We start from the raw sequence: 144,179 nt of genomic DNA, 5'->3' as shown, positions 1-144,179 counted from the left end.
CACAGGAGGAGGCGGGATGAAGCAGGACACGCGAGACTTCGTCACATTACTCAGAATGGCACGCAATTTAAAACTTACGAATTGTTTATTTCTGGAATTTTCCATTTAATATTTTCAGACACAGCTAACTGCAGGGTAACTGAAACTGCAGAAAGCAAAAGGATAAGGTGGGGACTACTGTACTGTGTGCCAGGAGAGGTGCCAGGGGCAATACGTACTAACAACTAAGATACAGAGGCAAATTTACCATGAAGTTAAAGAAGCTTAAGCTTTAGGGCCTCCCATTAGCACAGGTCCAGAAAGGGATGCTAGCAGTGTTGTACATGTTTTGGTAAACTTTGCAAAAGTGAGCTATTTTAACCACACTTAGTTAAGAATGGTGTCTCTTTCCACTCAGACTCTGTCACATTTCCCTTAGTTTAGGATGACACTGAAGTGGCATTCATGGGATCTGGCTGAGGGCAAGTTAAGTTGGAGATACAACTGGGTTTCCATTTTGTTGGGTGGTTTGCAGTCACTTTTTACATAAGTTTTTGCTAGCCATCTCAGTGTGGAAATGGCTTCCAGGGATCCTCCTATTGCCCATGGTACCTTCTCATCTGGCACGTGGCACTAAGGAGCAGGGCCAAAGTTCACATCAGATTTGAATGTATCCTATGGAAACTGACACTGGAAGTATGTGGGTGGGGAAAGAAACAAGATTTGAATTGCATAGAGCCAAAAGTTAGTCTATGGGAAAATCTTTCAGATGTATAAAATTCTAAATGCAGGATTCCGTTCTCACAGATACCTAGTCATATATAGTAGGAATATTCAGTAATAGTTATGCAATTCTATGCTATACTTTTCTTTTCTTTTTTGATGACAATTATGCCAAATAGGACTTATCAAAATATGTTGGTAGGGTATAAACTGTAGCAGTCCTACAAACAGCAAGTATGTCTGGTTTCATGCATGTTTTATGCATCCCAATCATCAATAATAAATCTAATTTTTATTATGCTGGAGGAAAGACTTCTCTTTCCTTTCTCTATATAGCAAATATTACAAAACTGTTATATAAAGAAGTGATAAAAGAGTATTCGACAAAAAATGCAGCGGAAGAAAATATTACAGCAGTGTGCTAGGTAGTTAATTAATAAAAACATTGTATTATTTTTCTGTATCTTGTGATATTTGTGAAAATTTTCAGCTTTAAAAGTCTTACAACGTATTATTTCTTTTCTCAATCTAAATAAAGATCCACTTTCACACCTAATTTTGCTTTTGTAATTTTGTATTTTTCTTAAAGAGGGCCCTTCAAATTGTCTAAGTTTCAGGCCCCTCCTACACCCCTGGAGCATACGGTCATGGTTTACTCCTTGTCATGGTCTCATGGGAAAACTCAATTGCCTCCCCCTGCTCATCATATATGTGATCACTGAATACCAGGTTCTGAGCTAGGGATGGGCACACAGTAGTAGATGAAGCAGATCTTGCACCTTCCTAGGTGTGGAGAGGGAGACACCGATATCAAATAAACTAAATCATACGGCATGCTGCAGGAGAGAATAAGGGGACAAAACTTCTCATAGGAAATATTTTAGCTGAGACCGAAAGGGTAAGAGTTGGTCAGATGAAGAATAAAAAAAGAACATGGCAAGCGAAAAGAACAGCGTGAGTAAAGGCCCTGGGGTGGTAAGGGCCTGGTGCATGACAGGTGTTCAGTAAGTATCAAATTAATTTTTAAAATAAATATTACAATTTGTGCAGGGCCAGGGTGCTATGGGAACATGAAGGAGAGGCACTGAACCCTTGCCAAGGGCAGCAGCAATGGAGGAATGAGGAATAAGCAAAAGTTAGGTTAGAATAGACTTTCTGACTTTCAGGAGAAGAAACAGCATGTGCAAAGGCCCTAGGATTAGAGAGATATCAGAAAGCAGTTCTGTATGGTTAGACCACAGTGAGCTGGATTTAAGAAGGAAAGTTTGGCTGAGGGAAGGTGGAGAGGTAGAACTGGCAAGAAATGAGGCCAGACATGTAAACCAGAGCCAGACCATGAAAAAGCCTCATAAGCCACGGTAAGATGTTTGGATTTTATGTTGGTAAGGTGGTTTTAGCAAAGGAAATGACATGCTCAGATCAGCACGTGAGAAAGATTTGGTTGCCAGGTGGAGAGAAGACTGGATAGGGGCAGAGGCAGGAAGTCCAGGCACGAGGCTGTTAGAGAAATGCAAGAGAAGGTGGTGGCCAGAGGTAGTGGCAGTGGGGATGCGGAGAGGTAGACAGATCCCTAGAGGAAGGTTGTGGTACCTGACGCAGTTAGCTAGACAAGGTAAAAGAATCGTATCGGGGGCCGGTGCAAGGCTGGTTCCTAGTTCCTCTTCCTTTGGGAAGCTAGCCAATCTCATGGGAGACAGGCTTCTTGTTTACAGTGGAGGGTTTCTTTCCAGTAGCAGGACTGCCTGTGTTCTGCTGGTCATCCTGTGCTGTATGTCTTCTGTTCACCCCTCGGACCTTGCTCTCTGTTCTCTCACTTCTCACTGGGCTCGGCCAGTGGGAGCTGACAGAAGACTGGAGGGCAGGGCAGAAAGGTCACAGTATTTATTCCTGGTGGCCTCCCTGAGAGGAGCACCCAGTCTAGTTATGCCCTTCAGTCTCTCTCGAGACAGCCTTCTCATCTCTACTCTTCCCTTTCCTGGTTTCCGTATTCACTTCCCTTCCCTTCACTTAGGACTTAAGGAGGTTAGAGCTCCACTGACCAGCTGCGGAATCACCCCAACATCCCTGTGGTTCCCCCACGCCTCATCCACACCTTGGTAAGTTCTTTTAAGTCAGACCATGCCCCCACAAGCCCAACAGCCAGTAAGACCAAGACCGCACCCTCAGCCCTTTTCCTGATGACCAACCAGCATCTTCCTGCGCCCCTTGCCCCAGGCCAAGTTCTGCTCCTGCCAGAAGCCTGGAGTCTGGCTCTGATTCCTGGCTCTGACTTCCCGAGCACTGGGCCCTGCCCCGTTCAGCCCCTGTGGTCTTCCTCCAGTGCTGGGGAGACCTGAGGAGCCAGTTATCAAGTGACCAGTGACCAAGAACCCCCTCTGCCTCCCATGAGAAGGCTGACTACACCTGCCCAATTGTTGTTCTCAGACTCACCATCCTCTAGGCTCCCTGCTGACCTGTAATCTTCTTTATGTCTGTCTGGATGTATGTGTCTATGTCTCCAGTAATTTTGCCTGTTCCCCCCTCCCCCACCCGGGCGCAGGGACAGTGCACTGTTTGCGCTTTATTCCAGTGCCCAGCCCAGTGCCCAGGACATAGTAGTTACTGGGTAGCTTTTCGTTGACCAACAGACCAACCGACTGGACTCCCGTCATCTGTTGACAGTCTTCCCCCAGATAAGACAGAGCACTACTGATTGGGCTGCAGGCTTCCCAGCTACAAATCTTTTCAGTCTTGCCTCCCGCAGAGGCGTCTCTTCAGCATCGTGACTATTTCCAGCAACTCCTCAGTCATACATTTATAGTATTCTTGTGAGACACTCCCTGGGCCCAAGAAATGTCTTCATTGGCCCTAAGCACTGATAAGTCCACAGACACTGACTTCACATGTGGTGTGACTCATTATATCATCACCTTTCATATTAATTAAATCTCAGGGTTTGTTACAGAACATTTCAAAGTCTGCCTGTGTGTCTCCAACTAAATTATAAGCTCCCAGAGGGCAGAAGCCATGTTTTATACCTCTTTAAGGTGGAGTTTACATGTAAGGTGACTCAGGAAGAGGCATCTAGCAATCAATGTGGAATGTGGGGCTGAGGATGAGAGAGGAGGTTGGAGCCAGACACAGATTTGGGATGCAGCTGCCCAAGGGACAGCTGACACTGGTGGGAGAAGGTATAACATCGCTTTGAAGAATGACCACCTTCAGGATGTGGGAGGAAATATACAGCGCAACCAAGGAAAAGACAGAATAATAGGCTTGTGGGAGGTCATGGGAATGTTGCTGACTCAAGTCGATGGGGAAGGGACGGGTCATCGGGACCAGAGGAGGTGGGAGTGAGGAGGGGCTGATCCATATGTCAGCTGAGAAGCTGAAGGTGCCTTCTGGGCCCTCATGGTACAGTAGTGAGGGTGGACCACACTACAAGGAGCCAACGAGTGAGGAAACTAAGGCAGCAAGTGCAGTTTCAAGAATTTGATAAGGGAAGGGAAGAGAGGGCAGTCACAGGAAAGGGCAGCTTGGCACAAAGGAGGCATTCCATAAATATATCTGTTCATAAAAATGTGTAATCAAAGACTTCCCTGGTGGCCCAGTGGTTAAGAATCTGCCTGCCAATGCAGGCGACGTGGGTTCCATCCCTCGTCCAGGAGGATCCCACATGCCACGGAGCCACTAAGCCCGTGTGCCACGACTACTGAGCCTGTGCTCTAGAGCCCATGAGCCACAACTACTGAAGCCCACATGCCTGGAGCCCCTGCTCCGCAATGAGAAGACACCATAATGAGAAGCCAGCACACTGTGTCGAAGAGTAGCCCCCACTCGCTGCAACTAGAGAAAGCTGTGCACAGCAACAAAAATCCAATGGAGCCATAACTAAATAAATAAATAAATGGGAAAAAAGTGAAACTGTAAGTCTCTAAAATAATGAGACTAAGGCTTAACATGACCCAGAACATGTTTTTTAAAATTAAATTAAATTTAAAAGTTTAAAAATGTGTAATCATATGTACATTTGTTTTTATAAACTATATTTGAATATATAGGAGAGATAGAAACAGATTGTGGGCAGAGGTGGAAGAACCATTTGCAATGGAGTGTTTGAAGATGGAGGCAAGCTAGGTCTGAGTAGGAGAGCATGGGATGCAGGTGAGGCCTTAGACTTGGTCAGGAAATGGACATTCCTGGAAGACAGGAATGATGGCATGCAGGGAGGGTAAAAGAAAAAAAAATGGATATTTTGCAGTGAAAGGACTGCTTCCCTAGCAAGTTTCCCAAAACATGAAACAACTCTAACTCTTTCTTATTTGTGCAGAGGCATTTAGATGGATTTCAGAAGCTCTTGAGCTTCTTACAGAATGCAGGATTTCTGTCATTGGATTTAAAATGTCTACCCTAGAACATTATAGCTCTAGCCTGGACAGGGCATTTGAGGGCACGCTCAGAAAAAGGAGGTAACGCTACCAAAGAGTCCAGAAAACCAAAATGCCTCCTTCATTCCAAGCACAGAGGTCAGTAATAAAAAAGCGTTTAATCCACAGCTTGAATGCAAAGGTTAGAAGAAAGAAAAAAAGCAACCCTGAAACTATATGATGCGCACTCCTTTTTACAAGCCTGACAAAGCAAGTAGGAGACAAATCCCATTTACAAGGACAGTAAAAGCTCGGACTCCTCTCTGACCCAAGCCTTCTCCATGCATCATAAATATTTCCATAGTCATAAATATCACTGGTGAGGAGGCAGAAGGCTCTTAATAGGCCCCAACGTATTTCACGGTGGAGGCAGCTAGGAAAAATGCACTGAATAAAAGACAGGGTGAGAGATCTCCTGGGAGGAAATTAAAACAGAATCTTCCACTAGAATGATGCTCCATCTATGTGCTGACTTAAGCCAGGAAAGAACTAGCTGAAGACTCATTGTGAGAAGCATTTTCTCCCACTGGCCCAGGGCCTTTTCTATCTCAGAAATGCCAACTCCCTTCAAGCTGAGTTTTGTGGTGGTTGATTTTGTTGATGATGAGCCACCACAAGGAAAGAAGGGAGCTAACTAGCATTTTTTAAAACTTCACAGAGCAGAAGCAAGAAGAACTACAATCCTGCAGCCTGTGGAACAAAACACACATTCACAGAAAGATAGATAAGATGAAAAGGCAGAGGGCTATGGACCAGATCAAGGAACAGATAAAACCCCAGAAAAACACCTAAATGAAATGGAAATAGGCAATCTACCAGAAAAAGAATTCAGAATAATGATAGTGAAGCTGATCCAGGACCTCGGAAAAAGAATGGAGGCAAAGATCGAGAAGATGCAAGAAATGTTTAACAAAGATCTGGAAGAATTAAAGAACAAACAAACAGAAATGAACAATACAATAACTGAAATGAAAAACACACTAGAAGGAATCAATAGCAGAATAACTGAGGCAGAAGAACAGATAAGTGACCTGGAAGACAGAATGGTGGGATTCACTGCTGTAGAACAGAATAAAGAAAAAAGAATGAAAAGAAATGAAGACAGCCTAAGAGACCCCTGGGACAACGTTAAACACAGCCACATTCGCATTATAGGGGTCCCAGAAGGAGAAGAGAGAGAGAAAGGACCCGAGAAAATATTTGAAGAGATGATATTCAAAAACTTCCCTAACACTGGAAAGGAAATAGCCACCCAAGGCCAGGAAGTGTAGAGAGTCCCATACAGGATAAACCCAAGGAGAAACACGCCAAGACACATAGTAATCATATTGGCAAAAATTAAAGACAAAGAAAAATTATTGAAAGCAGCAAGGGAAAAATGACAAATTACATACAAGGGAACTCCGATAAGGTTAACAGCTGATTTCTCAGCAGAAACTCTACAAGCCAGAAGGCAGTGGCATGATATACTTAAAGTGATGAAAGGGAAGAACCTACAACCAAGATTACTCTACCCGGCAAGGATCTCATTTAGATTCAACAGAGAAATCAAAAGCTTTACAGACAAGCAAAAGCTAAGAGAATTCAGCATCACCAAACCAGCTCTACAGCAAATGCTAAAGGAACTTATCTAAGTGGGAAACATGAGAGAAGAAAAGACCATACAAAAAGAAACCCATAACAATTAAGAAAATGGTCATAGGAACATACATATCAATAATTACCAGGCTTCCCTGGTGGTGCAGTGGTTGAGAGTTCGCCTGCCAATGCAGGGGACGCGGGTTCGTGCCCTGGTCCAGGAATATCCCGCATGCCTTGGAGCAGCTCAGCCTGTGAGCCATGGCCCCTGAGCCTGCACGTCCGGAGCCTGTGCTCTGCAACAGGAGAGGCCACAACAGTGAGAGGACCGCATAACGCCAAAAAAAAAAAAAAAAAAAAAATTACCTTAAACGTGAATGGATTAAATGCTCCAACTAAAAAACACAGGCTCGCTGCACACACACAAAAACGAGGCCCATATATATGCTGTCTACAAGAGACCCACTTCGGACCTAGGGACACATACAGACTGAAAGTGAGGTGATGGAAAAAGATATTCCATGCAAATGGAAATCAAAAGAAAGCTGGAGTAGCTATACTCATATCAGATAAAATAGACTTTAAAATAAAGAATGTTACAAGAGACAAGGAAGGACACTACATAATTTTCAAGGGATCAATCCAAGAAGAAGATATAACAATTATAAATATATATGCACCCAACATAGGAGCACCTCAATACATAAGGCAACTGCTAACAGCTCTAAAAGAGGAAATCGACAGTAACACAATAATAGTGGGGGACTTTAATACCTCACTTACACCAATGGGCAGATCATCCAAACAGAAAATTAATAAGGAAACAGAAGCTTTAAATGACACAATAGACCAGATACATTTAATTGATATTTATAGGACATTCCATCTAAAAACAGCAGATTACACTTTCTTCTCAAGTGTGCATGGAACATTCTCCAGGATAGATTACATCTTGGGTCACAAATTAAGCCTCAGTAAATTTAAGAAAATTGAAATCATATCAAGCATCTTTTCTGACCACAATGCTATGAGATTAGAAATCAATTACAGGGAAAAAAACGTAAAAAACACAAACACATGGAGGCTAAACAATACGTTGCTAAATTACCAAGAGATCACTGAAGAAATGAAAGAGGAAATCAAAAAATACCTAGAGACAAATGACAATGAAAACAGGACAATCCAAAACCTATGGGATGTAGCAAAAGCAGTTCTAAGAGGGAAGTTTATAGCTATACAAGCCTACCTCAAGAAACAAGAAAAATCTCAAATAAACAATCTAACCTTACACCTAAAGGAACTAGAAAAAGAAAAACAAACAGAACCCAAAGTTAACAGAAGGAAAGAAATCATAAAGATCAGAGCAGAAATAAATGAAATAGAAACCAAGAAAACAATAGCAAAGATCAATAAAACTCAAAGCTGGTTCTTTGAGAAGATAAACAAAATTGATAAACCATTAGTCAGACTCATCAAGAAAAACAGGGAGAGGACTCAAATCTATAAAATTAGAAATGAAAAAGGAGAAGTTACAACAGACACAGCAGAAATACAAAGCATCCTAAGAGACTACTACAAGCAACTCTATGCCAATAAAATGGACAACCTGGAAGAAATGGACAAATTCTTAGAAACCTTCCAAACTGACCCAGGTAGAAATAGAAAATATGAACAGACCAATCACAAGTAATGAAATTGAAACTGTGATTAAAAATCTTCCAACAAACAAAAGTCCAGGACCAAATGCCTTCACAGGTGAATTCTACAAAACATTTAGAGAAGAGCTAACACCAATCCTTCTCAAACTCTTCCAAAAAATTCCAGAGGAAGGGAAACTCCCAAACTCATTCTACAAGGCCACCATCACCTTGGTACCAAAACCAGACAAAGATACTACAAAAAAAGAAAATTACAGACCAACATCACTGATGAATATAGATGCAAAAATCCTCAACAAAATACTATACAACAAAATTCTATACTATACTGTAGAATCCAACAACACATTAAAAGGATCATACACCATGATCAAGTGGGATTTATCCCAGGGATGCAAGGATTCTTCAGTATATGCAAATCAATCAATGTGATACACCATATTAACAAATTGAAGAATGAAAACCATATGATCATCTCAATAGATGCAGCAAAACTTTTGACAAAATTCAACACTCATTTATGATAAAAACTCTCCAGAAGTGGGCATAGAGGGAACCTACCTCAACATAATAAAGGCCATATACGACAAACCCACAGCAAACATCATTCTCAACGGTGAAAAACTGAAAGCATTTCCTCTAAGATCAGGAATAAGACAAGGATGTCCACTCTCACCACTATTATTCAACATAGTTTTGGAAGTCCTAGCCATGGCCATCAGAGAAGAAAAAGCAAAAACAGGAATACAAATTGGAAAAGAAGTAAAACTGTCACTGTTTGCATATGACATGACACTATACATAGAGAATCCTAAAGATGCCACCAGAAAACTAGTAGTGCTAATCAATGAATTTGGTAAAGTTGCAGGACACAAAATTAATGCACAGAAATCTCTTGCATTCCTATACACTAATGATGAAAAATCTGAAAGAGAAATTAAGGAAACACTCCCATTTACCACTGCAACAAAAAGAATAAAATACCCAGGAATAAATCTACCTAGGGAGACAAAAGACCTGTATGCAGAAAACTATAAGACACTGATGAAAGAAATTAAAGATGATACCAACAGATGGAGAGATATACCATGTTCTTGGATTGGAAGAATCAATACTGTGAAAATGACTATACTACCCAAAGCAATCTACAGATTCAATTCAGTCCCTATCAAATTACCAATGGCATTTTTTACAGAACTAGAACAAAAAATCTTAAAATTTGTATGGAGACACAAAAGACCCTGAATAGGGCTTCCCTAGTGGCGCAGTTGTTGAGAGTCTGCCTGCCGATGCAGGGGACATGGGTTTGTGCCCCGATCCGGGAAGATCCCATGCCACGGAGTGGCTAGGCCTGTGAGCCATGGTCGCGGAGCCTTGTGTGTCCGGAGCCTGTGCTCCGCAACAGGAGAGGCCACAACAGTGAGAGGCCTGCGTACTGCAAAAAAAAAAAAAAAAAAGACCCCGAATAGCCAAAGCAGTCTTGAGGGAAAAAAATGGAGCTGGAGGAATCAGACTCCCTGACTTCAGACTATACTACAAAGCTACAGTAATCAAGACAATATGGTACTGGCACAAAAACAGAAATATAGATCAATGGAACAAGATAGAAAGCCCAGAGATAAACCCACGCACCGATGGTCAACTAATCTACGACAAAGGAGGCAAGGATATAAAATGCAGAAAAGACAATCTCTTCAATAAGTAGTGCTGGGAAAACTGGACAGCTACATGTAAAGAATGAAAGTAGAACACTCCTTAACACCATACACAAAAATAAACTCAAAATGGATTAACACCTAAATGCAAGACCAGACACTTTAAAACTCTTAGAGGAAAACACAGGAAGGACACTCTTTGACATAAATCACAACAAGATCTTTTTTGATCCACCTCCTAAAGTAATGGAAATAAAAATAAACAAATGGGACCTAATGAAACTTCAAAGCTTTTGCACAGCAAAGGAAACCATAAACAAGACGAAAAGACAGCCCTCAGAATCGGAGAAAATATTTGCAAACAAATCATTGGACAAAGGAATAATTGCCAAAATATACAAACAGCTCATGCAGCTCAATATTAAAGAAACAAACAACCCAATCCAAAAATGGGCAGAAGACCTAAAAGACATTTCTCCAGAGAAGACATACAGATGGCCAAGAAGCACATGAAAAGCTGCTCAACATCACTAATTATTAGAGAAATGCAAATCAAAACTACAATGAGGTATCACCTCACACCAGTTAGAATGGGCATCATCAGAAAGTCTACAAACAACAAATCCGGGAGAGGGTGCGGAGAGAAGGGAACCCTCTTGCACTGTTGGTGGGACTGTAAATTGATACAGCCACTATGGAGAACAGTATGGAGGTTCCTTAAAGAATTAAAAATAGAATTACCATATGACCCAGCAATCCCACTACTGGGCATATACCCAGAGAAAACCATAATTCAAAAAGACCCATGCACCCCAATGTTCATTGCAGCACTATTTACAATAGCCAGGTCATGGAAGCAACCTAAACACCCATCGACAGACAAATGGATAAAGAAGATGTGGTACATAGACACAATGGAATATTACTCAGCCATAAAAGGTAATGAAATTGGGTCATTTGTAGAGATGTGGATGCATCCAGAAACTATCATACAGAGTGAAGTAAGTAAGAAAGAGAAAAACAAATATCGTATATTAACGCATATATGTGGAACCTAGAAAATGGTACAGATGAACCGGTTTGCAGAACAGAAATTGAGACACAGATGTAGAGAACAAGTATATGGACAAAAAGGGGAGAAAATGGCAGGGAGTTGGAGTGGTGGTGGGATGAATTGGGAGATTGGGATTGACATGTATACACTGATGTGTATAAAATGGATGACTAAAAAGAAAAAACAAAAGTAAATAAATAAACATTAAAAAAATTCATAGCAGGAATTTTTAAAAATTCGTAGCAGGATAGTGGACAAACAAGTGGTAGTATATTCATACAATGGAATACTATTCAGCAACAAAAAAGATGGACCACTAATCACACACCATCATGGATGGGTTTCAAAAACATTATGCTGAGTGAAAGAAGCCTTACGTAAAAGAGTACATACTATATAATTCCATTTATATGATGCTCTCTAATAGGTCATTAAGGGTGGGAAAAAAATCCAAACAATGGTTTCCTTTATGCGTCGGGGGAGAGATGAAATGGGAAGGGATGTGAGGGAACTTTCTGTGGTGATGGAAGTGTTCTCTACATCTTGATGGGAGTTTGGATTACACAGGCACTTGCATTTGTCAAAACTCGGTGAAAGTACCCTTTAAGATTTGTCTATTCCATTGTATCTAAATTTTACCTCAAATGAAAAAACTAAACAAAGATTGACACCTAGTTAATGATATGCATGCTGAAGTAATTAGGGGAAAGTGTTCTGATGTCTGCAAATTACACTGAAATGCACCACTAAAATAAAATAGATTCATGGATGGATAGATGGATAAATGTGTGAGAAAGCAATTTTAGTAAGATGTTAATGGTAGAATTTAGGTGGCTGGTAGACAGCTGTTCCCTGTAAAATTCTTTGCACTTTGCTATGTGTTTGAAAAATTTTGCAATAAAATGTTAGAAACAAGAGTAATGTGATTTTTTTTAAATAGCAAACATTTACTGAGTCCCTAGGTGTGCCAGGTACTTTACATACATTTTCCCAATCCTCATACTATCCTGACTTTACAGACCAGAAGGTTAACATTCAGAGACACACAGTTTCAGGGTCAGGGACGCTTCTTTGCCCCTCTTTTACGCTTGCCCTCCAGATGCGGGATCTGGCACTTGTGGTTTGGGTAACAAACACTGTCTTCTGCAGCTGCTGCCTCTGAGACTTCATCCTCAGCCTTGGCTTCTGATTAACCGCTAAGGTGAAGAGAAGTCCTCAACCACCAAACAATCAACACTGTCACAAATATTAATTGAACACCTACTACATGAAGGAATTCAAGGAAATATGAAACACAGTGTCTGCCTTCAAAGGCTCCCAAAGTATTGAACCTAGCCTGAAGAACTGGACTCTCTGTGTGACTTTGGCACTAACTAGCTGTGTGACCTTGAACAAGTTACTTCAGCCCTTGGGCTTTATTCTCGATCTTGAAATAGACCATCCCTCAGGTTCCTGGCAACCCTCATGTTTCTGTGACTTTTGATCCATAGTAATTTTAAGGGTCATCAGCTGGTCCAGATAGTGTTTGCCAAAGGGATACAGATGAGGGAAATCCTTTGTGGGGGGAAGTGCAGAGAAGTCCCCAGGAAGTGGTATCTAAGCAGTGCCCATGTGGATGGGGGAGGAGATGGTGTTCCAGTGGAGGAGATGCAAACACTGGGCCTGAAGGGAGGACACACAGGGACTGTGAAGAGGGAGTGTGACTGGAGAGGGGGTTAGTTACCAGGAGCAGAGACAACACCGAGAAAACAGTTTGCACTTTAACTTCTGAGAAGCAGGACCGCACAAGAGGTGTTAGGCATGGGAAGTATGTGATAAGGTGGTATGTGAGGAAAATTAATCTATTTATTTTCAGTCATGGAAGAAAAGAGCAGCATAAGTAATCACAAATGTCAGATCATTATAAAACCTTGCGGCAGACTCTAGAATACCCTTGATCTGTGACTTTCAAGCTATGATCTTGAGAACATTAGGGCTCCTGGGAAGCGAGGGGAAGCTGAGGGGAGGCAGGGTCCAGCACCTTCTCCCATTCCTGCCTTAACTGCAACAGCACTGCTTTTTTTTTTTTTTTTTTTTACATCTTTATTAGAGTATAATTGCTTTACAATGGTGTGTTGGTTTCTGCTTTATAACAATGTGAGTCAGTTATACATATACATATGTTCCCATATCTCTTCCCTCTTGCGCCTCCCAACAGCACTGCTTTTACTGGTTTCATATATGGGAGTTCCAGATAAAACTTATTTTGAAATAATTCAACAGACTTCAACTGAACAATGTAAATTAATTACACAAATAAGCAGCCAGACAAAGTTGTCAGGAGGGGGTTGTTTGAGGATAAATAATTTGCTGGGCATATGCCTCACACAGCTAACTGAGATGACTCCACATTTCCACCTGCGAGGTGCCAGCTCTGATAAAAGCAAAGAGTCTTAGGAAGAGGGCAGATTTGGAAACGGCTGTGCCTATGCCCCAGGATGTTACTGAAATGTTTTCACTCTGTGCAACATGCATGTGCAGTGGACTTTCAACTATGAAGCCCTGGGGGCGTGACTCAGGCCCAGTCGGCCTTCTGTCCTGACTTGATTCCCTCAGCAGGTCCCAGGGCCTCACTCGCTTGCCTCCCCTCCTGGTAGCTGCCTCCTCCCACACCTCTCCCTGACTCTTTGTGATGTGTTACCCTAAACAAACACTCAAGAGCTTTTCACTCTGCAAAACTAGACCAGGGTAACAAAAACAACAAACCTGGGGAAGTTACACAGGTTCTAGATTCTTGCAGATATGATTTGGTTGGATCTCCTGGCTTTGGTCTTCTCTGCAGGAGATAATAGCTGAAACATTCTGCCCTCCACATTTATTCTTGGATGGTCTCATCAGTGGTCCCTTCTTTCAGACCTGACTCTTAGATGCCCTCAGGCATAGCATTAGCCCTCCCCTTGTTTCAGGTGCTCCCTGACCCTCTGTCCCACAGAAAAAGGGCCTTCCTCATAGCTGTGTTTTCACCCCGCCACCTTGTGCATGACCTTATGCTATGCCCCCTGGTTGTCTAATACTGCCTAAGAAGTCACCCAAAGTTTAATGGCTTAAAAAAAAAAAAACAATCATTTATTATCTCTCACAGTTTCTGTTGGTCAGGAATTTGGGAAGGACGCAGGGGGCAGTTCTGGCCCAGGGTCTCTCATGTGGTTGCAGTCATACGTCAGCTGGGGCTACAATCATCTGAAGGCTTGGCTGGGGCAGGAGGATCCATTTCCAAGGTGCTCACTCACCTGACTGCCAAACTGCTGCTGGCTCAGGTCAGGGGACTCAGTTCTTCTCCATGTGGGTCTCTCCATGTCACTGCTTGAGTGCCCTCATGGCATGGCAGCTGGCCTCCCCCCAGGCAAGAAACCAAGAGACCAAGTCAGATGCTGCAGTGACTTTTACAGCCTAGCCTTGAATGTCATACACTATCCCTCCTACTTATTTACTAGTGACAGACCTGATTCAGTGTGAAAGAGGACCATGCAAGAAAGCAAGGATTACTGGAGGTCATCTTGGAGGCTGGCCCACCACACTATAGAAAGGTCAGAAGAAGAGGACCAGACTCAAGCCATCAAATAGTTCACAACTTAGTTGGGGGTGGGGGAGAAATCTTATATACCCGTAATAGTAGGAGGAAGAAGGAGGAGGAGGAGGAAGGAAGGAAGGAGGGGAGGGAGGAGAAAGAAAAAAAAGGCAGGCAGTACATGCCCTGGAATGCAAATTAGGTATGGAGTAAGCAAGACAGATATAGCCTCTGCTCTCTTGAAGTTTGTAATCTAGAGGGAATGGCAGTTTTCGTGTAAATAAGTATAAATACTTGCACTTGAAATAAAATCCAATCTCCTTACCTTGTCCCTGCCTATTCTTTTCCTCTACTACTCATCTCCTTTCTCACTGGGCTTCAACCACACTGGCCTTTCCTCCATTCCTCCAAGAGACCAAGCTCCCACCTCCCATGGGGCCTTGCATTTGCTGTCCCCTGGAATGCTCTCCAGGTCTTTGCACAGCCAGCTCTTTCTGGCCATTCAGGTCTCTGCACTTAGCTGCCACCTGATCTTTTCTGGTTTTGTCATTCCCTTCCTCCAGCTCAAATGTAAGCTTTGTGAGAATAGAGACTTCGTTAAATCTTCCTCACTGCTGTGCCTCCAGATCTGGATAGCACTTGTTATGCGGTAAGTGATGCATAAATACCGTAATGAGTAAATGAAGTGCCTGCTTTCCGACGAGGTTCTAAAACTGTATAAAATCTTCCTCTAGAATGTTGTAAACTTAAGCTCCAGCCCTGTCTCTTGTCCATCTTGCAATCCAAACCAAGGTTGGTGAATTGCAGAACCACCTAGGATCTAACCTTGCTGACTCCTTGACTCTGAGCAAACAGCATACCTCTGCCACACCTGATCTTCCACCACGTCTAGATTCAGTTGATCCAGCCCAGGCTGACTGCGTTATTTGTGTTTTCCCTTGGAGATGGGTCCTCAATTTCTGATTGCCTTTGCTTGGCTTCCTGAACAACTTCCCTCTCTCTCTCCTCCGCGGGAAGGGCCATTCCAGCCTTGCTTTGCTGCACTTGTGTTTTCAGCTTTCCTGGGCTGAAATATCAAAAATAGTTGCTCATTAATATCCCAGCTTTCCCGCTTTTCAGGAGAAACAACATGACAAACAGAAACCCCATGCATATTTATTTTGAAAATATGGTTTTCAATTTGAGAGCAAATGGACACTGCTGGTCTGCAGGTCTTTTCACCTGCTGTGGCGTGTGATTAGTGAGGTCTTTTCTCTCCGGGTGGTGGTGCCAGCTAATGGACTCATGCTCCCTCTGTATGTTTATTTATCTTCAGTTAATTAAAATTTTGCCAAGTCTTCCTCACTGCCCTTGTTCACAGCAAGGCCAAGAGTTGGCTTGTGGCACTGATCCGGGTTGGCAGCCTGGGTGGGGGAGGCCATCCTATTAAATCTTAATCTAAGAGGGAGATCACGCCTATGGGCTTCCATCTCTGGGGTTCTCCCGCTGGGAAGTCACAAATCAGTGCCAGAGCTCAGTGCCAGTGGCAACTCTCCCTGCCAGGCCTGAGTCAGCATCAGATGCAATTTTTTGGAACTGCTATTTGACAATAAATTTGAGAATTCTGGGAGATGTCTCTTAAAAACTGGAATGAATTACACACACATCTACCTTGGAAGGGGATGTTAACCATCATATGAAACTGTATCTTGTAAATGATGAATGAGCCAATTTGCCAACATTAATTTTGAAGTTATGGGTTAGGTTAAGACTAGCAAAGTATCCTGTACTTCAGATGTTATGAAACTGTGCCTCCACCAGGACTGGAGGAGGAGATTAAGAACTGAGTTGGCACTCAAGGCCTCCACTGCCCCATTTTTGGAAATGCCCACAAGTTCGCCTTCCCACCAGCTTCTGCCCTTCAGTCACTGTTAGTTGTGTGCTAGCTTTTGAATCATTTCAGCAGGTACCTTGGCTGACAAACTTGGAAGATAGGAAGAGCACTCTGTTGTGAGTTGAAGTGTGTCCCCCAAAAAGATGAGTTGAAGTCCTAACCCCCAGGACCTGTGAATGTGACCTTATTTGAAAATAGGGTCTTTGCAGATGTGATTAGTTAAGATGAGGTCATACTGGATTGGGCAGGCCTGATCCAGTGACTGGTGTCCTTATAAGAAGAGATCACAGCAAGGTCCTACTGTATAGCACAGGGAACTATGTTCAATATCTTGTAATAACTTATAATGGAAAAGAATATGAAAAAGGTAAGCCTAAAACTAACCCAACATGGTAAATCAACTATACTTCAATTTAAAAAAAAAGAAGAAGAAGAAATAAAAAAGGAAGAGATCACAGAGACACACAGGGAAACCACCATGTGATATCTGAGGCACAGACTGTAGTGATGCATCTACCAGCCAAAATGTGCCAAGGATTGCCGGCAGCACCAGAGCTAGGAAGAAGCAAGGGAGGATCCTCCCCTAGAGCCTTCAGAGAGAACACAGCCCTGCCAACGCCTTGGCTTTAGACTTACAGCCTCCAGAACTGAGAGGATAAATTTCTGTTGTTTTAAGTCACAGAGTTTGCAATACTTTGTTACAGCAGCCCTAGGAAACTTATACATAATCTACTCCTGGCCCCACTGCTGCATGCCTCAGCCAGCTTGCCTCTCTGCTGAACTTCTTTTTTTTTTTCTTTGCAGTATGTGGGTTTCTCACTGTTGTGGCCTCTCCTGTTGTGGAGCACAGGCTCCAGACGCACAGGCTCAGCGGCCATGGCTTACGGGCCCAGTCGCTCCGCAGCATGTGGGATCTTCCCTGACACGGGCACAAACCCGTGTCCCCTGCATCGGCAGGCGGACTCTCTACCACCGCCACCAGGGAAGCCCTCTGCTGAGCTTCTTGATAGGCTTGGTCACCCTTGCTCCTTTCACTTTCTGAGAGGTCTTATACAGTGAAATCCCAACTTGCTAGAAGGTTTTTAGAAAGTGGGAAGTCAGACTAAGAAGAAAACCTCATCACATTTCAAGTCTTGCGGATGATTTTTGAAACATCTCAGTCCAACTTCTTGTCCAACTAAGTGGAGGTGAGTAAGCACAGTAAGATGGCTCATTGACAATGGAGGATGTCACTCTGCTTCGGGGGTCATCACTCTAAATTCAGGTCTCCCTGGTTGGCATCACAGATACAGAGAGAATAAGACGCTGGCATAAAATTGTACTGACCCCAGCACTTATTCTGGAAACTGAATTTTTACTTTCACATTCCTGACTAGCTCTTTGTCTCTTCTAAAAGCTGAACGTATAACGACAACAAAATTAGAAAAAGTTAGATTGAGAGTTCAAGCTAGGTGAATTTCTAGTAACCAAGATTCTATAATATTCTGTTGTAGCTGTGGGAAGGGATATTGAACTTGAGGTCAGAAGACTTGGACTTGAATTCCAGCTCTGCTCATCCTCACAACAACCTGGCAAGGCAAGTATAATTATCCCCCAATTACACATGGCAGGATGGACTGAGGCTGCCCCCATCCCCTCTCCAAAGAGACACACTCAAGAACCAAAAATGTGTCTTCTGCTTAGTCTTTATTTTGCTGAGTGGGGCTCACCTGCTGAGGGTAGAGACGAACTACTCCCGACAACAGAGAGAGTTTTTTAAAGTTATAGAGGTGAAAAGGAGAGAGCAAGAAAATGATTGGCAGGGAAGAGGAATTTGGGAGGATGGTTGGAAAAGAAAGGTATCTGATGGAGAACTTGATTGTGTCTATTATGTAGTGTGTGATCTGTCTTTTTCCCTATGTCCCCAGTAGATTTCTAACTAATGTGTTATGGAGTTGAATCTGGTTTGGGATGTGGGCATTTGATGAGGAATGAAGACCACCCATGAGAATCCAATCATCCCAGGGCTACAAGGGAGCTAAAGCTCAGAGAGCTTGAGCGCTTTGTCAGGGTTACACAGCCTTAGGTTCTAAAGTCAGATCTGTCTGACCTCACACCTATGTTCTCTTGTAACATATGGCTTGTTCTCATGGTGAACTTGCCAAACTATTTCAGACCCAAGAGGTAGTAGAGGTTGAAAATTTAAATATTCCACAATTATCTGTGTAAATGCCCTGGACAACAAACAATAATGGCCTACTCATTGTAGCTTTCATATGGCTAGAGCTTTGCTGTTTCGAGAAATGGCCTCTGTTTATTGAGCGTTTACTCAGTGCTAAACCCTTTCCTTTGCATTTTATGATCTAACCTTCCGAGCAGGTCGGAGAGGTAGACATTTTTATCCCTATTTTACAAATCAGGAAACAGTAAAGAGTGACTAGACCAGGTCACTGTTGGAAAGCAGGAGACTAATACCTAAACACCAAATATCATGTAATTTACTTTCTCAGTAGATAATACATGCACATAGTACAACGTTTACCAAGGAGAAGGCCAACAGTGAAAAGTTAGAGCCTCTCTCTCCACCATCCCCCAGAGGCCCTGTTCCCTTCCCTGCCACCCTCACATGTCCTTCAAAGACATCCTCGGTATTTACACATATGACCACCAGTGCCTCCCTCAGGGGAAAAGAACGTTTGAAGTTAACCCAAGGAAACAGTGCCTTCCCTCAGCCCTGTCTAAGCTTCAGTTTAAACCTCTGGAGCTCAATACCCAAGTGGAGTGTGTTTTCATATTTTCCTGGGGGCTGGTGAGGGATACTGAACAGAGCACGCCGTCTGGAAGCTGATAGTATTAAGTTCAAGTTCATGCCGAGGGCAGGTGACTTGACCTCTCTAAACCGTTTCCACACCTGAAAATGGAAGCAAGCATCCCCACCTCCAAGGGCTGCTGTGAGGATAATATAAGAGAATAAAGGTAAAACATCAGGCATATCTGGCATCCTCCCTCCCTCCCTCCCCTCCTGAACAAGGGCCTACAGTTTTCCTGATGCATCTCTAAGAATACAGAGAAAGGGAAAAGCAAACTCCCCAAATATACATGCAGTTTAGTGATCAGCTTTGACCTAATTCTACTTCAAAGCATTTCCTTCTCTTTCCTAACCTCCCATTACCTCCCACCCAGCTGCCAAGTATAGAGAATACAAGAAAACTTAGGCCCAATGGGGACCTGGAATGTTAAAGCCTTTGAGAAAACAGCTATTTGTCAGCTCTGTGAAAGGGGCAAAACTGCAGCTCAGAGATTAAATGCTTTGGCTAAGAGGAGCAAGGCAGAAATAGGGCTAGAACCCAGGTATTCACTGGTTTCCTTGCCTTTTGCTGTCTCTAGTAGTTTTTTGTGTGTAATTGCTACTGCATCCGTTAGGATGCATGTGGCTGTAAGCAACAGAAAATCCAAGCCACATTTGCTCTTGTAGCTGGAAATGCAGAGGTCGGATGGCTTCAGAAGCAGATGAGGACAGTGGCTCTGTGCTCTTTCTGCTCCTCTCTGATTTCTTCCCTCCTCCGTGTATTGGCTTCATTTTCAGGCTGGCTTCCCTCATGCCAAAATGATTTATTGCGCTCCAAACACCACGCCAACACATCACAATGTCCAGAGGAAAAGGGAGTCTCTTCTTGTGTCTGTCTAATGCATGAGGAAGATTCTTCCTAAGAAGTCCCAACAAACAATGCTGCTGTGCCTCATTTTCTGAAACTGGAGCCAAACTTGTGGCAGAATCTGTCGTACTTGTTACCACCCTGGCTCTTTTGAACACTCATCCTTCATTAGGACAAGTTTAAAATCTTTAGCCCCACCTCCCCAAGGTGGAAGCCAGATTTGGCTCTCCTGACACAGACACAGGACTTTTACTGCAGCTAGCGATGCAAGAAGCAAAGTACGGAGCCTGCTTCTCCTCCCTCCTCTCTCCCTCCTACAGTGCAGGCATCAGAGGTTGCAGTAAAGTTGAGCTCCTGGCACAGAAGCCGCGGGGGTACAGTCTGCAGCACCCGCATCCAGAGCTTGGTGGTGGCAGCAGTTTTCTTGTAGCTCTGCACTGTGGAGTGGTTTGGGCCAGCTTGGTCTGGAGCCTGGCTCTCCAGCTCTCCTTATGACCGTGTGAGCCACCCATTGTCCTTTTAATAAATTTGTAAAGTGCTGAATCACCCAGAGTCAGCTTCTGTTATTGCAGCTAAGAACCTGACTGATCCACACACCCGTTCCTGAGCACATGGCTGGGGCTGGACCCGTGCTCTCTGCTGACCAGCACATACCTGAGTTCCTGAACCAATAATGGTGGTGAGAGGGTTGGGATAGCCCTACACCAATCAAAACCAGCTCCGAAGTTCAGGGTGAGATCAGTTCCGCAGGAAGCACAGGAGGATGTGTGCGAAACCTATGTAAAAATTGGGATTTGTGAGAGAGGGAATGGATGCTTCATGGGCAGCCAACAATCTACCAAGCCCTGCCGTGAGAGGCTCTGCAGCTAAATATGTTCACCCTCACAACACTCCATAAGGTAGGCGTCATCCCCATTTTCGGGACGTGGAAACAGACATGGAGACATTAAGTACAGGATGATAGAATTTTGTTTGTTGGCTGGTTTTGTTTTTTTTGAAATTAATTAATAGACTTTTTTTTTTGAGGAGTTTTAGGCTTACAGAAAAATTGAGAAGTACAGAGAATTCCCCTATACCCCCTCATCACCACCACCACCATCCCTGACTCAGTTTCCTCTATTATTATTAATGCCTTGCATTAGTATGGTACAATTGTTAAAACTGGCGAGCCAATATTGATACATTACTATCAACTAAAGTCCATACTTTACATTAAGGTTCACTCGTATCGCATAGTCTGTGGGTTTTGATAAATGTGTAATGATGTATATTACCATTACAATATCATACAGAATTTCACTGCCCTAAAAATCCCCGTACGCTACATACTCATCCCTCTCTCACTTCTCTGAACCCTTTACAACCACTGATCTTTTTACTCTCTCCACAGTTTGGCCTTTTCCAGAATGTCACGTAGTTGGAATCATACAGCATGTTGCTTTCTCAGAATTAATAAGCTCAAGTTCAACCTAGGTCTATTGGACTCTAAAGTCATTTATACACTCATTTTTCTCACTCGCAGGTCTGTGGATCAGCTGTGGCTCTCCGGAGACCCACTGGTTTGGCTCCAGCTGCAGGTTGTGTTCAGAATGGCTCCACAAACCTCTTCATTTTTCTTGGGCTGGTGGCTGCTCGGGGGCCACCCAGGTTCTCAAGGTGGATGGAGGAGTGCATGGGACCAAGTAAATTGCACAAGCACATTTAAGCAAACTGCACAAGCACATTTAAGCTTTTGCTGGTCTCATGTCCACTAACAGTTCATTGGCCAAAGCAAATCACATGGCTGTGCCCAACATCAATGGAGCAGGGACATATTCTTCACCTACTCCGTAACAGGTACTGCAAAGTTCAATGGCAAAGGACATGTATGTATAGTAACTGAAACAGGAAAGAGTAAAGAGTTGGGAGTAATAATTCAATCTATATGATATGGGATTCTTTTTTTCTCAACTACTTTTTGCCCATATTCATTCATGATTTCAATAGGTATTTATTGAGCATCTACTCTGTGCCAGGCACTGTTCTAGGCAGTGAGGCTACTGTGGGGAGAAAGGCAGATTTGGTCCCTTGTTCTCGTGGAGCTTACAGCCTAGTGAATTCTTCCAGTGTGTATATATATTCCTTTCAGTGTCTTCAAAATCTTGCCAGAGGAAGCCAGCAAGGGAGGACAGAAGAATGGAGGAAAAGTCGAGATGGGGGGAAATGGAGAGGCAGATCAGTCTGGGGCCCAACCAGAGGCCATCCTACAGCTGAGTCACTCTCACCTGCTCTCCTTACCTACTCCTACCTCTGTATTTAATTCTGCCTGCCTTTCCTGTCCCAGGTTTGCTAGGTTCTGCTACTCCAGGAGGCCTGGCCTTTCCCTCTTATAATCTGTCCATGTTGTAGTAGATGTTTGTCTTTTGGGGGATGTCCAACATTCCCTCCAACTTCAACTTCATACCGTCTCCTTAATTTCCCTTTGGCAGGCTACAGTCGTGTGCAGGCCTGAGCACTTCCATGGGGTGACCCTGCCTAAGGCTCAATTGCCTGGCCACTGACCTACCTGTGGCTCTTGTCCCATTTTCCTGGCCAGGCCCTTCAGCCTTTCCCCTTGTGGATTCTGGAAGCCTCCACTATCTCGCTGATAATTTCTTCTTTGTTCAAGAGGGCCAGGGGCAATTTCTGTTGTTTGCAGTCAAGAACCCCAATCATAGCATATGACCAGACAATTCCACTTCTAGGTATATATCCAAGAAAAATCATATATCCATGCAAAAACTTGTACACCCATGTTCTTAGCAGCATTCATCATGATAGCCAAAAGTGGAAACAACTCAAATGTCCATGAACCGATAAATGAGTAACTGAAATATAGTATATCCATACAATGGAATATTACTCAGCCTTACAAAGGAGTGAAAGTGCTGATACAGGCTACAACATGGATGAACTTTGAAAATATACACTAAGTGAAAGAAGCCAGCACAAAAGACCACATAGTATATGATTTCATTTATGTAAAATGTCCAGAACAGGTAAACCTATAGAGATAGAAAGTAGATTAGTTATTGTCAGGGGCTTGAGGGGGAGGGTGATTACTAATGGATATGGTGCTGATAAATGTTCTAATACTGAGTGTGCTGTTGGCTGTGTGACACTGTGAATATACTAAAACCCACTGAGTTGCACAGTTTAAAAGGGTGAATTTTATGGTATGGGAGTTATAGCTCAATAAAGCTGTTATTTAAAAGCAAAAGAGCCCTAATCAAAACACCTTCTGGTGCAGGGAGCTCAAGGGGGGAAGGTGGCCTGGGCTACTAAGGAGAACACCACACTGGGCTCTGGAGGATTCAGTTCTAACCCCAGGTCTGCTTCTTGCCAACCTTAAACTTCACCCTTTTGGACCTCAGTTTTTTTCAGCACTAACATGAAGAGGCTTATGAGACCAGTGTTCTCCATACTCCAGTCACTTGTGAGCCGCCTTCATGATTTTTGTTGTATCATTGTGCCAACTGAACAATTATCTACCTAGTTCTTTAAATTAATGCATTTATTTAAACCTAGCATCATTCTAAACAAAAATATTCATAAAATCATGCATTTGTTTATGCTGGTTGTATTTCCCAAAACACATTAAAATCAACACTAGATAGTAAAGTTAGAAATGTTCACTCCCCCTGTCACTGTCTGACTTCTACCATTTGGGAATCCTGGACTAGGGTCTTCAAGGGTGGTCTACAAACTAGCCCATTGGGTAGAGGATCAGGCCTTGCCTTTGTTCCTCCCTCAACTAAAGTGGACTTTTAATTATTGCCTCTTAGGACGTGACCTTGTCCTGCAGCCGCACCTCACTCTGGTTGCAGGGATTTTCAGTCATAGAAAATGAGGGCTGTCCCAAGGCTGACTCCTTGTAGTAACTCAAGGGGCATTTCCTGGAATTCTGGGGATGGTTATTGTTATTCTAATTTTACAGAGGGGGAGATTGTCTCAGAAACATTAACTAACAGACCAGAAGAGGAAGAGACAGGATTCAAAACCAGATCTTTTCAAAATTCTTTTAACTATATCATAATAGACCATGTACTCTTTTAACTACAGCATAATAGACCATAGGGCCAGATATTTTGGGGTGGACATAACTTGAAATGAATCAGGCCATACACATAGCCGCCACCTTTGCCTATGGGTGGGAACCACATAGAGGAATGGGGCACTAATGTGGCTTCTGAGATGAAAATTGTATCCATTGAATTTCTAGCATTTCTATATATCAGTAATAAACAGTAACAAACTCCCCTAATACTTCCTCATTACACACATCCCACTAATATTTACTAGTTCAAAATTCTATTCCCCATTAGTCAGGGACCATGTCTTTCTTATTCACTGCTGTGTCCGCAACACTTGGCCCAGTATTTGGCACAAAGTAGTCCCCTAATTAGTTTCCGTTTAATTCATCAGCCCCTCACCGCAAAGGTCCTCTAGCCCAGGTGTGCGTGGTTGGGAGGTAGAATGAGGTGGGCTGAGACAAGCCCGCAGGCAAGAGCAGGACTCACCATGACCACGCTGTCCAGGCACCTGCACAGCAGGCAGGAGGAGGCTGGTAAGCCCTTCAGTCGTGTTCCATACGTGGATCGCGTGTATCCTGCATCCTCTGCCATGGAGCAGACTGCCGCCGCCACCCAGATCTGTCTGTGGAGGTGGTTTCAATCTGTCCAGATCAGAGAGCAGAGCAGAGCAGTGATGCATTTATTCCACCCAAAAAAATAACTGTTGACAGCCAGCCCCACGCAAAGCCCCGTGCCAGGCACCGTGGAGGAGACAAATGTAACTCAGGCTCGCACTGACTCCCATGCCAGGCCCCTGAGTACACAGATCCACCAGCCTAGGTCTGCCAATTCCTTGTGCAGTGTTCTTTCCACAACAGGACCGCCTTCCAAAAGTGATGCCCGAGCTGCCAGGATTAGGAGCATTCTTCCTGCTGTGTCCTCTGGAAGGATGCAACTGAGACTTCCCCACGAGGGACCTGCAGTGAGCTAGTGTGAGGGTTCAAGGGAAACAGGACTCATCCCACCCCAGGAAGCTTCCAGTGGCGGCTGGGTCAGTATCTAGATGAGATGGAGGGGGTAAGAAGGATCTGCTCTCAGAGGGCTGGATGGGGTAAGATGTGGGGTTAGTGCCTGGGGGCCAGGAGCAGAGGGAGAAGCAGGTATGTGGGGCATGTGAAGCACTCTCTTTGGGGCTTCAGTGACCTGGGGCTTTCCGGCTGGTTCCTGTCAGGGGAGGGGGCACTCCTCCCTAAGGTAATAAACCCACAAGCTCCTTCCGCAGCCTCTGCCCCTCTTGGGACCAGCAATGACAATGGACCTAAAGCCTTGTGCTTTGTGCTTTTGGCATTCAGCACTCTTTTCTCATGAGGTTTCTACCCTTTAGGCTCCCCAAGAGCCAGGGTGTGCTCTCAGGACGCCTGTGCTCCCCTCCGTGGGATGGGCCACTGTGGATACAGCGGCCCACCCCATTGTGAGGCATTTCGGTTGCTCGGGCAGATCAAAGATGGAGAACCAGGTAAAAGAGCTTTCGGGAATCCTAAAGAGATGATATAATGGGTGGTCTACATGGGTTTCTCAAACTTGGCACTATTGACATCTGAGCCAGATCATTCTTTGCCCTGTGCAGTGCAGAATGTTTAGCAGCTTCCCTGGCCTCTATTTACTATGTAGTAGTGAGCAGTTCCCCAGTTGTGACGACCAAAAATGTGTCCAAGCATTTCCTATGTCCCCCGGGGAGTAAAATAACCCCTTGATTAAGAACCACTGCTGCATAGTCTTCAAGGCTTTAGGTTTGAATCCTGGCTCTATCATTTGCTAGCTGTGTGAGCACTGCAGGTTGTTTAATCCGGGCCTCAGTTTTCTTATCTGTAAAATGGGGATAATAATAATACCTACCTCATAATATTGTTATGAAATAAGTTAACATGTACAGAACAGTGTCCAGCACATAATAACCACTCAATCAGTGCTATCGCTCTTATCACCAGAAACCAAATGCAGATAAAGTGGAATGTCAAAAAGACTGCTCCATAAACACTCACTGTGGTACAAAAACAAGAAATTTAAATCATTCATTCATTTTCTGCCCTGTTTATTTCTGGTAAACTATTTGAGGCAGCTTAAAATAAAAGCACACACACTACTGGGCAATTTAAAGAAAAATTTTTTTACAACACAAGGGTAATTTTAATATTTAAAGAAATTATACAGATCACAAGTAAGCACTAATATCACTTAGATTAATGAGGACAGGACATAAAGCACAAAAGTTTACAGAAGAAAATAACATGAAAAAAAGTTCAACAAAGATATAAAAATTAAATAGCAACCAAAAATAAGCTATTAAAAAAGTCAGATTAACGGATAAGAGGCAATGAAACTGATACTTTCATATATTGTAGTTAGAAACATGGCAAATTAAAATTGATTGAGATTAATAACCATGAAAACTAGAGAGGGGAAGTTAATTTCATCAAGAACTCAAAATCAGATGCAGTGTTCACTTAAGCAACAGACAGAAACCTGAGCTTCCTAGCAGCCACTGCAAAAATAAAAACACAGCCAAGAGAACTCACCACCAGGACCTGCAAGGTCCATCTAGATTTAGAAAACCATCTTTGTTTTCCCAACTTCCAAATGAGATAAACTTTGTTCACTAAGCCCAAGAGGAACTTTTATCAAGTGAGTCCTAACACAAGGGCCTTGAGTAACAGAGTTAGACAATGCTTCAACAGCAGTTCTGAGGCCATGTATCAGCGGCAATTAAAGCTCATTTAAGGCACCACACACAACTCTACACCTCTGCTCTGGCCCCTCCTCCTGCATGGATGAATGAATTCCCTGGATATATGCCTGTCCATCTAAGCACAAGTTGGGGCTGTCAGGAGAAGCAGCCTCTCCCCACTGCCTGCCCAGCTGACGTGCAGGCCCCTTCCAGGCTTACTGGCAGGGCTGGTGGCCAGGGCATGCTGCCAGCTGTTTAAACACTCCTGATGGCTTGGCTCTCTGACTGCAGCCCCTCAGTAAAGGGAGGCCCATAGCAGAGCCTGGCACTGAGGGCAACACTGTAGCCAAATTCCCCCAGCACTGTGCTGAATGGCTCCCTGGGGGTAAGGAGGCAGGCGAAGGGGCCAGCTCTGAGTGTGGAATAAAAGAAGTAGGGGCTAGGAGCACCCCCAAGGCAAAGGAAAACAGTCACCTCAACAGGACATAGTGAAACCAGCTCCTTGGGACCACCCTGGTGGCACAGTGGTTAAGAATTTGCCTGCCAATGCAGGGGACACAGGTTCAATCCCTGCTCCAGGAATATCCCACATTCCACAGAGCAACTAAGCCCGTGCTCCACAACTACTAGAGCCCACAAGCCACAACTACTGAAGCCCACATGCCCTAGAGCCCACGTGCTGCAACTACTGAGCCCACGCACCACAACTACTGAAGGCCGTGCGCTCTAGGGCCCGCGTGCCACAACTACTGAGCCCACATGCTGCAACTACTGAAGCTCGCACGCCTAGAGCCCGTGCTCCACAACAAGAGAAGCCACTGCAATGAGAAGTCCGCGCACTGCAACGAAGAGCAGCCCCACCGCTCACCACAAAGCCCATGCACAGCAATGAAGACCCAATGCAGCCAAAAAAAAAAGAGAAAAGAAAGCAGCTTCTTGCCCTCTTAACCTCACTATGCCTCAGTTTCCTCTTTTGTAAAATGGGGATAATATTGACCCATGTGGTTATTGTGAGGATTAAAAGAGTTCTACAGGGCTTCCCTGGTGGCGCAGTGGTTGAGAGTCTGCCTGCCGATGCAGGGGACACGGGTTCGTGCCCCGGTCTGGGAAGATCCCACATGCCGCGGAGCGGCTAGGCCCATGAGCCATGGCTGCTGAGCCTGCGCGTCCGGAGCCTGTGCTCCGCAACGGGAGAGGCCACAACAGTGAGAGGCCCGCGTACCGCAAAATAAAAATTAAAAAAAACAAAGAGTTCTACATACAAAGTGCTTAGAACAATGCCTGGCACACAGTAAATGTTAGCTACTATTATTGTTATTATTTTTGCCCTCAGCACTCTTCTGTGTATATCCTAGACTCAAGCAACACATCTCCTGGAGGGTCTCACAGTGCAGGGAGGTGACAGGAGAAGGTTTCTGAACTTTGAATCACTGTGTAACCCTCAGCCTAGAGACTAGCAATGGGACCAAGTACTAGTTCACAATACACAGGAGGAGCCTTGAGCATGGAGTACTAGTCCAGCCCTGCCACTAACTGGTGCCTTGGTGCAAGGGCCTGGGGCCTTGGGCATATATATCCTTGCTCCAATCTGGGCCTCAGCTTACTCACCTACAAAATGAAGAGAAGGGACTAAATAATTCCTAACTTTGACTATGCATCCAAATCACTTCAGGACATCATAAAATGCAGATTCCCAGATTCTGGCATGAATCCAAGTCTGGAAAGGGAGACCGAGAATCTGCATTTTAATGAGCTCCTTAGAGAATCTTGATGTTCAGTCAGGTTGGAAAGCCACTGACTAGCTATGCTCTAAGGCCCTGTCCAATATTCATGTGCTAAATTAAAATCACAGACTCACGGAGCAAAAGGAGTTTGCAGTGATCATGCACCTTAGGGGCCCAGGGCAGATGGCCGCTCGCCTGTGAGAGAGCTCCAGAAGAATAATGCTAACGCCCTTGATGCTCTCCCAGGGTTTAATCAGCCCTAGAGGTGAGAAGTTATACTTTCTGTCTAATCAAACACTCTATCTCAGCAATCTACCTCCAACCCTGAGGGCTTTGTTCTCAGAGTTGTAGGGCAGGGCTATTTGGTGCCCTTCAGCACAACCTTCATGACCTTGAGTGCTGCTTGAAGTCAGCCTGGTCCCAACAATACTACTGGTGAGATGGCTTTTGATTTTGGCCCTTTCTTTCCATTCCCACTGCTGCTGCCCTAGTTTAGGCTGTTAATACCTCTTGCTTGGACCATATAACAGCTTCCCAGCTAATCTTCTGCCCTTCGATCTCTCCTCTCTTCAATCTCTCCTTCACGGCATCAACATTTTCCTAACCCCAACTCTGACTGCATTACATCTCCAGCCTACAATCCTCCATGTCTACCAATCAAACCCTAACTCCTCAGCCTGTCATTCAAGGCCTTTCAGCACATTTTTGCTTTTACTATGTCTGTGAACAGCAAATGAGATCACACAGGCCACATTTTTGCTTTTATAGCTTATTGCATTTCTCTTCCATAACCCCCTCTGGCCAAGAGCCACCCTGGGCTACAATTGACTTTCTTGAATATTTTTGACAGAGGGTTTCCCAAACTTGAACACTGTGGAACATCCTCTCCCCACCATCGTCTGTTTCTCACGGCAAAATACTGAAAACATCTCATGGATACTAAGTGATTCACGGAAGTCAGCTTGGGAAACACTCTCTATGATATTCCACCTGCTTGTCAATGACTTGACTCTCCATTCTGGGGTCTGCCCAGGTCTTGAACTCCAACTCAGAACAACCACCTAAGGTTGTCATGCCTGCCCTCTCTCCATCTGGCTGTTTTTGAATACTGTAAAGGTCCTACAGCGACGTGGAACTAGAACACTAGTCTATCACCACCGCTATTCCTTCTTTGCCTTCCTTCTTGAGCTGGTACCTCATTTTCCCCCGACGTTGAATTTCTCAAGGCCCGTCTTGATTTACTTACATGAGCATGGGTGGCCATTCAAACATTTTTGTTTTCCCAACTTCCAAATAAACAGCCTCCTCTTCTCATTAGCAACTTTAGCAGGTAAATATCTACCCCTCTTGGGGCTACTCCCCTTTCCCACATCTATGACAGACACTGTTGACTGATCACAGCACTTGCTCTTAAGCCCCAGATGTGATGATGTAGATTCAGAATCCTTCTCAACACTGTTCCCCAGGCAGGTATTATCCATCAATCAAAGTTGGCATGCCAGTTGAGACAGTTCTATTTACCATCAATGACCTAGTTGATTAAATAGCTAATGTGTTTACTAGAAAAGCTCTGTTGAGTTTCAATTTCAACTCTCTATGGAACCTTAAACTAGTCTCTAGTTACAGCCTATCTATTCCAAGTCTTTTAGGCTGAAGGATCCGGGCTGTGGGAGAGGCTCTATTAGAAGTCTAATTTGGCATAAGAATTAGAATAAGATTGCCAAGGTCAGAAGGGCTTCAACTAAGAACTGTCCTGGAGCACAGGAAAGAGGCCACCTCCCATCTCTTTCTCCTGCCAAAACCCAAAGAAGTGTCGGGTGAGCTGGCTAGGCTCTAGCCATAAAGAAGAGCACCTGAGCGGCTACAAGACAAATGACAAACTACCCCTAGAAAGATGAATCTCTGGGGCAAAGAGCAATTGGAGATGCCTTTGATGTCCCTCAGCAGCGGCAAGGTTTTCAATTTGGCCTGAACAAATGGAACCATCATCATTGGAAACACTGATATCTTCAGTCAGGTAGCAGGCTGCTCCGGTTTCTTCTCTCTCCTCCGCCCCCTCCTTCTCCTCCAAGCTGATCACATTTCCTTGGTGATTTTCATGCTTAGTCAGTAGGTCTTAGGGCACAAGTTTCAATTCCATAGGGACCTTGTCCATATAAACTACTCTGTACTAATGTTATCCTCTGTACGGTATACTCCTTCCTTTCCTCCTTCCATAAGTGCTGATTAAACACCTACTATGTGCTATGTGGCGAGCACCACTGTGGAGAAGAAAGTCCTTGAACTGCAACGGGAGCCACCAGGGGAGGCTCTGTGGAGACAAAGATAATGTCACTGCTCCGATCAGCAGAAAAATGCATTTCAAGTACTTTCTCTCTTCTTGAGATCTCAAAAGAGCTTTAACTGAGTGGGAGCAAATTGAGAGCCTGGCAGCTAGAACGCAGGAATTCCAGGGAATTCTACAAAATCACGGAGAGTCCCCATACGGTGAACACAAACCAGTCTCAAATCCGGAATACAATTAAGAGAGATCAACAGAATACTCTCTAGCCTTTAATTATTACCAGGGACTGTTTAAAGTGTTTTATATATATTAACTCTCTGAATCCCCACCATAATGCTATGAATTAAATATTTTATTCTCATCATTCCAAAGATGAGAAATAGAGTCACAGAGAGCTTAAATGGCTTGCTCAAGGCCAGCAGCTAGGAAGTGATGGAGCCAGGACTTGAACTCATGTAGTCTCATTGCAGAGTCCTAAAGTACCTGAAATATGTACATTTAACAACAAAGAAAGTGTTAATTCATAGATTGGAGTGGCGGGGGGATGGGGGTGGATAATAACTGGATGGAGCTTTTGATCCCAAGATAGTCTATCAAAGACAGAAGGGCTTTTTTGTTTTGTTTTGTTTTTTGGGGCACACTGTGTGCCTTGTGGGCTCTTGGTTCCCCAACCAGGGATTGAATCCTGGCCCTTGGCAGTGAGAGCGTGGAGGCCTAACCACTGGACCACCAGGGAATTCCCGACAGAAGGGTTTTGGTAGATGAGAAGCTCAGAGTGCCTAACATGCCCTCCTACTTTTAAGGAAGTCCTCACAAAGGCCAGCCACTCCCCCAGACCCACCCACATCTCCTGGTGTCCCCTTGACAGATAGCAGACTGGGGCCCCAGTGCCTGACCCAGCTTACAATGTTCATGTTCTTGAATGCCAGACGTGGAGACAGATCTGCATGGGTCCCTGTAATAGCAATCCATATTTTTGACTGGAAAAAAAATATGATGTAATTAGTACCCACTGCAGCAATGTCACTGGTCCTAGAAGCCTGAAGCCCTAACCTCTAGACTGGACTCTACCACGTACTGTCCCTTGATTTGGTTTCTTCATCTGTAGATGTTTTTTCATTCATTAAACAATTCTGAGCGCCTCTCTGTGCCAAGCACCACTGCTAAACCCTGAAACCACTAAGTTGAATTCAGTAGTTGCCCCCAAGGAACTCACTATTTGCTGGTAGAGACAGACAGGGAAAAGGGTCCTTACAATGATGCCTTGTGTCCTCTCAAGGCTCTGGAAACCAAGGGACGGCCCCACCCTGTCCCTCCTCCCTGGGAGTCTGGGAACAGCAAATGAGATCACACAGGGGAAAGTGCTTTGTAAACAGCAGAGGGTGAGAATGAGGTATGCGGGGAGGAGGGGAAGGCCATAACCCAGGAACTGTCTGCCATGTCTGGAGAACTTGCGCAGGCAGCTGACCAAGCTAAGTGCTCCGTCTGGGTCTGGGAGACTGGGCAAGGCCCCCTGGATGTGAGGGGACAAAGCCTGAAGCCCTGGGCTCACTCTCCCAGCCGGCCAAGCCCAAACCTTGCTGCCCAGGCCAAGCTACTCTGTGCTCTGCGTGGCAGGAACCTAAACCTGTGTGATTCTGCTGGGAGCTAAGCGCTTTTGCGGACCCCTGCCACCCGTGATCTCTTCAAGGTTGTAGCCTGAACGTGACAAAGGCCAGGTCTCCCCTCTCTTGTGCAACCCGAGGAGCCCGATTCCCATGAATCGCCTTATATAATGAATATCCCTGAGAAATGTTGGCCCGTGGTGACGCCAGCCACTGCCATTCTCTGTGCTGAAGCGCCACCTAGAGGCCAGCTCTAGCTCAAACGACTGGGTAGGTACGTTTCAAAATTTGCCTCTGCAGGGCGAAACGCGGAAAAGAGATGTTAAAAGGACTAAAAGGCAAGAAAACGGCAGAGGACCAGTAAGAGAAGCCCATCAGTCCCTTCACCAGGCCCCCTGTCGTCTGCTGAGTCAGGAACTGAAATGTCTCAGCTTCTCACCGGACAGGGTTTCCTCCATGGCTAGGGACCAGTGTGAGAATGTCACTGCTTCTCACATACTGTAAATTCTAGACCCGAAGAGCAAACACGCCAAGAAAACCCTCCAGTTCGCCCTGCAGCCCAGACCCCAACCACCTGCTCCTCCTCTCCTACCCTGAAGTTCAGACTCTCTGGCTAGCTTGGGAAAATTGTTTTTCAGTGGATAAGTCCTCCTCTTGGGGAGACTTTGCTGATTCTGCTTACATTTCTGGAATCAGCTAACCTACACTGAGCATGAACACACATTTATCGTGGGCCATTTATTCAGAAGTAGCTGGGTGAGTCTACAAAGGCATCAAAGATAAGCCAATACTTCAAAATCAGCACAGAGTTATTTTTGCCTGAAGAAAATCCAAGCCAGATGGTAGCAGAAAAATATCAAGAAAAGTAAACCGAAGCTCTCAAACTGAGCAAGGATTTTTTTTTAAACCCTCTTACTTTAGGTTTTTCTCTTCAATCTTTTGCCAGACCTGCAATTTAGTTTCCTACTACTGAGCTTACTGAACTCAAGTATAATTGGAAAACAAGATACATAAAATATTCAAGGTCTCATTGTCCATCAAAGCGTCCTAGTTTATGCTGCTTAAAGATGGCACTATGTGCAGTATCCCTGGAATACCCACAGGGGTGACAACACATCTTTGCCTGCAAGCAGCTGCTGGTCCCTCTTCCCACCAAGGACAATTCAAACTCAGGGTAAACCGTGAGGAACCTGGGGAAAACTAGAATCCATTAAAAAGCTACAGCTGTTTCTCATGGATAAACTGCAGTCCACTGACTGGCCAAAGAGCCCAGAGGAAGTGAAGTTGTCATTTCCTTCACCTATACTCTCAAGTAAGTTAAATTTACTAAAACTGAAATTTGCTTCTCCCCGGTAGAAACAATTCCGCTTGGTGTTCACAGCAATCTCGATGTGAGATCCTGAGATGAGTATTATTATCATTGCTGCTTTGCAGAGAAAGAAATGGAGGCTAAAAGAAGGTAATTTTCCTGTAAGTGAAGTAGCCAAGGTTTGAACTCAAGGGCTCTGCTTCCAGTTTTCCCAAGGTCACCATCTCTCTTGGCATGAAGTCAATGTATTAAGTACTGAAGAGAATATTCTGAAAAACAATTCAGTTTGCCACAGATTGTTGCAAGAATTCTTACACAGGCATTAGGACTACACTTTAAGGTGGAATTTGTAGACCAGGGATGACCCTCATTCAGAAATAATGCTCACTGGAGGTCAGTTCACACAATACGCTTTCTGGGAGGCTCAATGTTTCTCAATTAAACAAAAAGACTTCTTTTGATTTTGTTTCCCACTTCATTCCTTTCATTGAAGCTAGACAGGCTCTTTGTCCCCTAAAAAATTCCATGCAAGTGTTGTAATTATTATTCTCTGATAAAGTGAGTTTCCTCCTGGGAGAGAGAAGAACAACAACTAAACAAAAATTGGAAGAAACAAAGGCACAATAGGGACAGTGGTGAGGATGGTCTCTTCACCCAGAAAAATTACAGTATTTCAGAGCTGGAAGGGACCTCTGAGAGCATCTGATGACAGTCCAAATGCCCTTTTGGCAGATGATATCAAGACCCAGCAGTTAAGCGACTTCCCAAGATCACAGCTCTGAGTGGCAGAGCTGATCAGAATCCCAGTCTAACTGGTTCCTAGCTGAAGGCACTTTTCATTTAATCAGTTTCAGGAGATTGTATCTTGTTTCTAAATAAAATCCAGCTAGGAAACCAAATCTCCAGGGATACCCCTGAAATGACTCTTTGGGGACACTCCCCATCTTGAGCTGTTCCAGATGGGATGGGATGGGATGGGATGGGATGGGATGGGATGGGATGGGATGGGAAGGGGAGGGGAATAGAATGGAGAAGAGGGGAAGGGAGCGGAGAGGAGGGCTCCTTTCTGAGTGCCCATAACAATAGTCAATAGTGAGAGTTTGTTGAGCTGTGCTGGGCATCGTGCTTAGAACTTTAAATGCATTAGCTCCTCCCAACAACCGTATAAGATAGGCATGATTCTTTCCACTTTACAGAAAAGGAGAATGAGGTACAAGGAACTGGCTTAAGCTTTTACAACTTGTAAGAGGTGAAGGTAGGATTGGAACAGCTCTGTTCTACATCAAAGTCCAAATCAGTGACTTAAAAACCACATAGTAAGTGCAGGGCCCAGGGAAACTCAAATTTTGGCTGTTCATAGGGAATCCTCATATACTAGTCAGCTGTCTCTACAGAAAACCACAGACACGGCCTAGCTTGAAAGAGGGCATTTCCACCATGGATGGCAGATGCGGGACTTAGGAGCTTAGTTTCTTGCTTCTTCTGCCCAAACTTTCTTACTGGATGGGTGGGGGAAGAGTAGGATGATCGATACGGAAGAAAACATTCAGGACCGGAGGTTTAGTGGGGACAGAAAGAAAACAGGCTTGCTTTTTAAACCAAAGGTATTCTAAAAGCCCACTCTGCCTTCAAGAGCTACAGAAGAAATTCTATGCCATTCTTAAATTCTTTCACTACCCCCAGTAACCATTTCACTAACAGATCTTACATATGCTAGAACTTGAATTAGACACAATGAAGGACTTCTGGGGAAAATGAACCAGCTATCTCTGTAAATTGGAATTTCTCTGTATAGAATCCCTTTCCTGGAGAGAAGAAATATACCCAGCCAGTTCTTAGGGCCTTCTCTAAATTAAGACTGCCCAAAGGAAGAAACACCAAGACATTCAACAGGGGAAGACGAGGAGGTAGTTTTCAAACTACTTGCCTCACTGGGTATTAAAGTCTTTCCAGCTCAAAGGGCCTTCAGGAAATGGTACATACTCAGAGGTAAGACAGGTGACTAAGGTGTCAGAGAAAACTGGTGCTCTGGAGGAGTGGGGCCCAGGATGCCAAACTCCTGCCAACATGATGCATTGCTTTTTCCCCAAATCTGGAACTTATTGTGATTTTGTGCTTCTCCAAAAGTCAAAAGTTCTCAACATTACACACTTGCATGTTTTTTAACATCTTTATTGGAGTATAATTGCTTTACAATGTTGTGTCAGTTTCTGGTGTATAACAAAGTGAATCAGCTATACATATAAATATATATCCCCATATCCCCTCCCTCTTGCGTCTCCCTCCCACCCCTCTAGGTGGTCACAAAGCACCGAGCTGATCTCCCTGTGCCATGCGGCTGCTTCCCACTAGCTATTTTACATTTGGTAGTGTATATATGTCCATGCCACTCTCTCACTTTGTCCCAGCTTACCCTTCCCCCTCCCCGTGTCCTCAAGTCCATTCTCTACGTCTGTGTCTTTATTCCTGTCTTGCCACTAGGTTCTTCAGAACCTTTTTTTTTTTTTTTAGATTCCATATATATGTGTGTTAGCATACAGATTTTTGTTTTTCTCTTTCTGACTTACTTCACTCTGTATGACAGACTCTAGGTCCATCCACCTCACTACAGATAACTCAATTTCGTTTCTTTTTACAGCTGAGTAATATTCCATTGTATATATGTGCCACATCTTCTTTATCCATTCATCTGTCGATGTACACTTAGGTTGCTTCCATGTCCTGGTTATTGTAAATAGAGCTGCAATGAACATTTACACACTTGAATCTTAAGTTCTTTTTTCAGTAAGAGCTCATTGGTGTGGTCCCTGAACCAGCCCCAGGTTACTTGTATAAAGAACAGGGCCGTGGAAGCAGCAATAATTCACTGTTTGATGACAACTGTATTTCTTCTCTGCACTAGCTATTTGTGGCATGGAACATATACTCGTGCATCTGTCTCTGGAAGTTGCCCAGAAGAATAATAATTCAAGCTACCCTCTATCACTGCTGACTTTAACCACATGCCTATTGTTTTTGTTTTTTGTATTTTTTATAATATTTATTTTTTTATAGAGCAGGTTCTTATTAGTTATCCATTTTATATACATCAGTGTAGACATGACAATCCCAATCTCCAAATGCATCACAATACCACCCCCACCCCCCGCCACTTTCCCCCCTTGGTGTCCATAAGTTTGTTCTCTACATATGTGTCTCAATTTCTGCCCTACAAACCGGTTCATCTGTATCATTTTCTAGGTTCCACATACATGTGTTAATATACGATATTTGTTTTTCTCTTTCAGCTTTACTTAACTCAGTATGACAGTCTCTAGGTCCATCCACATTTCTACAAAAGACCCAATTTCATTCCTATATATGGCTGAGTAATATTCCATTGTATATATGTACCATATCTTCTTTATCCATTCGTCTGTTGATAGGCATTTAGGTTGCTTCCGTGACCTGGCTATTGTAAATAGTGCTGCAATAAACATTGGGGTGCATGGGTCTTTTTGAATTATGGTTTTCTCTGGGTATATGCCCAGTAGTGGGATTGCTGGATCATATGGTAATTCTATTTTTAGTTTTTTAAGGAACCTCCATACTGTTCTCCATAGTGGCTGTATCAATTTACATTCCCACCAACAGTGCAAGAGGGTTCCCTTTTCTCCACACTCTCTCCAGCATTTGTGGTTTGTAGATTTTCTGATGATGCCCATTCTAACTGGTGTGAGGTGATACCTCATTGCAGTTTTGATTTGCATTTCTCTAATAATTAGTGATGTTGAGCAGCTTTTCATGTGCTTCTTGGCCATCTGTATGTCCTCTTTGGAGAAATGTCTATTTAGGTCTTCTGCCCATTTTTGGATTGGGTTGTTTGTTTCTTTAATACTGAGCTGCATGACTATATATTTTGGAGATTAATCCTTTGTCCCTTGATTCGTTTGCAAATACTTTCTCTCATTCTGAGGGCTGTCTTTTCGTCTTGTTTGTAGTTTCCTTTGCTTTGTAACAGCTTTGAAGTTTCATTAGGTCTCATTTGTTTATTTTTGTTTTTATTTCCATTACTCTAGGAGGTGGATCAAAAAAGATCTTGCTGTGATTTATGTCAGAGTGTTCTTCCTATATTTTCCTCTAAGAGTTTTATAGTGTCCGGTCTTACATTTAGGTCTCGAATCCATTTTGAGTTTATTTTTGTGTATGGTGTTAGGGAGTGTTCTAATTTCATTCTTTAACATGTAGCTGTCCAGTTTTCCCAGCACCACCTACTGAAGACACTGTCTTTTCTCCATTGTATATCCTTGCCTCCTTTGTCATAGATTAGTTGACCATAGGTGTGTGGGTTTATCTCTGGGCTTTCTATCCTGTTCCATTGATCCATATTTTTGTTTTTGTGCCAGTACCATATTGTCTTGATTACTGTAGCTTTGTAGTATAGTCTGAAGTCAGGGAGTCTGATTCCTCCCACTCCGCTTTTTTCCCTCAAGACTGCTTTGGCTACTCAGGATCTTTTGTGTCTCCATACAAATTTTAAGATTTTTTGTTCTAGTTCTGTAAAAAATGCCATTGGTAATTTGATAGGGATTGCATTGAATCCATAGATTGCTTTGGGTAGTATAGTCATTTTCACAATTTTGATTCTTCCAATCCAAGAACATGGTATATCTCTCCATCTGTTGGTATCATCTTTAATTTCTTTCATCAGTGTCTTATAGTTTTCTGCATACAGGTCTTTTGTCTCCCTAGGTAGGTTTATTCCTAGGTATTCTATTCTTTTTGTTGTAGTGGTAAATGGGAGTGTTTCCTTAATTTCTCTTTCAGATTTCTCATCATTACTGTATAGGAATGTAAGAGATTTCTGTGCATTAATTTTGTATCCTGCAACTTTACCAAATTCATTGATTAGCTCTTGTAGTTTTCTGGTGGCATCTTTAGGATTCTCTATGTATAGTGTCATGTCATCTGCAAACAGTGACAGTTTTACTTCTTCTTTTCCAATTTGTATTCCTTTTATTTCTTTTTCTTCTCTGATTGCCATGGCTAGGACTTCAAAACTATGTTGAAAAAGAGTGGTGAGAGTGGACATCCTTGTCTTGTTCCTGATCTTAGAGGAAATGCTTTCAGTTTTTCACCATTGAGAATGATGTTTGCTGTGGGTTTGTCGTATATGGCCTTTATTATGTTGAGGTAGGTTCCTTCTTTGCCCACTTTCTGGAGAGTTTTTATCATTAATGGGGTTGAATTTTGTCAAAAGCTTTTTCTGCATCTATTGAGATGATCATATGGTTTTCAGTCTTCAATTTGTTAATATGGTGTATCACATTGATTTGCATATACTGAAGAATGTTTGCATCCCTGAGATAAATCCCACTTTGATCCTTTTAATGTGTTGTTGGATTCTGTTTGCTAGTATTTTGTTGAGGATTTTTGCATCTAAATTCATCAGTGATATTGGTCTGTAATTTTATTTTTTTGTAGTATCTTTGTCTGATTTGGTATCAGGGTGACGGTGGCCTCAGAGAATAAGTCTGGGAGTTTTCCTTCCTCTGCAATTTTTTGGAAGAGTTTGAGAAGGATGGGTGTTAGTTCTTCTCTAAATGTTTGATAGAATTCACCTGTGAAGCCACCTGGTCCTGGACTTTTGTTTGTTGGAAGGTTTTTAATCACAGTTTCACTTTCATTACTTGCGATTGGTCTGTTCATATTTTCTATTTCTTCCTGGTTCAGTCTTGGAAGGGTACACTTTTCTAAGAATTTGTCCATATCTTCTAGGTTGTCCATTTTATAGGCATAGAGTTGCTTGTAGTAGTCTCTTAAGATGCTTTGTATTTCTGCAGTGTCTTTATGACTTCTTTCCTTCTAACTTTGGGTTTTGTTTGTTCTTCTTTCTCTAGTTCCCTTAGGTGTAACATTAGATTGAGATTTTGCTTGTTTCTTGAGGTAAGCTTGTATTGCTATAAACTTCCCTCTTAGAACTGCCTTTGCTGCATCCCATAGGTTTTCAATCATCGTGTTTTCATTGTCATTTGTTTCTAAGTATTTTTTGATTTCCTCTTTGATTTCTTCAGTGATCTCTTGGTTATTTAGTAACGTATTGTTTAGCCTCCATGTGTTTGTGTTCTTTACGTTTTTTCCCCTGTAATTGATTTCTAATCTCATAGCGTTGTGGTCAGAAAAGATGCTTGATATGATTTCAATTGTCTTAAATTTACTGAGGCTCGATTTGTGACCCAAGATGTGATCTATCCTGGAGAATTTTCTGTGCACACTTGAGAAGAAAGTGTAATCTGTTCTTTTTGGATAGAATGTCCTATAAATATCAATTAAATCTATCTGGTCTATTGTGTCATTTAAAGCTTCTGTTTCCTTATTAATTTTTCTGTTTGGATGATCTGTCCATTGGTGTAAGTGAGGTGTTAAAGTCCCCCACTATTATCGTGTTACTGTTGATTTCCTCCTTTAGAGCTGTTAGCAATGGCCTTATGTATTGAGGTGCTCCTACGTTGGGTGCATATATGTTTATAATTGTTATATCTTCTTCTTGGATTGATCCCTTGACCATTATGTAGTGTCCTTCCTTGTCCCTTGTAATATTCTTTATTTTAAAGTCTATTTTATCTGATAGGAGTATTGCTACTCCAGCTTTCTTTTGATTTCAATTTGCATGGAATATCTATTTCCATCACCTCACTTTGAGTCTGTATGTGTCCCTAGGTCTGAAGTGGGTCTCTTTCAGACAGCATATATATGGGTCTTGTCTTTGTATCCATTCAGCAAGCCTGTGTGTTTTGGTTGGAGCATTTAATCCATTCATGTTTAAGGTAATTATTGATATGTATGTTACTATGAGCATTTTCTTAATTGTTTTGGGTTTGTTTTTGTAGGTCCTTTTCTTCTCTTGTGTTTCGTACTTAGAGAAGTTCCTTTAGCATTTGTTGTAGAGCTGGTTTGGTGGTGCTGAATTCTCTTAGCTTTTGCTTGTCTGTAAAGCTTTTGATTTCTCCATCAAATCTGAATGAGATCCTTGCTGGACAGAGTAATCTTGGTTGTAGCTTCTTCCCTTTCATCACTTTAAATGTGCCATGCCACTCACTTCTGGCTTGTAGAGTTTCTGCTGAGAAATCAGCTGTTTACCTTATGGGAGTTCCCTTGTAAGTTATTTGTCGTTTTTCCCTTGTTGCTTTCAGTAATTTTTGTCTTTATTTTTTTTCCAATTTGATTACTATGTGTCTTGGCGTGTTTCTCCTTGGGTTTATGCTGTATGGGACTCTCTGCACTTCCTGGACTTGGGTGGCCATTTCCTTTCCCATGTTAGGGAAGTTTTCGACTATAATCTCTTCAAATATTTTCTCGAGTCCTTTCTCTCTCTCTTCTCCTTCTGGGACCCCTATAATGCGAATGTTGTTGCATTTAATGTTTTCCCAGAGTTCTCTTAGGCTGTCTTCATTTCTTTTCATTCTTTTTTCTTTATTCTGTTCCACAGCAGTGAATTCCAGCATTCTGTCTTCCAGGTCACTTATCTGTTCTTCTGCCTCAGTTATTCTGCTATTGATTCCTTCTAGTGTATCCTTCATTTCAGTTATTGTATTGTTCATCTCTGTTTGTTTGTTCTTTAATTCTTCTGGGTCTTTGTTAAACATTTCTTGCACCTTCTCGATCTTTGCCTCCATTCTTTTTCCAAGGTCCTGGATCATGTTTACTATCATTATTCTGAATTCTTTTTCTTGAAGGTTGCCTATCTCCACTTCATTTAGCTGTTTTTCTGGGGTTTTATCTTGTTCCTTGATCTGGTCCATAGCCCTCTGCCTTTTCATCTTGTCTATCTTTCTGTGAATGTAGTTTTTGTTCCACAGGCTGCAGGATTGTAGTTCTTCTTGCTTCTGCTGTCAGCCCTCTGGTGGATGCCTAATGTTTTTGAGAGAGAGGAATTCACAAAGGCTTTGGTGGAACATTTAAAAGGAACACACAATTAAACTATTTGATCTGGCATATGGCTCAAGAGCAGCCACTCATTCCACATATGGGGTTGTACTTGTTGATTTAAAAAGTCGGCTTCTCCTTGGGAGAGAATAAAATATAAGCTTAAAAGCACTTACTCTTGAATGCTCCAAATACTTTGCTTCTTTGTTCCCAGATGCACTCAACTTACAATCATTTATGCTGTAAACACGTGTCAGTTTTTTGTGTTCTGGCAAAGCATCGTGCAGTGCTACAGTCCCTTTTGTTTGAACCGCTGTGTGGCTGGGGATGTGTGGCGCTTCAGAATTGCAAGCATGCCAGCCAGTGTGTTCATCAGTTTCATTTCCAGTTTCTCTACAGTGCATTTCAGTATACAAAGCATTGACTGGGGTCAGAGAAGCAGCAGCAGCTCAGTGAAAGACTATGGGCTTCAGATCATGTGACTGTAAGCAACTCATTTAGCCTGAGTTATGAGAAAATTCAGCCAACCTGTCTGGGTTATTGGAAGGCTGTATTTAGTTTGCTCAGGCTACTGCAACAAAATACCACAGACTGCATGGCTTAAATGACAGAAACTTATTTTTTCACAGTTCTGAAGTCTGGAAGTCCAAAGTCAATGTGTCAGCATCTCTGATTTCTTCTGAGTCCTCTCATTGGCCTGCAGATGGCTGCTTTCTCACTGTGTCCTTCTCGCACATGGTCTTTCTTCTGTGCATATGCAGGTCTGATGCCCAAATTTCCTTCTTCTTATGATGACACTGGTCATATTAGATTAGGGCCAACCCTAAAGACCTCATTTTAATTTAATTCCCTTTAATGATCTTATACAGTCACATTCTGAGGTACCGGAGATCAGGGCTTCGATTTGAGGGGCCTGGAATTTGAGGGACATGGAGTTCAGCCCATAACAAAGACTAAATGACAAAGTAGGGCCTTGATGAAAGCTCACATTTTTTCCTTTCTTTGACATGGGGAAAGAACCTGTGCTTTGGAATCATAAAGCATAATTTCAACTCCTGGTTCTATTGCCTGCTAATTATGTGATTTTGGCCAAGTTGCTTGTTTCAACATCTGTAAAATGGGAATAAGACTACCTCCCTCAAACCACTGTTGTGAAGATAAAGTGCCGAGTATGTAAAGTGCTTAACAATACCTGGAAGGGGTAGGCAGAATGTATTTGCTAATTTTTCATTATTTGTTCCTGGCAATAATTGCGATTAATGCTTCCTACTTGTCTCTTTTTGTCAAAGAGCTCTGGCAACTGGCCTTGATGATGGCCTGTGAACTAAATAAACAAAGTGACCAAACTTGAGATTCCTAGAGATTTCAAGATTTCTTGATTGGCTGAACAAAGCAGCAGAGGTGGCAGATGGAACATCCCCAACAGAGCCTTGATTACACAAGTCCACATCAGACCCCCAGAGCATCAAACCATCTCCTTCTCAGTATGACCACCCTTGTACTTCTGCTTTCCTTAGCCTATCTCGTGACAGAATTGCCCCTATAAGAAAAGTCACAGGCAGTCCGTCCTGAAAGCACTGTCAAGACAGACAACAGGACTGGAACACAAGCAGCATCTACAAAGGACTCTACCACACAAGTGAGGAGCTTTAGACCAGGGGAAGGTAGCTGAGCTGAAAGGTGTTGTAATTGTTACTTCTAGTCAGGGAAGACTCTAGACAGAAGCCTAGTTCTCCGTTTCAACCACTGCAAACCAGCAAGTTTAAAGGGAACCTCCAGAAATGAGCAAGACCAACCCCCATCATGACACATAACCGTGTTACTACATGGTTGCAGTAGTGCTACTCCAAAAGTGGTCTGCAGATCTTGCCTATCTGCCAATTCTTTGCTACTAGTCCATGACAAAGCACAGAATAAGCACTTAGAAACTTTAACAGCAGTTTGACAGAATACTTTTACATGTTAAATCTATAACAAAAACTTTACACTTTTATTTTGTGTCCTTTATTTTTCTAGAAATTCATTCTTATTATATTTTACAAAAGTAATGGTCCATGGCAACTGGTCCTGCAGCACAGACAACTTCAGCACTAGGTTACAAGCTTCTAAATAGCTGAGTGCAAATAAATATCTTTCATAACTCAGCAGGACCCTACTACTGGGGCCCTAGTACATCTCATTTCAAAACAAAAAAATATGATAAAACCATGGCATTTTCCTTCATTCCACCTAATAAGAAAACGATAGTCGGGAATAAAGTAAAATTCAACTTCCAGTATACATTCCAGTCCAGACTTTCACCATATTGAAAGTGATCAATGTCCAGAGGCTTTTATTCCAATGTTTATAAAGACTGGAGACATAATACTCTGTTCAGAACTGGAAGGTATCACAGTGGGAAAAATCCTGAATATGAGTCAGAAATTCTGCATTCAAATTCGGGCTTTAAAAGCTTTTTGACATTGTGTAGGTGATAATCTAACTGAGCCACTTTTGTTAACTACAAAAAGTGGAGATTAAAATCCTCTGCCCAATCTACATCTTAAGAGTGCTGCGAGAGTCAAATAAAATAATGTCTGTGGGATGTGCCTCATAAAGAATAAAGTGCAGCACACGTGACGATGGGGTCAGTATTGTCAGCTCAGCCTTCAAAGAGTTGACAGACTCAAAGGAAATAGCCCCTAACATGGTACAGTGAGGAAGCTGACCAGAATACTGACATTCTTCAAATATCTTGTTAAAGATTTACCAGATTAGAAACACTGCCTTCAAATTCTTCTCGGTGCAGAAAGTGCTCTTGTTTTCTAACAAACCGTTAGGTGTGTTTGTTTTCATCCTGCCAAGTGTACAGCACCCTGGTGGGTAGCATGAAGGAGAAAGAAGAGAGTGCACAGTGCCTGCCTGGAGCAGCTCACAGTGCAGGGTGCACCAGTGGCAGGCTCGAGGCTGTGTGTGTGACTCTTAAACACGGCAGGAACTAGAGAAGGGCAACTCTTTCCCATTTTAACTTGCACAGCTATTTGGAGACCCTCTCAAAAGGATCACAAACTTAAAAATGAACCATTTCATTCCTGTCCTTTAGGCAAGAGAAGACCAGAAAATCATAATGTATTTTAGCTTTATTGAAGACATATTACAGTAGACAAACAAGTAGACAAACACATGCTTTATAAAATATACATTCTCATGTGTGAGAAAATATAAATAGACACTAGGAAATGGCCACACTGAACACAACAACTTGGCTTATAACTCTCTTTAGGTACATCTAGTACCAGGGCTGCTCAGACTGACATCCTCTGATAGGGGTAAAAGGGAGAACAGGGGGAAAGTAGAGGGTAGAAGTAGTCTCTCAATGGATCAGGTGGCCACTTTAAGTAGCCAAATGATATTCCAAGAGCACTTGACCCCCCGATGATCAATTTCTCTTTAAAGGCAGAGTTGACAAAAGATCAGTCTACTCCTTACATTTGAAAACAGGCTCAAATCAAGCTTCACCCCACCTATTGGTGGAGATTATTAGGATTGTTAAGAAACACTCAAACACACAACCTTGAAGGAGCAGGTCCAAACATTACTCCTCACCCACGCATGCACGCACACACACACACACACCCCTACCCCTTACTACCCACAAAACCTCCAGATGATTTGTGGGCTCTCAGGTGTTGCTTTGTTAAGAGAAGCTTATAACATATCTCAATTCAGAACATGTTATTTTTGTCAACAAACAAGGAGGAAGGGAGGAAGGAAGGAAGAAAATTAAGGCTAACTGATGTTGGCTTAGACTGTACTCCAAACAAAAATGTTTTAAATTAGAAGAGGGAAAAACATCTGCCACAGTGAACTGGGAAATAGACCACGTAAGAGAAAAATGAATCATTACTTACAGGTTGCCTAAAAATCTTAGCTCAACTTTCTAAGGTCCAACTGTTTCACAATTACTTCAGTAATCTACATCAAGAAGAAAAGTAAGAAATGGAGGCTGTAGCATAAAATGACAGCCAATTTACCTCATATACTCCATTACCCATTTGGCATTTCTGTGGATATTAAAATGATAAGAAGATGCCATAACACACTCGGGTAAAATACTGGGTATAAACTTGAACACCACAATTCCAACCCCATTCCAAATGGAGTCCCACTGATACAAAGAAACAGGAATAAAAATTAAAGAGTAAAAGGGAAGGTTATAATACATTATAGGCTTTAAAAGTTTTTATTATGGTCATATCATTTGGGTTAGGAACCTTATAGATTTTCTCAGAAGAATAAGCCCAGAGTTTCATGTTTTCAGCCATTAACACAAAACTGGCTCCTTTTGTCAATCAAAGAACATAATCTTTTAGTTTAAAAAAAAAAATCTTTTTAAGTGTTCCACACTTACTGTATATAAAGAATTCTGAAAGACAAAGTTTTAAGCCTGTCTTGCTTCTGAAGATTTCCAATGATAAAATTGAAAGAGAGCTAAAAGTCATCTTCCCCATATTTGATTTCAATGCAGAAATTTCTTCAATGCTATTAACAGATGATTATTTAGCTTCTGTATATACTTTTTCCATGAAAGGCTGATTATTCCAATTGTCAGACAAATCTAATTGTTAGAGTGTTAGCTTATATAGAATTATTGGCAAGCGTGTACTACATCTCCCTGTAACTTCTTCCCCACTGATATGACCCCTGTCTGCTGGAATAAAAAGAGTGAATCTAATCTTTGTTTCATATGACAACCCTTTAAGTAACTGAAGACTTTTATCATCTCTCCCTTTTCTTAGGAAAATGGATAATAGAGTCTAAGTTGCTTAACATCTTAATGTTTCTTTTACAACCTGCCAATGGGCAATGTGAAGGCAACTGTTTTTAAATATGAAAGTTACCTTACAGAGAAAATACACATTTAAAGCATTCTAAGATGGCACATTAGAGGGAATGGCACACTGGGCTGGGTTTCTGGTATTTCCTATCCTACAGATTAACTAACATCTAGGGAAAGCACTTTAGAGGCTACTGAGTGACAGGCAGCCAACGGGTCAGGCATAGACTGTGGCAGGAAGACTTGGAGTACAAGCACAATATTATTTCTTCTTCCAGGTATACTTACAGACTCAGTCTAAGGGGGGCACAAACAAATTAAGAGAATTTATGTATCCCTACTGATATGAAGTGGTAACCGGGACAATATTTCTCTCAGCATTTTAGTTTGCCTTGCTTTTGCAACATTTTTGATTAAACTGGTGGTAGGCAGACATTACACTGATGGGAAGAAACACAGATGAGCCACTAATCCAGTTTATAGTAGAGCATTTGCTATATGCTCTACATATGCAATACTGAAAAATTTCAGGAATTCCAACTCCTATAATTAGAATTTATGAAATTTACTATTTTTTAAGACCAGGGATAGGCTATTCACATTTAAACCAATTCCTGACTAGTTTTTCAGGCAGGTTTTTTAGTTATTTAGGAAAGCTAGCAATACCTGGGAGGACATCTCAACCATTCGAGTTGACAGAGAACCTGGCTATTCGGGAGACCAGCCTGACACCACTGGCAGTAGAAAGACCACTGCTAAAGCAGAGGCAGCAATCATGTATTTTAAGTTTTCTAGAGCACTGGTTTGCAGCCTGTTTTTTGTCCGCTCACATGTAACAGCTGATGCTCACTTGCAGCCTTGTTCTAACTCCACTTTTTTCACTAAATAAAGTCCATCAGAATGTCAGAGTACTATAATTAGAGAGATGACCTTGAATACATTAGAAAGGTGAGTCACAAACTAGTTACAAATTAGTTGTGGCACACCTCTCAACTGATTCTGATACTCCGGTGTATTGTAATACTAGCATTCAGACCTGGTGTTCTGGAGGGCAATGGGTGGTTCTCAATCTACTCAAGATTCTTTATGTTTACTGACACTGTTTTAGAAGCTGAATATTTCTTCTCCTTATGAGGATTTCTTATAGCATTACTCCTGCTAGAGAGGAAATAAATCTGGCTCAAGTCAGAGTAAGCAGCATCACTCCTGTTCTACTCTAAAAAATATTTCATGAAAGCAGCTTTTTATTAGAGTAGATAATCCTCCTTGATTCCAGGAGGGATCACAGACTCACAGAATGTTACAGCTGGAAAGGGCTTTAAAGCATCTAGTAAAATGCCCTCATTTCATAAATGAGAAAGTCAGGCTGAGATGTAAAGGGACTTGCCCTTGATTACACAACTAGTAAGCAGCAGAGCTAGGAACTAAATCAGGTTTCGTGATACTAAGTCAGTCCAGTACAAATTATACTACAACCTAGTAAAGTAAGAAGATGGATCAGAAATTGAAGGGAGAAGAAAATAGTGATACTTAAGGAGTTCAAAGTGAAAATGAAGAGAGGCTGACAATTTAAAAAGGAAAAAGACAAATGCATGATGGCATAAAACAGCTAGAAAAGTGCTGCTGCCTATGGGAGAAAAATTTAGGATTGAAAAACAGTATGAAATTCAGCTAAACTTCCTGGCAAAGAGCTGAGAAATTATGTGAGTTTAAAACCCTTGAAATACACAATGACTTAGAAATAGATTATTTTCATTTAAGTGGTTGAAGTCATCTAGTATGTAACTAGTCCTCACTAAGTTTAGAGGATAGAATCCAACAGCCTTTCTTTTTTTTCTGAAAGCAGAAAGAAAGAAGAGCTTTAGTCCATTACACTTTATTTAGAGCACTAAGTCTTTTGTTTACATAAAACTTTTTGCTATCAGAAATTCAAGAAAACTTTTTGGCTTAAATAATCACTTGTACAGGGCTTCCCTGATGGCACAGTGGTTGCGAGTCCCCCTGCTAATGCAGGGGACACGGGTTCGTGCCCCGGTCTGGGAAGGTCCCACATGCCGCGGAGCGGCTGGGCCCGTGGGCCATGGCTGCTGAGCCTGCGCATCCGGAGCCTGTGCTCCGCAGCAGGAGAGGACACAACAGTTGAGGGGCCCGTGTACCGCAAAAAAAAAAAAAAAAAAAATCACTTGTACAAAACAAGGACCACTCTAAAGCTTTACAGTATAAGAATTTCTGCACGTTCTTCTACTCCCAAAAGCAGTCTTCCCTTCTTAAGACATACTGTGCATTGGTAGAAGAGATATTATTTTAAAAAACAAAGACACACACACACAGAAAAAAAAGCAATCTTTGGTTTCCTCATCAACTAAGTACTTTGCTGAAGGAAGATATTCCCCAAACAAGTTTTCCTTTATCTATGTGCATATAACAATGACAAGACTGCTAGTCGTTTGAAAAAGCCTTTTTATGCTTGAAAGATTATATTACCTGGCACTTGTAAACAGATGACAAATGATTAGCTGTACAAATCTTTAGGCATAAAGAAAGTGGTTAATTACACCAAGATTGTGTTTGTGTGTACGCAATTACTAGGTACCCTGCTTCTATACTTATACTTCTTAACAAATATGTATTTAAAACTTTAAACAAAGTCTTTGGATTCACTAAACCAAGTTGTACAAAATCTGTGGTCTGAGAAGCAGCTGTCAATATTATAACTGAATATTATATATAATTTTGGCGTATCAAAAATATTTACATTGCAACACATATGACCAATGAATACGAAAATTATTTATAAATGCACATATATATACAGTGAGATCCCTGGGCGACAGGGACCAAAAAAAAAAAAAAGAGAGAGAGAGAGAGAGAGAGAGAGAGATTCACAAGAATACAAAGCGCTCGACCTAGTAGTAGTTGGTCAAGTCTGGGATTCTTGTCGAAGACCTTGAATATCAAAGCCCCACTCTCAACTATAGGATTAAAACCACTGCAGAATCCCAGGCACACTTCCCGGGGGGCTCCAAAGTTATTTTTGTTCCTTGGAAGGCAAAACAGAACAGCGTTGTTTACTCAGGATCATTCGGTAGGTTGAGACAATCCAGGGTGTTAAGCAGCAATGAGACTCTCCCTAACAGGCAATGAGCACCTGGGCACATCCCAGTAGAACCATAAGACAGCACTCTGTCCTCTATCTTCCTCCTCCTGTGTTGCACATTTTCTATTAGATGTACCCATTTCTGTCAGCCATTACCCTTTCTTCGTCAAGTATAAGCCCCAACAAATGTCTGGGCCCCCTTGATGTGGTCAGATGTAATTGTAGACAAAGAGCAAAGCAAATGCTGACTTTGGGGTTTCTTCCAAACTCTGAGGTAGTAAATACAAAATCAACTAACTTGAGTCTGCCCAGATTTCATTCTGGAGTGAGTTTCATGTGCCCTCACTGCCATCTTGAATGTTCCGAGTCCTACTAAAATCAAAAGTGTGGTCGTGTAACCTGTGACAGGGCATGGGGGAAGTGGAACAGTCTGGATCACTCTCTGCCAGGCCCTCGTTTTGATGGAGTTGTGGTGACTCAAAGACTGACTGCTGAGATAAAGGAGGATGAGGCATACCTGGTTCTTTGCTTATGTTCCACAGAGGCCGCTGCAAGGGTTCTGAGAATGAGAGACAGTAATAATTATCAGTGGTGAATGGAAGTATAAAATTAATTTTCTAAAACTTAATTTTCTTCTACCCAAGTCTTCAAAGAAATAATAAGAAATAACCCAGTATTCCTGAATAAGGACGTTAAGATAAAATGTATACTTGCCATTTTCTTAGCAAAAACAAAAAAAACAAAACAAAAACTGAAACCGTGGTCTTTCAAACACTTCTACTCAACAACTTTACCAATTAATTACTGAAACCATGCTGTGTCATCTGCTTTCACCTATTACTGGTGTTTCTACTGCTATAAAACTTAAAACTCTTTAGACACGTGGAAACAGACTAAAAGAGAATTAGTATCCATATAGTAATGAAAGTTGCACAATACATAAGTAAAAATTATTGATTCAGTGCAGTCATTGTATCTTTAAATAACAATTAAATGCTTATCTTAAAAAAAATCATTTTGGGCTTCCCTGGTGGCGCAGTGGTTAAGAATCCGCCTGCCAATGCAGGGGACATGGGTTTGAGCCCTGGTCCAGGAAGATCCCACATGCCGCGGAGCAACTAAGCCCATGCGCCACAACTACGGAGCCTGCACTCTAGAGCCCACGTGCCACAACTACCGAAGCCCGCATGCCTAGAGCCCGTGCTCTGCAACGAGAGAAGCCACCGCAATGAGAAGCCGGCACAATACAACGAAGAGTGGCCCCTGCTCGCCGCAACTAGAGAAAGCCTGAGAGCAGCAACAAAGACCCAACGCAGCCAAATATAAAATACATACAATAAATAAATTTATTTTAAAAAATCATTTAAAAATTAAACAACCATTCCCTTCCAGCTTCTAGCAAGCCAATAACTCTAACAACAAAATAATAACCAAAAGCTGGTATTTTAAATCAGGTTATCTGTACTTTGGCTTCAAAAATATGCATTTCTCATTATTATTTACTGCAGTGGTAGGCTCTTTCCCCAGAGAACGTTTACTGAAAGTTATATTAACTTCATGGGGATGTATTTTGGGAAAAGCTAGCCAAACATTCTAGAAACAAACACTCAGAAATAAAAATAAAACCCATGTGCAAAGTAAGCTAGAGCAGGGTTTCTCAAGCTTTAATATTTATACAAATAACCTGGAGACTGTGTTAAAATATAGACTCTGGTTCACTAGGTCTGGGGTGGGACCCATGCTCTGCATTTCTAACAAGCTCCTAGGTAATACTGATGCTGACAGACCACACTTTGAGTAGCAAGGAGCTAGAGCACCCTAGCTAAGGAACAAGCAATGCACCAAAGCACTCTCATTTGCTGATTTCCTCACTTACAGACCAGATTAACGATTAAGACATCCCTAAAGTTGGGGAAAGATACTGCATTTTTAGTTCTACTTAAAGTTATTTTGTGTGTGTATATCTCTTCTAGGACACGGGGAAATGGATTTAGTGTTGGTGCCTTTCTTTCATGGACACAGAATTTCAAAGACAAGAGACTAACTTCAATAACAGGATATTTTTCTCTGACCTGTACCCTCTTTAGAAAACTTTAGAGGTGGTCTCTTAACTAAGAACAACAGAGCACATCTTAAAAGTCCATGTCATTTCATTCACTCCAGCCAGAACCATCCCTGGAAGCACCACTATACAATGTCTTCCACTGTAAACCTGCGGTGCAAAGCCCCACCCTATTTCCAGTGCTCTTTCATCTCAGGCTGACAGGAGGGTGACAGTGGATAAAAAGCCTGGATGGACAGGAAGACATGCTCAGTAGTGCCCTTCATGGTCTAGAAAGAGTTTTGTTTTGTTTTGCTTTGCTTTATTGACTGGGTTGTTTCAAATGCCTCGTCGGCACAATATAACATCTGTTTCTTTTCCTGGGCTACTATCCCCAAACTGCTTTCCCAGTTATGGTCCTGACTGTAATACTTCACAGATGAAAGCAAATACCTGCCAAGTGATACTGACATTCAACATTTACCTGATAGAACAGCAACCAAATAAAACATTTTTAAATCTTCTCAGTGAAAATCTTCATCAAATTATGCCCAAATCATTATATCCTTAGCATTTCAAGTCTCCATTATTTAAATAAACATGGAAGAAAAAAGTAGTGCCTGTATGAAACTTCTTTATAGAAACTTTTTCTACATGGCTTCTGAATCTTTAGAAGTAAGATCTTGTTACTCCCACAAAAGCTGTTTTCATCCTACAGATCCAGACTTCTTTCTAAATCTAATCTCTAAAAATCTTTGGTTCTAGTTTATATCAATTAATAGTAGCTAATTACTCCATTATACCAACTTGTTTGCTTCTGTCAAATGAGAGTGCTACCTTTATGACAGAAGGAAAACTCAAGTAGGTGAAAGTGAAAACAAACCAAAATAACAAAAAACACTGTGCCCTTTACCACTGCTCTTCTGTGTGGAGGAAAGTTTCTTCTCATTTATCCTCTCATGGTTGGTGGGAAAGGCAGACATCTCTCTATCTGCTGCTGATACCAGGCTCTCCAGGGTGGTGGCATCTTGGGGAAGATGTGCCAAATAAGTCTCTTTGGGCATTTGGACCATAAGGCTGGACAGTGTCTGATCTAGAACATCCTCTTCAGCAATATAGGTGTATGGACAGTATTCTCGGGTCCGGGAGTAGATGTTAGCATTGTCATAACAATCTGAGCAGATAACCCGGGTGCCAGTGCCACCTAATGACAACATGGGAAAGAACCCAAACATCCTTCAGTTAAGGAATCAGTTTTGCCAACTATTAGTTTTCTCTAAAGTTGTCATCATATCTGGCATTTGTTCAAAACTTGCATTATAAACCAGATGAAGTTTCAAGGTCTTGCTGTGAACTAACTAATTTAATCCTTATAACATCCCTAAGAGGTAAGTATTATTATTATCCTTATTTTACAGACTGAGTAACTACAACACAGAGAGGTCAGGTAAGGCCCAAAGACATACTCTGAGTGAAGAGCTGCAATTTAAACTCAGGCCCTCTGGCTCCAGCACCCACGCTCTTGAGTAGTACATTAAGCCATCTTTGACAAGCCTGGATAAGGTCATGCGCAAATCAAGGGAGCCAAGATAAGGCTGGCACTGTGCTACAAGACACATGTTTGGCTTAAGCAAACTAAAGCAGAGAACAAGGGGTTTTGATGACTTTATTTCACAAAAGCCCACATAACTTTTGTTAAGTCAAGAGGTTAAGCAACACTAATTGCTAAAAGGACCCCTAGAAAAAGCCTCTGACAGTGAAAAGTCCTGCCTGACAAGTGTGTGTTTGGCAGAAGTAAAAGTTTAATAATGAGCTCCCTGAACAATTAAGTGCTTTGAAAACTGAATGATAAAAAAAGAGGAAACTGAGAAATAGAGACTTACTTACTCATGTTCAAGCAACAGAATGTTAGAACTGGAAAAGAACAGGAAGTAATTAAGTTTAACCCAGAAAGCAGTGTTATTTCCTACAAATTTCAAAAAGTAGAGGTGTTTAAGTATTCTTTAAAGAGCTAGAGGGGGACTTCCCTGGTGGCACAGTGGTTAAGAATTTGCCTGCCAATGCAGGGGACATGGGTTCGAGCCCTGGTCCGGGAAGATCCCACATGCCGCGGAGCAACTAAGCCCGTGTGCCACAACTACTGAGCCTGCGCTCTAGAGCTCATGTGCCACAACTACTGAGCCTGCGTACCACAACTAATGAAGCCTGCGCGCCTAGAGGCCATCCTGGCCAGGGAAGGTCTCACAAGCCACACGGTATAGCCAAAAAGAAAAAAAAAAAAAAAAGCTAGAAATACCCCCCTTTCAATGGAAAGCCAAAATAATGGAATAGAGCTTCCATGTGTATACTACTTGAAGTACTACACAGATTTGTGGAAAGAATATTTAAGAATCATGAGAGAAATGCTTTATAAAATATTGTTTCTTTATTTTTAAAATGAGGAGATTAAAGCTCAGCTTTTAAGTAACTTGTTGGTGACCACATGGCTGGAGAGAGGAAATGGGAGTCAAACCGAATTCTACCCCTTAATTCACTTCCCTGTGTTCTGTAACTCCCTATGGGAAGAGTGGAGTCGGGAAAAGTAGTGTTGAGAAGTCAGGTTCACTTAACTATTTTATATCTCTCTGATGTTCTCCAATATAAGATGAGAATCATCAATGCCCTTTAAACCTTAGTGAATGTCTACCTGTCAGCAGGAGATACAACCTCCTCGGGATATGGTCTGAAGGGTGCTCATGGCTGAAAAGATAAAAGACACCTGAAGAAAGTTTCTAGAGCATCTCCTTACTACAATACTTTGGTTTGGGAGCCTCTGCTGTGTTCTCCAATCCCTTGTTTAAGGATGTGTTTTACTCCTTTCTGTCAGAAGATTTTCTCCTCTGTTAAGACTTTAGAGCCTGAACCAAGATGGCGGAGTACAAGGACGTGCTCTCGCTCCCTCTTGCGAGAACACCAGAATCACAACTAACTGTTGAACAATCATCGACAGGAAGACACTGGAACTCACCAAAAAAGATAGCCGACATCCAAAGACAAAGGAGAAGCCACAATGAGACAGTAGGAGGGGTGCAATCACAATAAAGTCAAATCCTATAAGGCTGGGTAGGTGACTCACAAATTGGAGAACACTTATACCACTGAAGTCCACCCACTGGAGTGAAGGTTCTGAGCCCCAAGTCAGGCTTCTGAACCTGGGAGTCCAGCAACGGGAGGAGGAATTCCTAGAGAATCAGACTTTGAGGGCTAGTGGGATTTGACTGCAGGACTCTGACAGGACTGGGGGAAATAGAGACTCCACTCTTGGAGGGCACACATAAGTACTGTGCGCATCAGGACGCAGGGGAAGGAGCAGTGACCCCAGAGAGACTGAACCAGAGCTACCTGCTAGTGTTGGAGGTTCTCCTGCAGAGGCGGGGGGCAGCTGTGGCTCACCAAGGGACAAGGACAATGGCAGCAGAAGTTCTGGGAAGCACTCCTTGGCGTGAGCCCTCCCAGAGTCCGGCATCAGGCCCACCAAAGAGCCTGCAGGTTCCAGTGTTGGGTCGCCTCAGGCCAAACAACCAACAGGGAGGGAACCCAGCCCCACCCATCAGCACTCTAGCCGATTAAAGTTTTACTGAGCTCTGCCCACCAGAGCAACAGCCAGCTCTACCCACCACCAGTCCCTCCCATCAGTAAAACTTGCACAAGCCTCTTAGATAGCCTCATCTAAGAGGACAGACAGCAGAAGCAAGAACAACTACAATCCTGCAGCCTGTGGAAGAAAAATCACATTCACAGAAAGACAGACAAGATGAAAAGGCAGAGGGCTATGGACCAGATCAAAGAACAAGATAAAACCCCAGAAAAACAACTAAATGAAGTGGAGATAGGCAACCTTCAAGAAAAAGAATTCAGAATAATGATAGTAAACATGATCCAGGACCTTGGAAAAAGAATGGAGGCAAAGATCGAGAAGATGCAAGAAATGAAAATGAAATGAAAAGTAAACTAGAAGGAATCAATAGCAGAATAAATGAGGCAGAAGAACAGATAAGAGACCTGGAAGACAGAATGGAGGAATTCACTGCTGTGGAACAGAATAAAGTAAAAAAAATGAAAAGAAATGAAGACAACCTAAGAGACCTCTGGGACAACATTAAACGCAGCCACAATCACATTATACGGGTCCCAGAAGGAGAAGAGAGAAAGAAAGGACCCAAGAAAATATTTGAAGAGATGATAGTCAAAAAATTCCCTAACATGGGAAAGGAAATAGCCACCCAAGTCCAGGAAGCGCAGAGAGTCCCATACAGGATAAACCCAAGGAGAAACAGGCCAAGACACATAATATTCAAACTGACAAAAATTAAAGACAAAGAAAAAAACAAAGCAGCAAAGGAAAAATGAAAAATTACATACAACGGGACTCCCATAAGGTTAACAGCTGATTTCTCAGCAGAAACTCTACAAGCCGAAGGCAGTGGCATGATATACTTAAAGTGATGAAAGGGAAGAACTTACACAACCAACATTACTCTACCCAGCAAGGATCTCATTCAGATTTGATGGAGAAATCAAAAGCTTTACAGACAAGCAAAAGCTAAGAAAACTCAGCACCACCAAACCAGCTCTACAACAAATGCTAAAGGAACTTCTCTAAGTACGAAACACAAGAGAAGAAAAGGACCTACAAAAACAAACCCAAAATAATTAAGAAAATGGTCATAGTAACATACATATCGATAATTACCTTAAACATGAATGGATTAAATGCTCCAACCAAAACACACAGGCTTGCTGAATGGATGCAAAAACAAGACCCATATATATGCTGTCCACAAGAGACCCACTTCAGACCTAGGGACACATACAGACTGAAAGTGAGAGGATGGAAAAAGATATTCCATGCAAATGAAAACCAAAAGAAAGCTGGAGTAGCAATACTCCTATCAGATAAAATAGACTTTAAAATAAAGAATATTACAAGACACAAGGAAGGACACTACATAATGGTCAAGGGATCAATCCAAGAAGAAGATATAACAATTATATATGCACCCAACATAGGAGCACCTCAATACATAAGGCAACTTGCTAACAGCTCTAAAAGAGGAAATCAACAGTAACACAACAATAGTGGGGGACATTAACACCTCACTTACACCAATGGACAGATCATCCAAACAGAAAATTAATAAGGAAACAGAAGCTTTAAATGACACAATAGACCAGATACATTTAATTGATATTTATAGGACATTCCATCCAAGAACAGATTACACTTTCTTCTCAAGTCAGCACGGAACATTCTCCAGGACAGATCACATCTTGGGTCACAAATCAAGCCTCAGTAAATTTAAGACAACTGAAATCATATCAAGCATCTTTTCTGATCACAACACTATGAGATTAGAAATCAATTACAGGGGAAAAAAATGTAAAAAACACAAACACATGGAGGCTAAACAATACGTTACTAAATTACCAAGATATCACTGAAGAAATCAAAGAGGAAATCAAAAAATACCTAGAGACAAATGACAATGAAAACACGACGATCCAAAACCAATGGGATGCAGCAAAAGCAGTTCTAAGAGGGAAGTTTACAGCAATACAAGCCTACCTCAAGAAACAAGCAAAATCTCAAACGATCTAATGTTACACCTAAGGGAACTAGAGAAAGAAGAACAAACAAAACCCAAAGTTAGCAGAAGGAAAGAAATCATAAATATCAGAGCAGAAATAAATGAAATAGAAACAAAAAAACAACAGCAAAGATCAATAACACTAAAAGCTTTTGAGGTTCTTTGAGAAGATAAACAAAATTGATAAACCATTAGGCAGACACATCAAGAAAAACAGGGAGAGGACTCAAATCAATAAAACAAAAAATGAAAAAGGAGAAGTTATAACACTGCAGAAACACAAAGCATCCTAAGAGACTACTATAAGCAACTCTATGCCAATGAAATGGACAACCTGGAAGAAATGGACAAATTCTTAGAAAGGTATAACCTTCCAAGACTGACCCAGGCAGAAATAGAAAATATGAACAGACCAATCACAAGTAATGAAATCGAAACTGTGATTAAAAACCTTCCAACAAACAAAAGTCCAGGACCAGATGGCTTCACAGGTGAATTCTATCAAACGTTTAGAGAAGAGCTAATACCCATCCTTCTCAAACTCTTGCAAAATATTACAAAGGAAGGAAAACTCCCAAACTCATTCTATGAGGCTACCATCACCATGATACCAAAACCAGACAAAGATACTACAAAAAAAGAAAATTACAGACCAATATCACTGATGAATATAGATGCAAAAATCCTCAACAAAATACTAGCAAACAGAATCCAACAACACATTAAAAGGATCATACACCATGATTGAGCGGGATTTATCCCAAGGATGCAAGGATTCTTCAATATATGCAAATCAATCAATGTGATACACCATATTAACAAGTTGAAGAATAAAAACCATATGATCATCTCAATAGATGCAAAAAAAAGCTTTTGACAAAATTCAACACCCATTTATGATAAAAACCCTCCAGAAAGTGGGCATAGAGGGAACCCACCTCAATATAATAAAGGCCATATACGACAAACCCACAGCAAACATCATTCTCAATGGTGAAAAACTGAAAGCATTTCCTCTAAGATCAGGAACAAGACAAGGATGTCCGCTCTCACCACTCTTATTCAACATAGTTTTGGAAGTCCTAGCCACAGCAATCAGAGAAGAAAAAGAAATAAAAGGAATACAAATTGGAAAAGAAGAAGTAAAACTGTCACTGTTTGCAGATGACATGACACCGTACATAGAAAAACCTAAAGATGCCGCCAGAAAACTACTAGAGCTAATCAATGAATTTGGTAAAGTTGCAGGATACAAAATTAACGCACAGAAATCTCTTGCATTCCTATACACTAATGATGAAAACTCTGAAAGAGAAATTAAGGAAACACTCCCGATTTACCACTGCAACAAAAAGAATAAAATACCTAGGAATAAACCTACCTAGGGAGACAGAAGACCTGTATGCAGAAAACTATAAGACACTGATGAAAGAAATTAAAGATGATACCAACAGATGGAGAGATATACCATGTTCTTGGATTGGAAGAATCAAAATTGTGAAAATGACTATACTACCCAAAGCAATCTATGGATTCAATGCAATCCCTATCAAATTACCAATGGCATTTTTTACAGAACTAGAACAAAAAATCTTAAAATTTGTATGGAGACACAAAAGACCCCGAATAGCCAAAGCAGTCTTGAAGGAAAAAAGCAGAGCTGGAGGAATCAGACTCCCTAACTTCAGACTATACTACAAAGCTACAGTAATCAAGACAATATGGTACTGGCACAAAAACAGAAATATAGATCAATGGAACAAGATAGAAAGCCCAGAGATAAACCCACGCACCGATGGTCAGCTAATCTATGACAATGGAGGCAAGGATATATAATGGAGAAAAGACAGTCTCTTCAATAAGTGGTGCTGGGAAAACTGGACAGCTACATGTAAAAGAATGAAATTAGAACACTCCCCAACACCATACACAAAAATAAACTCAAAATGGATTAGAGACCTAAATGTAAGACCAGACACTTTAAAACTCTTAGAAGAAAACATAGGAAGGACACTCTTTGACATAAATCACAGCAAGATCTTTTTTGATCCACCTCCTAGAGTAATGGAAATAAAAACAAAAATAAACAAATGGGACCTAATGAAACTTCAAAGCTGTTGCACAGCAAAGGAAACCATAAACAAGACGAAAAGACAACCTTCAGAATGGGAGAAAATATTTGCAAACGAATCAATGGACAAAGGACTAATCTCCAAACTACATAAACAGCTCATGCAGCTCAATATTAAAAAAACAACCCTATCCAAAAGTAGGCAGAAGATCTAAATTGACATTTCTTCAAAGACATACAGATGGCCAAGAAGCACATGAAAAGCTGCTCAACATCACTAATTATTAGAGAAATGCAAATCAAAACTACAATGAGGTATCACCTCACACCAGTTAGAATGGGCATTATCAGAAAATCTACAAACAACAAATGGTAGAGAGGGTGTGGAGAGAAGGGAACCCTCTTGCACTGTTGGTGGGAATGTAAATTGATACAGCCACTATGGAGAACAGTATGGAGGTCCTTAAAAAACTAAAAATAGAATTACCATATGATCCAGCAATCCCACTACTGGGCATATACCCAGAGAAAACCATAATTCAAAAAGGTACATGCACCCCTATGTTCACTGCAGCACTATTTACAATAGTCAGGTCATGGAAGCAACCTAAATGCCCATCGACAGATGAATGGATAAAGAAGATATGGTACATATATACAATGGAATATTACTCGGCCATAAAAAGGAATGAAATGGGGTCATTTGTTGAGATGTGGATGGATCTAGAGACTGTCATATAGAGTGAAGTCAGTCAAAAATAGAAAAACAAATATCGTATATTAACGCATATATGTGGAACCTAGAAAAATGATACAGATGAACTGGTTTTCAGGGCAGAAATTGAGACAGATGTAGAGAACAAACATATGGACACCAAGGGGGGAAAGCGGTGGGGGATGGTGGTGGTGGTGTGATGAATTGGGAGATTGGGATTGACATGTATACACTGATGTGTATAAAACTGATGACTAATAAGAACCTGCTGTATAAAAATATAAATAAAATAAAATTCAAAAACTCAAAAAAAAGACTTTAGTCAATTTTCATCCTATTTTGCATGGGGCAAATGTTTTCATTGAGTAGCTTACTTTAAAATATTGCTTCAGATTACTGTGGAAAACTATACACTTAAAAAAAAAACTAAACAGGGTAGGCTGAAATTGTAAGCACAGATGATAAAAAGTCATTACCATCAGCACCTTTGTGTAAATATCCATTGGCAGGAGGCATAAGTTGCTGATGACTACCTGCCTCAGAGTTGCTGTAGCCTTCCTGTGGCTCAGACAGTGTTCCTTGGGAAGACAAGTAGCTGGGAATGTCTGCAGGCAGATTGAGCTCGTCTGTAAAAGAGACATCTGTAACTCTCAAATAAAGTTAGGCAATTTAAGCCAAAACTCAGAAGACTATCTTGCAAATGTATTCTACTTTGGTACTAATGGCCAGGAAAATGTTATGTACCTAGGAATTCAACAACTCCTAGAATTTTCTCTGAAAATTATTTCTCACTAGAATTCTCCCCCAAGCTTCATTTTAAAAGTATTACCAAAAGAAAAAAAACCTGAAGTCTGAAATCTTATCCACAGACACACTTTAGCAATCTATCTGGCTGTACCTCTTCTCTTACAGGATTTCAGGGTGGGGGACAGGTGTGAAAGACTGATCTCTGTCATAACGACTCCACTCTTCCCCAAAGGAAAATTACAATGGAAATGAGCCTTAGGTATTAAAGAAAGAAGGTGCACATGCAACTGTTTAAAAGAACAAAGTTTTGGGGGACTGTCTACAAATTCTTAAGCTTATTCACTAGAGCGGTTCCATTATATCAAGAAAGTAGGACATTTTAACAGAAAAACTCTTCCTTCTATCACAAATAAATTATCAAAGCTCCTTAGTTTTTTATATTTAACAACAAATCCTACACTACATTCCTGACTCAGGTATAAGCCACAAGGGTCAACCGGGTACCACTCACCTGTGTTCGTGATACTATAGTCTTCATTTTTCCTTCTCATGTGGTAAATAACAATGACCCAGATCAAAGAGGTACCCACAACACAGCAGACCACAACAATGATGACAATGCCAACTGTGGTCCACCCATCGTCTTCATGCCCAATGCTACTCTGGGAAGAGTCACAATTGGGGGTGGAAATCACATTTAGGTAAATGTGACCACGTTCTGTCCCAAGGGTGTTGGACATAATGCAGGTATATTTCCCAGCATCTTCTAGCCCAGCATCTACAATGATGAGAAGCTGGTTGGCTGCAGCAAAGAAGTGCCGTTCTGTCACCAGCAGTGGTCCATCATCTTTGGTCCAGTTGAGGCGAGGGGCAGGACTCCCTCCAGCTATGCACTGTAGTACTGCAGTTTCACCTCGGGCTACTGTCTTGTCCTCCAGAGGTCTAATAAATGAGGGTGTCTCTAACAGAAAGATGCATTAAAAAATATTAGGCAGTTTTATTCCTAATTGAATTAGACTAATTAGGTTACGATGAAATAAGCACTTTCATATGCTCATGGGAGGATTAGAAGTTAATGTTTCAGAAAAGCAAAAGCCTCAAAAAATCTAAATCTCATCTCAGGAATTACACCTTGAGCAAGCTATCCTAAGCAAAGAATTCAAAGATTTATATACAAAAATGCTTATTACAAAATTAGTTGTAATTTTTAAAGGTAAAGGGAAAAAATCTAAAAATCTAGCAGAAAAATAAGTAAATTATACCACAGCCACATGATATTCATGAAGACTTAATGACACAGTAACCCTGTGATACAATATTAAGTGGAAAAAAGCAGGCATACATAACCACATAAGGATGAGTGTTTTATTTTTCTTTTTTAGATTTTTTTTTTTTTTAATGTGGACCATTTTTGAAGTCTTTATTGAGTTTGTTACAATATTGCTTCTGTTTTATGTTTTGGTTTTTTGGCCATGAGGCATGTGGGATCTTAGCTCCCCAACCAGGGATCGAACCTGCACCCCCTGCATTGGAAGGCAAAGCTTTTGTTTTGTTTATAAGTATTTCTTTCATTGATCTTTTTCATTCTTTAAATTTATTTATTTATTTTTGGTTGCACTGGGTCTTCATTGCTGCGTGCGGGCTTTCTCTAGTTGCAGTGAGCAGGGGCTACTCTTTGTTGTGGTACGTGGGCTTCTCATTGCGGTGGCTTCTTGCTGCAGAGCACGGGCTCTAGGTGCACGGGCTTCAGTAGCTGTGGCTCACGGGCTCTAGAGCGCAAGCTCAGTAGTTGTGGCACGTGGGCTTAGTTGCTCTGCAGCATGTGGGATCTTCCCAGACCAGGGCTCGAACCCATGTTCTCTGCATTGGCAGGTGGATTCTTAACCACTGTGCCACCAGGGAAGTCCCAGAAGGCCAAGTCTTAACCACTGGTCTGCCAGGGAAGTCCCAAGATGAGTTTTGTGGGATTTTTTAAAGATTTATTATTTATTTATTTATTTTTGGCTGTGTCGGGTCTTAGTTGTGGCATGCAGGATCTTCACTGAGGCATGCGGGATCTTTCCTTGCAGCACACGCGTGGGCTTCTCTCTAGTTGTGGCATGTGGGTTTTCTCTTCTCTACTTGTGGTGCACAGGCTCCGGGGCGTGCAGGCTCTATAGTTGTGGCACATGGGTTCCAGAGCATGGGCTCTGTAGTTTGCAGCAGGCAGGCTCTCTAGTTGAGGCGTGAGCTCAGTAGTTGTGGTGCGCGGGCTTAGTTCCCCTGAGGGACGTGGGCTCTTAGTTCTCTGACCAGGGATTGAACCCACATCCCCTGCATTGTAAGGCGGACCCTTCAGCACTGGACTACCAGGGAAGTCCCAAGATGAGTGTTTAAAAACTCCAGAATATGTCAAAATCTTTAACGGTGTCTGAGTGACCTTCCCTCTTTTTTTTCTAATTTTCTACATATCTTAAATTTTATAAACAATAAACTTATTTTTCTGATTACACAATTACACAAACCAACACATTTTTAAAAACCCTAACATCTAGAGGAAAAGAGAATTTACCTTGAATTTGAGTCCCATGAAGAAAAGTGTTTTCCAAATGTATGGATGCCAAAGGGGGAAGAGGGTGGGGGGTGGGATGAATTGGGAGACTGGGATTGACATATATACACTAATATGTATAAAACAGATAACTAATGAGAACCTGCTGTATAGCACAGGGAACTCTACTTCACTGCGCTGTACAGCAGAAACTAACACAACACTGTAAAACAACTATACCCCTATTTAAAAAGAAAAGTGTTCTCATAAGAAAACAAACTGGCTTATCAGGGGAAATCTATGAGGAAAAGACATTTTACCAGAGGATAGGATTAACAGGAGCACACTGGAAGGAAAACAGGAAATCTAACCAGAAGACAGATCATTTTTTTCATCTTATAATTTAAAAAAAAAAAATGAACTGGGGGGAAAGTTACATTGTCTCAAGTTCTCTGTGAAGCAGGTATGTGAGGCAGTATAAAAGTGCAAACTCACTACTGAATAGTAGAAAAAACATATACATGAAGTAGAAAACTTACAGAGGAAAACATAACAGGACAAAGGGATTTGAATATTCAATTCATGGGATAAAAATCTCTAATTCTGCCCTCAGAATTTCCCCAGATTTCAGTTTACTGATCCACTAATATCCTAGGCTGACATAACCCTGCATAAATTGGCAGAGCAAGGAAACAAAGATATAAGAATCCCAACTAAAATCTCAAACATAGATTCTTCTTGCCATTAAGACCAAGAGTCAATCCATAATAAAAAGACTCCTACAAAAGCAGGGACCCACGGAGCAATAAACATACCTAACACGATTAATGAAGCATTTGCTGAGAGGCCGCCTGCTATGTTCTGTGCCATGCAGCTATAGATCCCCATGTCTTCTATTTTCACATTTGCAATGAAGAAGACATCATCCTCAGGCATGACATGCATGCGTCTCTCTCGAGCTGCAGGAAAGTCAGTACCACCATCTTTCTGCCAGGAAATCTGAGGTGCAGGGTGCCCCTCTGCAGCACATTCTAATCTGGCCATGGCACCAGTGCGAATAGTTAGATCCATTGGAGTTTTCAGAAAAGATGGCATCTCTGTTCCAAAAAAGATCACCAAGAGAAAGTGGGTGGGTGGGGGGAATATATATATATATATATACACACACACACACACACACACACACACACACATATATATACATACACTCATACATACATACAAGGGAGACTCTATTAGGCAAAATACCAACTGTTGTAATGCTCCATTTCTTTGAGAAGACATGCTCCCTGCATTGACAATAAATACTACTTCAGAGGCCATCTTTTCTCCCAGAACCTCAGGGCATGGAGTACAGTGATGACTGACTCTTCTAGAATGCATGGCAAATCTACCTGATCTCCTTGATAGGGACAGAAAAAGCAGAAGCCACAAACCTTTTTGAACATATATTTTAGAACTTAATATGTACTATGACTCCCTTACTTAAGAGACTAAATGGTGCTTCCCAAACAAACATCTACAAAGCTGTCAAGGAAACTGCATGATAAAAAAAATTTATGCCTTCAAACATCTCATAAAACAACCCAGGATCAAGACATATGTACATCTTTTGGTTGCACAAAGCCTGAAGTGTTGTAGTTATTCAGCCTAACAGGTGATAGATCAATCAAGCTGTTTTGTGTTTTCCTTTCACAGCCACAATGAAAAAGAGCATTATTTTCAAAAATGGTTTTGTGTGACTACATTTAGACAATGATAATGATCACTGGACCCAGAAATGTTCTCAATACTCCCAGTTATTGGACGGCCTGTGAACAATGTCAGGAATAAATTTCATAGTTTTTAGAACAGAATTATGGTTCTGGAAAGAAAATGGAGAATTAAAAAAAATTTTTTTTCAAAAGCATAAATAAAAGTGAAAGTAGCCCATCTCCTAGAGCCACAGAATTCACCTTTACCCCTCAGTCAAAGACTGATTAGGGACAGTAAGTGGGTATATTAGCAATCCAGTCTATATACTGTCATAACCCTAAAGACAAAAACAGTAAGGAATCCCCCCGCAATGTCAGGTTTATCCTAATTTTCTTGGTCAAAGATTCAAAAATCAAACATGAAAAATCCTTCTAACCACAAAACTATCAGGGAGCATAATTTCTTACCATTCACAGTCAGTTTGGCTTTATGAGAATAGTTAGAACCAAAGTGATTAGTAATAATACACTGATATTTTCCTTCATCTGTGAAATTTACATTGAAAAGATGTAAGACACTAGTATATTCCAGAACTTCTCCAGCTTGTTGCTGATAACGAACAAAATTCTCAATATCAGCATCATACAAGATTTCACTGTCTTTGCGCCACAAAGTAGACATGGGTGAATCACTGCTGCTCACTGCAGTGCATGTCAGAGTCACGTTCATGCTTCTTAGAGCAACTGTGGTTTCAGGATGGGTTCTTATCTGCGGCTTGAGAAAATCATCTAAGGAGAAAAAAATGGGGCAGGAGCCAAGTCAGTTATTTATTTTTGCTTCTATAGATTCAATTTTAAAACAAATAATGTAAAATTGCATGTTATGTTTACAAAATGTCACGTAAAGGTTGAAAGGGACTATAGAGCTAGAATCCAATTCCCGTGTTTTAAGATGAGGAAAATGATGCCCAGAAGGGTCAAATGACTTGCTCTAAGATATGTAAGTCCACAGCTAAGCCTGGACTGGAACCCAGGTTTTCAGACTTCAGGGCTTAGCACTCTTTCTACCATCCCTTACTGTCACTTATGCTTTGAATGTACTTCTTAAGTATTACCAGTTACTGAGAAAAGGAGAAACCTAAATTAGAATTTTAAAACAAGCTCTAATTCTATTACCCCTTGTGTGTATGTGTATGTGTGTGTTTGTGTGTATATATAACATATATAAAAATAGGTATTCCAGGCTTCCCTGGTGGCACAGTGGTTGAGAGTCCGCCTGCCGATGCAGGGGAAACGGTTCGTGCCCCGGTCTGGGAAGATCCCACATGCCGCGGAGCGGCTAGGCCTGTGAGCCATGGCTGCTGAGCTTGCGTGTCTGGAGCCTGTGCTCCGCAACGGGAGAGGCCACAACAGTGAGAGGCCCGCGTACCGCAAAAAAAAAAAAAAAAAAAAAAAAAAAAATAGGTATTCCTATTAATAAAACATACTATTTGAAAGTACTTTGTGCATAACTTTCACCTAAAATAGTGAAAAATTCCAAATATGTCAAATGTCCAAATGAAGACTGGCTTAGGACTGGCTAATAAACTATAGATTCATAAATAATAATATATTATTGGACTGATTCAGAGAAGCAGGTATATGAATTCTTAACCAATGTCTTCACTGGGTAACATTTCACTGTGCCATAAAAGTGATAACTAAAAAAAGAAGATAAATTGTATGGTGTAAGCTTATGTTTAAAACTAAAGTCAGAAGGGCATTCATGGCAATGTAAGCAGAATTTAATCATTACTAGATTCTTTGTTTTCTTCCTTAAAGTTTGTAAAAACAACTTAAGTATTTTATGTGCCTGAACTTCCAAATGTCCTAAGCATCTTTAAGTAGACTGTGGAAATACATCTGGCAATATACAGGTATCTAAATGATCAGTTACTAGTGATATGCAACACAGATACACTAATCTAAAAGTTCCACTGTGTAAAGCTAGGAATTAGTTACTTTAAAGGAAATGTAAATGTAAAAGAAAAATTTACAAATTGAGAAAAAACAATATAGATGTATACTTGAAATTATAATTAAGTGCTAGAATCAAGACAACTTGCCTATGACAACTTGTCTCTGTCCCCCTTCCCCTCCAAAAAACTCCCAAACCCTGCTGCTTCTGTCTTAGGAAAATGCATCAAAAATAGAAACCGGGCTTCCCTGGTGGCGCAGTGGTTGAGAGTCCACCTGCCGATGCAGGGGACACGAGTTCGTGCCCCGGTCCGGGAAGATCCCACATGCTGCAGAGCGGCTAGGCCTGTGAGCCATGGCTGCTGAGCCTGCACGTCCGGAGCCTGTGCTCCGCAACAGGAGAGGCCACAACAGTGAAAGGCCCGCGTACCACAAAAAAAAGAAACCAAATGAAACTGGTACATTCATACATTGCTGGTGACAACATAAACTAGTGCTACCTGTTTGAAAACACCTGGTAGCACTTTTCAAGATCTACTAAATATAAAATCATGCTTTTGAATGAATTCATGAAAAAAAACTCACACTTTTTGATTCAGGAATCTTACTACTAGATATTTATTCTAAGGTTAATAATCTCCCTAAAAGGTAAAGGCCTACATTCATAAAGATGCTATAATACAGACAGTATTTTAAATGATCATTTAAGAACACACTGAGGAAAAAAACTGCTTATGATATATTAAGTCGAAGAACACAAAATTTAAGCTACAATTACAATATAAAAGTGTTAGAGCACACCATTGTAAAGCAATTATACCCCAATAAAGATGTTAAAAAAAAAAAAAAGTGTTAGAGAAGAATCTAAAGAAATGGAAATAGATATGCTAATAGGAAAGCATTCTATTTAAAATTTTTTTTAATTCCGTTGTTAAGATAGTAAGTGCATAATATACAAAATATTAAAACAAAAATACAAACCACAGACAAAATCTTTCAGATCCACATTCAGGATGCTTTGCCCTGCTAGCCATTCAGGGTGTGCACAGCTTACATTCACAGAATGTTGAAAGTTATTATCAACCAGCCACTGAAGCAACCACTTCAAATGGCAGTCACAGAGCAAACTGCTTGTGTTCAGAATTCTGCAGAAACAAAAGGAAAAGAAGCGCCCTTTACTTTTCATTCCAAGTTTCTCCAGCATTAAAAGCTTACTACACAGGACGTCCCTGGTGGTGCAGTGGTTAAGAATCTGCCAGCCAATGCAGGGGACACGGTTCGAGCCCTGGTCTGGGAAGATCCCACATGCCACAGAGAAACTAAGCCCATGTGCTACTGAAGCCCACGCACCTAGAGCCTGTGCTCCACAACAAGAGAAGCCACTGCAATGAGAAGCCAGCGCACCGCAACGAAGAGTAGGCCCCGCTCCCTGCAACTAGAGAAAGCCCACGCGCAGCAACAAAGACCCAACACAGCCAAAAATAAATAAATTAAGAGGAAAAAAAAAGCTTACTACACACCTAAGCATTTTTCTTGCCAAAAAAATGTTTAACCTGGATCTAACCATGAAAAAACAAATTTAGACTGTCAGCCTTGTTTCCTCAAATATGACAGTGTCATGAAAGACACTAATAAAAGGGGTAGGGGGAATAAGGGTAAGGGATTTATTTTAGATTAAAGGAGACTAAAGAGTCATTACAACCAAATGTAAAGCGTGATCCTTCATTAAGAAAATATATAATACACAAAGAACATTTTTGGACATTAGGGAAATCTCAGTATGGACTGCATATTAGATAATATTATTTTATCAATGTTAACTTCATTGGGTGTGATAATACTGCTGTCGTTATATAAGAAAATAACCCTGCATAGGAAATACATGCTGAGATATTTTAAGAGTGAAGTGTCATGATGTCTGTAGCTTACTTTCGACTGGTTAAGCAAAATAATAAGTGTATGTATATACATATATGAGTGTGTGTAGAAAGAGGGAGAGAGACAGAAGGAGAGAGAAAGGGAAAGAATGAAGGAGGGAGGGAGAGCAACAGGTAACAAATTTAGCAAAGAGTTAACGATTGATGAATCCAGGTAAATGGCATATGGATGTTCACTGTACTGTCCTTTAAACTTTTGATGTTTAAAATTTTTCCCAGAGAAATTTGGGGAAGAGCTTACTATATATATTGGGACATAGAGACATCTTTGTTGTGGAGAGGATATAATTATTTTCAAATTATTTCATCAAGACTAAAAACATTTCAGCCCTGTGGCAATGTGTACAGCAACCTAAACTAAGAACCACTGAAAAATGGTTTGTGGTTATAATAGGCCTATAAAATTTACGTGAAAAGTCAGTGTTTTATTTTAATGACCCTTAAATGTCTCATCCACTTGGAAGTAGGGAAAGCAAGTGATTTTGACAACATTATAACCTGCTTTGCGTGCATCACCAAAATCCTCAAGTAATTTTAAAGTTTGATATAAAAATACCTAAGATCTGATTCCAAAGAAGTTTCAAACAGTCTTTAAGGGTACCCCAAAAGCCATACTTTATCAAGGGCAATTTTAATTAAGCAGGCCAAAAGTTACCTTTTGCATTTCAGAATTCTTATGTTATATGCATTCATTCACCGAGAAATGTTTGAGTCTACTGTATGCCAGGCACTGTTCTAGGCTGTCACACTACAGTTCTCACAAAGCTTATGTATTTAGAGCCAAGCAATAAACAAACAAATGCAAAGTATAGTGTCAGAAAGTTAAGTCCTGTCAAGAAAAACAAAGCTGGGCAGAGACATAGAGACAGCAGCTACCAGTTTAGATAAAGCAGTCAAGGAAAGATTCTTTGAAGAGATGGCATTTGGGCAAAGACCTGAAAGAATCAAGAGAGCAAATCACATGAAGATCTGAGGTAAGAGTGTCACAGACGGAGGAAACTATGCACAAAGACCTTGAGGCAGATACTTAGTGTGCTTAGTGTGAAAAGCAAGGAGGCCACTGAAGCCAGAGCACAGAAAGTGAGGGGACAGTGACGGGAATGAGGTCAGAGAGATGGGCAAGAAGGACCAGGCCATGCAAGTGCTTTATAAACTAAGGAAAGAACCTGAGTTGTTTATTTCCTACGTGTGCTGGGAAGACACCGGAAGGTTAAGAACAGAGGAATGATATGGTCTAACTTATGCTTTCTTAGATATAAGTTACCTCATGGACTTACATCCTAATTCCACTACTTACCTTCGGCAAGATAATGAATGCCTCCAAAATCTCAGTTTCTATTCCTGGAAAGTGGGATTAAGAACACCTACCTCAAAATTTTTTTTAAATAAAGCATTTAGCATAGTGTCTGGCCACAGATACTGCAAGATTCACATTAGTTCCCTTCACTTCTGTTTCTTTTGCATCTTTCCACCCTTCACGTGCTAATGAACTCTGCTGTACCTAATGGAGTATATCCTGCATTCTCTCCGCAAGTATATGGATAGATATATGCCAAATATCAACAGTGGTTGTCTTTTGATTACTGGGGATTTGGGGTCTTTCTCTCCCTCTCGGTTTAACTATCTAATTTTCTAGCATGATTACATAATTTTAATGCAGAACAATTTTTAATTCATATTTGACTCTCCCACCTCCCCCCAATATTTATGCAAAGCACTGTGAAGGACACCAAAAAGTATTAAGAGATACTTTAATAAATGTTGATGTGAAATTCTGTATTATAAATATGACTTAAATTTAAAGTAACCAAGAGCAACTAAAACTTCTCAGTAAATAGGCTGCATTAGGGTTCCTGCATTAGCAGCTTCTTCAAACCAACTCAAAAAATCACCAAGTGACTCTCTGAAGAATGAAACTATGAGATTTGCTTTCACCTATAAAAATTATATTTTAAACTGATTTCTCTTAACAAGAGTTAAAACTTTCTTGCTGGTCCTCAGATTATCACAACCAAAAAAAGGTAATACTGATATGCAGTAAGTTATGCCTTTTCAAGTTAAAGTAAGCCTTAGGAGAAATAACTCAAAATATCTCAAGATACCAAAAAAATAAATAAGCAAGCCACTTTAAAAATCTGGCAGACGACTTCCCTGGTGGGGCAGTGGTTAAGAATCCACCTGCCAATGCAGGGGACACAGGTTCGAGCCCTGGTCCGGGAAGATTCCACATGCCAAGGAGCAACTAAGCCTATGCGCCATGACTACCGAGCCTGCACTCTAGAGCCCGCGAGCCACAACTACTGAAGCCCACGTGCCTAGATCCCGTGCTCCACAACAAGAGGAGCCACCGCGATGAGAAGCCCACGCGCCGCAACAAAGAGTAGCCCCCACTCAACGCAACTAGAGAAAACCTGTGTGCAGCAGTGAAGACCCAATGCAGCCAAAAATAAGTAAATAAATTTATTTTAAAAAAGAATCTGGCAGAAAATAACAAAAGATGATCTCCATGACATTTTAACTTTTGTTATTATCTTAGTTATTCACCTTTTACTATATGCCAGGCTCTGTGTGGAGTATCTTCTCAAAACCCTCAAAAGCTTTCTAATGCACTTAGAGGGAAAAAAGTCCTAACTCCTCATCGCCTATTAGGCCCTACATGATCAGGCCTGTTTATGTCTCTGACCTCATCTCCTACCATTCTTTCCCTTGCTCTTGTCTTCCAGCCACATCAGTGTCTCTGCTGTTCTTCAAGCACAAAAAGCAAGCTCCCTCCTCAGGGCCTTTTCACTTGCTCTTCCCTGTGCCTGGAATGCCCTTCGCCCAGTATAAGATGGTTTGCCATTTCATCTCACTAAAGGCCTGGCTCAAAGGCTGTTATCTTCAGAAAAGCCTTCCCTCCCTACTTCAAAATAGCAATCCCTGTCATGCTGTACACCTTTGACCCAGCTTTTTCTTCAGAACATTTATTATCTGATGAGATATTATATACCTACTGGTTTACTATTTATCTTCCTAACAGAATTTTGTAATATGCTATGAAGGCAGAGACTTTGTCTTGTTCACTACTGCGTTTTTAGCATTTAGAACAGTACCTTACATAGCAGATGACAATAAACATTTCTTCCATAAACAAATTATCTCATTTTATCTTCACATAAGCCTGAGGGTGGTGCTCTTCCTATACTGAGAAAGGAAACTGAGTCCTAGGCTAAACACACAGTTGTAAAGAATGGGGCAAGAATCTAAACCGAGGCAATTTGAACTCACATACTTCCAGTGCATCTCAAACTATATGTGGAGAAGGACCAGTTTTTTAAATTCCCAATCTGTTATAGATCAATACTTATAAAATTCAACAGAAGTGTCACAGTAAGGTCAAATTGTTCTATAATTTTCTAAAAAGCTTGCTCTGAATTTCTATCCTTCTCTCGTCATGAATCAGCTCTGGTCCACAGACCTCCCTTTGAATAGCCTTCAGGCAAGGCAAGATAAGTTGATATAGCCCATTGATTCTTACCAGTGGCTCAATATCCGAATCACCAGAGTTTAAAATTAAGAGCAACGCCCAACTAACCATCCCACCCCTGGGAAATCCCCCCTGGGAAATAAGAACAATTTTTTTAAATCATGAATGAAAAAACGTTAAAATGATATGTATTTTTCTATCATAACTATTCAACAGTTTTGGAACATTTTAGTAGTTTGAACAGATTAGAGACATCCTCTGTGACCATTATACTGAAAGTGCTAGATCACCTCCAAAAATTACATAATACCTTAATTGTAACTCATCCCAAGAGAACACATGTCTCCAACAGTCCAAAAAGGAAGAGGGGAATAAAAAAGGAACAGTAGGGTAAACATAAAGCATAAGCAGCGTTGCTAAGGTCTCTTTAACTATATGCATCAGCAACACAGGAAAAAAACAGAAGGTCTTGGAGCCATACACTCTGGACTTTTCAATGTTATTCTTAAATTACATCCAGTCACTAAAATAACTGAATGCTAACACTTTCTTTTTTCCTGCCTGGATTGTGTGCTTTGGGAAACATCTGGGTCACATTCATCACACTTTAAGCACAAGCGTGGATAATGATCTAATTAGTGACAAAAAAGACTTAAGTTACGTACAGTTCTTTCAAGCGAGTCTGGGAAAAAGCATTTTCTTGGATAGACATTATAGCATTGTTGTTCAAATCTCTGAAATGAAGAGAAATGAAACATTACCAGTCACCATTTCTACAATTAAGTTATATAAACACTTTAAATGGTCATGAAAACCTCTGCTAAGAGCAAAGATTATTTATATACTGAGCAAAATGGCTGAAAAATACTTACAGATGCTCAAGGGATTCAAGACCAATGAATGCTTTCTTTGTAATTGACTTAATCTGATTTCCTTGTAAGATTCTGAAATACAAACAGACCTTTCTAATAAAGCTCCACTTATCAAAATTAAATTCATTAAAATAAACATTTACCTATAACAAGTGAAAATAAGCCTAATATGCATTCTTAAGAAAGTTGTGAACCTTCATTATTAACCAGTGTGAAGCATAGAATAAATGTGTCTATTAAGATGTCAGTGCTCAGTGAGGTATCTATAAACAACCATCCTGACCACAGATACACCTGTAGTTTTCATATAATAAACTGGATTACATTCCCAGTTTCTCCCTTCTCAGCAAAAGATCATCCGGTCAAAGAAACTCAGACAAGTGTGAAGTCTGGGAGACATTCTTACGGGAGAAGACCTAAAATCTTGCTTGAGAGAATCCTCTCTTGCTAAATTACCCATAAATCTCACATGATTAAACAGATCATGGTTCAATTCTGGTTTCAGTGCATTTCTTTTACTTAAATCAAAATTTTAGTTCCATAAATAACTTCTCTTTAAGTGACACTAGGAATGTTCTTTCAGAAAGTGCCCCACCACAAAAAAACAAAATGAAAAACAAACCAAAAAACAAAAACCTTAATAAACAATGAAGCTTCTTCCTTTAGTGGGTGAACCAGAAGGCTCAGACTTTCTAGCCACAGCAAATAGACACAATCCAATCACATTTACAATTGGTTCTTTAAAATACACCTTCATAGACATACATAAATATCATAAGTACATACAATTTAGTGAGACTTGTGAGTCCAGCAAAGGCTTCACTAGCATCTTCTATGGCCCATGAAATTTCATTGTTTCTTAAGTTTCTACGAAAATGTCAGGGATAGACAGGTTATGTTAGTCAACATGACCATTACACCATCAGGCATCATCCTGACATAGCAATGCTAATTTTAATTTTGGTCCTTACAGTAAAGGTTAGGTTATTTATGATAAACACTCAACTCTTCTTTTTAAAGAATACCTGAGATAAGCATGTAAGAACTAATTCTCGTAAGCTAAGAATTAAGCCGATCTTGATAAATAAATTAAGCAACCTGCTAAGAGTATTAATCTTCCTAGCTAATAGCCCGTAATTGTGTTAGCATATTAAAAATTATAGTCAGGGCCCTACAAAGAGGAGGATTTCAAGATGCAGGGGGTATGGCTTACAAATCTTATTTCAGACTAATGGGATTTTGGGGTGATCCAAGCCTTCCCCTGAGGCCTTAAATCTAAAATGGCTGACGAAAAGTAATGTCAATACAGAGCTTCACAGCTCAACAGCAATTAAACATGCCCCCTGGAAAGTAAGAATGATATACCCATGTGCTAGAGTGATCACTCTGTTTTCTTTAAAAGGAAAAGTATGGATCTTTTAAAATCCACTGTTCCATTCTCAGACGAAATGCAATTGCACCACACCATGTCATCATGGAAGAAATACCAGTTAAAGATATTTAATCACTTTTGCTTCCTTAAGTCATCTCATAATAAAGCACAAAGTTTTTTTCTTTATAAGACATATGTAGGGCTTCCCTGGTGGCGCAGTGGTTGAGAGTCCGCCTGCCGATGTAGGGGACATGGGTTCGTGCCCCGGTCTGGGAAGATCCCACATGCTGCGGAGCGGCTAGGCCCATGAGCCATGGCCGCTGAGTCTGCGCATCCGGAGCCTGTGCTCCGCAACGGGAGAGGCCACAACAGTGAGAGGCCCACGTACCGCAAAAAAAAAAAAAGACATGTGTAAAGTTATGTGAATAACAGTAAGGAGATAGGAGATCACTCTTCCCATTTAGCTATGTCTTTACCTGAAGTGAAAGCTAAGAAAGATCATTTTATTTTACTAAAGAATAAACACTGAAACAACTGATGGCTCAACTCTGCAGGACTTTTCCCTCTCCTCCACAGAACAGCATAAATAGAACTCACTCACCAAAGGGAGTAAGAAGTATATCTACTCTGGCAAGAGCGTTGATCTAAAGCCGGAATATCTCAGATCTGTTCCTAATTCTGCCTTAACTATTTTTGTAGCATTAGATAATCATTTACGTCGGCAATTACTTTCCTAAACTTTAATGCTAAAAGTAATAATCAGTGGTGTACTAAAAGAACCTGTCTGCCATCCCATGCACTGCCAAAAGACTACAGCTGCATCTGATATAAATTCCTGAGTTTGCACTGATCTAATTTAACCTCTGATAAGGTAGAAAAGAGAAAAATTTTTTTAAAAAAGGAAATCACTTTTACTTTTTCAAGGCCAAATCTAAAGGAGGACTACTTCATTAAGTTAAAAAAAAAAAGAAAAAACATCAAACACACACAGGTGCACGCATAGACACCTTCACAAAATTATCATGCTTTCTTTGTCACTTATGGTTAGGTCCCAAAGTTGGGAACCTGCCTCTTTTCTGAGACCATTTATCAACTAAACCTGATGACCAAAAAGTTCCCTATTCAGGAACCTTAAGAATCTATAAATTCTACTAATTACTCTTTTTCTCTTATTCTGCTCTATGTTTGAGATTACTATATTTCATTAAAATACCTCTTCATTCAATTATATTCCATGATCAGGGTAAAACATTCAACTTACAGAACAACAGAAGTTTAGAGTTGAAACTGCCTTTTGCAACCATCTAATCCTATGTCCATCCTTCACTGGACATAAAAAAAAAAAAAAAAAAAAACAGGAAAGGCTAAGTAATTTTATTCATCTGACAGTAAAATGAAAAGCACATGAGGGACTTCCCTGCTGGCGCAGTGATTAAGCATCTGCCTGCCAATGCAGGGGACACGGGTTCGAGCCCTGGTCCGGGAAGATCCCACATGCTGTGGAGCAACTAAGCCCATGCGCCACGACTACTGAGCCTGCGCTCTAGAGCAAGCGCACGGCAACTACTGAGCCCACGTGCCACAACTACTGAAGCCCACACGCCTAGAGCCCATGCTCCGCAACAAGAGAAGTCACCACAATGAGGAGCCCATGCACCACAACAAAGAGTAGCTCCCGCTCACAGCAGCTAGAGAAAGCCTGCATGCAGCAACAAAGACCCAACACAGCCAAAAATATATAAATAAGAAATAAATAAATACATAAATTTATTTTTTTTTAAAAAAGCACATGAGCTTTAGCATAAAAAAGACCTGGGAAAAGACCTGGGTTCTAATCCTGGCCCAAACATTTACAAGGTATATGACTTTAAACAAATCATTTAATCTCTCTGAACCTCAGTCCCCCAATATGGAAAAGAGCAATAATATCCCAGTACTCTGAATGCACCTGGCACATATCAGATCATTAATAAATGTTAGTTTTTTCTGTCCAAAGTCATGCAGCAAACTGGTAACAGTGAAGAGGTCTCCTGCCAGAGCTGTTCCCACTATATGTCCTGCATCCTTTTGAATGAGAAGTGGTAGATCTGGTACACTACTGGTAGGTCAAGGTCAGAGGAGTAAGAAAATGTGCATTCCTGACACTAGCAACTGTGTTTTATTCCACAGTAACTGGCACAATAAGAGATGCTTTGTTGTTTAGTTAACTCAGAATTAAAGTACAAACTGAAATGGCTAGAGATACATAAAATTTACATATAGGGATAGAGATAAGCAAGACTGTCTTGCCCCAAGGCATAGGAGAGAAGAACTGCAAAATATTAACATACATAATATGTACACTGAGTAGCTGTTTTTGCTTTAGTGCTTTAAAAAAATTAGTAAAAAAATCCCCAAAAAGGAGAGATACACTTACAGTGTCTGAAGATTGGAAAGAAACCTAAATACACCATCAGCAATGTGAGTGACTCTGTTGTCCCCTAAGTTCAATCTCTCCAGTAAGCTCAGACCCACAAAGGCAGATTCATCCAGGCGGGTCAACTGGTTATAGGACAAATCACTAAAAACAGGAAACATGGAAGGTAAATTCACTCTCTTCTAGTTCAACTTTCATATTCTTATTCTACTTACATGATAAATCTAGGGCTTTCAAACTTCTAATAAAGAGGGATATTAGATCTCATTACTGGCCATGAGAATGACTTACTCAATCTGCTCTAGTCTCACAGCTTCCACTGAAATGCCATCTCACACTTACAGTTCAGACAGTCTTTGGCAGAACTCCCATGCATCAGGGCTGATTCTTTCAACAGCATTCTGGCTCACATAGAGCTGTTGTAACATTCGCAAGCCATACAACCACCCCTTGTTCACTTCTGTAAGGTTATTATGCTCCAGTTCTCTGCAGAATTAAAGAAAGGAGGAAATATGTTTCAAAACAAGGCATGCAGGACTTCCCTGGTGGCACAGTGGTTAAGAATCCGCCTGCCAATGCAGGGGACACGGGTTCGAACCCTGGTCCAGGAAGATCCCACATGCCGCAGAGCAACTACGCCCGTGCACAACTACTGAGCCTGTGCTCTAGAGCCTGTGACCCACAGCTACTGAAGACCACATGCCTAGAGCCCGTGCTCCGCAACAAGAGAAGCCACCGCAATGAGAAGCCTGCACACCACAATGAAGAGTAGCCCCCATTCACCACAACTAGAGAAAGCCCGCGTGCAGCAACAAAGACCTAACGCAGCCAAAAATAAACAAAATTAAATCTTTAAGAAAAAAAAAAACAACAAGGCATGCAATGAGAAGATTCCAAAAATCTTCACTAAGTCTTGCACAGAGAGGCATATACCTTTGCTCAACCCAAGTGAGCAGACAAATTCTATTCATAAATATGTACATGTTTCTTAAAATTTAGTGCAAGTAGCCTGTAAGACTCTCTAAAATATCATATCTATAAAATCAACTCACCAAGAGATACAGTATACCTGTTCTGGATAAATCCTAATAATTTTCATCAGTCAAACATTAAGGGAATATAAACTTTTCAGATGAAATGTTTGGAAGAATGATGACAAAAATACCAGTTAGATAACAAAGCTTAAATCTTAAATTATTTCACATAAGAGAAGGGAGGAAGAGCTAAAGTACTTTGTTATAATTAAAGCTACTATCCTAGCTGTTCGGCACTGAAAAGCCCCAGACTCCCTTCCTAACAATCTCCTATTCTAGTTCATAGTACTTACAATTCTTCCATGTTATCCAAGCCAAAAAAAGCTCCATCCTTGAGTTTGCTAATTCCATTCCGCTGCATTTTCAAAGATCTTAAGGAGTCTAGACCTTGGAATGTGAGACCTTCCACAACTTTAATCCTGTTTCTTTTAAGTTCCCTTTAACAGAAATAGTTTTACAGTCAAAAAATTGGTTTGCTGATTTGCCCTAATAATAATAAAAAGAAACAGACATATAAGAAAAAGCAAACTTCTTATAATCCATCTATTTAGTTACTCACAAGAATTGGAGGTGAGGTAGCTTGAAGATCTTGGGTGGAATCATGCTAATTCTATTCCTGTTTAACTTTACCACTAATAAGGAACTTGACAAATTATCGAAGCAACCAGCCTCCAAGATGGTTATCCTATTATTGCTCAAATTCCTAAAATGAACAAGATAACAACAAAAAAATTCAGTGACACTAAACATTCTACCACTGTAAAGCTGCCTCAAGTCTATGACTGAGCCCCAGCTCTACCACTTAGCAACCGTATGCAACTTTACAAATCATTTAACTGCTTTGTTTCTTCAAGTACAAAATAAGGATAATACCTACTTCATTTGGGTTGAAACAGTATGTGTGAATGTGCTTTGTAAACTGTAAAACACTAGCACTCACGCTAATTATCACCACCATTACACAGGTTAAGCACTGTTTAACAAACTACTCCCATTTACCTTTTACATGACTGTTAGTAAAACATAATCCAGAATTAAATCTCAAAAATTACCCTGGATACTTAATATTTTCTGAAAATAGTGTACTCTTTAAGGGCAGAAAAAAAACAAAAAAATCTAACCTAGGTTTGTTTCACATAAACGTATCAAAATCACAATAAATAAGACATATCTGAGAAGATAAATATCAATGAATAATAAACATGCACTTCAAATTAAATCTAGTTTAAACTCTATTTTACTTACAGGTATTTAAGCTGCATTCGAGGAAATGAAGATGTCTTGACTTCTGATATTATATTTGAGCTGAGATCTAAACTCTCGAGAGCAGGGTAAAACTGGAACGCTTCTGCATTTATTTCTGGGATTATATTATGGACTCTATAAAACAAAGATTATATTGAAGCTATTGCCAGTGATCCACCCTAAACCACAAAAATGTTAAATAATTAGGATCAACAACAAGGGTACCTAAAACAAAAACCAAAAAAAACTGTGTACTATGCATAATTTAAGTAAAAGACCTGAAATTTTATTTACTTACAATGAGAGAAGAGTAATATTAGTGGTTGGTTCTCCAAAATATGGGATTTCAGTTAGCTCATTATAATTCATTTTCCTGAGTAGGGGGAAAAATAGGTATAAAAATTTAGTGAGGGAAATGCTACCTCGAGTTCTAGTTTCTGGCTGGTACATATTCTTTAGGATAAATGCCAAATTTGAAAAAAGCCTATGACCCAGAATGAGTTAGACTAAGTATTTTCTACTGAGAAATTAGAGATTTTAATAAAAAAATGTTTTCATGGTATAGATCTATGATTTGATACCAATATTAGAAAGGTTAGGAAATATTTTGCACATTAAATATTTTTAATCCCAGCAAGGTTATTTGAATAGTTACTATTATGACTGCTAATTTAAGTCCTTCTTAAACAAAGAAAGAATAATTCATATCTCTATATATATATTTATTTATAATAAAATAAATTTATATATAAGTTAATTAAATAAATTTTTTAAATATACACGCACACACACATATTTTTTTGTTACTCAAAGTTAGGGAAAGTTGCTTGAGACCACAGACCTAAAAGATTATCTCAATTGTTTTAGTAGCAAATCTAATGCAATCACATTTCACCAACCTGTTTTTCAATCACTGAACAACCTCAACAATCTAGAATACAGAAAAGAAGCCAGAAGTAAAAGGCCTCCAAGTAATCAACTGAAGTTACAAAGTCCATGTAATAAATAATAAGGCCATGCACTTCCCACTAAGCATTTTCCTTTCCTCAGGACCTACGCTTTCAGCTAATAAGCTTGTCAATTGTTCATTCAGTCCACAGCAGATTAGGGGCAGCCAATTTGAGGCAGGGAAGGAGAGAATGCAGAACAAATGAGAGCACAAAGTACCCCTTGTCAGAAAGAAATTCAAAAGAAAATTTCATCTGAGGATTCTGAGGGTGTTTAGTATAGAGGTAAACAGGCCTCAACAGTTGTGCCTCTGGGAATACCACAATGCAATAACTGATATTAATAATATTTTAGAAACTTCTCTCCAGAAACTACATAATAATACATCTCAGTACTAAAGGAAAAACTTCAATGAAGAGGAAAACTGAATTATATTAACTACCATATTCCAGGTGATACCAAAAATACTGTATTTCATATAAACCTACTTCAGACATGATGCTTCCACCTTAGACAAGTCAAAACATTTTAAAAAAAAAATTTACACAATACAGAGTTTCACTGGCTGAAACTCTGGCAAAAAACAAAATAATATATATTCACTCTGAAGCGGGGAAATCTTACTTTAGGCCCCAAGGAAGTAGAACAGTATTTCTACGCAGTTTACAAGTTGAAATCACCAATGCAATGGCATAATACCCAGAGAGTTTGTGATACTAACAAAGCCAAAGACAAGTTTAGGCTTTTAAACATGTTTTAATCTAAAGTTTTCTTTCCTTCAATTTTTTGACATTTTTGCATTAAACATCCTGAAATTCATAATTCATCAAATCACCTCAAAGAATTTAATGTAAGTTTAAATAAATAAAAATAACTTACACTTCTTGTAATGTGTGAGATTCCAAGCTTATGTTCCAGTTAGACAACCGATTATGACTCAAATCCCTAAATGGAGGATAAGAGATCATTCTTAGTTTAGCCCTGGAAAGCACACTTAAAGAAAAAAACAAAACAAAACAAAAATAGGAATCTAAACGCCCTATCAAATGTGAATTTAAGTAGTACAGATAAAAAGAAATGTTTATAATGGATGAATAAAATTTTATGTAGATTTCAAAATAGCTCTTTTACTTTCTCCTTTTTATAAGGGTTTTTTGTTTTTGTTTTTACTAACTAGGAAATACATTCACATGGTTCAATAATCAAAAAGTATAAAAGGATATAGAGTAAAAAGTCTCCCACCCTTGTCTCCAGCCATCCAATTTCCCTCCCCAACAGCAACAAGTGAAAATATACCATTTCTTTTACAGCCTGTCAGATACTTTATGCATGTACCAGAAAAGTTTTACACAAATGGTAGAATAATTTACACATTATTTTGCCCCTTGGTTTTTTCACTTAACAACACATCTTGTAGATCATTCCACAGAGATACTATGGTTTCTTTATCCCTTCCAGTGATTATGTTACAGTTTATTATAATGCAGTATGCTTTACATACTTTTGAAAGAAATATATACTTTTAAAGTAACATAATACAAAGTAATATATACCTTTAAAGTAATATATACTTTACATAATATATAATATATATTACACTTTAGCTGTAGATAAACTTGAAGATGGATTAGATTTCACAAGTCAAGACAGTGAGCTTATGTATTAGAATTGGGGTTGATCACATCCTTGATAGAGATGTAGTCTTCCTTAAAAGCAAAAAAAGCAATCTAGCTTCAGGGAAGGGAAATTCATCTCACTCCAAGTTACGTTAATGATGATGGTGGTGGTGGCGGCAGCAGTTAACATTTATTAAGTGCCAGGCTCTCTTCTATGCACTTTATACATATAAATCTGCCTAAGTCCACACAACAACTTTATGAGGCAAATACCAGAAACAGACAGAGATTAATAATTTGTCAATCCAAGGTCACACAGCTAATAAGTGAGGAAGTAAAAATTTTGAAATTCCATCTCACTTCTAGTGAGTAGTTTATTAGATACAGCAGAGATTTCACTCAAATTAGTCATGAGTGTAAATGTTTAAATAGGCTTAAAAATTCACCTTGCTGCTTTCTGGCATCTTTTCAAGACTGAGGTGGAATCTAGCCCACACAAGCTGTCTGCCCAAGAGATGTATTACACATTACAATATGGCTAGCAATAGGGATACACTAGAGAAACATTACAGATCACTTTATCTCACTGTACCACCACGGGCAGTTGACAGATGCATGCAGTTTTGAACGATGTCTCTATCACAGCACAATTTGTTCTCAGCTAGTTTCATGTCTGTCCATCTGTAAAACCTAGCCACTTTCATTTAAGAGCTTAATTTACACCATAATATAACTAAGGCTAGATCAAACTGTCACTTTTTCACACAGTTCTAAAACCTTTATTCTAAGATATATGGCACCAGGTATCAGCTCAAGGACACTCATGAATGGAGGGGTGTGTTGGGAAATGTTAAGAGAGAAAAACATGAATTCACTCCACATAAAAATCTTATATGCAGACACTGTCATCCAATTCACACTTGCTACCGAACAACAAACACAGAATTTCACACGAGTGAAAAGATGTTTATTTACTGTGGTGTTTCAACTTAAGGAGAAATGCGACTGCTCTAATTTAAGTTAGATACTCCATATTCTACTGCAAGGTGGCTGGTCTGGCAAACAGAGAGCTAATATCATCTGTATAGTAGGCTACCACAGCATCATTTACTTCTACATCTCATGCTTTCTGGAATTTTCCTTTTACAGATTAAGGGCTTTCATTTTAATCAGTGCCTCTAATGCCTTTCCAAACCCTAACCTCCTTGGCAGTATAACTTTTGATTGTACTATCCCCTATATTTCTCTCATGGATGTCAATGATGACCAGACAATCAGTTTTAAAGAAAACCATTATTAAAGAATTCGAAAGCAATCAGATTAAACTTAACTTATACATAGTATAAACCACTATATATTCAGGATCAGTGAAAACTGTCCACTGTCTCTACTGGGTGAAAGAATAATTTTCTCTGTGTGCTTGAAAAACCTCTAACACTTTTTGATGGAATCCAAAAGATACCTGAAATAATTTGGAGCCTCTCTACAGACTAATACTGTCTTAAGAATATATGCCTCAGGGCTTCCCTGGTGGCGCAGTGGTTAAGAATCCGCCTGCCAATGCAGGGGACACGGGTTCCAGCCCTGCTCCGGGAAGATCCCACATGCCACGGAGCAACTACGTCCGTGCACCACAACTACTGAGCCTGCGCTCTAGAGCCTGCTAACCGCAACTACTGAGCCCACGTGACACAACTACTGAAGCCCGCGCACCTAGAGCCCATGCTCCACAACAAGAGAAGCCACTGCAATGAGAAGCCTGCGCACTGCCACAGAGTAGCCCCTGTTTGCCACAACTAGAGAAAGTCTGCGCGCAGCAACAAAGACTCAATGCAGCCAAAAATAAATTAAATAAATAAATTTATTTTTTAAAAAAAAGAATATATGCCTCGGGCTTCCCTGGTGGTTCTGTGGTTAAGAATACACCTGCCAATGCAGGGGACACGGGTTTGAGCCCTGGTCTAGGAGGATCCCACATGCCGCGGAGCAGCTAAGCCCGCGTGCCACAACTGCTGAGCCTGTGCTCTAGAGCCCGTGAGCCACAACTACTGAGCCCACGTCCACAACTTCTGAAGCCCACACGCCTGGATCCCATGCTCCACAACAAGAGAAGCCACCGCAATAAGAAGCCTGCACACGGTAATGAAGAGTAGCCCCCGGTTGCCGCAACTAGAGAAAGCCCACGTGCAGCAACACAGACCCAACGCAGCCAAAAATAAATAAATTAATTAATTTTTTAAAAAAAAGAATATATGCCTCACAGGTCAGAACGACATATAATGAGGCTCTCTGGACTTTTCTGCAACAAATCCACGATGAACAGATTAAAAAACACTAACAATGAGCTGAAATACACTCCCAAAGTGGTACTATCATAGAAAGCAACTAGTATAAATCATATAGCTGTTTTCTCAAAATACCAGATGTGTAACTAGAATTATATGGATTGATCTGATCACCAGGTATTCACGCAATAAGCATTTACTAAACCATGTGCCAGACACTGTGCTAAGTGCTAAGGTTACAACCACTGTCAACTTTAAAGTAACCTTTTTGTCTTTTTTTTTTTCCCGGTACGCGAGCCTCTCACTGCTGTGGCCTCTCCCGTTGCGGAGCACAGGCTCCGGACGTGCAGGCTCAGCGGCCATGGCTCACGGGCCCAGCCACTCCGCGGCACGTGGGATCTTCCTGGACCGGGGGACGAACCCGCGTCCCTGCATTGGCAGGCGGACTCTCAACCACTGTGCCACCAGGGAAGCCCCTTTTTGTCTTCTTTGAAAACATTTGTAGTACTCTGTGGAGTCACTTCAAAATGGTAAACATAAATTCAACATCAACTCAACTACTATCCTTCACTGAAAAATGTGTAAATTAACTTTTATATCTAAATTTCACTCTGGCATTTAATTTGACATGGGTATACGAAGGTACACAGACACACTCTTGCTCTCCATAAGAAATTTCCAATTTATTTTTTTAAAGTAGTCCAAAAAGGCTGAAGAAGATAAATTTGAAGACTTCAAATATCAGATGTAAAACTCTTAGATTAAGAATTTGAATAATTTTCAAAATGAAAGTCTCTATTCTTGCCAGTGGCCAGTCATTAATTTCATTCAGTTCACATAAACTAATGCTAGTTTATCTGTTTGTTTTTGTTTTTTAAGTGCAAGTCCTGAAATGGAGAATGTCTTTCAAAGATTTTCCCCTTGAAATATCCTTAAAATGCACTTAAATATTTGAAGTAATCTAATGCTTGACAAACACAACCTAAAGAGTCTAGCTTTTTAACAGTCCATAATCTTTATTTTTTAACAAGACTATAATATCTGAATATTTATGGATACGATGTTTGGAGAGTAAAGGTCTCTCAGCGAAGGCCTTACTTATTAGCTCAGTGTTATACTCAGTTCCCACTCATGCTAATCTACAGGGATGTAGCTGTAATAAAAGATGAATTATTAAAGTTCTTGATACCATGTGGAGCCAGAGGTGCCATTAATGTAGCCATTTTGTACCATCAGGGTGTAAATAATTTATAGGATATGCAGAGCAATCACAACATTTTGAGGAGAATCAAGTTCTGCAAGCTAATTGCAAAGAAGTTCTGTAGCAATGGAGATGTTGAAGTTTTCTTCTGCCCAGTCATATATGTACACTTTTGAGTCATCATCAATCTTTTTTGTTTTTGAGAATCTGCTGTTTTGAGATAGCTTTTGGTATAAAGCTGTTAGTGATAAAGGAAAAGTAAACCTAAAAGCAGACAGAATTTTGAGTTGTTTTGGGATCCCTGTCTTTAGTATACTCCAAGAGTACTTAAGATAATCAGCCTGTTAAATCACAGTACTGGGACATCCCTGGTGGCACAGTGGTTAAGAATCCGCCTGCTGGAGACACTTTTTTTTCCTCCCTCCTTCCCTTCCCCTCTCCTCCCCTCTCTCCTCCTTCCCCACTAAAAAAAAAAAAAAAAGAATTCGCCTGCCAATGCAGGGGACACGGGTTCGAGCCCTGGTCTGGGAAGATCCTACCTGATGCAGATCAACTAAGCCCATGCGCCACAACTACTGAGCCCGCGCGCCTAGAGCCCGTGCTCCACAACAAGAGAAGCCACCGCAATGAGAAGCCCGCTCACTGCAACGAAGAGTAGCCCCTGCTCACCGCAACTAGAGAAAGCCCGTGCACGGCAATGAAGAACCAGCGTAGCCAAAAACAAATATATAATAAATAAATAAATCACAGTATTATAAATGAGCGAAATGATGATCCTGAGTATATTTTTTAAAGTAAATTATGCTGGATACACTCTAATTAGCAAACCAAGGATTTCCATTCACAAAAGAAAGGGCAAATTATGCTGGATAAATACATAAAACATTGTCATACCCAAACTATTGGATATATGTTAGTATCTTTTAACTTTTTGCAAAGGGCCCCTTTATCAGAAATTTTGTTATCGTTGAAGTTCACAGTTCAGCCTATTCTCAAAAGCTTGTATTACAGCATGAAGCATAATGCTATTCCAAATTAAAGTTTCATCCTTCAATTGCATTACTTATTTACACTGTACAACATTTTTTATATGAATCCAAAAAGTTGGATGTGGTAGGAAAATGGGAGCACTAATTTTCAAGAATAAGAGGCATATCTTATTTTCTTCCATCATCTTGCCCTGGGTTCTGAATGATTGAAAACATTATTTTATTGTGGGGACTACAACAACAAAACAAGAAATATGAATTCTACAGCTACCTTTAAGAATACAGTTTTTGCACACCCAGTTCTGGTACCTGGGGCAAGTCATTTAACCTCTCTCAACTTCAGTCTCATCTACCATTAAATGAGGATACTAGTACCTACCTCAATGGATTGCTCAGATGATTAAAAGGATATAAATAAAACACTTAGACTACAGGTCAGTGTGTAAACAGTAGATTATATAATACTAGATTTGAAATAGAATGATGGTCCAGCACTCTCACCTTTTCTAAGTATTTATCTTTTGTACACACAGGCATAATGCACTTCCCAAGGTAAAATCTTAATTAATTGGAACTACTCCCCTAAATTAGCTTATTAAAGTAATAAATTAAATATTGCTTCTAAATTCCAATTTCATGAGAAAGATGCCAATAACAAGGCAGCCCACCAAAGATTTGGTCAAATTATTGAGGTATAAACCTATATCACAAGATATGATGTTTTAGAATAACCTAAGAATTCTATTCTACATAGAGTCACATAATTATTAAGAGATATCTACCAGGAAGTTACTGTAATAGCAAAATCATAAAATAAAAAGAAATCTAAATGTTCAATAAAATGGGATCAGTTAAATAACTTATGAAAGTTCCATATAATGGAAATCTCTGCAGCCAGTAAAAAGAATAGCATAAGGAATATGGTCAATAATATTGTAATAACTTTGTACGGAGACAGATGGTTATCATGACATCAGACTAATCATGGTGATCATTTCATAATGCATGCAAATTTTAAAAAATGCATGCAAATGTCAAATCATTATGTAGCACACCTGAAACTAACATAATATTGTAAATCAATTATATTTCAATTAAAAAATAAAAGAATAACAGATATTTATACATAGTGCATAGTACAGCTTTGTGGTGGGGAGGTGTTTCTAAAGAAAAGGGAAAAGATGTATGTGTAAAACTCTGTGGAAGTACACCCAAGAAACAGTTAACAGTGAATTTTCCTTAGGATGAACAAGGAACTTGCTACTTTTCCATTTTATATGCTTTTGTACTGTTTTAATAGTTTATCATGGGAAAGTATTATTTAAAAATAAACTCGCACATAAAATCTATCTTTAGCCCAGAATGTGACTAGGAAACAAGATTTTAATTGTTACTTTTCTAAGAGACTAGAATTGTTCTTACAGAATGTTTTCAGAATAATGCTCTAAACTGACCCAATCAGATTAATTATGACACTAGACAAAGGAAAAAATAATAATTAGATGTATTTTGCATTCCTAATCAGTAGTATATCTCAGAAAGATAGTGGAACACACATACTAGATTTTGTTTTTGGACTGATCTATGAAACAAGATCAAAATGTAAACTGCATTTTCGAACCCAGTGTCTGGCCTTCAAATATCAAGCCAATGAACAGCTGAATTTTTAGCAAGCAGTACAAAACCACAGTATATTAATCCCATCCTTTTAATGTTTTTTCCATTTAGAATAAAAAATAATTCAGCAATAGCAGAACAAAGGCTGTTGCTTATACATGAAAATATACAGAAAGCTAAGATACTTTCCATCATCATTAGTGAGCATTTTCTGACTATGAACTGGGTTCACATCTTCTTATCAGACTATTTTATATTTGGATAGACTATATTTTATTATAATTATTAAGTTATTATATTTTGGGGAGTGAATAGATATTAAATTTAATATAAACTGTCTTATCACTTACGTTATTGGCAGAGAAGGAAGGTCTAATCAAAGCCAAGCATTAGTTGGGTTTCTCATTATTATCTCTTAACACTCGTATAGTTTAACCTGGCACCAAGTCTAATATTTCCTCAAATAAGCATAATTATGCTCAGGGTTGCTTATGCTTTTCCTGCTGCAACCTGCCAAGATTTTGATTATATAACTAAGATGTCATAGTGATTTTGAAATGGATATACAAAAAAGAAAAATGTATAAGAGAAAGCCAAAGTTAAGAAGTGTTTAGCTACAAATTTATTTACACCACACTTCATTAATGTTGCACTGTTTATAGTTTAACCTTAAAACTACTCATCACTACTAGTTATTCTGACAGTTATTCCGGCATTTAAGTTTATTACAAACAACACAGTTACAGTCTCCTTTTTGGGGAAAAGTTGGGGAAGGGCAAGAGAAGGAAAGGTAAAGAATACACACTTTAAAAAAAACAGGTTTATAGCATAGTAAAGAAAGCTTACATTAAATATTCTGTTCCTCTGGTTTTTGTCCCAAACATGAAATTAATAATTTGGATGGAATCTACTTACTTAAATTGCTTTTATTTTTTTTAATATTTTTTTATTTATTTAGACTGCACCAGGTCTCAGTTGCAGCACACAGGATCTTTGTTGCAGCATGCGGGATCTAGCTCCCCAACCAGGGTTCGAACGTGGGCCCCCTGCATTGGGAGTGCCAAGTCTTATCCACTGGGCCACCAGGGAAATCCCTAAATTGCTTTTATTTTTTATTTGCATCAGCTGAACATCTTTTTTTTTTTTTTTTACATCTTAACATTTTTGATGACTGGAGTAACACAGAATAAATAAGTTGAGTCATTTAGTTTGGCATAGAAAACATCATACAAATGCATTCAGATTTTTTTAAAACATTTTTGCTAAGCTCCTTAATATGATTTGTTTTCTCTACTGCTTAAATGCTAGTTTTCCATTAGGATTAAAGGGCCTTTAAAAAAGAAAGTATACCATATAAAATGTCATGGTCCTAAGATGAGGGAAATATATTTTCTAGCATCAGGAAGCCTAATGATTATCTTAATGTACAAGTAATTAAGTAATTCTTTGATTATCCATGTGCTTACTATATATGTTGTATACAAGGAAATGCAAAATATTTTTAATGTAACAAAACATAATTAGGACAATAATCTCTATAAAAATAAAAGTATCCTCCAAAGCATAAAGGACTTTTAAAGAATTAAGTAAAGCACAGATCTCCTCAGTTAACATTCAGTAAGCAACAACTGTTTACGGTTCAGTAGTTCTTCACCACTGCTGCACATCAGCATTACCAGGGAAGATTCTAACACACTGATGCTGGGGTCTCATCCAGACCAATCAAAGCAGAATCACTGGGGTGTGAGACCTAAGCACTGGTATTTTGCTAAGGCTCTCCAAGTGATAGTCTAACATGCAGCCAGTGCTGAGAACCCTTGCGCTTCTCCAGAAATCTAATACCCCAAAGCCTGATGGCCAGAGGATGCTCTGTTAAGATTCTTTCAATTCTTTTCCTTTTCTCGCCTTACAATGAAACTGTCCTCAAATATTTGACATCTACCATTTGCCAGGCACTGCACTAAGTAGTATGGAACAAAACAGACATTTGGGGAGTTTATATAATCCCTCTTGGAGTTTGCAGGATCACCTTAAACTAAAGTCTCACTGACACCAAAATGCCACTAAATTATATTTACTATCAGGATGAAATTCCTGTAAATCCCTATTTGTACCACAGGAGGGTGGGATAGAAGGGGTAGAAGAAGGAATGGGTGCTTTTATTTCTATTTAATTCTCTTCTGTATTGCTTGATTTCTTTTAATGAGAATATATGCTCTTTTATAATTTATGTGTATTCCCTAAAATAAGATTTTAAAAATGAAGTCTTAGGTAAACGCAGCAAGACATACTAGTACATTGTTAGATAGCTCCTTGGCTACATAGCTCACTGGGAAGGAGAGTCAGGATTTGGGTTTAGGTATGGGAGTCTATAGCAAGGTGAAATGACCCTAGGTTTCTTTACCACTTTCCAGTAGTAGCCTTGTTTGGCTCTCTTCATCTCTTAATTATTGTTCCCTTGCCCAGAAAGATCTTGTCAAAAAGGGCAAAGGTCAACGTTGTAAAACTCCTTAGAGATATACTGAGCACACTACTCTCCTCTTTCCAAGTGGTTCTAACATCTAAAATCGAGTGCCATTCAGGGCAAGGGAACCAGTGAAGACAAAGTTAACATTAAGAGAATCAAACAAATTGTACAAAGAAAAGCAATTAAAACAATATGATTTTTCCCCTAGCAAATTAGCAAAGAATAATTTAGATGATGATAATCAATGCTAGGGAAAGTATGATAAGACAGGCACTCTCAGTGTCAAAAGGAGTTTAAGTTGGTAAATTATGCTGGGCTCAATGTAAAATATCAAGATAATTCAGTGCAGACTTGTGTTAACAATGAGATCTAAGTGATCTTTACCAAATATGTATTAGATAAGATTTCTTAAGCCTCTGTCAGTATAGGCTTTCTTCTTCAGCTATTTTCTGAACTAACAAAAATGCCTTGAAGATTACAATAAATTTCATGGGCTCACATCTTCTGTTTATCACTTTCCCAGGCAGACCAGGATAAAGAAGATGAAATATGTTAAAATCCTTAATGCAATGCAAGAAAGGCATATAGTATATGCTTTGAAATAATTGTTGGAAGTGAAACAGTTCGATACAACAGTAGTATGCAAGCCAAGGACAACAGATATTGAATTTTGGAAACACCATAGCAGTGTATTCCCCGTTCTCCTAAATGTGCTTTAGGGATTTACCAGTGGGTCTGTTTCTTTTAAAGAATAAAACTGGTGTTTCTGCTAGCGCCTAGAAAGATAGGGTACGTGAAAGACATCCAAATGCCTTTGAAGGATCCCAACTTTAGAAATAGGTGGCTGGTGTACAGGTTGGAATGAAGTTGTAGACTATTAAAAACCCCTAAAACTATGGCTGCAAGCTATAATGACACTTTGTGCAACTGATTATTCACTAATATTTAGTAAATATCTAATAGACGCTGCAAAGTCCTATAAAAACAAAGACAATCAGAATAAATGAAAGACTGTTCACACAGAAGTTTTTCTGAATTTTGGTACAATTAAACAAAACATCCTAGAGTGAGATGGGAGTTAGAATTAGTAGTAACTTAGTATGCCTATATTCAGAAATTTTTCTCTATTTTTTTTAAAAAGATGATCTTAAAATACAAATAATTAGCTAAGATAATATACTGATTCACTCAAAATGTTTACTATGGGGAATGAGGTACGCTGAAAAGAAATCATCTAATAAGATATTTTAAAAACTAGAGGGACTTCCCTGGTGGTACAGTGGTTAAGAATCCGCCTGTCAATGCAACAGACACGGGTTTGCTCCCTGGTCCAGGAAGTTCCTACATGCTGCAGAGCAACTAAGCCTGCGAGCCACAACTACTGAAGCCCGTGCACCTGTGCTCTGCAACAAGAGAAGCCACCGCAATAAGAAGCCCACGCACCACAACAAAGAGTAGCCCCCGCTCGCCGTAACTAGAGAAAGCCCGCGCGCAGCAATGAAGACCCAATGCAGCCAAAAATAAAATTTGAAAAAACACTAGAGAAGTAAAGGGGAAACATTGCGGGGGCCAGGGGGGATAAATTAGGAGCTTGGGATTAACACACACACACTACCATATATAAAACAGATAACCAGCCAAGACCTACTGCACAGTACAGAGAACTCTACTCAGTATTCTGTAATAACCCATATGGGTAAAGAAACTGAAAAAGAATGAATATATATATATGTATAACTGAATCAATTTGCTGTATACCTAAAACTAACACAACATTGTAAATCAACTATACTCCAATAAAATTTAAAAAAAACAAAAAAAACTAGAGAAGCAATTGAGAAAGGACTGCTTTAATTTCTTTGAGAGCTTCTCCTAATCTCCCTCAAAAGGTTTTCTTTAATTCAATTATTTGCTGCATTCATTCAACAAATACCTTTGAGTACCTACTGCTGGTCACTGTTCATCTATAGCAATGAATGAACAGATAAAAATCCATGCCCCCGTGACATTTACATTCTACTGAAAAGACAAAGTAAAATATGTAGCATGTCAGAAGATGATGCCTACTAAAGACAAAAATAAAGCCAAGAAGAGGGTTGGGGCTTTCTATGGAGAAGAGAGTTAACCTGTAAGTCCTGAGTTTCTTGTGGAGACTGGTGTGAACAAGAATAAAGGGCATAATGAGCCTGGGGCTGATGGTCTCACAGCAGATACTGGTTGGCGGTGAGGATGTGAGGGTCAGGGCAAGGAAGGCATGGGGAATCTTCCCAGGAATAAGCTCTTCTTTACTCTGGAGTGTAGAACTGGGATAGGATGATATTATGCAGAGCAAGAAGCGTTTCCTCTTGATTCCTACCTAAGGAGGCCTAGAAGCCAAGAGAGGGAAGTCCTACTTTGGTTTGATGACAGAGTAAACCACGTTTCTAAACCCAAAGCCAATCTCACTGTGCTCCGCCCTGCAGTCAATCTCACTTCCCCATAAAACGCAGTGAAAATATCATGGAACACAAAATGGAAGAAGGAGGTATAAAACAAGGGTAGATAGTAACAAATGGGGTAAATATGAGGGACCTTAATAGAGGGGAAATCTAATCTGTACCTTTTTTAAAGGGACTCATTTTCAGTTCACCACCTTGTGGTTTGAAGCAATTAAAGTGAATTCTTCTCTTCACATCCCAGCTGGATTATCCAATTGAAAAGCATCAAGTTATGTCAAAGTTATGTTTCTGCCTCTCAGTTTTCTTCACAACCTGTATCCTCTACATGCAATAGAAGGTTGAAGAGTTCATTTTCAGAAAAACAAACATCCTCAAATCAACTCCCCTACCATATTACCTTTCTAAAACCTAAGAATATTTTCCAAAGAGTATCTCAATCCTTACCAGTATCACTGAAAATGTAGAATGGAAGGATACTACAAATTATTTGCCCTTTTAGGAAAGAAATATGAAGTATAGGCAAAGCTCTGCGGTTTTTGCTTGACATCATGCAAGTCATTGGTAGTGAGCTCAGGACCTTTGAAGGAATCGAGGCTAACTCCACCTGTAACTTACAGTGAAAACATTTTACCAATGTCACTCACAGAAAGCAACAGCTAAAGAGGTTAAAGCTCAAGTTATGTGCAAATCTGAAAGACTTCCTGGAGTTATTCAACATAAAACTGCCCTCTTCCTATGCTGAAGAACTAATCTGTTCACAACTACTCCAAAGAACAATGTGGACAAATCTTAAACAGTAACTATTACGAGAACAGAGGAGACTAAGAAACCAGAAGTAACAACTAAATGCATATGACATCCAGACGTATTTCTCTTGTACCCTCTGAGGCACAAAATGACAGTAAGTATTGAGAGAATAATGTTCTGTCGCAAGCAAAAGAGACAAAGATGGCAGGTGGCTAAGTGTCATCTGCCATCTCTTTCCAATTAATCTAGTATAGCAGTGGTTCCCAAATCCATGATGAAGTTTTCAGCAGTCAACAGTAAAACGAAAATAATAAGGTCAAGTTTTCCATAAAGCTAAATATAGTTAATCTACAGAATTTTCCTTAACTCTAAAATCATGTATTCCTGGGACTTCCCTGGCGGTCCAGTGGTTAAGACTCCACAGTTCCACTGCAGGGGGCACGGGTTCGATCTCCGGTCGGGGAACTAAGATCCTGCATGCCGCGTGGCCGAAAAACTAAATAAATAAATAAAAATTAAAAAAAAAAATCATGTACTTCCTAATTTTTTGGTGCTATCATGAAATGACCATAACAGCAAATAATTGTTGGAGGAGAGGGGTTCTAATGTTCTTACTTGAAAAAACAAGAAGTTGACTAACATACCTGGTCTTTCAATCTTCTCCGTGTGTGTGTGTGTGTGTGTGTGTGTGTGTGTCTGGGCCTGTGTGTGTAAAATCAGAACAATGTGACACAGAGCTCTGCCATGGGGAATCCAGTCAAGTTCTAAACTACCAAATAAAATTTGAAAGAGTTTCTGACATATAGAAGCATAAAGACAGGGCTTCCCTGGTGGCGCAGAGGTTGAGAATCTGCCTGCCAGTGCAGGGGACACGAGTTTGAGCCCTGGTCCGGGAAGATCTCACATGCCGCGGAGCACCTAAGCCCATGCACCACAACTACTGAGCCTGCGAGCCACAACTACTGAGCCTGCGAGCCACAACTACTGAGCCCACGTGCCACAACTACTGAAGCCCGCATGCCTACAGCCCATGCTCCGCAACAAGAGAAGCCACCGCAATGAGAAGCCCAGGCACTGCTACGAAGAGTAGCCCCTGCTCACCGCAGCTAGAGAAAAGCTCACGCGCATCAGCTAAGACCCAACACAGCCAAAAATAAATAATAAATAAATTTATTTTTTAAAAAAAGAAGCAGCATAAAGACAGTATCTAGGGAATCCCTTGACAGTCCAGTGGTTAAGATTCGGTGCTCTCAACTGCAAGGCCCAGCTTCCATCCCTGGTCGGGGAACTAAGACCCCACAAGCCGAGTGGTGCGGCCCCCCCAAAAAAAAAAAGACAGTATCTATGAACTGGCACAACCACTGTGGAGAACAGTACAGAGGTTCCTTATAAAACTAAAACTAGAACTACCATATGACCCAGCAATCCCACTACTGGGCATATATCCAGAGAAAACCATAGTTTGAAAAGATACATGCACCCCAATGTTCACTGCAGCACTATGTACAATAGCCAAGACATGGAAGCAACCTAGATGTCCACTGACAGAGGAATGGATAAAGAAGATGTAGTAAATATATACAATGGAATATTACTCAGCCATAAAAAAGAATGAAATAATGACATTTGCAGCAACATGGATGGACCTAGAGATTACCATACGAAATGAAGCAAGTCAGAGAGAGAAAGGCAAATATCATATGATATCACTTATATGTGGAATCTAAAAAAAAAAAAGATACAAATGAACTTATTTACAAAACAGAAAGACTCACACACTTCGAAAACAAATGTATGGTTACCAAAGGGGAAACATGGAGGGGAGGGATAAATTAGGAGCTTGGGATTAACAAATACACACTACTCTACATAAAATAGATGATCACCAAGGACCTACTGTATAGCATAGGGAACTCGTACTCAATATTCTGTAATAACCTACATGGAAAAAGAATCTGAAAAAGAATGGATATATGTATGTATATAAATGAATCACTTTGCTGTACACCTGAAACTAACACAATATTGTAAACCAACGATAAACTCTTTAAAAAAGACAGTATCTAAGTAAGGTTCTGCCTAGGAAAAAATTCATTTCTATCTTTACTCACACACACAATGCTCCTGACACCAGATATTTTTGGGTTTTTTCCCCCACACCAACCAATTCTCCAACACCAGCTGGATATCCTGCAATTCAACTCTGACACTAACTGGAGTTACTGCAGACCCCACAAATTAAGGGCTCAGTCCCACAAGACTGCCCCCTACACCAATCACAAACAGTAGATCCCTATGTTACCCACAAATTCTGTCCAAGTTGGCTACAAATCGGAGGTTCCCCCTCCTTGGAATCAAGCACCTGCTAGAACAGCTCACAGAACTCAGAAAAACATTTACTTACATTTACTGGACAAACGATATGATAAAGGACACAGATGAACAGCCAGATGAAGAGATACACAGGGCGAGATCCAAAAGGGTCTGGTGCAGGAGCTTCTGTCTCCATGGAGCTGGGATGCACCACCCTCACAGCATACCTCCTGGTAGGTGTGTTCACCAACTCAGAAGCTCTCTGAACTCCATACTTTGAAAATTTTTATGGAGGCTTCACCACATAGGCATGATCAATTACTACCTCAATTTCTAGCCCCTCTCCTCTTCTGTAGGATGGGGGGCGTGGGGCTGAAAGTTCCCAGTTTCTAATCACCGCCTGGTCTTTCTGGTGACCCACCCCAATCCTGAAGCTATCCAGGAGCCCACCAAGAGTCACCCCATCAGGTCAAAAGACACCCCTATCACCCAGAAAATTCCAAGAGATGTAGGAGCTGTGTATCAGGAATCAGGGTCAAAGACCAAATATTAGAACAAAAGGCACTCCAAATACTTATCACTTTGGAAGTTACAAGGGTTTCAGGAGCTGTGTGCCAGGAGCCAGGGGCAGAGACCAATATATATATACTCAAAAGATACTGGCATGTTGTTAGAATCCCATTCAGTCATTAATAACTGGACCAGTCCATCATCATATGATATGAAAAATAATTTTCAGGTAAGGCCACTCGGGTTTGCAGGCTTCCAGTTAATCTTGTCAGGTTCCAAATGCAGGTGTGGTCTAGGCAAACACATGGTTTCACTCTTTCAGTCATCTGGTGTAACTGCATTAAGAGATATAATCGACTACTCTGAGCCCTTTAGTGGTGTTATTATCGGATTTCCCTCACTACACAACCCATTTACTTGTTTCTTTATCTTCAGCTACTATTGCTCCTTCTCTCCCTGTATACCCAAACTCTTCCAACTTCGGAAGGAACATCAGGTTCAGCCACTGTGCTGGTCTAGATAGCAAAGAGCAACACTAGTTTAGCAAGCTCCTCCCCTTCAGTCCACAGTTCTTTTAGGGTAAGGTAACACAGTTACAGAACTACCTGGGCTATTTTTACCACCAGGCAATATAGTGGCATTCACTGTTTACCTCAATTTTGCAAGATGGGGTGAAGGCACAACCCACCCCATCAGGTACTTCGGAATCTTGACCCCAAATTTAAAATTACAGTTAGCTTCTTGCTTAGGAATCATCTGTTTCCAGCACTTATATTTGCAGGCCTGGTCCTATGACCACTGCATCAAGCAGGGGGAAGAAAGTTAATAGGGGAAAGAAAGAAAAAAGTATACTTGTTACACCAGAATACTTCTCCCTTAGTAAGAATTGCATAGTCATTCCACACCCTCTTCCCCGGACCCACCAGAAAGAGGACTCTACACAGTAGGGCCACTCCTTTAGCCCCACCCCATGTTGAGTATGAGTACACTTTCATGGTATATAAGCCAGCCCTTCATGTCTTTTTCTCTCCCATTTTAGATAACCAATGTTTTAATTGCCCATTCTAGTTCTCCGTCAAACTAGTACCCTGAGGAGGCTCTCTCTCTGCCCACTCTTGGACATTACGGGCTATAAAGTGTATTCCTTGGTCTGAGGAGATGATGGTCGGCCATCCAAACTGGTACAATTATCTTCTGTTTCAAAGCACTCTTGTACATTTCCATCTACCACCAAGTAAGTAAAGCCTGGTCCAGAGTCAGTGTCTATTCCTATCAGGACTCATTTGTAGCCCCCCAGGTCTACCAATATCAGTCTCACTTACTAGCTATATTCAAGGCCTTTCCCCCAGAGGAATCTGACACTTAGTCATCTGCCATCTCTGTCTCTTTTGCTTGCAGACAGAACATTATTCTGTCAATACTTACTGTCATTTTGTGCCTCAGACGATACAAGAGAAATACGTCTGGATTTAGCCCATTTCTGCATTGCTGCAATGCCCCCATATCCACTCATTTCATGGACCCACATGGCCATCTCAAGTGAACACACAGGGGTATTTGCCTGGTGATTCTAATCACCTTCTGAACTTAGAAGGGGCTTCTCCTGGTGGACATCGACAAAGCCCTACTTTAATGCACCCTTCAAATTCCCACAGTAATTCCCATAGGGCTATGCCCCATAAGGGCATCCCTTTAACAGGCCATGTTTCCACTGCTCTTCTGCCTGACCATATGGTCTGGCCATAGGCCGCTGTCCATGAGTCAGTAAAAACTCAAACACGGGTTTTTTACCACTGTTCAATTCTTGCATTACTCTAGGAAAACAGCATGCAATTCAACCCAGTGAGCTAATGTCTTTACCTTCTTCTATCGGTGGTGGCCTTCAAAATAGGATGCTGTCCCTTCACCTTGCAACTGTCATTCACAAACCAAGCAGCTCTTTTTTGGTCAGTTATGAGCTGTTTATAGGACACTTCCAAGTGACAACATAATCCAGCAGCTCCTCACACAGTTCCACAGTCAGTCCTAAGGGAAAAGAGGCTCCCTATTCTTTAGTATATCCTCCTCGCATGCCCCAGACAGTATGATCCTGTGTAAACCATTGCCATTTTATTATGAAACTCTTCTGGGCACTGTCCTCCCCACTGGAGTGTTTATCAGACATTATGCAAGACATCAAGATTCTTTTCAAGATTACTTTATGACTTTTAGTCACACGGGCAGTTTCAATTAATGTCCAAAGGAAGCCAATAACTACCCTTCAACTGGAAATTCTCCAGTCCAAAGTCCTAGAAGCTGTTGCTGGGAGGCACTCAGGTACACACAGGGTTATCACACAGAGAATTTTCCCATACCAACACTCCAGCTTCTATTCTATGCTAGGTGGGCTTGGGCCACCTTACTGGTTCCCATTTAGCGTGTCCAATTAGTAATACTGCTTGAAGTGTAGATTTACATGCCTTCTGTTTTACAACACTAGGTAGAGAAAACATTCCCCAACCAGATACAATGTCCATCTTCATTACACAATCAGGTAAAAGTCTGATCAAATATACCATTCTCCTACAAACTTTCACCTTACATTCTTAACTATAGCCTCCATTAGGGCTTATATGAACAAATTTTGGATGTAGAATACTAGGTAGGGGAAGCAGTCCCCATACAGACATAACACCCATTCCTATAAAACACTCAGGTAAAGAAGATACAACTTAAAGCCTGTTTAAACAGTCCAACCTTCATAATCCTATCAACCCTTATATTTTTATGTTCTCAGCTGTATCAGGTTTCACCAGTGGGTTTTGGTACCACAGTGCAAGATGATCTCCTATCAGGAAATCCTGGGAACTTCTCTACCTTCTGACCATTTTATCCACTCTACTGCAAAAGGTTTTGGGGTCCCCCCTTCATGGGTTGAGCCAAGGGACCCTGGCCCTTTTGTCAATTTTTTTTCTATTTTTTGGCTGTGCCGCAAGGCATGTGGGATCCTAGTTCCCCGACCAGGGATCAAACCCACACCCCCTGCAGTGGAAACACGGCATCCCAACCACTGGAAAGTGTCCCTTTCTGTCAATTTTTATCTCATTTCATCTGCCTAACCAATGACCCAAGCGTTTGCTGGTCAAGTTTCTCACTGCAATCTCAGTCTTTGTATTTTTAGATTTCTTCAAACTAAACAGAGCAGACTTCTTTGGAGACCTTTAATGTTGGGGGATCAGAAGGAGGTCTTTCCAGCCTGCCCAACCTTGGGTAGTGCAGTAATAAAAGCTTTGTTTTAACCCCACTAATGTCTGTTTTATTCATTCCATTTCTTAAAACCATCTAAAGCCTTCCATTCTGCTGGGTTGAATTCCATGATTCTTCCCTATTTCCTTTGTTTTGCTCCTAACAATATTTGCTATTCACCTTATTTCTTAGTAACTGTTTAAAAATGTCCACCTTGCTAAGATCAGTTCCCTGACTCCTTTGCCTTTCCTCATTCTCTTTTTAACTAACCTAATGTTTTTATTAGCATCTTTATAAGATCCAGAGGGGAAGCTGAGGCAGCCAATACATAAGGCTTCCCCAACTGTCCCCTGGTTTTGCAGCAGTAAGGTTATATGGGGTGCCCATGTAAGAGTTTCCCCTTAATCACAGCATTTACCATAGACTGGGTAACAGGCACATTCGGCAAGTGAATATCCCAATTATCATAAAGATAATCCCACATGGCTTATACACAAAACATATCATCTGCTTCCACTTGGCATTTATTGGAGGCGGCGGACAGTCCTCTTTCTCAGGGATAAACAGACCTTACAGTGGCTTCTGCCCAATCCATTAGGCTGGCTGTTCCCTCAGGAATAAACTACTTTGTGTCTGGATCACATATGGCCATCAGTGATTGTTCCATAGTGACCTGCGGATCCTCCATCAACCTAAACACGCTTTTCCCCACTGCAGCATCTAAAACCAGATACTGCTCCTAAATTAATGACTCTCACAATCCATTTTTATTATTTTATTTTTTTAAAAGTCTTTATTGAATTTGTTACGATATCGTTTCTGGTTTATGTTTTTGGGGTTTTTTTTTGTGGCTGCGAGGCATGCGGGATCTTAGCTCCCTGACCAGGGATCAAGCCCGCATCCCCTGCATTGGAAGGCGAGGTCTTAACCACTGGACTGTCAGGGAAGTCCTTCACAGTCCATTTTAATAAAGGTTCTTCAGGAAGCTGATGTTACTGATCCACAAAATGAAACAACTCCTTCACACTGTACACCCTGATTTCAGTAGTTTCTTGGTTTTGCCCTCCCCGCACACTGACTACATTCTTGGTGGCCAGAGGTCTTAGAGGTACTTTCTGTTGTCCTTGCTTAATTTTTCCCTTGGTGGGCAGCTTTGAGGCTAGTTACCAAAGCTCAGACTTAGTGAAATCTGAGCTTGGTCCAGCATCAAGGTCTGACCCAGCACTCTCTTTTAATTTCACTTTTACATATTACTTATTATTACATTATTTCAATTTTAGCTATTATAATTTGGTTACCACAATAACCAAGGATTAAACAGTTCATCTTTTTCTTACTAGTTTCCCTTTCCTTATGCATCCAGTGAACCAAGAGGCCAGGAATTGGATCCATCTCTAAATTCCATCGGTAACTTTTACCTTTAGTAACTTGAGAGCAGCACAGCTGCTGCTCCATACCATGGGTGACCATGTGGTCACCCAGGAATCAAAGGTTCTGGATCCCCTGCCCTTTTATCCTCTCTCTTCCCAAACCACATTTCCATGAGCCATATCCACTCTAGCAAATCTCACTCCTGTGGTACCAAACATCTAGGAAAAATTCTGTGTTAAAAGAAGAAAAAAAAAATTCAATGACACGTGTTAAAACCTGGTAAGAAAGACTTTATTCAAGGTGGTGCAAGTTATCTGTAAGGGTATAGGGACCACTATGATGAAATTTTGCAGTGGGGGGAAAGAAATTGGGCTCAACTCCAAATACCGCATGGGCAAGTGTGAATTTATAGCCATGGAGCAGCAGGGTGGACAAAATCAGTGGATGGAAAACTGGAAACAAGGGTAAGGGGGCTTCTGGCTAAGTAGACCTAAGTGGATTCCTGCTGAAGACAAGCCACGGTGATCAGACATCACCTGGAGGATGGTGGAACAGAGAAACCGGATCAGATATTAAGGGTGATCAGGTATCAAGGGTTTCTTGCTAAACTGACTCAGCAGGATTCCTGTTAAAACTGCATTTTACAAGTAAGTATACAGATGAGCCTGGATGAAGGTGGTTCAGGAGTCAAAATTTAGTCAAAGAATCTTTGTCAGGCCCCTTTCTTGTTCAAGAAAAGAAGAGACATTCTTCTTTCCTCTGAACAATATGTCTATTTTCTCATTCAGTAGCCTTTTGCTCATTAGGGACCAGGTGAACCTTCTGTAGGGACTTGGTATTATATTTGCTCAATGGTACCAGCAGTCAGGTATTTAATGAGGGGAGTTTCTATGAAAATAAAAGCCAAAATTAATAGTTAGAGATCCAGTTTCTCAGTCCAGAGGGTAGCCAGTTGGGATTCTTAGATTTGAACTTGAAGCATCTTTAAAAGGTAGAATGAGGATGGCAGTGGCCACCTGAAGATGTTTCCTGGTTTGCAGTTTGAATGTCTCTGGTAATGGATGGCATTAAATGTTCTGATGAATTCTGTAAGTGGTCCACACAGTAGGAGGCACAAAGGTTGCCCATATACAATGTGTTGTGCTCTTTTTTTTTTTTAAGTTTATATCAAGTCATCCAGCTTCAGCTTGCAGGATTTCAGGAAAAGGGCAATTTTAGTTCTCAGTGATGCCACGTCAGGAGAGTGGGGGAAAAAAAAAACTGGAAACTTTAGTTTGGAGAGTTAGAGTCAGATACTGGAGGAAACCAGAATTGAGAATGTGGTAAGGACTGGCCAGTGTGCAAGACAGAAGCCACAAGGGTGCACTACAGTTTTACACTGAAAGAAAAAAAACTTCCTACTATAGTTAACCTTTTATTTCTTGTTTACATAATTCTGGTCTCATTAGATTTGTCCTGATTATTCATGTAAGTGCAGCAAGAATAGTGATTGACCATATAGGCAGGCTCTTTTTGAGTTCGTTTTGCTCAAACTTTTCATAAGGAATCTCAGATTACGCTTTTAAAAGCCTCTCGAGGCTAGGAAGCCAGCTCAGGAACTAGCCACCAGACTTCATCTCCCATTCCTAAAGATTCAGGTGAATATCTCTCTTCTTGATGTCCCCAGGATATCGTAAGGTTCCTGGACCTGCCAGGAAGTGACTTTCCTTACTCACCTATGAGGCTGAGAACCCTGTAAGCCAGACAGCAGGCCAGTTTTTCCAAGAGCACCGGTTCCATGAAGGCAACCTTAGTCCCTGAAACCAGATTCTATGCACAGTTCACTCTTAAATATAACATTTCAGTCAAAGCCATGATAATATAACCTATATTTCCAACTGTATCCTCTTACAAGAGCACATTCTTATTGAACTTAAACTACCACATTGTCATGAAAATAAGAATACTGGCTAAAAGTTTCTGAATTCTGGAGGAATCAGGTAGGGAGAAAAAGTAATTGTTTCATCTTTGTTCACAAAGGTATTATCTACCAGATTACTGTTGTAAGCTATAGATAACATAAGAGAAAAGAAAAAGGTTATTTATTTGTTTGTTTTTAATTTATTTATTTATTTTTGGCTGCGCTGCCTCTCCACTGATGCATGGGGGCTTTCTCCAGTTGCAGCTAGCAGGAGCTACTCTTCATTGTGGTACGCGGGCTTCTCATTGTGGTGGTTTCTCTTGTTGCGGAGCACGGGCTGTAGGCGCACGGGCTTCAGTAGTTGTGGCGCACGGGCTTAGTTGCTCCGCGGCATGTGGGATCTTCCCGGACCAGGGCTCAAACCCGTGTCCCCTGCATTGGCAGACGGATTCTTAACCACTGCGCCACCAGGGAAGTCCGAAAAAGGTTATTTAAATCTGAAGAGCAAAACATTAAAGAACCAGTAATGTTTCAAACAAAGAGTGATAAAAAAAATTATAACCATCCTCATCAGTTTACTCAGTCCAATGTAATTAATTCTTGTTCTACTTGATCTTGGGTTAACAGTTTCATAAATCCATCAGCTTCTTCATTACTTCTGGAAATTCTCTCAATCTCGTGGCATGGCCTTACTGATGGCATCATGGAGCAGTCTTGCCTGTGGCTGACTGTTTATGCTTTCAGAGAAGAATGAGAGTAAAACAACTTGTCCGTGAATGAAAAAAGACTTAAAATGGCCATGGTTAAAGTTCTGATGAGAGTTCACTTGATAAGAAAAATTAGTTATTTCTGTGGCATACAATATTTTATCATAATAACCAGACAACAAGGCTATTTCAAATCTCTATGAACTTCACACTTTTCTGGAATACCTATTATTAGTAACATATATCCGTACATGTATAACCTAAGAATATTTGTCCTCATTTATTTGACTATGCTTCTCATGTAATTTAAAATACCAAATGAACCTAATTAGTTTAACATATTCTTTTACAACGTGAGAGACATATCCTTTGAGATTTTCCAGGGGCCTCTGGAAAGTCTCAAAGGTAGGTCAAAAAGACTCCATTTAGAATTTGATTTTGAGAAGTTGTCAAAAATACTGAAAAGTTTAAACACTTGACTAAATAAGATCACAGGTCACTGTGAAACAATACTTAGTTATCCATTTAAACAAAGTGACAAAAGATTTCAAAGGCAAATACAGAAAGTCACATAGTTGTTAAAAAAAAAAAAACTTAGCTCTTCTAATATTGAGAAAACTCAATGTTTTAGAGTAATCAAAGACCTGATAAAGACAACATGAAACACAGGAAATTATTTTGATAAGATACAAAATCTTTGTTTCCTAGGTAGACTACTTAAAAGGTAAACCTTTTTACAGTTTCTTAATAAGAACAGACCAAGAATCCAATAAAACTTTGGGATTCTAGTTTTGCATCAATACACTTTTGTGTTTGTTTTTTGGCCGCACTGTGCAGCTTGCAGGATCTTAGCTCCCCAACCAGGGATTGAACCCACCAGGGAATGAACCCAGGCCGAGGCAGTGAAAGCACCGAGTCCTAACCACTGGACCACCAGGGAATTCCAGTACATTTTTGATATTAAAGTTCACTTTTTTTTTTGTAACTTACAAATAAATCCATTCAATCTCAGCAACTTAACCAAACACAAAATTCCTGTTCTGCAAATCTTCTACAACCATTTTTCTAATATCTATTCTGTTTTTGTACTGTATTTTTCCTCTTTCTCATTCTGGAACACATTCTACCTTAGAATAAAAACCTTTTTTTCCCTTAACTAAACACATCCTTCATACCTTGCATACAAAGTTATTTCTCTTCATTCTTACAGTTTCTAGTAGTTTCATTTACATATATTGATTATGATTTTTAACTATTAATAAACTTTTTTTTAACAGAGAAAACTAGGAAGTAGGCAATTGTGGTCTGTCATGTATCAGTTTTCTGTAGTAAACTAGTATATTTCTGAATATACAATTTTGCAATTTCTAGAGGCATACGGTTCCTCTTAGTACAATTTTTGTGTAGCAAAAGAATGTTTACTAATAGATCCAAATATCTTGTTTCTTTGTAACATGTAAAAACAAGATGCCAAAAGTATATAAACTTAAATTTAGGTTCAATAATGAATGCTTTAGTAGTTTATCTTACTTACAAATGACTTTGATTTTTATTTTAGGCAGACACAACACCAAACAAAGCCAGCCATCATCTGAAGTTATTTCCCTATTAACTATTTTTTATAACACATGCATGTTAGGCAAACATCACAAAAGCAAAAACCTAAAAAGTTACATACATGGTATTTCCCCCTTTTTTATTTTACTGCTGTGCTTGACATACAGGAAGCAATTCATTTTTTTGTACATTTTGTTCTTAGTTTAGATTTAATGTCTGCACCATATTTAATGCTGACAACTCTGAAGACATGCCTGTTCTTATTTTACCAACAATTTTCAAATTAGCTTTATTTACGAAAAATTATCCCAAATCATGTAAACTTAAAACACTGAGCTTCTCTGTTTCTGAGAGTTTCAGGAATACTTAATTTATGTAACTGCTCATTTATCTCTAAGCTAATTTGAACAGGATTGGATTTTATAAATTAATTTGGTAATACCATCTAGAAGTAGAAAAACAGCACACCTCTACAACATATATACAGACATACATAAACATACAGACAGATGTTAATAGAGATCTTAAGTTTTCACTGGAAAATTTTAGTCATGAGTTAGTAAAACATAGTAATACAAACTCACTGGTTTATATAAAATAATAATCTCTTGTCTTTTCTCTACTCTATGTTTTTATGTGAATTGTGTTTATGGCAAATGGGACAAGTTTAGGTTACCTGTTTACCAATTTTGTACAGACCACCTTCCGTTGCCCTGATATGTAATCTTATGGAGGCTATGGACCAAATTTTAGGTGTTGACCAAGGAGACACCTAGAGGCATCTAGAGGCAGGTCTCCAAAGCCCATCCAACTGCTGAAAACATACAGTCTATTTCCAATTAGCCTTTTTCCTTTTCAGCTTCAGGTAGTTGTTTTGGGGGGTCCCTAAGTTTCTTAACAGCCTCTAGTGGAGGGCAGGGGGTCCAAAGATCAAGTGACTATAAAGATTGAGGTGGAGGGCTTCCCTGGTGGCACAGTGGTTGAGAGTCCGCCTGCTGATGCAGGGGACATGAGTTTGTGCCCCGGTCCGGGAGGATCCCACATGCCGCGGAGCGGCTGGGCCCGTGAGCCATGGCCGCTGAGCCTGCACGTCCGGAGCCTGTGCTCCACAACAGGAGAGGCCACAGCAGTGAGAGGCCCGCGTACCGCAAAAAAAAAAAAAAGACTGAGGTGTAAAAAGGTCTGGCAGGGGATAGAGGATGAAGGGGCTTTGAGAAGGACATATCATAGTATTCAAGGGAATTGGAGGAAATACTGAAGGTGGTGAGAGGGCAAAGGAGGAGCAGAAGCAATGAGAAGGGAGACAGCGGAGCCAGTGTAGAGAGATCACAAGTTTCCGAAAGAAGCCAGTGAAGTTCCACATTATCCTCAACAAAAGCATGCCAACAAGAATGGAGGGAGACAGAGAATATACTCAGCAGGGGTTCAAGAAGGGGGTTTGAGCCATCTAATAAGTTCTCATGGGAAAAGCAGGACCCAAGAGAGGGAACAAAGAGGCTTCACAGAGAGCCAAGAAAAAAGACTTCCAGCGTAAGGAGTCAGGGAATAATAAAAAAGAGCCAGAAAGAAGAGACTTCCAGCCCAAAGAGTCAGGGAATAAATAATCCCCACTCAGGAAAAAAAGAGCCAGGAAGGAGAGATTTCCAACCCAGTAAGTACCTTTCAGACAAGAAAATCTAGGACTCTAACTGAGCTTTCTTACAAACAGAGAAACCTGGGACTCTAACCCAGCCTGTGTTTATCTGGGACTCTATCCCAACTTCTGGAGTATACAGTTGACCTTTGAACAACACTAAGGTTAGGAGCACCGACCCTCTGCAAAGTTAAAAATCCACATATAACTTGTAATTGCCTTCCATACGTGCAGTTCCTTTGTATCCAAGGTTCTGCATCCATGGATTCAACCAACCATGGACCGTGTAGTACTGGAGTATTTACTATTGAAAAAAATCTGCATATAAGTGGACCTACACGGTTCAAACCTATGTTGTTCAAGGTCAACTGTACTCAGACTCTTAACAATCAAAATCTGTCCTTACCAGCTTCCACGGACGTTAGTCCGGAGCAACGATTCAGGAGTCGGACTCAACAATGGATCCCCGATCAATCAGTCAGGAGTGAAGATAAAGGCTTCAAAGGTACGCACTTAGGGTCCTGGGTGAGAGGTCCGGGGGTCCAATGATGAATCTGATCCTATCCCGAGTTGTGGCACCATAACTGTTAAAAGGAAAAAAAATACTCAATGATACTTGTTAAAGCATGGTAAGGAAGACTTTGGGGGATGGGGCTTTCTCGATACATAAAGGAACCACTACAATGAAACTTTAAAGTGGGGGAAAGAGATTGGGCTTAACTCTGAATACTCCATGAATAAGAGAAAACTTATAGCTAAGGAGCAGAGTGGTGTCGGTGAATGGAAAATTACTAAGAGAAAACATCTGCTAAGGGGGTTTTTAACTAAATAGACCCAAAAGGATTCTTGCTGAAGACAGGCCAGGGTACTCAGATATCACCTGGGGGATGGTGTAGGAGGAGGAATCTGATCAGACATTGAGGGTGGGGGACTCCTACTAAACTAACTTAGCAGGGATACTGCTAAAACTGCATTTTACAAGGGTGTGCACAGATGGCCCAGGATAAGGTTCAGTAGCCTGACTAAAGTTTGCTCAAGCAAAAAATTTTTGTCACTGGTTTCTTCCTTTACTCACACACACAGTACTTCTGACACTAGATGTGTGCTTTTTCCCCACACCAACCAATTCTCCAACACCAGCTAGATGTCCTGCAATTCAATTCAATTCTGACACTAACTGGAGTTAGTGCAGACCTCACTGGTTAAGCTCTCAGTCCCATAAGATGGCCTCCCACTTCAGAAACCAATCACAAGTCGTAGCTCCCCATGTTACCCACAACTTCTGTCCAACTTGGCTACAAATTGGAGGTTGCCACGACCCCCTTCCTTGGACTCAAGCACTGTTAGAGTACCTCACAGAACTCAGGAAAACACTTACTTATGTTTACTGGTTAACTGTATAACAAAAGACATGATAAAGGACACAGATGAACAGCCAGAGGAAGAGATACACAGGGCAAGATCCAGAAGGGTCTGGTGCAGGAGCTTCTGTCTCCATGGAGCTGGGATGCACCACCCTCACAGCATACCTCCTGGTAGGTGTGTTCACCAACTCACAAGCTCTCTGAACTCCATACTTTGAAAATTTTTATGGAGGCTTCACCACATAGGCATGATCAATTACTACCTCAATCTCTAGCCCCTCTCCTCTTCTGTAGGATCCGGGGGGTGGGGCTGAAAGTTCCAAGCTTCTAAGCACAGCTTGGTCTTTCTGGTGACCCACCCCAATCCTGAAGCTATCCAGGAGCCCACCAAGAGTCACCTCGTTAGGTCAAAAGATACTCCTATCACCCAGGAGATTCCAAGAGATGTAGGAGCTCTGTGCCAGGAATTAGGGTCAAAGACCAAACAGAAAAAGGAAAGGTGCTCCTAGTTCTCCTATCAGTTTGGAAATTATTGATACAAGGGTTTCAGGGGCTCTGTGCCAGTAACTGGGGGCAGATACATAGTTTAAAACCCAGGGTTAAGGAATTTTGTCTACCATCTTTTTGATGATTGCTGCAAGTCTGAGCATTTGAGTTTGAATCACTAATACATTTAAAGCATTGCATATGTTTTAAAAATTCAAAATTACATAAAGAAAACCACATGTACCTGTTTTATAGCTGAAGGCAACTGATGAAAAATATTACATTTCTCAGTTTAAAACAGCACAACCTCATCTTTTAATATTCTAAGAGTTCTTCTGCTAATGTAAGACTTCCATCCAATTACATTTCTACAAGAGAATTGCTCTCCAAAGCATTTCACTTCAACTGAAAATGTCAATTTCATTATAGGACATTTAAAATTTTTGAATGTCATTTGGCTTTAAGCAATTTGTCTTGATTAAAAAAAATCAAACCTAGACACAAAATAAATGTATCTTCCATAAATGTAGATACCAAATAAATGTATCTTAAAACTATTTCTAATTATTGTTTATCTACCAATGGAGGATCTTAAAAAGTAGGCCACATTTATTTCAATTACAGCTAAATGAAGTTGTTTTTAAACCTGCACCAGATTTAGTCCGTCATAATCAGATTCAGTTTGTCATAATCAGGTAGTTGTTCCAAGAATTTCTTAGAAAAAGGTAGTTACTGCATTACTAAGATGTTATGCTAGGTTTAATTCAGACTATACTGCAACTGATATGAACTGCTAAATGTTATTTGCATCAACAGAACCAGAATTAGCTACAGGTGTCACTATCATAAAACAACAGGAAACACCTTATTACACTGCAAATCTATGCTACTACATTTGGTTATTTAAGTTACCTTAATTTTCTCAAGGAATTTATGAGGTAGCTTCCTTTCCTATCTAACATAAGCTATTTGCAAATGTATACACACTTTAACCTCTGCAGAGACAGACCTTCTATTTGTATTCCATTTCCAATGGAAATCCAAACATCCCCTCATATTTTAATCACACCTCGAGCTTTTTTTTTTTTTTTTTGTGACAGGTCTTGTTTTAGAGATGACTCTGTTAGAAGTCTGTCAATAAATACATTGCTCAGGGCTTCCCTGGTGGCGCAGTGGTTGAGAGTCCGCCTGCCAATGCAGGGGACACGGGTTCGTGCCCTGGTCTGGGAAGATCCCACATGCCGCGGAGCGGCTAGGCCCGTGAGCCATGGCCGCTGAGCCTGTGCTCCGTAATGGGAGAGGCCACAACAGTGAGAGGCCCGAGTACCGCAAAAAAAAAAAAAAAAAAAAAATACATTGCTCAGTTAGCAGCAGAGAAATAACCGTATGTTAGTGGTTAACAAGCCCCATAATTGCAGCATTTAATACCTACTGTTGCTCCTAATGCCACCAGGCTGACTCAGACTAATGAGCTCTCCAGGTGCCACTAACACAGGCCTGTCAAGGTGATCACTCTGCAGTGGAGTCTCCGGAAGAATTCATCCAACCATTGTACTTGCTTCTCATACATAAACAAAGAGGACTGATTTTTAAGGTCTTTGCCACAAGGCAATGCATTGAAAACAGAACACTTAATTTTGTAACAGATACGCCTTCCCTTCTTTACAAGGTGAATCCTAAATTAGATCACAAATGCTATTTATAAAGATATTTGTTCAAGGTGGTACTGGATGTAGTTAACACATTAAGTTTTAACCCAGTTGTCAAAAATACAGCACAAAATTAGCCAAAACCGGAACTACAGCCAAAAAACAGTTCATAAGTCTTTATGATCGTGGTTATAAACTCACGTGCTTGGGGACCATTCAAGCTGATGCACAGGATGATGCAGCCCAAAATGAGCGAGGAGCCCCAACCATTCAAGAGCCAATGCCGGAGCCCAGGACCACTGAGTCCTTAACAGTATCGCCGCCCCAACTCCTCCCAGCCCAGAAATCAGAGACTCCCTGCTCCCAAGAATTTTAACCCTGGTCTTCGTACAAGTCTCCAGAACCTGAACACCAGGTTTTCAGGCTCCAACCACGACCACCCCGCAACAAAAAAAAGTTCACAACATCGCATTGGCATTCCCCTTCAGAACTTAGGCTCCTGGCCGCGCCCCCCGACCAGGCCCGTCTCTCTCCTGTCCCTCGAGGAAAGGGAGCACCCCCCCTTTCCTTTGGTCCCCCGCCCGGCAACTCTACTCACAGGCTGACGGCGTCGGGGGGCAGTGAGCTCGACAGCGCCCTCCAGCTGGGCGCTGGCAGTTTCCTGCGACTGCAATCCAACAGAGGGATGCGGCAGGAACAGGGCGCGGGGCAGAGGCCTGCCCGGGCGGCCGGCAGCAGGAGGAGGACTGCCTGGGCGAGGAAGAGCAGCCGGGAAAGCAGTCCGGACCCACACTCCAGCAGCGGCTCCTCCCGGACGCCGTGGGGCGCCGGCGCCATTTTTCCCCACCCGCCGGCCTGGACGCAGCCCAGAGGAGCCGCCAACTAGAAAAAGCAGCTCGACGGAGACGTTTGGCGGCTGTTCGACCACCTAGAGAAACTGCTGTCGCCTGTACCCTCTAAAGGCAGCCGAGGGGCGGATACAGGTCAGCAGCGGGGGCGGTGGCCGAGGACACAGGGCTGAGGACCTACGGACAACGCTCCTCCGCCCCGCCCCACGACGCAACGTCTTCACGCACAGGAGCCAACCAATCGGTGCCACAGGACGGGGTCGCGTCGGGGGCGGGACTCTACGAAGGGCGGGGCTGGAGACAGTGAGCTCCTTAAGGAGGACTTTAAGGTGCTCAGCTCTTCGGGGAGCCCCCTGGAGCTCCGTCGCCGTTTCTCCGCTGGAGTGTGCAGTGGCTCCTTAGGAGGGAGTGAGGGCTGAAGCGCTGAAGTCCTAAGTCCTGATTTGAGATGTATCTACTATAGTAATAGAAAAGGATCTTTTATCTTCTCCCGGCACCAAGAAAGGGGAATGGCAGAAGGGGTGCCTTCCAAGTCGCAAACACTAAGGGGGTGCGGGAGCATTCATGTAGCCCACGGCCTCCAGAGCCGAGCTGGGTCCTCCTCTGCCCCTCCTGGTCTGCAGCTTCTGCAATCCTGCAAGTGGAAGGAAACTCCCACTCTCCTAACAGAAAGCAGGTTACCACTATCAGTTGATGGGCTCTTAAGCTCCTCAAGGCAGATGCCCTGTTTTTGCATCTGTGTACCTCCAGCTTTTGTTGTCTTGGAATTCAATAAATGTTGATTGGGCTGCACTTGCAAGGCATGTCTTTAAGGAAAATACTCTTCTTTCCTCTGTTTTGGAGAATGCTGTCCTATATTTACACTCACTCAAAAAAGCAAGCAGGGCATGTAGATAAAGAGGGTGTCGAACTGTCAACAAAGTAAAGGCTGGATGTAAGGAATTTTTTTATTCTGAAGCAGAGGCTGTGGAAAAACTACCAGGAACAGTGAAGTCTGGCCACCTTGTTAGCGCAAGTTCGTGTGCCTGATGCACAATGAGGCCAAACAAACCAAAACGTCGGAGTCTGGAGCAGAGAAAGGTTTATTGCAGGGCCACTGAAGGAGACCGGTGGCTCAGGCCCAAAACCTCCCTGAGCTCCCCAAAGGGTTTTGGCAAAGCATTTTTAAAGGCCAGATGAGGGTGGTGAGTCGCAGGGTATGTGATCAGCTCATGAACAATTCTCTGATTGGCTGATGGTGAGGTAACAGGGCAGTGTCACAGGGGTTAACATTATCAGTCCTTAGGCTCCAGGAGGCCTGGGGCTATGTATTCATGGTCATCAAGTAGTTAATATCATCCGTTTGGTGGGGGTTTTTCACACCTGTAAAACAACTCAGGAAATGTGCATTAGATAATGTTATCTATGTAATTCAGAGAACTAAAGCAGAGGATGTGGGGAAAGAGGCCTGACCTGGGAAGGGGATGTAAGGCCCTTCTCAGTTACAACCTTAGACTCACTCAGCCGTGCATTATACCTAAGATTATGGATAAGACTTTAAAAATAACAGTGATAGTTCACTTACATTTAGTGCTTTTATGCTCTTCAAGGAGTGTTTGCATCTGTTACATTGTTTGATCCCTCTACTACTGTGAAATTGGCAAGACAGTTATTGCTGCTGAGGAAACAAGCCCAGACAGGTTAAATTAACCTAGCCAGAAACAGAGGTAGGCTGGCATTACTATGGGTTTTCTGACCCTTGAAAATTAAAAACCTGAGCAGGTTAAAAGGAAATGATAATGCCTAGAACATAGGGTTGTCCTAGAAAGTAACTGAAATCAGTCTTTCCATGGCAGGTTTGGAGTCACAATTATGCTTTTAAAAACCTTTTCCTGTTTCTTAATATTGAAATATTTCTTGGAATCAAGGACAATGCTCCAATCCAAACTGAACTTTTAAAACCAAGACAGCAGGGGACTTCCCTGGTGGTGCAGTGGTTAAGAATCCGCCTGCCAATGCAGGGGACACGGGTTCGAGCCGTGGTCCAGGAGGATCCCACATGCCACAGAGCAATTAAACCCGTGCACCACAACTACTGTCTGCGCTCTAGAGCCGCGTGCCACAACTACTGAAGCCCACGCGCCTAGAGCCCGTGATCCACAACAAGAGAAGCCAAGGCAATGAGAAGCCCGCGCACGGCAACAGAGAGTAGCTCCCACTCACCCCGCAACTAGAGAAAGCCCCTGCGCAACAACGAAGAACCAGCACAGCCAAAAATAAATGAATAAATAAATTTTAAAAACCAAAAAACCAAGACAGCAGAGTGAAACTTACTCTTAGCCTCACTTCCCCGGCTGTTGAAAATGCTTAACAACCTCCACTAAGAAACTGGGCATAGGCAAGAGACCCACAAAAAAAAAGGGGGAGAGGCATGTTAGTACCACTCTGCATTATAGTTTCACAGCTTCCCTATGGGCTCTTTAGAAATTCATGCTCTCTATCCTGTGTCTTCCCCAATAAGTGGTACAGGTCACACCAGCTAGGAGTCCCTCCCAGCTCTTAATTCCTTCTGCACATTATTTTTTTACCATATTTGAAAGCACTTATATGTACCTTATATATCTTTGTACTCCCATATGGACTAGCACAGTAACTGCCACATAATAAACATTCAATAAATGTTTGTTAAATGACTGGATGATGAGATTATTTTACACTCTACTTAATAAAGTTATCTAAAAATTTTTCTTTTAAAACTTTCTTGGGGGCTTCCCTGGTGGCGCAGTGGTTGAGAGTCTGCCTGCCGATGCAGGGGACACGGGTTCGTGCCCCAGTCCAGGAAGATCCCACATGCCGCGGAGCGGCTGCACCAGTGAGCCATGGCCGCTGAGCCTGCGAGTCCGGAGCCTGTGCTCCGTGACGGGAGAGGCCACAACAGTGAGAGGCCCGTGTACAGCAAAAAAAAAACTTTCTTGGTATGAAAAATATACGTAGCAATAAAGAGAATCACAGTGTAAGCCCCCATGTAGCCAACTAGATTTACCAAATACATGTTTTTAATAAAGAGTTTAGGGACTTCCCTGGTGGCACAGTGGTTAAGAATCTGCTTGTCAATGCAGGGGACACGGGTTCGAGCCCTGGTCTGGGAAGATCCCACATGCCACAGAGCAATTAAACCCGTGTGCCACAACTACTGAGCCTGTGCTCTAGAGCCCGTGCTTCGCAACAAGAGAAGCCACCGCAATGAGAAGCCCACGCACAGCAACGAAGAGTAGCCCTGGCTCTCCACAACTAGAGAAAGCCCATGCGCAGCAATGAAGACTGAACGCAGCCAAAAATAAAATAAATAAATAAATAAAGAGTTTAGTGATACGTTTCTCCGTAAAAATGGAATAAAGAGTTTTTGTATCCATTGCCCTAGGATTATCTAATTAATCCTTGGGTGTCAAAGTACCTGGGGAGAGTTTTTAGAGTTCAGTGTGACCTATAAGCAGAGATAATTCAGCTCCAGACTCCTAAAGAAAACTGTTCACTTTGGATCCCTTGTTCCAGACCTTTGTATAAATACCAGACATTTGTATGAACACTACTCCCTTAAAATTCAGCTGTCCCATCTCCCATTATCTATTTCCCATTATCTCTCCCATTGTCTCTATTTCAGTACAGAGACATATGTACTGAAATAGTTGTATGGTTTTTCTTCTTCAACACACACATATATACACTAGTACAGTATATGTTATATAACATAGGTCACATATACCATATAAGATATGTAAATATCTACTATATGAGATATACATGTGTGTAAAACATAATATTCTAGACATATTCATTATGAAAACTCTTTGCCAACTTGGAATATATGAACTTCCTTAAGCTGATAAAGGGTATTTACCAAAACCTACAGCAAACTTCATACTTAATAGTGAAACATTAAAACTGTTTATTTCATATTAGGATCAAGACAAGAATGCCTATCATTGCTTCTATATAACTGTGTACTAGAGGTTGGAACACAAGTAAAAATATTAAAGGTATAAGGATTTTTTAATTGAACTATAGCTGATTTAAAATATTATATTAGCTTCAGGTGTACAACACAGTGATTCAATATTTTTATAGATTATACTCCATTTAAAATTATTACAAAATTTCCCTGTGTTGTACAATATATCCTGTTGCTTATCTATTTTATTAACTTTTTTTTAATTATTAAATTTATTTATTTATTTATTTTTGGCTGCATTGGGTCTTCGTTGCTGCACACAGGCTTCCTCTAGTTGCGGCGAGTAGGGGCTACTCTTCGTTGAGGTGCACAGGCTTATCATTGCAGTGGCTTCTCTTGTTGCAGAGCACGGGTTCCAGGCACGCGGGCTTCAGTAGTTGTGGCATGCTGGCTCAGCAGTTGTGGCTCATGGGTTCTAGAGCACAGGCTCAGTAGTTGTGGCGCATGGGCCTAGTTGCTCCATGACATGTGGGATCCTCCTGGACCAGGGCTCGAACCCGTGTCCCCTGCATTGGCAGGCAGATTTGTTTGTAATAAATTTATGTATTTTCTTTTATTATTTATTTATTTATTTTAGCTGCATTGGGTCTTTTGTTGCTGTATACAGGCTTTCTCTAGTTGTGGTGAGCGGGGGCTACTCTTCATTGCTGTGCGCGGGCTTCTCGTTGCAATGGCTTCTCTTATTGCAAAGCACAGGCTCTAGGCACAAGGGCTTCTGTAGTTGTGGCACACGGGCTCAGTAGTTGTGGCTTGCGGCCTCTAGAGCACAGGCTCGGTAGTTGTGGCTCATGGGCTTAGTTGCTCCGCGGCATGTGGGATCTTCCCAGACCAGGGCTCGAACCTATGTCCCCTACACTGGTAGGCAGATTCTTAACCACTGGCAGGTGGATTTTAAACTACTGCGCCACCAGGGAGGTCCCTTGCTTATCTATTTTATAGATAGTAGTTTGTATCTCTTAATCCCATATCCCTATCTTGCCCCTCCCCCTTCCCTCTCCCAATGGTAACAACTAGTTTGTTCTCTATATCTGTGAGTCTGTTTCTTTTCTGTTATATTCTGTAGTTGGTTTATTTTTTAGATTCCACATGTAAATGATAACAGAGTCTTTGTCTTTCTTTGTCTGACTTATTTCACTAAGCATAATACTCTCTAGTTCCGTCCACATCGTTGCAAATGGCAGAATTTCATTCTTTTTTATGGCTAAAGAGTAATATCCCATCATATTGATATACTGCTTCTTCTTTATCCATTCATCTGTTCATGGACAGGTAACTTCCGTATCTTGGTAATTGTACATAATGCTGCAATGAATATTGGGGTGCAGGTATCTTTTCAAATTAGTGTTTTTGGTTTGGGGTTTTTTCTTTTTTTTTTTTTTTTTTGGATATATACCCAGGAGTGGAATTGGTGGGTCATATGGTAGTTCTATTTTTATTTATTTATTTATTTTAATTTATTTGCCTAGAAGACTAAGGCTTTACACTTTTTTTTTTTTTTTTTTTTGTGGTACACGGGCCTCTCACTGTTGTGGCCTCTTCCGTTGCGGAGCACAGGCTCCGGACGCGCAGGCTCAGAGGCCATGGCTCACGGGCCCAGCCGCTCCGCGGCATGTGGGATCTTCCCGGACCGGGGCACGAACCCGTGTCCCCTGCATCGGCAGGCGGACTCTCAACCACTGCACCACCAGGGAAGCCCCGTAGTTCTATTTTTAGTTTTTGAGGAGCCTCCGTACTGTTTTCCTTAGTTGCTGCACCAATTGACATTCCCACCAACAGTGTACACGCATTTCCTTTTCACCACATTCTCGCCAATATTTGTTATTTATGGTCTTTTGGATGATGGCCATTCTGACAGGTGTGAAGTGATCCCTCATTATGGGTCTGATTTGCATTTCTCTGATGATTAGCAATGCTGAACATCTTTTCATGTGCCCGTTGGCCATCTGTATGTGTTCTTTGAAAAAATGTCTACTCCAATCTTCAGCCCATTTTTTTGATTGGATTTTTTTTTGGTGTTGAATTGTATGAGCTGTTTATATATTTTGGATATTAACCCCTTGTCAGTCACAACATTTGCGAATATTTTCTCCCATTCAGTAGGTTGTCTTTTCATTTTGTTGATGGTTTCCTTTGCTGTGCAAAAGCTTACTTTTAGGTCTTTAATCCATTTTGAGTTTATTTTTGTGTATGGTGTAAGGAAATGTTCTAATCTCATTCTTTTACATGTAGCTGTCCAGTTTTCCCAGCACCACTTATTGAAGAGACTGTCTTTTCTCCATTGTGTATTCTTGCCTCCTTTGTCATAGATTAATTGACCATAAGTGCATGGGTTTATTTCTGGCTCTCTATTCTGTTCCATTGATCTATGTGTCTTTTTTTTTTTTTTTCTGTGCCAGTATAAAGACATAAGGATTTTAAAAGAAGAAACAAAACTACCCGTACTTACAGAGGATATGATTGTCTGAAGAAACAATCCAAAAAATCTTCAAGTAAACTATTGGAGCTAGTAAAATGTTCCAACAAGGTTGTGCCTACAAGATAAACATACTGAAATCAATATTATTCTAGTAGGTGAGGAATAATAAAATATAATTTTTAAAAGATAGCATATGCAATAGCAGTAAAAATTATAAGAATCTTAGAGTAAACTAAAAGATACTTAGATCAAACAAAGAAGTGCAAGAAAAAAAGTATCAACATATAGAGAACATTATAAAACATTATTGAAAAGTATTTTTAAAAGACTTAAGTAGATGGAGAGTTTTACTATGCTTTTACACTGAAAGAATGATTATTATAACGATATGAATTCCCTCAGGTCAATTTGTAGACAATGCAATCCCAGTAAAAATCCCAAATGTACATTGTATTGCAAGGGGAAAATAATAGCAAAGACACTCTTGGATTAAAAAAATTGTAGAACTTGCTTTACCAGATATCAAGATAGGTTTTAAAGTTGTAGCAATTAAAAAGCATAGGTTTGGGGTAATTCCCTTGTGGTCCAGTGGTTAGGACTCCACACTTCCATTGCAGGGGCATGGGTTCAATCCCTGGTTGGGGAACTAAGATCCCACATGCCACAAGCATGGCCAAAAAAAAAAAAAAAAAAAAGTGTAGTATTAATTCGAAGAGATACATTCACCCCAATGTTCATAGCAGCACTATTTATAATTGCCAAGATATGGAAGTAACCTAAGTGTCCATCAACATATGAATGGGTAAAGAAGATGTGGTGGTGTGTATATGTATATACACAATGGAATACTACTCAGCCATAAAAAAGAGTGAAATTTGGGCTTCCCTGGTGGTGCAGTGGTTGAGAGTCCGCCTGCCAATGCAGGCGACGCAGGTTCGTGCCCTGGTCCGGGAAGTTCCCGCATGCCGCAGAGCGGCTGGGCCTGTGAGCCATGGCCGCTGAGCCTGCGCGTCCAGAGCCTGTGCTCCGCAACGGGAGAGGCCACAGCAGTGAGAGGCCCGTGTACCGCAAAAAAAAAAAAAAAAAAAAAAGAGTGAAATTTTGCTATGTGAAACAACATGGATGGACTTGGAGGGCATTATGCTAAGTGAAATAAGTCAGACGGAGAAAGACAGACTCTGTATAATATCACTTATATGGGGAATCTGAAAAATAAAACATAATAGTGAATATAACAAAAAAAATGAGGACTTCCCTGGTGGCTCAGTGGTTGGGAGTCTGCCTGCCAGTGCAGAGGACAAGGGTTCAAGCTCTGGTCCAGGAGGGCCCCAACACATGCTGCAGAGCAACTAAGCCGGTGCACCACAACTACTGAGCCTGCACTCTAGAGCCCGCGAGCCACACTACTGAGCCCATGTGTCACAACTACTGGAGCTCACGTGCCTAGAGCCCGTGTTCCACAACAAGAGAAGCCACTGCAGTGAGAAGCCTGTGCACCGCAACAAAGAGTAGCCCCAGCTCCCCACAACTAGAGAAAGCCCGTGTGCAGCAACGAAGACCCAATGCAGCCAAAAATAAATAAATAAATAAGAAGAAACAGACTCACAGATATAGAGAACAAACTAGTGGTTACCAGTGGAGAGAGGGAAGGGGGAGGGGCAAAGTAGGGATAAGGGATTAAGAAGTACAAACATATTGGGCTTCCCTGGTGGCGCAGTGGTTGAGAGTCCGCCTGCCGATGCAGGGAACGCGGGTTCGTGCCCCGGTCTGGGAAGGTCCCACATGCCGCGGAGCGGCTGGGCCCGTGAGCCATGGCCTCTGAGCCTGCGCGTCCGGAGCCTGTGCTCCGCAATGGGAGAGGCCACAACAGTGAGAGGCCCGCGTACCGCAAAAAAAAAAAAAAAAAAAGAAGTACAAACATATTACTAGTAATATGCAGGGGACATGGGTTCAAGCCCTGGCCCAGGAAGATCCCACATGCTGCGGAGCAACTGAGCCCGTGCGCCACAACTACTGAGCCTGTACTCTGCAGCCCGTGAGCCACAACTACTGCAGCCCGAGTGTCACAACTACTGAGCCTGCACTCTAGAGCCTGCGAGCCACATCTACTGAAGCCTGCACACCTAGAGCCCGTGCTCCGCAACAAGAGAAACCACCACAATGAAAAGCCTGCTCACTGCAACGAAGAGTTGCTCCCACTCACCACAGCTTAGCGAAAGCCCGTGCCCAGCAGCAAAGATCCAACTCAGCCAAAAATAAATAAATTAATTAATTTTTTAAAAATCCTTCATGAAAGAGGACTTCTCTGGTGGCGCGGTGGTTAAGAATCCTCCTGGAGCAACTAAGCCCGTGCACCACAGCTACTGAGCCTGTGCTCTAGAGCCCGCATGCCACAACTACTGAGCCTGCATGCCACAGCTACTGAGCCCGCATGCCACAACTACTGAAGCCCTCATGCCTAGAGCCGGTTCTCTGCAACAAGAGAAGCAACCGCAATGAGAAGCCCACACACCGCCCACTCGTCGCAACTAAAGAAAAGCCCGTGCTCAGCAACAAAGACCCAACGCAACCAAAAATTAAATTACTTAATTAAAAAAAAAACTTCATGAAAGATCTTTTTTATGTCCCTATAGACTTGCAAACATTCCTATTTACAATTCTGTTTTAATTTAGTCTCCTTCCCTACATCGTAATGTTTTCAAGTTATATACAAACATACAGCAATGGTTCTTGAATTTCAGCAAGTATCAGAATCACATGAAGGGCTTGTTAATACACAAACCCCAGAGTGTCTGATTCAGTAGGTGTGGGGTGACACTTGAGAATTTGCATTTCTAACAAGTTCCTAGGTGATGCTGAAGTAGCTGGTCCACACTTTGAAAACCACACTTGGAGACCTACAATAAAATCTATTATACACAGGACATGTGTTTTTGTGGTTGTGGGAAACTAGGAAACAAAGCGGTGAAAGAAAATGAGGCATTCTCTGCATTTACCTTGGGCTGAGACCAGCACAAAAGCTCATAATCCTAGGTGGCGAATGGGAGTGCCGACAGTACAGCAGGTAGGAGCCAGGTGTCCGTGGAATGAGTTTGATTTGAACTCCCTTTTCCCTAAATATATGCCTGAACAGGTATGTGTGATGTAACTGGCTGAGAGAGTAACTTGGCTGGCTTCCCATCAACCCTCACTGTCCCACCTCCCCCATCCTCGGTATAAACTCCAGTTTCACACCCTGACGGTGGGGGAAAAGGGGGTTGAAAATGCTGACTCCATTGTGTACCCAGCAAACCATCTCTCCCTGGGCTGCTTGAGCTTCTGAGCTAACGTGTTAGTCCCTTGGCTTGTTTTCGGCCAGCACAGCCACTCCCCAGGCCTGCTCCTTTATCCTTCCCAGGTTGGGAGGGAACCTACTCCCACTCTGCATGAGGCACTCGTGATGGTTTAATGGGCTCTTGGGACTCTCGGGGTTTGGATATTCTCAGCAATCAGCAGGAGCAGTCGTGCGTTTCTGGGCCCTCCAGCTTCACTCTGTTCACCAGCCTTCCAGGCCTGGAATGTACCACAAGCTTTTTAGCTGACTTAAAACCCAGGGAACTTGCATACGTGCCTGCGTGTGTGTGTGTGTGTGTGTGTGAGTGTGTGTGTGTGTGTGTGTGTGTGTGTGTGTGTGTGTGTGTGCATGCCCAAGGGGGAGCCAAAGGCCAGTGCACAGAAGAAAGCCAGAGGCTTCCGGCTGGTCATTATCTCCAGGCCAGAACCTTCCCGTCCCTAAATGGGACCCTGATACTCTGCCAAACAGCCAGGCTCTCACTCTGTATAATGAAGTGCTCACTGATTATCCTGATGATGCTCCAAAAGACTGGGGCCCATGGTGGTCCATCTGCTGCCAACTCTGCTTCCTTGTTCTACTCCCCCGTGGAAATGAGGATGTCCCTGCAGCTCCCCTGCCGCCTCACTTCCCCAGCATAATGCGCATCCCCACGGGACCCTGCTCCTGGGGGTTGAACTAAAATGACAGCAACAGTTTATTAACTGGACTAATGAGAGGCTTAGGCAGGGAGAGAAAGAGAAGCTGGAAGAGTGAGAAGGAAGGGGATGAAGACAGGAATATCTACAGCACAGGAGTTCAGGACAAGATTTCAGATTGGAACGAGCGGCTCACTTTCTATGTGCTTGGGGAGTGGGCAGGCAGGGATTTGGAGGATGTTTCACAACACTCACGCTTTTTATAGGAAACATGGTAATCTTTCATCAGCAAATTGCAACATCCTCATTTCCTGAAAGCCTGTGATCTGGGCAACTTATTCTTTTAGGGGCATTATCTCAGTTAATCTTCACAAGATCCATATGAGATGGGAAACTTTATATTCATTTTGCCCATGAGACCCAAAAAGGTTTGCCCAAAATCATACTTGTAATGAATAACAGAGCCCAAACTCTTCACTACTGCCATTGTGGGAAGTGGTAGCGAATAAGGCTCCAAGCGTACATAAATGTAGCTCTTATTGAACATTCCTCTATTTCAGGCAGAGAGTGCTAAACCCTTTATAGGTAGCAGCACCCTCAACCCTATAAGACAAGTAGGTTTATTGTCCCTGTTTTACAGATGAGGAAATTTAGGCTCAGAGAGGTAAAGTAATTTGCCAAAGACCACACAACTCAGGTAGGTGGAGAGCAGGGGTTTGCTCTCCGCCTACCTGAGTTCTTAACCTTATTTCATTGCCTCCCTTAATCTCTCTTTGCCCTGAGCTCTTGCAGGCCTCTTACGTAAGAGAAAGCTAGCTGCAGGAATGGTGAGACGGTTTAGTTCTCTCTAGTGAAAGCTGCAGTTTGACCTAGAGGATAGGGATCGCCAGGAGATTTAGCCTGTGGAACTGAAGCCTAAACAAGCAAGCATGGAGGATAAATCGCCAGGACCTGGGTCTAGAGGCTTAAAATGGATGCAACTGCAAGTGTTCCTTCAGGGCCACCTAAATCCAGCTCACTCCCCTCTCCAGGCAGAGACTTGAGGGAGTTGTTAATAGCAAGAAGTTTTCCTCAACATTTTAAGATTAAAACAATGTTCTTCTGTCAATGAGGCCAACAGGGTAATCTGCACTGGTAGCTGCGTCCTTCCTGTTTGTCCTTCTGAAGCAGTTCCAGCTGACCAGCCACTGGGAACCTGCTGCTTAAGCAGCTGGTAATGGACTGCAAAACAACACAGGAAGGGCCTGGCGGGCAGGGTTCAGCACCCTCCGAGGACTGTGGGCCTGCCTTGCAGAGAGAAGAGCCAAAAAATAAAGACACAGGAGCACAGCTGATATATCTAGCTGTCCATAGCTAGTGCATATCTAGCTGTCCTCTGCTCTGGGCTTCTTTTGTTTTCCTGCAAGAAATAAGAAATGCTTGTACGGCAAGTTCAAACCATATGGAAGAACATAGAATGCAAAATGAAACTTCCCCTCCCACATACTCCCACCCACCATAACCACTGCTAACTATCTGCTGTCTATCTTTTCATACCTTTTTCTGCTAAATCTTGGCATAACTATGAGCTTACATTTTTTATTTTTTATTATCTAACACAAACTGGGATTGATATGTTGACCTTCAATTTGACAACAAACTGTCCAAAATTTTATACCAATTTACACTCCCACCAACAGTGTATAAAAGGGCACATTTCCTTCCATCCTAGCCAACAGTGACTTACTTTGTAGTAAAAAATAAATAAATAAATGTTAGTATGTAAATTGTAAAAATACCTCTCCCACTCTTTCCCTTTCCTTCTGTCCTTTCACCTACTGTCTATTAAATTCACAACCTCTGACCCATCATACTACACAGAATTCCAAAGGTTTGTCAGCAGATGAGAAAACAAGGGGAGGTGGAATTTATGGCTCATCAACTGGGATACACAGAGATGCAATACTCTGTAAAAGGTGATGCCAACACATCATATATATTGACTAGAGTTCAAATGTACAGCTCATTAGCAGGCAAAAAAATGTATGGTCATGACTTCTCGTTAGGTTTGGGATCTCATTTGATCCTCAGATAATCATACAGTTAGAAAAAGCAAGCATTATCTCCCCATTTTAGAGATGATAAAACGGAGACTAACAAATTTGGGTGATTTGCCTAAGGTCACAGTGGCAGTCAAAAGTGGAACTCTAAATCGGTGTTCTTCTCCTTACACTACATCCACAATTTTTTTATGTGTGTCTATAGATATGTTTATAAATGTTTATAAATGTTTATAAAATGTGGTAGATTTTATATACATTCTGTGCAGGAGACACTAAGAGGTGGCTTAAATAGAATAGAATACAATGTTTTATAAACATTGTATTATACATACAGAGATTACACCTAGTATATGTCTATTGGTATAAAATGGGGGTATAATTTAAATAAGTGTTCACAAATTACACATGGTGCACTTACTGTTTATATGGCTAGGCCAAGAAGTCAGAATCCCTGAAGGTGTTGAGAATCACTACCATGTGATTCTTCACTACCATGTGAGTGAAGTTTTGGGGACTACTAAGAATCAATGAATGAGGTTATCGATGAATGAGGTTATATTATATGAGGTTATATAATGAGGTTATATATTCAGACGACTCGTTTTAACTGAGCGAGTCGTCTGAATCTCTGACACCTGATGGTAGAGGATGGTTGTTGGTTGACCCCTTTTCACTTTCCCAGTAATCCTATTTTACATGGGGAGATCTGTGTAGTCCTAGGGAAGCTGACTCCTCCCCTGACTTCAGAGGTCAACCTGAAGGTTAAGGTAGCCATTGCATTTTATCCACTGCCACTATGATTGGTTTAAAGTGTGCATGTGATCAAACTATTGTAATCATGTGACTTTCAGGACTATTGTTGGGAATACTGGGACAAAGATGTTGTCTTTCCTCCTGAGTGTGAATGAGAAAGCAGGTAACCCTGGGAACTGTTTTTAGCCATCTTGGGACCCCAAAGGGAGTCAGCTTTAGTAAGACGACAGCAGAGAAGAAAGAAAGACATTGTTTCACTGCCAGATCAAGCCTCATCTAAAGCTAAGCTGCCTCTCTGGATTTCCCTGGCAGGAAGACTCCACCCTCCCAATGCAGGGGACGTGGGTTCGATCCTGGTCGGGGAACTCAGATCCCACATGCTACATGGTACCGCCCAAAAATTTAAAAACAAAAAAATAATAATTAAAGCTAGTTGCCTCTGGACTTCCTAACAACATGAGCTGACAAATTCTTTATTCAAGTCTATTTTTCTGTTTGAAAGCATCCCAATTATGTACTTCTTATGTAGGTAGCAATAACAGTGGACAAGGAATGCCTGGTGTTTCTTTCTATTTCACAGGAAAATAACAAGTATTTTGCTAGAGCCTCTTCCTGCTTTTTCTAGAACCCATACCCCAAGGTTGACTTCCCTAAGCAAATAAACAATAAACAGAGCAGTGACTACTCTTCTTTCAAAGTCATAACCAGTTTGAGCTCAGGGTCTCTTGAACTTGTGGCAAAAGTCTTAGGTTCTCCTTGTTAAGTTGTTAAGAGGCATTTACACCAGCATCATCACCACAGCTCAGACCCTGTTACTCTACTTACACACTTTCCATGGCCTCCTCAACACCCCTTAAGGACCCTTACAATCTGCCTCCATTCTCAGCCCCCACTACACCACCCTATTCTCTCATCAAACTATTTGCTATTCTCCAAATCCAACATGCTTTCGTGTTTCATTCTCCAGTGCCTTATGTACATGCAGCTCCCTTTGTCTGCCATACTCTTTCCCCCTTCTCTACATGGCAAATCCACCTTCAAGGTCCAGCTCAAGTATCACTTTCCCCATTTTCCAGATGCAGGGCAGGAGGGCCTTCCTTGGTCCTTTCATGGTCCTCTGTACACACCTTCATCATAGTGCTTCTCACATGCTAGGGTCCATGTGTTCCTGCGCCAGTCTTCCCCACCAGACCATGGTTGCCTCAGGAGCAGGGCCTCTATCTTTTTCATCTCAGTATCCCTAAAGAGGCAGTATAAAGTGATGGTTAAGTAAACTGGTTCTAGAGGAACCTAGTTTACCTAGTTTAAAATCCCAGCTCTACCACTCATTAGCTCTATTACCTTGGGTAAGATAGCTCTCTTTGCCTCAACTTCCTCATCTGTAAAATGAGGATTTAAAAATAATATCCATATCACACATGATGGTTAGAATTAAACAAGATACTGCAACTAAAGTCCTCTGGCAGAGTTCTTTGCACAGGTTAGCTATGACGGTGATTACAGCTAACAGCAAAGACAATCAGTTCCCCGCCTAGTCCCTTGCGTGTTCTAAGTACTAAGTACACATTGTTGAAAGTGAACAACAACCAGAGTTCTTAACCTAAAGACCTCTAATTTAATCCCAGAGAGGCAGAATGCTATTCTCTGATTACTGCTGAGTCCCAAAGCCTTTGACCCCAAGGAAAGAGGAACATGAGGAAATCTTTGAGAGAGCTTATAGGTCAGCCTTTGCAGTTCTAACTAGGCCACCTCTGAACAGCTTCTTACAGCGGCCTTTTTTGTTTTGCATGCAACCATTTTGAAAAGTTTCACCAAATCCATTAATTTCTGGGTTCAAAACAGCCTTCTTTTTTTTTTTTTTTGCTTGTGTGAATGGTTTTATTTTTAAAACATTTTGTGTTACTTTTTATCTTTTTTTATAAAAATTTAAACAACACAAAAAGGAGAAATTAAATGATCGCCTCCCCAGTCCTAACTTTAGAGGTAATTACTGCTTATAATTTCCTGTATTTCCTTTCACACATTTTCTTTTTTTAACTTCAGCTTTAATTGAGGTGTAACTGACATATCATAAACTGCCTATAGTTAAAGTGTACAACTTGGTGAGTTTGAGCACACATATACACCTGTGGAGCCATAACCATGATCAAGATAATTGCTCCCCCTAAGTTTCCTCATGCTCCTTGGTAATCTATCCCTCACTCCCCCACCCACCAACCCTGTCCACAGGCAACCACGGATCTGCCTTCTGTCACTATAGCTTAGTTTACATATTCTAGAGTTTTATGTAAATTAAATAGTTCAAAACATACTCTTTTTTTTGTCTGGCTTATTCCATGCAATGTAATTATTTTGAGATCCATCATGTTATTGTGTATATCAATATTTTATTCTTTTTCATTGCTGAGTAATATTCCATGGTATGGATGTATCTCAGTATGTTTATCCATTCATTATCGATAGATGTTTGAGACATTTCCAGTTTTTTTCTATCAGAAATAATAGAAAAAATGTCTGTTTTTTGTAGTCATACTAAATATTAATGAAGACCCCTTCTCCTCAGGGTTTTTCATAGGATTTTCTTTACAACCATTCATCCAAAATCTCATATCTGTTCAATCTGTTTCTAGACTTAATTGCAGGATGCAATAACATTCTTACTGATTTGGAGTAATTATTCCAAAACAACAAGATCTTTTTGAATCTTGGCTCTGTCAGCTAATTCATTAAATATTGCTCCCAAATTTGTCATCTACCAATTTAATAAAATACTTTCTTAAGTCCTTGATTAAAATACCAAGGAGGGAGACTTCCCTGGTGGCGCAGTGGTTAAGAATCCGCCTGCCAGTGTAGGGGATACAGGTTCAAGCCCTGGTCCGGGAAGATCCCACATGCTGCGGAGCAACTAAGCCCGTGCACCACAACTACTGAGCCTATGCTCTAGAGCCCGGGAGCCACAACTACTGAGCCCTAGTGCCACAACTACTGAAGCCCACGCGCCTAGAGCCCGTGCTCCACAGCAAGAGAAGCCACTGCAATGAGAAGCCCACACACCACAACGAAGAGTAGTCCCCACTCGCTGCAACTAGAGAAAAGCCCGCGAGCAGCAACAAAGACCCAAGGCAGCCAAAAATAAAAATTAATTAATTAATTAAATTAAAAAAGAAACACCAAGGAGGACAGGACCAAAGGCCCTGAATCAGTTCACATTGACATGAGCTGTTTAACCCATACAACCCAGCACACCACATTAGAATCTTGTCACATTTTTCATCATTTCCATAATGATATCAATGAATTCTTTAACTGTCTTGCTAAAATCAGGATAGAGTATAACTATTGTATCGCCCTAATTCACACATCTAGTAACTTTATCATAAAATAAAATAGAGACAATTTGACAGGAAATATTCCTAGAAAACTCATTCCAAGTGTCAACATCTTTCTTTATGAAGTGTCAACATAACTATTTAACACACTGTTCTAAGATTTTTTCCTGTGATCAACATTCTGCTACTGAGGTTCTGGAATCCACCCTTTTCTCATTTATGAAATTTATGTTTTCATGTTTCATGTCTTCTGGCACCCTTTTATTTTTACCACAACTTCTCAAGAGTTTTTTAAAGTGAAAATGTTTATAACTTTATGCTCAAAGATAGAAAATTGCTAGTAGATCCATGATCCCATCAACAAATTATTTTACTACTATGAAATATAATTCTCTGGGCCCAGAGATTTGGGGGCATTTTTAAAAACACTTTTTTTGTGGGGGGGGAGCATTTTTAAAAAGCTCATTTACCTTCTGGTAACTGACTATACTGCTGAACTGAATGAATAAGCATTTTCAGAACTCTAATGGAAAACTGATGAATTCATAAAAGTGCTAACAAAAGATCAAGATGAAAAAAAAATTAATTACATGGGACTGAGTGAACTGATGAGGATGATTATAATTTTTGTGAATTTGTTTGAATTAAAAAAAAATCCCGCCCCCCAAAAAAAGCTCATTTACCATCTCCTTACTCCCTCTGACTTCAATTTCTTCTCAGCATTGTTCATGTCTTTACACTTGCTATGCTAGACCCTTTCTACCTTACAGTGTCTGCAGTGTAGATGAGTTTTGGTCTCAGTGCTTCTTTAGTGTGGGAAGGAAAAACACGAAACAACCAAATCAACAAAAATCAGTCTTGGCCCACACTCCTCCTTGTTACATCTCTCCATTAATTTTAAACTTGATAACTTAAAATTCATTCATCAGGTATTTGATGTATAATTTTTTGAACCCTTTGAATTACTGGCATTTAAATAAGTAAATGCATGTTAATTTCTAGTGACATTTCAAAATAACCATGAGTGACATTAGGCTAACTGCTTACCCTCTCTGTGCCTCAGTATTTTCATCCATAAAAATGGGATAATAGTACCAGCTTGATAAGATTATTATGAGGATTAAATAAGCTTGTATATGTAAAGTACTCAGAATAGTATGTGATACACAGCAAGTATTATTTGTTGTTTCATTAGTTGTTAGCCTAAGGCATTTATGCGTGTAGCAGACATTACTGAAGACTTGGGGAGACGTTATAGAAACACAAACACCACAAACTGAATTTGATCATCATTTCTCCCCCAAAGCCTCCTTGCTTATCCAATTTTCAGACCCCACTCCCCTTCCTTTGACCTCTCAGAAACTCAGTTCCCCTCTCTCCGTTATGCAAAACAACTGACCTGTCCACCTGCTAACTCAACCCCAGGCCTTCTCTGCAAAGATAGACTCCTGACTATGCTCTGCTAACCTGTGAGCATTTTCCCAGGGCCAACCCTCCAGGGCCACTTAGAAAGCTCTTTTCCTTTCTTCTTCCCCAGTAGCCCCTGGGAGGATTAGGAACCAAGACAGAGATTTATTTCCCTATCAATGTGCATTTTGTCACCTTCCTTAGAAGGAAGAAGCTATAACAATCAATTCTCATTTTAAACTGCAATTTTAATTATTGAGACTTTAAAACATTTTAAATACATATTTTAAACACATTTTAAAGTACACATTTTAAACATATTTTACTAACTTCCTTAATATGAGATGTCATCAGTGTGTTGCCTAGGTCTTGATATTTTAATGACTGATGTCTCTGGAAAGTGAGGTTTTGAAAGCTCATCAGGGTTTCGTAATTCTGAGAAAAAAATGTCAGGAAGAATGTAATTGGCTCATTAACCCACAGATATAGTCCTGATCTAGACCAAGAGGGGAAGAAAATAAAGTAGCACTTGGGGGGTGCTGCTTTCTCAGCTTCAGTGAACACCCGGGCATCGTCTCCTTTGCTCTCTCAAGCTCTCCTTGCTACATTTCCTCCTTCCAAGTAAGGACCTGGCCAGACCTACAGAAGACCTTCTTGAACAATTCAGAAGGGTGGTGGGAAGGTCTCCAAGGAGATATTGGACTTCCTGCCACTAAAGAAATTTAGGGGCTAGGTGATAAATGGAAAATTAAAAGATAAGACTATATTTATACCCTAAGCTACAAGGTATGTCATACCAGTTATGCCTGATTATGCAAACCAGGGTGTCCCAAGACTTCATCAGCCCAAGACTAGAGAATCAGGGCACGCTTCTTAAATATACACATTATAATGACTCCAAGTCGTCTTCTCTAGAATATGAGAAGCTGATTCTCATTGGATCCCACTTTTCTTTTTTTAAAGAATGTTTATTTACTTATTTGTTTATTTGGCTGCTCCGGGTCTTAGTTATGGCACATGCGATCTTCAGTTGCGGCATGCAGGCTCCTTTAGTTGTGGTATGCGAACTCTTAGTTGTGGCATGCATGTGGCATCTAGTTCCCTGACCAGGGATGGAACCCGGGCCCCCTGCATTGGAAGCGTGGAGTCTTAACCACTGGACCACCAGGGAAGTCCCTGGATCCCACTTTTCTTTCTTGTTTGTTTGTGACAGGAATCACGGAAGAAAGCCAACATGATCCTGGTATTTGCAGGTTTCCTCGCCAGGTACATTTGCTACCTTTGCGGCTGTTCCACATCTCCAAGGCCACAGGATGCCACCCGGGCACTATCTCCTCCCCAACACTGGATACTGCTGCTGCTCTCCCCAAGGTGTGTCTCCCCAACATGGACACAGGCTCTGCTCTTCCCTCCCCAAAATAGAGCTAAGACCAGCAAGTGGGTGTCAAAAAAGTCTAACAGAAGCCTTAAGTCTCACATAAGGCATGACACTGAAATGGGGAGACACCTAAACTGGAGGGGACATATCACAGCTCTTTGAATTTGTTAGTCCACACCCTCCCAAGGGGAGCCTCTACCAGAGGTGACTCCAAGGGCTTTCAACCTGTGCAATCACACAGACCCGCACGCTTACAAGGGGCCCACATTTAATGTTCTGCAGTTGCCATCTTGAAATTCTTAATAAATTTTTGAACAAGAGGTCCTGTTGGGCTTCCCTGGTGGCGCAGTGGTTGAGAGTCCGCCTGCCCATGCAGGGGACACGGGTTCGTGCCCCAGTCTGAGAAGATCCCACATGCCACAGAGCGGCTGGGCCCCGTGAGCCATGGCCGCTGAGCCTGCGCGTCCGGAGCCTGTGCTCCACAATGGGAGAGGCCACAACAGTGAGAGGCCCGCGTACTGCAAAAAAAAAAAAAGAGGTCCTGTATTTTCATTTTGCCATGAACCTTGCGTATTATGTAGCTACTCACACTCTCCATTGTTTAAATTGGTATATAATTAGCATATATATAAAACGTTATATTCATTTTAGGTATACGACATGATGATTCACTATTTGTGTATACTGTGAAATGATCACCACAATAATTCTGGTTAAAATTAACCACCGTACATTGTTACAATCACACCCTGTACCCAGCTCCCTAGCTGCCTATGTTTGCAGAAACCAGATCACTCTCACCAGCCAAAGTGTCTATGATTATGCCCCTTGTACTTAGAATTCTGGTCCAACTCCAGGCACAAACTGCTCCAGAGATGCAATCTTGCTCACAATGAAGACAACCAAGTAGATAGATCACTTATGAGAGATGAAATTGTCCTTCAAGTAGCATAACCACAAGGCAGTGTATAAAGTGCTTTGATTTTTTTTAATTTATATTATTTATTTTTTATTTATTCATTTTTGGCCATGTTGGGTCTCGTTGCTGCGCGGGCTTTCTCTAGTTGCAACGAGTGGGGGCTAGTCTTCGTTGCGGTGCACGGGCTTCTCATTGCAGTGGCTTCTCTTTGTTACAGAGCACAGGCTCTAGGTGCATGGGTTTCAGTAGTTGTGGCATGCGGGCTCAGTAGTTGTGGTGCAGGGGCTTACTCGCTCTGCGGCATGTGGGATCTTCCCAGACCAGGGCTCGAACCCGAGTCCCCTGCATTGGCAGGCGGATTCTTAACCACTGCACCACCAGGGAAGCCCAAAGTGCCTTGATTTTAATACAAATAGATAACCAGCATATATCTGGGCTCGTACAGATCCCATCATCGAAATGTGGTTATCTAAAGATCCAGATATTTGGTCGCAAGTAGACCAAAAACCAAGAAAACAACCAAAGATTTATCTAAGATGTGTTTTGGTTGAGGGACTTGGAATCACATAGACTTACTCTGCACATAAGGATGTTTTGGGGAGAGGTCAGAATGTTCCATGATACCAGAACTGGCTGCTGCGCTCATCTCCTCCCCACCTACACTCCCATCCCCACTCCCACCCCCACTCGTCATCTCCCTAATCTCTCACCCTCTCCTTCTCCTCCCTTCCTCTGCTCCACCCTACCCCTTTTAGGGCAGTTTAAGTAATTTTCTGGACTGGACCCTCATGGTATCTCCCCAGCCGGAGTCCTATAATCTGCAGAAGTCCCAAGAGTTGGGGATATGGGGGTAATGGCCTCCGGGTGCCTGGCTCCAGTCACAGCTGGGAAGTGGCAAAAACAAGAACCAGGAGGAAATGGGTCACTGCCCAGTGGTTGGCAGGAACAACTGCTGTGCCTGAGCTTTTATTCCAGGAACAAATCTTTGCTCTTTTCACCAGTGACCTGCATGAACCATAATTCCTAACAGCAATAAAGTGGAGCAATAAAGAATGGCTGATTCCACATCTGTGGTGTAGGTGTTCCCTGGCAAGAAAAGAAAGATAGACATAATGCTTTCATGGAGACAAAAGGAAGAAAGAGACTGAGAAAATGAGATTTTTTTAAAAGTCTGAGCCTTGACCAACTGCCCCTAGATGCCTTCACACCAAAAACTTTTCGTGTTTGTTTTTCATTTTAATCCCTCTTCCTATTTTAAACACCCCTTCTTTTTTTTCAAGGGGAGGTAATGGGGAAAGAGTGGCTGCAGAGCCAAATCAAGCTGAGAGTTTGTAATCACGGGAGCCGGTGGAGATCTCGGCAGAACCCCACTGTTTGTTGGATGGGTCCTGGAAACACCCACTGAATTGGCTTCTTCGTCCTTCCTGCAAACAAGATTGGAACAAGATTATTCTACTGCCTGAAGTGGTGACTTTGTGACCTCTTGGCCTTAGTCACGTCCTCTCTCCCACCCCAGCCAGCCAGCCCCAGGGACTCTTCCTCTTTTCCTTGGCAGTCCCTGAGTCACGGAGTATTATTTATCAGTCGGCAGCAGAGGGCGATCTGGCCCTGGAGAATGACCGGGTCAACTCCCGCCGCGCGCCCGCACACGCGCGCGCCCGATCGCTAATGACTTGCAGCTACATCATAAAGCTACCTCTTCACAAAGGAACATTGTCACTTAGCATTTTCCTTTTCATTCTTGAAAGCTCCACTGCCTTAGCTAACCCCTTCCTCCTCCCTCCTGCCTTCATGCTGGCTCTTTCCTCTCCCAACCCCTTGGAAGCAGCAGGAAATGAACAAGATCCACAGTGGAGCAAAACAAATCCCAGGGCCCTGATGAGGGAAACCACAGAGAAGTGACCAAGTGGCATTAACAGCTGTAGGAGCTGTAGGCAGCTGGTGTGTGTGTGTGTGTGTGTGTGTGTGTGTGTGTGTGAGAGAGAGAGAGAGAGAGAGAGAGAGAGAGAGAGAAGGAATGTGTGTGTGTATCCAATATAACAGTACTTTATCAATTTTAGTGTACATCAAGATCATCAGCAGAGCTTGTTAAAACACAGCTTCCAGGGCCTCTCTGAGGAATTCTGATTTAGTAGGTCTGGAGAGGGGCCCAAGAATTTACACTCTTAACACTCCCAAGATATTTTAATGCTGCCAGTGGTAGAACACATTTTGAGTAGCACTGCTGTACATCAAATGCAGTGAATAGGCTATACAGATCTGCATCCGGGGCTTGCTTGAATAAAATCCTGATAAAGCGAACTCCCTTAGAACAGGCAGTCCAGATCCTTCCAAATCCAGGCCAGAAGATCTCATAGCTCCGCCCACTGCGGTTCCCTCCCCTTGGAAAAGGAGCAGAGACTGTATCAAGCAGAGCCTTGTTTGGAGGGGGCTGAGTTCAGATAATAGGCTGGTTCTCCATTAACTGTTTCTTTCATCCCAACAGGGCAGGAGAATCCCATAGGCCCTTCCTTCACAGCAGGCAGGGTTTGGAGACTCTATCTACACAACCCTGGCTGTGTTCAGTAGCTTGTGCCCAGAGACCTCTGTCCCCTCCTCAGCATCCTCCAAACTCCAGAACCTCTATAGTCACAGAGGTTGTGGAATAAGCTGGTTATCCTCCAGAGAGCTGAGCACTTAAAAGCATCTAGTAGAGTGACTTAAGGAGAGCTACTCACTTCTGATTGTGTACCGAAAGATAACAGAGAAAACTCTGATATACCTAGTCCTAGTCCTTAAGGAGCCCATAGTTTAATTGGAGAGAAAAACTAACAAATATGTAAGAGCAAATGTTACCAAAATGTAGTAAGAGCAGAGGGATAGCAAAAAACCCTTGAGGCCATCAGAGGAAAGGGAAGGCATCCTGAAAGAAGAAACTGCACTGAGATTTGATGAGTAAATATGAGTTCACCAAGGAGACAAAAGGTCAAGGGCAAGAGAAGGAGCCATTTGAGTATTGGGATGTGAAGAAAATTGGGGAAATGCTGAAATATAAAATGCAGGCTGGGATGAGGGTCCCCTTTCAGAGCGCCTGGTACTTCAGCCCACTTTGGGCATTTATCACCACTACTAAACCAAAAAGGAGACCAAATGGGAAGGTTTGTTTCACAAACTCCTGTAAGCACTGTCAGCAGGAGGTACTTTCCCTGCAAAGACCCCATCTATCCCAGGGAAGACACTGGGGGTGGGGGTGGGGTCACTTTTCTCTCTGGAGGCCACTGTGTGAGCCAGAAGAGGCCTATGGATCTAGGGTCTGATGCTCAGCTTTCTCATGTGACCATCTACTTGGCTCTGACATCTAAAGGGCTAGCAGCTCGCTGTGCCAGACTGTAGAACATAAGCAAAACGGGCAGAAACCACAAAAGGGCCCTGCAGACCAGTTTGTGAGCACGAGAAAACCACGCCCAGTGACTCCAGAGTGACTCAGGAGGACCTTGAAGGAGGGGTATGTTGTTTAAATACACTGGCTAGGAAACAAAGAGCATTGTTTGGTTATGGCTACCATGACCCAGTTTCTTCCCCTGGGCACATGGGGGAACCCTGTTAACATGGAGATCGACAGGGCTGCTAGGGGTTCGGGCATGTAAATCTTTTCCAAAGGGTACAGGACCATAGTGGTTTCAAAGGACTCAATTTCCAGGTCCTCAGTTTTCATTCATGTTCTTCCCTAAAACTGGTGTGCCTCAGAGGACTTCTGCAGCCCTGATTTTCTTTTCCTTAGCTCTTTCTTAATTGCCCTCTGGCCACTTCAAAAAAAACAGAAGTTTACCTCTCCCTCTTCTCTAATCCTGCCAAATGGTGCATTCATTGCTCTAAGGTATAAAATCCTCTGGGACATCAAAGGGACAATTCCACAATTATTTTCATCCAAGGAACCATAAACACCTCCCCATTCCATCTCCTTAAGAGACAAGTTCTCAATAAAATTTCACTTCTTACTAATTATAAGTATTATATAGTAATAATACTTACTAATTATAAAGATTTGTAATATCTGTTGTTTTGAAAAATGCTATTAGTAACAGTAATATTTTTTAACTAATTAGAACCTTCTGTCAGTGTAAATATTTTTTAACAGCTTTTAAAAAAAATATTTACTGGGACTTCCTTGGTGGCGCAGTGGTTAAGAACCCACCTGCCAATGCAGGAGACACATGTTCGAGCCCTGGTCCGGGAAGATCCCACATGCCACAGTGCAACTAAGCCCATGGGCCACAACTACTGAGCCTGTGCTCCAGAGCCCGCGAGCCACAATCACTGAAGCCCACGTGCCTAGAGCCCCGGCTCTGTGACAAGAGAAGCCACCACAATGAGAAGTCCGACCATCACAATGAAAAGTAGCCCCCGCTGGCCGCAACTAGAGAAAGCCTGCACGCAGCAATGAAGACCCAATGCAGCCAAAAATAAATAAGTAAATAAATAAATAAATTTATTTTTTTAAAAAATTTACTTATTTATTTGGCTGCATCGGGTCTTAGTTGCGGTACGCGGGATCTTCACTGCCAGGTGTGAGATCTTTAGTTGCGGCATGCAGGCTCTTAGTTGAGGCATCCGGTAGCTAGTTCCCTAACCAGGGATCAAACCTGGGTCCCCTGCACTGGCAGCACAGAGTCTTAACCACTGGACCACCAGGGAAGTCCCTGGAAATATCTTTAAATGAATGTCAATTTATGTATTTTTGTTGCAGAAAAGTATGTATAATAGAGAATCAGTAAAATACTTTCAACTACCAAATTATATTAAGACAAGATTACTTGAAAGAGGAATCAAAATATGATTTCAAAGAAAAAAACAATGTAAAACTTCCAATTTAGAGAGTTTAGTATGAATTAGTGAAATTGATGATGGTAATATCAAACTACTATGATATTTCTATGAATCCTTTAGATTTACTTAAAAGAATGATTTCATAGTTTTATTATATTGATATTTACAAAAGCCAGTAATTATATTTTACAACTCTTACAAGTCTTTAAGCTTACAATGAAAAACGTTAGATGTCAAGTTTAATATGTACAAAGAGATGTATGGTTTTTCAAAACTCTTTCAGAAAGATACAGGAGCAAAAACATTTGAGGACTCTAGCTCTAGGCTAAAGTCATTTCCAGAGGGGGAACCTAGAAGGGCTGTGACTCAGCACCGCTCCAAGACTCTTCAGGGCAGGGCCAGACCAGTCTTCAGTTCCTCCTTAGCCCCTTTCACCCCAGCTCCCAGCACCCAACACCAATTACTCACCTTGGAGTCACACAGACTCAGGTGGTTGTAGACTCAGTCACGTACACAAATCCCTGGTTTCCCTTGGGCAAGGTATTTAAACTTTCTGTGCCTCAGTTTTCTAATTTATAAAATAATAATATTTACTGCTTCTTCCATTTCTACTACTTTTTCTACTACTACCACTTCTTTTTAACTTATGTAAGTTACCTTAAAAAGTGCTTGGCAGTGGAAGTCTTTATTGCTTACCTGAATACTCATTTAACAGAAAAGGAAGAATAAGAAACAGAGAGGTCAAGCCAGATGTCAAAGGTTATCTGATTGGTCAGTTGCAAAGGACTGAAACCCTGGGATGCCAGCATTCAGCCCACCCACCTTTAATTTCTAGCAGTGACTCAGAGCTTGCTGAAGAATCTGCAGGGATGGTCCATAACATGTTTTCCTGACACAAGCATTGAGAACAATCCATTCTTTCATGGGTTTCAGCTAAGCACTGTCCAGAAGCATCCATAGCCAGAATAGGGAGCTGAGGTTTTTACACCAAGGTCTCTTGTCTCCTTGTCCTGAGGCTGGGCCCCCCAATCACAAAACAGAGTAGGTACCTGCTAAAATCCCATCTCACTTCTCATTTGTCCATTAAATCCTAAAAATCTTAGTTTTTAAGAATCTGATAACTACAAGGGACTTTAGAAATCAAGCTGTCCTTGCTTTGTGTCCCAAACCCTTCCCATCAGTCATTCCGCAGCAGGGTTTCTAAGACCCATTTCCATCTCTCTCTAGTTGCATCTCCTTGATGCTGGCTGGCCTTAATAGCCTGAAACAAAGACAGGTGATTGGAGTTGGTGGGTAATGGGAGGCACTTTTGACTCTATTGACCAGTGATTCTCAAACTTTTAAAGCTCACGATGCCTCTTGATTAAAAATTAATAATAATAAGTACTGATATGTTCTCTTTCTTTTTTTTTTTTTTTGTGGTACACGGGCCTCTCACTGTTGCGGCCTCTCCCGTTGCAGAGCACAGGCTCCGGACGCACAGGCTCAGTGGTCATGGCTCACGGGCCCAGCCACTCCACTGCATGTGGGATCTTCCCGGATCGGGGCACGAACCCGTGTCACCTGCATCGGCAGGCGGACTCTCAACCACTGCACCACCAGGGAAGCCCTGATACGTTCTTTTAATGTGAATTGAAACAGTGTTTGGGATTAAAATATGTGTTTTGAATTTATACTGATCTGCCTTCTCGGGAAGATTTGGGATGCTGAGGGAATCACTCCACCCCTTCACCCGCCCTGTCCAGACCCCACATTCTGACACATACTTCTCGGCTCCGTGTGGGGTATATGTGGCTGACCAGCAAGCATGAACAGAAAGAGGTGCGAGCACACACATGTGGATGCATCAGGGCAGGGAGGAGCTGCCGAGAGGCAAGAAGAGGAGTTATAATATATAAGCAGAGGAGAAGAGTAAGGGCAGGGCTAGAGGGAACAGCTCATGAAAATACCACTGTTCTTCCCAACTCATAGAAACAAAGGCAACAGACAGGTCAGAGATTTAAGGCTCAGAAGGTGGGAAGGGCCAAATTGCACAATTCTCTGAAGGATTTCTATTTTGAACCTTTCTGGTGCTCTTATGTCAGTTCCTCCTGTTCTATAGTTTGCTTACTGTTTTGAACTGTTCTGATCTCTCTTTAATTCTTGGCAGCCCCTCTTTCCCCACTATTTTAGTAGTTACACTGCAGTCCTGCCAAATTCACACAGATTAAGATTAGAGGGGCTTCATTTATCATCCAATTCAATTCTTTTAAAATTTTTTGTTGTGATAATACAGTAAGAAGTACATTTTACACCACAACCTAGTACCTGCATACATAGAGTATAACCAAAACCTTAAGTTTCACGAAGCAATCCTTACCTTACCACAAACAATTACACTATGATTTCAATTTTAAAATGCCAGTTGCCACCCACTAAATTGATAAGAAAAGCTACTAATGGATTACAACTCACATTTTTGAAACACAGACTCATTTTACAGATGAACAAACTGAAAAAAAAGGAAAGCCCAAGTCACCACCAGCATCAACACCAGAATTAGAACACTCAACTTTTCTTGCAGGGAGCTAGATTTGACTATGAGCAAAAGCTTTGATTGGAATGGGAGAATTTTTAAAATATGCTAGTTTGGTGTATGAAAGCCCGCCGTTCTCAATTATTCAGTGCCGGATTGAAGAGACCTAGTAAATAGATAAACTTTAATGAAGAGACCTAGTAAATAGATAAACTTTAATGAACTGGGAATGCAAAATGCATTTTCTTCTTCCTTCCTTCCTTCCTTCCTTCCTTTATGAGCAAAGTGGTATTAAATATCAATCACAGGGCTTCTCTAGTGACACAGTGGTTGAGAATCCGCCTGCCAATGCAGGGGACACGGGTTTGAGCCCTGGTCCGGGAAGATCCCACATGCTGCGGAGCAACTAAGCCCGCGCGCCACAACTACTGAGCCTGCGCTCTAGAACCCATGAGCCACAGCTACTGAGACTGCATGCCACAACTACTGAAGCCCATGCACCTAAAGCCCATGCTCCGCAACAAGAGAAACCACCGCAGTGAGAAGCCCACCCACCCCAATGAAGAGTAGCCCTGGCTCACCACAACTAGAGAAAGCCCTCACAGCAATGAAAAGCCAACTCAGCCAAAAAAAAATCTATCATATACCAGGTCCTCCACTACTTTCTATAGATGGAGTGAAAAAAATCTCTTGAGAAAAAAATGCTCTGGCAAGGCAATCAACTTGTAATCAGTGGATGACAATGCTACACAGAGGTTAAGACAGTGTGAGAAGGAAGTTTGAGCCTACCCCTAACCCAGAGTGATTGGAGAGGTGATAGGGAAGGCTTCCGTGAGGTGGGGATGTCTGAGCTGACTCTAACCAAATGAAAATGTAGGGAAAGAGGTCTCAGGCTGAGACCCTGCCTGACCATGTGATGGTCTTGCTGTTTTATTACATTAATGTGTAGAATTCCTAACTACTTTTAGGGAAATCTGACAAATTTCACTGATTTTCAACTCACATCCCTGGGTAATACCTGAACTGGAGAGACAAAGGTATCCATCCACCCCTACCTGACCAAACCAGTTTCCAAGGGGACAGATCTCCATGTGGGACAGGGAAGAGAGCACACACACCTATCGTGCTCATTCCTTGAATTTTGAAATTGGTTACAATGGAGGTACATGGTTTTATTTTACAGTTTTTGAAATTAAGGAACTCAGAAATCCAGCAAGAATAGCTATTGAATATGCAAATGTTGTTATTACTTGGGAATATTTTAAAAAACAAAAACAACCCCCCACCAACACAATAGCCTTGCTTAGGAGGCACTTGCAGTAGTGCTTGAGAGCCAGCATCCCCCCACTGCTTCCTCCCCACATCCCCTGGAGATATTAGAGAAATAGGGTCATGTGTTTGGATAAGACCCTGGCACTAGAGCTCAGCATCTGGCCTCAGGCGAGAAAACAAAACAAAACAGGAAAGTCAGGAAAAAGCTTCCAACCGAAAACTAGGACCTTGAAATATCAAGCTTCCAACCCAGAAGATCTTGGAATGAGAACTCTTAAAAACAGAAATAAATGGAAATTGGGGGTAATTCCCTGGCAGTCCAGTGGTTAGGACTCCGAGCTTTCACTGCTGAGGGTGCGGGTTCCATCCCTGAATGGGGAACTAGGATCCCGTGAGACGGCTGGTGTCCCCCACCCCACCCCAAGCCCCCCAGAAATATTTGTCTCAAGATCTAACTTGAAAGGATGCAACTTAGTTCATTCTTGGTGATCCTTGGTTGAAAAGAATTACATTTCGGTCTAAAACTGATAGAGATGATGTTAGAAAAGCTAAATGAAAACTTCTGACAATTTGGTGGCTTCGTCAACATTCTGTCTTCCTGTGGATCAGCAAATTCATTAAGGTCATGCTCTTCTGTTTGGCTGACCACTATCATCTCCTAAAAATATCTGAGGTCTTTCTAGTTTAATTCAACAATTATTTCTTAGAGATAACAGACTTGAAATTCAAAAGGAGGTGTGAATTATGCAAATTGTTTAATTCTGAGGCTTCTTAAATTAATACAAAATGGTAGTTCTCAAGACTTCGAATAAATGGCCTTCATTTAAGGCCTATTAATAGCAGGAATTTTTAAAACTTATCCGCTCTCATGTATAACAATCCTAAGAAATAGCTATTTCATTCCATGAGATTCAGAAGTTATGCAGGTAGTGAAAAAAGCAGGACTTGAAATTCAAATGTATCTCTTTTCAAAATCCACGCTTTTGGGACTTCCCTGCTGGCCCAGTGGTTAAGAATCTACCTTCCAATGCAAGGGACTAGGGCTTGATCCCTGGTTGGGGAACTAAGATCCCACCGGCCTCGGGGCAAGAAAGATCCTGCGAGCCACAACTAAGACCTGACGCAGCCATAAATAAATAAATTAAAAAAAAAAAATCCACGGTCTTTAGGTCCTATCACACTGCCTTCTCAACTGAACCAAAACAGGCTCTAATTTAGTTAATTAGCTAAAAGCTACAGGCATCATTCAGGAGAATACCCAGAGTCTCTGTTCCCCTTAATTTCTCCTTCCCTCTCTCTCACCGTCCCTTCCTCCCTCCCTCATTCCTCAGGTGCTCTGCTCTCTTCCTTTTCGCGGCTCCCTTCCCATCAAATCTCCAAAATGCCAGACACTCAAGCAAATCTAACAGAAATGGTGGGAGCAGGGATTTCCAGCAGGGGTTCAGTTTTCACTGTCCCACAGGTCACTACCCTGAGGTTCCAAGGAGGCCTGAGAGCTCTTCTCTTCATTTCAAAGGAGCCTGATAGAAACTGTCAGTTCTTTTTAGGCTACTCTGATTTCTTTGTTTTTTATTTTTTTGTCTGGAGTCCCATCAACTCAGTGTAGGAGGTCTTGTTGTCTTATGGGAAATGGAATTAATTAATAAATGATATTTGTCTGGCAGGCTAAAATCTTTCCAAGCACTGAGATCCCCCTGAGAGCTACTTAGCATTGAAAAGGTTAGGGCTTTGCAATTTAATCTCCAGTAACAAAGTCTTAACCCTGAAGGGATCAACTCCTTCAGTAAACATTCAAGCAACAGTGCCTTTGTACTGGAGGAGAAGGGTATGGACTGAAGAACTAATTGACCTCGGTATCTAGGTCCACAATGCAGGACCAATAGACTATAGTGGTTAAGATAATGGGCGGAGAAACATGATTTAAATTCTGACTTTGTCACTCGTTATGGGCTACTGACCAAATTATCGAACTTTTCTGTTCGGTTTTCTCATTTGTAAATAATAGTAACTAACTCATAGGATTGCCGACTGAATGCAATGAGATAATACATGTGAAATACAAGATATATAATAATGCTAAACAAATGGTGTCTTAAATTTTTCTTTAAAGGACCATAACCAAAGCTTAGTCTTTCATTATGACACTGGTACATCTCCTCCTCCCTCATCTGCCTACTAATTATTTCTTTTTTTTACCCTCTGAATTCATTGAATGCCCTGGTTGATGCTAAAAAATGCCTAAAACAAAAGCAGAAAGAAAGTGCCAGTCTTTCCACCCTGAGTGAGGGCTGTGGCTGGCCATAGCATGGAGGGCATTGGGACTGCTGGCACAGAGAGGAGAAAGAGGAAGAGAACAAATAAAGGCCCTGTTCTCAGGAAGCACCCCCTGAATGGGGAGCCAGGAGTCATGCTTGGAAAAGAGACCCACCAAAACCAAACTGGGGTGAGTGTAAATGCTGAATGTGTCAATATTAGGAGGGAAGTTCTTCCTTTACAGCATGTGATGCAGAGATTCATTGTGGGTCAAGGAAGACTTTGTGATGCTCTGCTATCACCCTCACCTGTTCCTTTTACCCCTCCAAGCTGCCCCTCCCCAACCCACACCCCAGCCACCATAGTAATTGCCCTAAAGCAGTACTTTAATCATGTCTTTCCTCAACAAAACATCTGTGACACCTATAGGATTAAGTATAGACTTCTTAACCTCTCCAATATGAACCCAGCTTGCCATCCATGGCTCCCTGACGTATATGCCAGATTGCTGTACTCTTTGTCCCCTGAATTCTTCCTGAGCTTTGCCTCCTCCACACCTTTCTTTATTCTTTCTTCTCTATCTGGAATGTCCTCTTCTTATCTCTCATCTCAGTGCAGCTTCTCCCTTTGAAACTTCCCCTAATCCTCTCCTATTCCCTCATTTGTAATTTATCATCTGCTGCGTGAGGTTAAGGTTCTTTGTAAACTTGTTTTTTTTTTTCCAGTTATCAGATTGTTAACTACTTAAGGGTAGGTACAATGTTTTACTCTGGATGGTATTCTCTGCCAGCACTTAATATGTACTCAAGAAATGACTGTTGAAATAACAAATGCTAGAAAAGGTGTGGCGAAAAGGGAACCCTCCTACACTGTTCATGGGAATGTAAGTTGGTGCAGCCACTATGGAAAACAGTATGGAGCTTCCTCAAAAACTAAAAATAGAGTTACCATATGATCCAGCAATCCCACTCCTGGGCATATATCTGGACAAAACCATAATTCAAAAAGATACACTCACCCCTATGCTCATAGCAGCACTATTCACAATAGCCAAGACATGGAAACAATGTAAATGTACATTGACAGTTGAATGGATAAAAGAAGATATGGTACATGTATACAATGGAATACTACTCAGCCATAAAAAAGAATGAAATAATGCCATTTGCAGCAACATGGATGCAACTGAGATTATCATACTAAGTGAGGTAAGTCAGAAAGAAAGACAAATACCATATGATATCACTTATATGTGGAATCTGAAATATGACACAAAAGAACTTATTCACAAAACAGAAACAGACTCAGCAGACATAGAGAACAGACTTGTGGTTGCCAAGGGGAGGGGTGGGGAATGGAGTGGGAGTTTGGGGTAAGAAGATGCAAACTATTATATAGAGAATGGATAGACAACAATGTCTTACTGTATAGCAAAGGGAACTATAGTCAATATCCTGTGATAAACCATAATGGAAAAGAATATAAAAAAAGAATGTATAGGGACTTCCCTGGCAGTCCAGTGGTTAAGATTCACACTTCCAATGCAGGGGGCACGGGTTTGATCTTTGGTTGGGGAACTAAAATCCTGCATATATCCTACAGGCCGTGTGGCATGGCCAAACAGTTAAAAAAAAAAAAAAAAGAATGTACATATAAATTTAAAAAATATATAACTGAATCAATTTGCTGTACAGCAGAAATTAACACAACATTGTAAATCAACTATACTTCAATAAAAAAAAGAAATGATTGTTGAATTGAATCAGTGCTGAATAACCTTCCTTTTCCCACAAGACCTTATTCATATTTATTCATTCTCCTAACAATACCCCTCCAAGTGAAACAGAATTGAATCTTCCTATTTTACTGAGCAGAAAACTGAGGTTTATGGGGCTTTCCTGGTGGCGCAGTGGTTGAGAGCCCGCCTGCCGATGC

At 41.2% G+C, this 144,179-nt stretch overlaps 1 protein-coding gene and 1 non-coding gene across 2 annotated transcripts; both read right to left on the bottom strand.

Moving 5' to 3' along the window:
* Positions 1–49,457: 49,457 nt before the first annotated feature.
* LRIG2 (leucine rich repeats and immunoglobulin like domains 2) lies at positions 49,458–111,186 on the bottom strand. The gene is made up of 18 exons (XM_065874464.1): positions 110,948–111,186; positions 81,154–81,219; positions 79,625–79,699; positions 79,327–79,461; positions 78,641–78,784; positions 78,375–78,518; positions 77,390–77,533; positions 77,048–77,191; positions 74,046–74,126; positions 73,260–73,331; positions 73,053–73,121; positions 67,966–68,129; positions 65,497–65,817; positions 64,150–64,431; positions 61,316–61,765; positions 60,534–60,683; positions 52,558–52,848; positions 49,458–50,162 (listed from the first exon to the last, which is right to left on the bottom strand). Exons 1-18 carry the CDS (start codon positions 111,184–111,186, stop codon positions 49,936–49,938), a joined length of 3,198 nt encoding a protein of 1,065 aa, XP_065730536.1. The 3' UTR covers positions 49,458–49,935.
* Positions 111,187–135,999: 24,813 nt separating this feature from the next.
* Positions 136,000–136,072, bottom strand: TRNAG-GCC (transfer RNA glycine (anticodon GCC)). The gene has a single exon. It is a non-coding gene; the product is annotated as a tRNA-Gly (tRNA).
* Positions 136,073–144,179: the final 8,107 nt, after the last annotated feature.

The sequence above is a fragment of the Phocoena phocoena genome, chromosome 1 (genome assembly GCF_963924675.1).
Source record: "Phocoena phocoena chromosome 1, mPhoPho1.1, whole genome shotgun sequence".
Lineage (NCBI taxonomy): Eukaryota > Metazoa > Chordata > Mammalia > Artiodactyla > Phocoenidae > Phocoena > Phocoena phocoena.
Note: the sequence above shows the minus strand (reverse complement) of the source record. Positions and strands in the feature narration are given on the sequence as shown.

Excerpts from the sequence above, each read along its gene's own strand:
- LRIG2 (XM_065874464.1), bottom strand. The coding sequence starts at position 111,186 with ATGGCGCCGGCGCCCCACGGCGTCCGGGAGGAGCCGCTGCTGGAGTGT. Across the intron at positions 77,534-78,374 it reads TTGGATAACATGGAAGAATT|AGAACTGGAGCATAATAACC; the intron begins GTAAGTACTATG and ends TTAATTCTGCAG. Across the intron at positions 65,818-67,965 it reads TCTGAAAGATTTTGTCTGTG|ATGATTTTCTCAAGCCGCAG; the intron begins GTTTGTATTTTT and ends TTTTCTCCTTAG.